Source organism: Phyllostomus hastatus, unplaced genomic scaffold (assembly GCF_019186645.2).
Source record: "Phyllostomus hastatus isolate PE091 unplaced genomic scaffold, TTU_PhHast_1.1 phas_scaffold_78, whole genome shotgun sequence".
In the NCBI taxonomy this organism is placed as follows: domain Eukaryota; kingdom Metazoa; phylum Chordata; class Mammalia; order Chiroptera; family Phyllostomidae; genus Phyllostomus; species Phyllostomus hastatus.
In genome coordinates this window covers 69,242,839-69,387,017 of record NW_025334041.1, presented here as the reverse complement: position 1 = coordinate 69,387,017, position 144,179 = coordinate 69,242,839, and the positions used below count along the sequence as shown (strand labels likewise).

General features: G+C 42.5%; 1 protein-coding gene across 4 annotated transcripts; it reads right to left on the bottom strand.

Moving 5' to 3' along the window:
* Positions 1-35,692: 35,692 nt before the first annotated feature.
* Positions 35,693-131,104, bottom strand: ANAPC1 (anaphase promoting complex subunit 1). Of its 4 annotated transcripts, none has more exons than XM_045827710.1 (48): positions 130,891-131,104; positions 128,524-128,789; positions 127,311-127,469; positions 122,735-122,786; positions 122,424-122,524; positions 121,896-121,978; positions 120,749-120,822; positions 118,699-118,844; positions 118,301-118,521; positions 117,161-117,370; positions 114,396-114,491; positions 111,996-112,086; positions 111,840-111,905; positions 105,717-105,851; positions 103,332-103,472; positions 102,712-102,772; positions 99,144-99,331; positions 94,754-94,828; positions 93,763-94,031; positions 92,389-92,480; positions 90,952-91,100; positions 88,971-89,049; positions 88,559-88,658; positions 88,393-88,463; positions 86,169-86,347; positions 83,730-83,944; positions 79,966-80,084; positions 76,490-76,761; positions 72,246-72,480; positions 69,789-69,880; positions 68,461-68,595; positions 68,236-68,318; positions 67,269-67,347; positions 66,479-66,553; positions 61,300-61,376; positions 60,671-60,761; positions 60,520-60,573; positions 59,205-59,398; positions 54,925-55,011; positions 50,599-50,716; positions 48,746-48,823; positions 47,554-47,621; positions 46,416-46,554; positions 44,482-44,568; positions 42,968-43,063; positions 41,394-41,592; positions 36,638-36,772; positions 35,693-36,053 (listed from the first exon to the last, which is right to left on the bottom strand). In XM_045827710.1, the coding sequence occupies exons 2-48, from the start codon at positions 128,734-128,736 to the stop codon at positions 35,938-35,940; spliced, it is 5,895 nt and encodes a 1,964-aa protein (XP_045683666.1). In that variant the 5' UTR covers positions 128,737-128,789; positions 130,891-131,104; the 3' UTR covers positions 35,693-35,937. The 4 variants fall into 4 exon arrangements, with proteins under 4 accessions (XP_045683666.1, XP_045683665.1, XP_045683669.1 ...); XM_045827709.1 differs by having other exon boundaries at positions 128,524-128,760; XM_045827713.1 differs by having other exon boundaries at positions 88,559-88,595; positions 128,524-128,760.
* Positions 131,105-144,179: the final 13,075 nt, after the last annotated feature.

Here is a 144,179-nt window from a genome sequence, read left to right as displayed (position 1 = left end):
AATGTTTCCCACCCAGCTGAGTCAATGGTGTGAAGCAAGCCCACTTTTCCATGAGGTAAAAATCACAGCAGGTGAGAGACACTGCACCCATGGATATTGCCTCTAGAACAGGAGCATTTTAAAGGAGACCCGGGAGGCACTGAGAAAGAGGCGGCGTGTGCACAAGGCGACGTTCTAATTTCAGGACAGACCTGCTCCTGGACCAGTGTATCTGTGAATCCACAGAGTAACCCAGCCCGCCAGCCGGGTCCAGCTCCGTCTGGCCCAGCTGCTGCCCCCACTCCAGGAACCTACCCACTCCTCCTCAGACAAACTCTTCTAGGGACCAGAGCTTCTGCCCTGGCATCACACAACCCTCGGGCCCAGCCGCACACATCAGAGCCGCAGAAGCTCCAGGCTTGCTGACCTAGAGGGGGCCCTAGTGACCTCAGTTTAATTTTTTTTACAGGTGATTTTTTCTTAATGTTTGGTTGAGTTTTAGAAAAACAAGACCCACTTCCAAAGTTTCTTAGTACAGAAAGCTGTTTGAATTTTGGATCCGAGGAAACGCAAACAAGGTGATTTCTGCAATGCTGTGGTCCTGATGCTCCTGCCGCACCCACCTCAGGGAGAAAAGGACAGTCTCAGTGACGGAGCCACAACTAGGGCACCATCCAGCATGATGGCCTTGCCCAAAGCAGTGTCTTCTTACATGACCCTGAGAGGACGTGCCATCATCCTTTATCCTTATTTCCAAATCTTGGATTTTTCTTAACCTCTCCCAGGCTCCCTACTGGCAGTTCCAGCAACTTCCAGTGAGTCAGTGGGTGATGCCTCAGTTACAGCTTCGTGACCAAATTGCAGGTTAGCAGCCAACACCACACCTGCACGGGCATTAACCACATAGTAAAAACTAAACCTAATATTTGAACACCAAATTTAGTGGCCATACACAACTGAAAGGAAATTTTAAAGAAATTTAAATGCTCAGGTACAACTTGGTACCTTTACACATCTTTACATTTTATCATATCCCAGGTCAAATTTAGTTGGTCTTTCCCATTTAGCTTTAAAGAGCCTCTCACTGTTCCTCTAAAGGTCAACCTGCGGCCTCGAACTTAGCCACTTGGGGTCAGGGCACAGAGAGCTGAGGAATCGGGTGGGGAGCATGGCACGGGGAACGGACCACACGTCATTTGACATCAAAAACCAAAGGTTAAATCATACTTTATACCTGAAATATGGGCTGTATACAGAGTCATCCACAACCTGGCCAGCAGGCCTCTCCTGAAATCTAACCACCTCCCCTCCTCCTTTCCTTCATATCCCCGAGTCCACGCCTCTGCCACGCCTGCCCGGACCACCACAGCAGTGCTTCGCGTCTGCCCACCCAGGCCCCCTGACAGATTGTCCAGTCCCTTCATTCAGCAAATGCTCACTGAACAGCTTCTAAATGCCAGCACTGTTCCAGGGAGATCCTGGTGGTAATCAGAACGTAAGACGAAGTTCATTGCTTGCACATACTTCCTTAAGAGCATAGAACCAGATAATTAACAACAGGAACTTCATACAACGGTGAGTAACAGCAGGGCCAGTTAAGGGACAACGGAACAGCAGTGCGCTACTTCAGTACAGAGCTTCACCGGGTGTCTGGGTGACATCTGGCCTCTCAGCGTCCCCAGTACATCTGCCATGGAATTCTTCCAGAAACTCAAGGGAAGGAGAAACTTTTTGAAATGTTTGGGCAAGTCCCTGAAACAGAAATGTTTTGTTAAAAGTTCTATGTTTTAGTACTTTAATATAGACCACATAACATGAGGTTTATTTCTTGGTTATTAAAAGAAAGAATGGAGAGGAAACTGCCATTTTACAGAGTTCCCAGCAAAGCCTATCTGGTAAGGGACCTAAAGGGAATGAAAGGGCTCCTTACGCAGCTGTCAGGAGGAAAGCGCTCCAGGTGGAGAAAGCAGCAGGTGCAAAGGCCCTGGGGCAGGTGCGTGCTTGCCTTCAGGGGATGTCAAGGAGTCAGCTAGAGGGGGAGAGTGTGGATGGAGTGGGCTGAGTCGGAGGTGAAGATCCAGAGGCATCACAGAGCAGATCGTGCAGAGCCTTGTGGGCCGAGGAAAGACTTGAAATGGTATTCTAAGGGGAAAGGGGAACTATTTGAGTGTTTTGAGCAGGGGAGGGAGTGAAACAAACCAACTTGTTTTTAGAGGATGCACACAGTGGCCTGTGGTGGGGCTCGGGGAGAAGTAGGGAGTGCAGTGGTCCAGGCAGAGTGGGTGTGATGGTGACTCTGAGTGCTGGAGGGGTTGGGGTAGGTCCTGGGTATGTCAAAGGGAGCCCCAATATGAGGGATCAAGTCGTCAGGTGTAAGCAAAAAGGAAACCAAAGATGGTGCCAAGGAGAGGGAGTGGCCTTTCCCTGAGATTGGAGAGTAGGGCCTGGAGGAGGAGAGGCTGGAAGGGAGTGTGAATAAAGGGTCCAGTGTGGGAAGCGTTGAGGTCGAGATACTTCCGAGAGGTCCAGGTGGAGATGAGGGGTGGGCAGCTGGCAATCCGCGCCTGGAGCTCGGGGCAGATTGCTGACTGGAGACTTCACTGAATGTGGAAGGCACAGAGCTGGTGTTTCCATGTATGCGTGTGAGCAACACACGCGTGCACACACACACTCCCACTAGCAGTGTACATGTTTGACATTCAGAAGGCTGACCGGACGCAGCTGTTTGCGGGCAGTTGGATGGACGCCGTCAGGCTCCAGGAGGCATCCACAGTCACACAACTCCTCGCTCACAAGCAGCAGAGCAGGAGGAGAACGGCCTCCAGTGAGCCCGGGCTCTCCTGTCCGTGGGTCTAGAACTGGGCTTCACACATCACGCCTCTGGAACCATTCAAGACGCTGTGTCCCACCACTAGGGCTGACCTCCACGAGGTGGAGTCAGGTCCCTTTCCTGCCTCCCTGCCCCCCACGCGTCAGTCCTCTTCTAGAGCCTTCAGCAGGGCCAGACCAGCCCAAGCGCCCGGTCACACCGCTCACCTCTACAGGGTTCTCTCAGCTCTCCGCTTTGCCTCACCTGTTCCTCAGTGCTGTCCGAGAGGGTCTGAGCCCCATCCTTCCCGGAGGTGCTGCTGTGACCCTGCCTCACGGAGCCCCATGACACCCCTCCCCCGGCCCAGCGTGGCTCCTGGCCTGTACCACAAATCAGGCACACCGCATGTTGCCCTGTAATGGGGGCCCTCTCCCCTGCATCTCTGCGTCCTGGCATCCCCAGTACTCAGCACCAAGCCGGCAGAGAGAGGGCATTTGGGAGACATCTGTCCCTAATGCTGATGGAAATGCCGGCAGAGCAAGGCCCCCAGCATGGTGCTGGAAGGGACCAGTGCCTTGGCAGCCCTGCGGGGCCCTCGGGCAGCCTTTCACCTGCAGTCAGCCGCCAGGGCATCCCAGGCAGAGGGAGCTTTCTCCATGATCTCTCTGGTAGCGGTGCTCAGCCCGGCTTCCTCCTGACTCTTGTGAAGGGAGCACACACCTGTTCCTCGCACACTGTGGCTTCCCGTCCTCTTTGTCTGCATGGATATTGGAAGAGGACAAGATAGGGCTCCCCGGGGCCGCCCCACAAGCCCGGCACCACCTTCCAACCAGGAGGGGTGCCCCCTAACCCCGATGAAAGAGCCTCCTTTAAGTTACTCTGTGTACCCTGTGTGATATGTTTCAAAATTGAAAGAAAATGCATCTCCCACAATTATAGCCATTTTGCAACTAAACCCCACAGTTTCCCAGCTCCTTCCAAACCTATTATTTTGAAACAGAAAAACCCTGCAGCTTCCCACGTGTGCTCAGTCGACTAGCCAGGAGTGGGCAGGAGGCCACCTTTGCCCCTGGAATCGCCCAGGATTCCTGGATCCAAGATCAGTTAGGTGACAGTGCACACTGCATCCCTTCAGGGAGATTTCAAAAGTGGGTTTGAGAGGACGTAGGGGCACACCAGAGCGACACCAAGGTGGGGGGGCCGCATTGCTGACCCCCAGGGAAGACGTGGGGCCCACAGATCAGAGGGCTGTGTGCGGGGGAAGCCTCTCACAGCCCGCCCACTGGCTGCTGGGTGGGCCACACAAGGCCTCCAGCACGGGGGTAGGACCCCACACCTTTGCGAGGATGGAGCTGTTGGCCAGATGTTCCTAGGGTGACATTTCTAGTGTCCAGCCACTGTTCTCAGTGAAAAGAGACACCCCCCACACAGGCTTCAGATGGGGTGACCTCACCTACCCGGGGCTACTTGATCTAGAGCCTTAACCTCCAGGTGTGTCCCCAGCTGAGGCCTGGATTCCTACTGCTGAGCTGTAAACAAGTGAGGGGTCCCACAGCCACCTCAGCCTCAGAAACTGGTGAAAACAAGTGAGGCAGCATCCAAGAACTCAGGACAACATGAGCGAGCCCACTCTTCAGAGGCCAGATTTTGCCTGGTGGTGAGTAAGCAACACGGTTTAAATGCCACAGATCATGACCTGGGGACACCGCGAGGCCCACAGAACAGGACATGCCCACCATGGCGTATCCATGTCCCCTGTGGAGGAGGGTGAAGGGCTCCGGGAGAAGCACCCAGGTCTCCCTTGGGAAGGTGCAGAGGCTCAGCCAGCAAGAGTCTTCCCAGGCAACACACCGTGGCTCGGGGCCGCAAACTCTGAAAGCTGTCGGTTCTGAAAACCTCGCAGGAAGCTCTAGCCCAAAGTCGGGGCTTCTGCCCGCGCAGCTCTTCTTATCATTGGGAGTCAGTGTCACCAGGTGTGAGACACACAGCCATCGGCCCTGAGCCAAGCATTCGGCAGCAACCCTCCTTGACCCAGACGTTCATCATCTCGGATTTAAACTTGACCTTGCCAGCCCCTGCCGCACGTGGTACAAAGGTCAGAACGCCATGAAGTCCCCATGAGTAATCACTGACCCTGATTCGATGGCCACGGATACTCTTTCCTCACTGTGAGCAGTGCCTCAGCCGAGGACGAGCCGGAAGCGCACCGAGGCTCACGCGAGGAGGGACGCTCGGGAGGCCTGCCGCGCATGCGCAGGGTAGGATGCGTTTGGTGTCCTCGGGAGGATAGCACAGACCTCGCCCAGCACCCAGAGCTCGCAGCTGGGGTCATCTCACTCACAGGCAGGCAATCACCTTTGTCCAAGAGCCACCTGCCTAAGTGCCATGGGGTCCGATAAGATCTTCCTGAGAGGCGCTGCACAGGGTGCCGGGGGTGTCAGGAAGCCGCTGCATGTCCTGGACTGAAAGCGCGCATTTTGGGAACAAACTGCTGCAGCCACCTCGGGAAACAGCTGGGCAGCATCTCACAAAGCGCACCTCTACCCTCCAACCCAGCCAGTCCGCGAGAGAAACGAAAACAAGTCCACACAGAGACCTGTCCGTGAATGCTCACAGCAGCTGCATTTGTCACCCCGGACACCAGGAACGGAGCGAGTGTCCATGAGCCGGGGAACCGGAGGACAGGCGGTGGTGCGTCCCTGCCCTGCAGACCACTCGGCAGTGGAAAGGACTGACCACTGGACAAGTCTACATACTGCTCAATTCCACTGATACGAAATTCTCCAAAGGCAAAGCTAGCGATAGAAAACGGGCCACTGGCTGCTGGGCCCAAGATGAGGGTTGACTCCAGAGAACTTACAGGGACCTTCTTGGTGGTGGTGAGTGTCTGCACCTGGATTGTGGTGATGGTTCCATGACCCCCTGTAAGTATCAAAATACGTTCAGGGTGTGCTTGACACAGGTTGGTTGTGTTTTATGTCAATCATATCTCAATATTTTTTAAGGGTCCCACCTTTGCTCTCCCCTCCAAAAAAGCCAGCCCACAAACTCTGTGCCTCTCCTCCTTCAATGTCTCGCTGCTTCAGGTCAGTCCCTGTGGAAAGCATGCTTCCGTGGAATGAGACTGGGAGGGAATCCTGGGCCCTGTCCCTTCTCGAACAGGGAGCCCTACCCCAGGACAGTGACACACCTTCAGAGAGCCAGGTCAGAATCCACAGCCTGGCCCCCGATGCTCCCCAGGGAAAGCAAACAGACAGGAAGCGTCTGCCCCCCACAGGGGAGGGCTCGCCAGGGCTGTCCCTCAGTCGGCACCGCCCCCAGCAGCACAGCAGGGATGGAGCAGGTGTCCCTGGTTCCCCGGGGGAGAACACGGGCCTCAAGGGTCAACCCCAGGAGCTCCTGGGCCCCAGAGAGAGTCCACTGCCATCTTTAGAAATCGGCCAGAACTAACACGAAGGGCACCGCAGAGCATGAGCTGTGAACATCTGTGATTCAGAGAACAGGGCCAGCCTGTGGAAGTCTGGAGGCGCAGGAATGCAGCAACCGTAAGGGCCGACCGCCTCCCTGGGAAGTTCCAGCCAGGTTCCAGGGGACCAGAATCCTCCTCTTCCTCACCAGAAAACAGACATGGAATTTCTTATCTAGGGAACACAGGATAAAGGCTGAATGTATTGTTTCTGCAAATTCACACAAGCACCCAACCTGGGAAAGCTCTTGAGCAAGAGCGTGAGTGCCCATGGCCAGTGTTTGCAGGTCAGCAAACTGACCACTTCCCACTGCCTTGCTCTCCTGGGAAGCTGTTGAGCAAACACAGCAACCCGTGCTACCACATTACATGCCAATCGCTGGCATCCATTTCTGTGAAATCACAAAGAAATCATCACAGATCTTTACTGACACCAAACCCCAATGACACCAACAATACCACAATAGTTCCCAAATTAAAGGTTGCAACTGCCAGGCGTGGAGGACTGTTCCCCCACCCCACCATGGCCCCTGGTCTCTGATGAACACCACCTACACTCCCAATTTCCAAAGCCACAGAAGGTTCTGGGACCACTGCAACCAAACTCCACTGAATCTGCAAAAATGACCGACTCAGCAAAGAACATCCAACCTTCCTGCTTCCCAGGGCTCCTTGTCAAGTGATCTGGCCCTGCTTTCTGCTCTTCTTCCTCCCCGGGGCCTCACATCCCTTGGCCCTCGGTTACCTAGCAGAAGAGAGCCGTGAGAGGGGAAAAGATCTGAACCACGGAGGAGAATGTAAGGATTTTGTAGCAGGACCTGCATTCATCTGGCCCTCTCCCTGGGTTCTACCCCATAGATACAAGGAGGTTGCACTTTAAATCTCCTGCCCTAAAGCTGAGATACAAACTCTACTTCTCCTGGAAAGAGAGCGTCTCACATTCCAGCAAGTGCATCTCAGAAACACAGCCAAAGACAGAGGCCAAGGGGCCGAGTTAGGGTTGGTGAGCTGTGGAGGCTGTGACCCAATGAGCAAGTCCTCGAGACCCAGGTCCGCCCGAGCTGCCCCTCAAGCCCTCATGCAACCTCAGTCTCAGCCTCAGTTTCCCCACCTGTAAAGCAGGGTGGTCTGCTGTCATATGGGCGTGTCATAGAGAATGAGATGAAATCAGGGAAAGGGAAACTATGAACTGTCAATCAAGACTATTACTGGAACAACCTTACTAACTTCTATTTAATAAAGCCATTAACACAAATAGCCCAATATTACCAGCCAACAAACATGTCAATGCCTGCAATGTTCAATAAATTATGTAATTATTTTAATAATAAAATTGGAATCCTCCTGCCCTTGAATGCTCTGTAACTGCTCTGGGCAGCTGACCCACGGGCCAACTGCAGGAATAAAGTAGAATCAGGGCGGAACTTCTGCTGGGAAAGCTGAACCCTTCCCCAGTCTGACCCTGGGTTCGCCAGGAAGCGGCAGCTCCTGTGCACGGCCTTCTGCCTGCCTCAGGGGGCAGGGTCTCCACCAGCGCTGGAGCCCAGGGTTCACCATCTCCCTCTCCCACTGCAGGGAGCAGATCCATCTCTCCACCTGCCAGTAGCGGTCCCTGTCGGCTCTCATCTGAATACAGATAGGTGAGCAAGACTAAACTCTCCCACCCCACCTCCCTCTCTCTCTGTCCAAACAGGCTCAACACCACCACCCCCATCTCATGCTGAGCGGATGACTGGGAGACGAAGAGGGGGTCACTGACAGCACCCACGCTGCTTCAGGCATGTCTGCATTGGCTTGCTGAAACCTCCTGACGACTCCAACAGTAGCCATGACCCTCACGCGTGTATCAGGGAGCTGAGACACAGACACAGGGAGGAACTTGCCAAGGACACAGAGCGGGGAGCCCCGCACCAGCTCCGCCCGAAAACCCACTGTTTGACCATTCCCTGAGAAACTTCATACCTAGCCTGGGTCCACTTCCTCCATGATCACACTCTGTGGGGCCCGGCTGCCTTGACCGCCTGGTACCTGCCAGAGTGTATCTTGGGGAGATGCACAAGGATGTTTTTAAATAAATGAATCTAGAGATAAGCAGCCAACCTGCAACAATAATGGCAGGTGACCCCAAGAGACTTTGGGGTCACCACACTCCAGGGAGGGGACTCCTGGAACCCACATCAGCCTGACTTCTGTCCTCAGAGGATCTGAAGCACATTCTCTCCAAAGCAGTGGCCTGGTGAACTCCCAGGAAACACCGGTGACCTAAGTTGTTCCAAACGAAGCCGCCCCAGAGTGTGTCTCTGGGTGGATGAGCCAGATGTGCCCCCGCTGAGGGCTCTGTGTGAGGATGCTCCGAGGAGAGGGCGGCAGGGGTGGGGGGACATCTTCTTCACCGTCACACCACTGTCATAAAAAGATGTCAGTGAGCCTAGCCCACTCAAGACAAAGTCCTAGAAAAAAACAAACTGAGCGTCCACACACCATCACACACCCATTAGGGTGACTACTTTCAAAACAGACAAACAGACAATAACCGTTGGCGAGAATGTGGAAGAATGAGAACCTCTGTGCACTGTGGGTGGGGATGAAAACAACATGGCGGTTCCTCAAAAAGTTAAAGTAGAGTCAGTGCATGACCCAGCAATCCCACTTCTAGACACACGTCCAGACGGAGGGCAAGATCTCGGATACTGTATACCTGTGTCCACAGCAGCATTCTTCACCAGAACTAAGACATGACACGACCCAAGTGTCCGTGTGCAGACGACGGATAAACAAAACCTGGCGTACACATGCGAGGGAATGTTATTTGCGTGTAAGGAGGAAGGAAACTCTGACATAGGCTACAACACAGGTGAACCTTGAGGACATCATGCTAAGTGAAATAAGCCAGTCACAAAGGGACATATTCTACATGCTTCTACTTACATGAAGTATTGAAAAGTTAAGTGAAAAACACAGAAAGTGGAGCCGGTGGTGCCAGGGGCTGAGGGGCATCGAACGGGAAGTCGGTGTTCAAGGGGCACAGAGTCTCAGCTTCACAAGAAGAAACGCTCTGGGCTTGGACGGTGCTGGTGGAGGCACAGCGTGAATGCACTTAACCCCCCAGACGGGGCACTTAAAGATGGGTGAGACGGTCAGCTTCATGGTGTGCACGTTCACTGCAGGCTTTAGTGCCCACACACACCAAACACACAGGCACCTGGCCCTCACTGCCCATCGTGGACCACGTTCCACTTTGTTTGCCCTGGTCCATCTCCCCTTCAGATTCACACCCATCTGGCAATAATTTGATTAATGGCAGAATGAGATTCAAGTAAACTTTTCTCCCAAGAAAGGCCAAATCCCAGAAGCAAGCAACTTGCCAAGCGCAAGGAAAATAAGTCAAGGCCAATTCAGAAGGTACAGCCAGGCTCAGGGCTGGGATGCGGGCACCCTGCCCTAAGGGAGGAAATCTCATCTCCCCTGAAACTTGCCATTTGGGGGAGGGAAGAGTAGGGTAGACTGAGGACCAGGTTACAACCCACAACATGCATTATCATTGTCCTTCCAGGTTCTGAATGTTTCTTTGGATGAATCACAAAGGTTAACTGCAGGCTCTTAAATTAAAAACCCGCAGGGTGTTCCTTTTATAGCCTGTCCTCAGGAGACCTCTCACTGAGTTCCCTCTGTCCTCATCCCCACTGGCAGCTGCTCTTAGCACGCGTGTTTACAGAAATACCAGTAGTTATTGCATGTTCCTTCCATGTGATTAAGCATTGCCAAAGTGTGGCTGGTTAGAATAAAGCTTTCCTCTGAAAAAACCTTAAGGTGTGCGGCTCATGCCACCTACTGGCCAGTGTCGGGATCACATACCCAGTGCCAAAAGGGTGAACTGGCTAGAATCAGTCATGGCCAGAACCACTGTCCCTTCTACTCTGCAGGGCAGGAGGTGACGTAGGAAATGACCCCAATCAACTGCCCCACACTAAATCCAGTCTCCAGACCCATGCTCCAGCCACCTGAACTATTATTATACAACTAAACAGCCCCTTGGGTCTCCTGTTCCCAGGAGAAGGGCACCTCAAGACAAGGGGACCTTGCATCGCAGCATAATCCTACATGTGTTCTGACTTGGTGATGAGGGGAATGTACCCCTCTATGGTCTATGACTGTGACATTGGCCATATAGTATCTGACAAATACTATCCAAACGTGGATGCAATAACATAAGGAACTGCACAAGCAGCCCCTGGGGGTCAGGGTTCTGAGGGGCCTTCAGCAAAGCTGGAAACACAGCACAGGGCCAGGCAGAAGCACTGGAAGTGCTGTCGAGCCCCAGATGACAGAGACCTGCAAAGTGTGTCCAGGAGATGACAGCCAGAGTAGCCTCTGAGCCGGGTCCAGTGCAAGGATGAGGAAGAGGGCTGGACTTCTTGTAGCCTAAGTAGGAGTACTGGCATGAGACAGAACAGGAGAAACCCCTCTGATTCTAATTCTCCTTCTGGCTGCTGACTGTGGCTGTGAAGTCTACTTCCAAGAACTGGCACCTGTGAATGGCCCTGTGTTTCCTGGCTGACACCAGAGCCATTCTCTTGGACCTGCTGGGCACCACAGGGAAAACATGAGATGTCAACAGACTGGGGAGGAGGAACTGGACTTCCAGGCTGCAAAAGGGAGGAAGGTGTAGAATAAGGAGTGGCAGAAGGACCCGGGTCCTTCAGGATGCTATTGAACGGTGGAGCACAGCCCGTCAGCTCCAGCCTGAGATGGAGATAGAGCTAAATCCCATGTACTGCTCATGTTTGCAGTTCTATACACCAGAGTCCCCTCTGCTGGCTTAAGGAGTGAACTGCTTATTACAGGATAAAGATAGCACAGCAACTCACTGAGTGCTGGACAAAGAGGCCAGCCAGGGCCATCCTGGGGGGCCAACTCAGCAGGGACAGACATCTGGTCCCATCTTGAATCATGAGACCACCACCAGAGGGGGCAGCCTGACCCTCACCCCTCTACCATGGGCCACATCAGCAATGTTATCTGCTCAGATTGAAAACCTTGAGTGGGCATACATGGCCACTGACCCCTAAATCACATTTGCACCTTAAAAGCAAGGAGAGCTGTGCATGTAATCTTTAGGAATTCGACACTGGAAGGCAGGATTCACACTGTGGGGAGCTGTCAGACTGCAAAGGCCGTGTTGAAAAGATTTGGGGAAGCTACCAACACCAGAGGTGCACGTCTGCATATGCACTAACTGGCCCAGCACATCATGGGAGCACAGAGGACAGACAGCTACACCGTCTGAGCATACTCCAGAGGAACGGGGCTCAGGACCCCTGCCTCGTTTTAGATGACGGAGGAAAACAATGCTTGACCTTGGAAATATCAGGAAGAACGTTGCTATTCACCAATAAAATCTTTTCTAGGAAGGGGCTCATCAGCAGCCACATCTCTGATTACTGTCCAGGCAGTATTCTGGCCGATGTTGGGGCTCACCTCATTTATCCCCCTTCTCCCAAGGGCCACTGTCCTACAGGGCCAATGAGCAATGCCTTAGAAGCTGGTTTTATTTCATTGTACTTTTTTCTCTGCTTAGTTATTTCAGGTAGGAGGGTAAATTTAATCCCTATCACTCTACCTTTTGTGGAAGCAGAGTGCAGAACAATGGTCCTTGGGTTTGAGTGTTGAATAAACATTGCAGACCCTGTCCGTCAGCCCTGGAGGCGGCGACTCCCAGGGAGAACTCTCAAGCCCTCCGACACATGGTTATTTTAATTTTTATTTACTGTTCGGGGGGAAGGGACAGAGAAAAGAGAGAAGCATCCATTTGTCATTCTACTTATTTATGCATTCACTGGTTGACCCTTATATGTCCTGACTGGGGATCAAACTCACAATCTTGGCATATTGGGATGACGCTCTAACCACCTGAGCTACCCGGCCAGGGCCCAATACATGGTCATTTTTAATCAGTGTGATAGATTGTATGATGGTCTATTTCTTCAGTTACATATCCACATCTTTATCATGGCCTCACAGTGGGCAAAGAATCCAGTTAACCCCTGAACAATGTAGGGGTTAGGGGTACTGACCTATGTACGCACAACTGAAAATCTGGGTGTAACTTTTGATTCCCCCAAAACTTCACTGCATTTGTGCCTTGGTGTCCACAGGGGATTGGTTCCGGGAACCCCAACGGATACCAGAATCTCAGGATATATGTCCATACATAAATCAGCATAGATCAATGAAGAGTGAACTGTCTGCATCCACCGATTCCCAACAACAGGTGAAAAATACTGTTTTCTACCTGCAGTGGACTGAATCTGTAAACATGGAACCCAGGGATATGGCAGGCTTATTGAAAAAAATCTGCATGTAAGTGGACCCATGCAGTTCAATCCCGTGTTGTTCAAGGGTCACCTGTAGTTCCCCAGTTCCTAATGGGGAGGTGGTCACTTATGCATCACTGTGTGGTTCACGAAGGTATCTCCAGGTTTATGACTTTACTGCACTGTCAGGATCCGAGGCATTACCTACTTCACCCGAAGTCACTCGGACTGGTCAGAATGACGGGAGCCAGGACCCCTGGCTGGGGGTCCAGCGCACATGGTCCTGCCATGCTGCCTCTCAACGCAGGACAGTGTGGACGGAGTTCACTCTGAGGAAACAGCCAGTCCTGCAGGCCTGCCCGCCGTTCACCCTCTGCCGTGCCTGTGCGAGACCTTTGTCCTTTTCGTGGTGTGGGTGGTGTCCCTGTGACAAGGCCCCTGCCGCCTCTAATTTCAGTAACCAAACACGACCTGGTCAGCAGAGAGCATAGAGGGAAGTCTTCATGACCCCCGATCAAAATTGTGTTCCAGGAACTTTGGTTGCCTTCTCTACGTGCAACCAGAGCAGCAGGGGCACCTGCCTAACACACATGCTGGCATGCATCTGTCCATTCTGTAACAGCTGTGCAGTCCCCGCTGTGGTCTTCAAAGGGTCATGCAACAGTCTTCCCCTTATGTCTCCTGGACTCACAGCAGCAACCTCCCAGCAGAAGTAATGGGGCGTGGGGCAGTCAACACCCTACCATCAGCACCCACACCAGCAGAGACAGTCAGTGGGGCAGCAGCAGACACCCAAGGCAGAGAGGGAGCTGGGTATGGGGGGACAGAGGGCACGCTCATCAGCTCCCACACGCCCTGTCAAGGAAGAGCAATCATCAGCCAAAGACAGAGCCCAGCTACACCCTGCTACCAGCCAACCCAAGAAGAAGAGCGATGCACAGCCCCACACCAGGGCCGGCACAACTGTTAGTGCAACCACCATTACAGAAAAAGAAACGAGTGGAAGTGGAGCTGAAAGCTGAAGCAACAGACCAAGACAGCCTCCTTCCCTTCCCGCATAGGCAGGGCCTGCTGAAGCAGGAAACAGCAGAGAGCGATTCCTGCAAGCTCCCTGCCACACCATCCTCCAGTCCCCTGCAGTGGTTCTCAGAGCCCCGGCTGGGCTCAGTGGCTGCTGTGTCCTATGCGTCCTCCACGGAGCACTCTTAATTTTTTCAAAATTTCTTGCTATTGCTTAAAGTTTGGAGATTTCACATAAAAGTTGGGATTTCTGGCTTCTTTTGAAATATCACAAGACCCTAACCCCTAGAGTATGGACTCTACACCTTATGCCAACATGCAGAACTGGGGAGAGGGTGGTGACAGCAATCCCACCTGACTAAGCTGTCCCTCCTCAAGCCCAGTCTCCAGCTCTGGAGGTGCTGTTGACTGGTGCCAGGAGGCATCTGTTGTGAAGTCTAAGGAGTAGCAATGCCAAACTGTCTCCACCCCCCCACACCCATTTATGCTAGAGATTTTAAGGAAATAAAAATTTCCAGAATATAGTCTCCATAAAAAAGCCCCTGCTCCCCTTCTATTCTCCCATCACAAAATAATTTTAAAAAAAACAAAAAACAGTAATTGCCATCCAAGAGTCATACCTCACTAGGAGAAACTGATCTGGTGTGAAATCCAAAGCATATAGGAGGCAGGGATCCAGCCACCGTGACGAAGGGCAGCCTGGCTTCAGCCATCCCTCCGTGGGCTGGAACTGGGGATGGAGACCATGGGCCCAGCCGGGCTCAGGGCCGGTGGCAGAGGAGGAAGAGAAGATGGCTGCCCCCACCTCCCACAGCCTTGGACCCCACAGGGAAGTCCTCATGGGGCACCAATTAGAGGGAACCATGGCAGAGCCTGCAGCTCCCTCCACACCAAACCAGGCTCTGCCTTGTCATGCTCATGTATGGTCTTGGGCTGGACCCTGGTGCTCTCAGGACCACTATTTTCTGATTCATCAATAATTAATAAGTTTCTAATGACTTTTACTAGTGAAATCTAGTTTTTCAAATTAATCTTTCAAACTGATTTCCCCACTGAATCCCAGTAAACAAAACAAACACAAATGAAGCTAGGCTGCTTGAAATGATGGAGGCAATTCAACCCATTATTCAGCTCGACTCTTCACACACACACACACTCCTGCCACCACCCCACCAAAACCACAGCCCCTTAGAGTTGGAAAGCCTTTGACTGAGAGAGAGACCTCTGCTCATTTCTCTCCCCATTACCACCCCCAGGTCCCCAAATGCTGCCATTTAACCTCACATGCCTCAGACAGGGCACCCACACCTCAGACAGGACACCCATGCCACCTACGACCAGTTCTGTTTGTTTAAAAACTTTCTACTGTTTTTGACAGGGATACTAAAACCATTCAATGGGGGAAAGAATAATCTCTTCGATAATAGTGCTGGGGAGAAACTAACATCTACACGGAGTTGGACCCCTACACCTCCTCCCATATACAAATACTGACTTGAAGAGTGTCAAAGACCTAGATGTGAGCATACCACACGCTTGAAAGAAAACATGGGCATAAATCTCCATGACTTGGATGAGGCAATCATTTCTTAAATGTGACACCAAAACCACAAAGAGGGGAAAGAAAGAAATCAGACATCATCAAAATTTAAACCTTCTGATGCTTCAAAAAGACACCATCAAGGAAGTGAAAAGACAACACATAAATAGGATAAAACATTTGCAAATCATATATCTGATAAAGAAATTACTGTATTTTGCTGTGTATAATGCACACCCACATTTTTGGCCCAAACTTTTGGGGGGAAATCTTTCATTTTAATTTTTTAATTCAATTATTTATTTATATTTAGATACTTTTTTGTATTAAGAAATTTTAGCATTTATTTTTTAACATATTATGGTATAAGAAATTTTATGTAACAAATAATTATAAAACACAAGAACAGATACAAGGTATTTGAGGAATTACCCCTGTATAATGTACATCCTTATTTTTCCCTCAAAAAATTTGGGCAAAAAGGTGTGCATTATACACAGCAAAATACAGTATATCTAGAACACATACAGCACAATTATGACTCAGTCATAAAAAGACAAATTACACAATTTTAGAATAGTCACAGGATATGAACAGACATTTCTCCAATGGAGGGGTGCAAATGGCCAATAAACACTATACCACCACCCACCAAGGAAACGCATATCAAAACTACAATGAGATGCCACTCCATACACACTAGGATGGCTGTAATCACAAGTACAGGTAATAAAAAGGTAATCGGAAACAGAATGTGGAGAAATTGGAACCTTCACACACTAATCGTGGAAACGTAAAAAGGGGCATTCACTTTGGGAGACAGTCTGGCAGCTTTTCAAAAGATCAAATACAGAGTTACCATATGACCCAGCAACTTCACTCTAAGAAAAACGAAAAAGGTCTGTCCACACAAATACTGTACACCAATGACAACAGCAGCATTGTTCATAGCAATCCAAAAGTAGAAACAACTCAAATGCTCATCAGTGTATGAGTGAACCAATAAAATGCGGTGCATCACACAATGGAGTCTTCTCTGTCAATAAAGAAGATGAAGTGCTGATGCAATACAAATAAACGGATTGCATGCCAAGTGCAAGAAGCCAGTCCACAAAAACCCACTGTCTATGATTACGCTCACATGGCGTGTTCAAAACAGGCACAGCTGTAGAGACAGCAAGTGCATTAGTGGCCACACAGGACTGGGCATGGGCATGAGAGAGCACTTGGAGACTGGGGTGGTGGAGAAGGGGTGCAGGGTTTAGAGGGGTGTTTTGGAAGAGTTCTCAAATTAGATTGTTGTGACGGCTGCACAACTCTGTGAGTGCACAAGAAGCTATCGAAATGTGCACTTTACGTGGCAGAATTACATGGTAAGAGAGTATCACAATAAAGTTGTTTAAAAAAAAACAATGCCCCATTTTCTCAAAAAGTAAGTATACTACTATGTGACCCAGAAATTCCATTTACTTACCTAAGGGAAATGAAAACATATCCATCCATGTACTAGAACATGAATGCACATAACAGCATTACCCATAGTAACCAAAAAGTCAAAAAGCCCAAATGTCTATCAACTGGTGAAGAGATAAACAAAATACAGTTAATTCATACAATTACCACTCGGCAATAACAAGCAACCACGTACCAAAGCATGCTACACCATGGATGAATGTCTCAAAAACATTATGCTGAGTTAAAGACACCAGGCCCAAGAGAACATATGTGGCATGATTACATCTATGTGAAATCTCCAAAGGCAAACCTGTAGAGAGGTGAAGCAGACTGGTGGTTGCCTGGGGCTGGAGGTGGGACTGGCGAGTGGCTGCAAGCAAGTGGGAGGGGTCTCTGGGGGTGATGGGAATGTTCTAAAATTAGATGGTGGTGATGACTACTCAAGTCTGTGTAAATACACTAAAATCTGTTGAACTGTACACTTAAAATATGTACATTTTATGATCTATGAGTTACATGTTAATAAAGCTGTTTAAAAATTGATGGGCTGGAGAATGGAAGGAGGGACAGATGGATGTGCACGATAAAGCTTCCACAGTGAAGTGTCCACTGTAGAGTCTAGGTCATATGTATGCAGGTGCTTACTGCACAAGGATTTCAACTTTGCTGGATATTTGAAAGTTCTTACAATATAATAACAGGAAAAGTTTTTAAAAATTTCTCTGCTGAGCAAGAGAATCAGAGCCTCACACCACCTCTCCACCAAGTTTGGTTTCTTCTCCACGTGATCTTCTGATCTTCAAATATTTTTAAAGTATTTCTTTAATCTCCCCAAAACTTTGTCTCTACCAGGCTAAATATATTTCATCAGCATAAATTACTACAGTCCCAAAATTAATCTGAAAACTTAAAGAAATTCCTTTAGAAATCCAAGAAAACATTCTTATATACAGAGATAAGATTATTGTTAAATTTATAAGGAAAGGCACGGGACCTACAATAGCTTAAGCAGTTTGGAAAAGAAGAACAAAGTGAGAGAAATGGCTCACCCAACACTGAGGCTTATTCTGCAGCTGCAGTCACAGGGCCCTGGCGGCCGTGGTGGAAGGATAAACATAGAAGTCAATGGAACAAAGTCGAGAACTTAGAAATAGAATCTGACTTCTGACCAAGGTGCAGAAACCATTCAATGGAGAAAAAACTGTCTTTTCAACAAACGGTGCTGAGGCAATAGAACATCCAGGTCAAAAATGTGAACCTTGAGCGAGACCTCATGTCCCACTTAAACATTTAGAAAATAGACACAGAACAAAACTTTGGAACCTAGGACTAGGTGAAGCGCTCTTAGACACCAGAAACACATTTGCAAAAAGAAAAGATGATAAAACTTTTGCTCTGTGAAAGACCCTGTTAAGAGGATAAAAGACAAACCACAGATGGTAGAAAGTATTTGCAAATCACATATCTTACAAAGGACTGCATGTAAAAAGCTCTCAAAACCAAAAAGTAGAAAAGGAAACAATTCAATTAGAAAAGACATGAACAGACACCAAAGAGGATATACAAAAAACAAACACACAAAAAAGTGTTAGCATCATTATCTACTAAGGAAATGCCAATTAAAACCACAGTAATGTATGGTTAGAGACTAGTGGTAACACCAAATGCTGGTAATGATGTGTAGAAACTGAACAAGGCATTATTGCTGGTAAAGATGTAAAAGGATAGTGTCACTGTAGAAGAGTATGGTGGATTCTTACAGTACTAAATATGCATTTCACCATAGGTCCTTGGAGTATTACAAAACAATAAGAATAAAATGTTAATTATTCAACAACTGATTCTCAAGAGAATTATGCTAAGTGTGAAAAGACAACTTCTGAAGACTATGCACCATCTACTTCTGTTTATACAATTTATTTTTTTAATCCTGACTAGAGGATATGATTATTGACTTAACAGAGAGAGACAGAAACAGGGAGACAGAGAGAGGAGCACCGATGTGAGACAGAAACATCGATCAGTTGCCTCCTGTACACACCATGATGAGAGACCAAACCCAACACCTAGGTACGTGCCCTAACCAGGGATCAAACTCACAACCTTTGGATGCATGTGATCACTCTCTAACCATATAAGGCACTAGGCCAGGGCTATACAGTGTTTTTAAAATTACAAAATGATAGAGACGGAAAAGATTAGTGGTTCTCAGGGGTTGAGGAGATACTATAAAAAGTAGCATGAGCGATGCCTGTTCTGTATCTTCAATGTTTTGCATCTTGGAAGTGATCACATGGGGCTACATGTCATACAGTCAAACAGAACAAACACACACATAAGCAAGTGCACACAAAACTGGTGATATCTGAATAAGCTAAGTGTATTGTACAGGATCAATTTCCTGTTGGGACACTGTGCTATGGATATGCAAATTTGTAGCATTGGGGGACACTGGGTGTAAGTCATATGGGATCTCTCCGTATTATTTCTTAAACTGCATATGAATCTCCAATTATCCAAAATGTAAAAGTTAAAAATTTTTTAATCTTAATGTTACAAAAAAACAAGGCGGGGCCTGAGATGATATACTATTACTGAAAGAGCACCCAGGTCCATTATGTCCGCCGCCAGAGGAAAGACGTCTCTCAATGCCAGAGATTTGTGAAAAGGAAAGGAAACGTTTATTTAATGCTATACAAACTTAAAGTAGGGACCTAATGTCTTCACCAAAAATCCTCAAGTCCCTTAAAGCACCCACAAACAGACACAGTCCTTCCTTCCTCCCCCCTTTGCCCAGTCCAGAGTACCCTATCTCCTAAAGCTGCGGGGTCCCTACTCTGGCAAACGCACGTGGTCCTCTCTCCCCGGACCATGGGAGTCCCCACTCTGCCAGAGCTGCCTGGGTCTCTCCCTCAGGGCCGCCAGAGTCTTCACTCTGCTAACGCTGTGTGGTTCTCTCTTGCAGGGCTGCGCATGGTTCTCCCCCTCAAATGGCTGCCGTGTCTCGGTTTAAATCCCAGCACCAATCTTCCTCTGAAGCCCCATTTCCGGCTCCTCTCACAATTGGCTACAGCTGCCAGATTCTGGGCAGCTGTGGCCCTGTGGTGTGGAGCCAATTATCTCCAGGCTCTTCTGGATCTTATTACACATCCCTATTTGAGGCTCCCCTCTTGGCTGCACCCTGTTACAATCCCTCCTTTCAGATTTACACCCACTTTATAATCTTATAAAGGACAACGGACGGAGGTCTCATCTTGTAACTGCTTCCGGCTGGAAATGGACGTTGTTCTACCCACCCATGGGTCAGGGGTGCCCTGAAAGGGGGGAGATGCAGCACGGAGGGAGCCCTTCCTGTAAGGGGAAGGACCTTACAGAATCCTGGTCAGTTGGCTGTCACCAGGAAGTCTCAGGCTCGGTGCCCAAAGGCTGGCATCACTGGACCATTGGCGTCCTGGTCATATTCTGGAGGTGACAGGTTTGCAAAAAGTTGGAAGTCACAATTAAATCATAACCACTAAATGACAAAGGCAGGGGCTTAAGTAAAGAATGACTTATCTGGAGGAAGGTGTACAAGGCATGCTACACCTATCCAAAACCCTTGTGGCCCACCATACTTCACTTAGGCTGAGGGGAATATATTATAAGTTCCCTTTTTTCAGATATCTGGGCCATTTCTGTCCAAGCCATCAAGACAGAAAACGGGAAATCTGTTCTAAAGTGAAGCCCACAGATCGCCCGAACCCTTCACCAGCCCAACCCCTTAGTTCCGCCCAACCATTGAATCTCAGGGGGCGATGATGAAAATGGGCTCCTTAAGTGAGGCCTGTGTTACCATCAATCACTCAGGTAATGAGGTTCTAGGAATATGCCCTACACACACAGAAGAACACACAGGCTAATTTACACAAAAATTCCCAAGCCAGTCTCTGTGCCTGTGAGACTGTCTTTTGGGAAGGCATCTTGTTACGAGGTCCTTGTTACAATGATATTTAACAGGGGCAATTTGACAGATCCTTTGTGCCTGTAAATTGAAAAGCAAATTTTCCAGACAGTTGCGCCATTTCTGATGTTCAATACTGAGCATTGTATTTTCCTCAAACCATAATTTTTCTCCTTAAGATCACCCTCACTGCTATTAAAGGGATTGCTTTGAGTCCCGCTTTTAATTTTGATTGTTCGTTTGCATAAACACACCAAGAGCAGCCTGGATCACTTATGATCCTTGAGTCTACTTTGCTGGAACTCACACAGGCAGCCTTTAGATTGACTTCTCAGTCCGCCGCCCCCCCTTTGGGGCACAGAAGCAGAGCCACACATCTGCCATCTGGCTTCGCCTGTACCAGTTGTTTCACTCAGATCCTTGAGGCTTCCGTTGTGCTTACAGGTTCCTTTTGGCCATTTTTCAGGAAAGCAACCTTCGTTCCTTCCCTGGAAAGACTGCCATGAACCACACAACCAACCAAAGTACCAGGCTTTTCTCGTGGCCATACGCTCGCTTCACAAGTCAATCCCAGTTCCTCAGGGCTTTCCGGGGACGACCAGAACCCATGCATGCCTCCTTCAGGCATGACATTCCAGTCAAAGTCTTGGTTAACAAAACCACTATTAACGACTGGTCTTACTGGTTTTATGCAAAGAAACCTTATATTATCGCTCACTCCTTCAGAATGCCAAATTCTGGAGGGATCAGGTAGGGAGAAAAATACAAAGTGTGAAGGAAAATCCTTTTCCTTCTGATATCCACCAGGCTTCTCAAAACTTTCCTACAGAGTGTGAAGTTTCAACCTTCCCTGGAATCCTCAATTTCCTTTTCAGAGCAGATACAGAGCAAAATCCAAAACACAGACTTCCAGAATAATACACAGGTAGAGCATTCTCTTGCACCGATGCGTCCATCGGTGCCTCGCAGAGACATGCTCCTTCAGGCCCAGTCTCTTGGCAGAGACATGCCCCCTTTGCCTCTGGCTGAAGCACTCGTCAGCCCCAAATGACCCTTCCTGGGTCCCGAGTGGCAAAGGCATGCTCCCCAACCGGTTACAGGCAACCTTTCCTAGGTCTTCAGGTATAGGTTTCTGATTTGAAACAAAACCAATGTGAGAAATTTGCTCTTTTTCTACAAAACAAGTAGTTCAGGTTTCCTCTATGCCAGGTTTACAACTTTCACAACCTTTACACATAATTTTCGCATCCAGATTTAACCATCATTCTCTTTTAACCCTGGTTCCTTTCCCCTCTTGCAATGGGGGCACTCATTCCTCCAGTGCCCCTCCTCCTTGCAATAGGCACATTGATTACGGCCTAGGGCGCCTGTCTTCTCCGTAGGGCCCCTTTTGCCTCTGGCCCTGTGGCAGGCACCCAATGAGTTTCCCTTTTCTGCCCTAGGGCCCCACTTCTTTTGGTTTCCCTGGGCTAACTCCAAAAACACTGTGGCCCGTTTTGCCTTCCCTGCTTCCCGGGCATTGTAGACTGTAAAGGCTATGTCCACTAGCTGGGAGGAGCTCATTCCCAGTACTCCGTCTGCACGCTGAAGTTTGTTCCTGATATCCGGAGCACTCTGTCCAATAAATGTCATGTTTACCATTCTCACATTCTCTGGTGCCTCTGGATCAACATCAGTGTACTTCCTATATGCCTGATAGATCCTTTCTAGAAATTCAGAAGGATCCTCATTGGGCCTCTGCTGGAGAGTCCGTATCAGGTTCAGACTCCTCTGCTTGGGCACTCCTTTCCTAAGTCCTTCCAATATGCACTTTCTATAGTGTCTTAAAGAGGTTAAGCCATCTCTGCTATTCGGGTCCCACTTAGGGTCTACCCGAGGAATTGCCTCCAAGGGTTAAGAATTCCCTCTGTGTCCTCATCACGGAGATGCTGGGCCTCCTGATCAGCCCTACTTACAACCAAACATCTTTCATCTGCTGTTAGCAAAATGTTCAGGAGGGCCTGTAGGTCTGCCCAGTTTGGGTGGTGAGTGGCAAAAATAGAAGCAATAAGATCTGCCATCTTCTGAGGATCACTCCTATATGAGGGATTGGCATTCCTCCAGTTCAGCAAGTCGGAAGTGTAGAACAGAGTATGAGCCCAATAGTAACCAGCGGGCTGGCCTTCTCCATTTATTCCGCCTATCGGGTATTGCCTCAAAGGGTACTGGCTGGCTACACCTTTGGAGGCTCCCCGGTTATAGGAGGTGGCCTGGCCAGTTCTGGAGGGTGAGACCCATTGCTCAGCAGGAAGAGGCGGAGAGAAACAGTTGGAGAAACCTCCACCAGCTGTGAAGGTGGTGCCCTCTCGGAGGCACCTCCTACCTGCGGAGGGTGGTACCCCAAGGCCTCACCCTGCAGAGGGGGCCAGGGCCCTCCCACCTGCAGAGGGTGGTGCCCCAAGGCCTCACCCTGCAGAGGGGGCCAGGGCCCTCCCTCCTGCAGAGGGTGGTGCCCCAAGGCCTCACCCTGCAGAGGGGGCCAGGGCAACTCCCACCTGCAGAGGGTGGTGCCCCAAGGCCTCACCCTGCAGAGGGGGCCAGGGCCCTCCCTCCTGCAGAGGGTGGTGTCCCAAGGCCTCGCCCTGCAGAGGGGGCCAGGGCCCACCCACCTGCAGAGGGTGGGGTCCTGCGGAGACGCCCCCCACCCACAGGGGGCTGGACCGAGGCAAAGCACAGGCACCTCCCACCTGCTGGGGCACCGGGACTCCAGAGCCGACCCCCACCCATTGGGGCTGGGGTGCCCCACAGGCAGGCAGTGCGCAGGCCCCTCCCACCTGTGAAGGTGGCGGCAGAACGCTGGATGCACCCACCTGTAAAACATGGCACCGGCCAGCCGGCTCTGGTTTCGAGAGCCAAGGGGTCCCCTCCCATATGCTGGTGGGGATAGCTAAAGGAGCCAACTCGCGAATCTGTGGTGGAGACTTCTCCCACCTGCAAGGGCTGGGGAGTCGTGGCAGCCCCCACCTCTTGGGGAGGTCGCAGCAGCACTGGAGTTCCCCCTGTCTGCAAGCTCCCATTCCCTGGGTTCAGAGCATTATGAGGTTTATCTCCTCATTCTCTCTCTCTTCCTGTGTTCGACTATCAGGGAGGGGTTCTGAGACCACTCTTCCCTTCTGGACCATCACACGCTTCTCTGTCTCTGGCACAAAGCTGTTGTGCAATATTATAAATGCATTAAGATAGTATAACTCGTCCAGTAGTTCATACCGCCTGCAATACTGTTTCAATCTAGCAATGATACAGTAACTCAAAGAGCCATTCACTGGCCATCTCAGCTCATCACCCAAAACATAAGTAGGCCACACCGTGTTACAAGAATAAACCATTAACTGCTTAGTCAAGGGAATCTTGTATGTCGACTTAGCACAGTAGTTCTCCCAATCCCTTAGGATTCTACCCAATGGGCTCCACTTAGGGACTGGCTCAGAACTACTCTTACAGTTCCGACAAAGCAAGCAAAAGTTCAAACAAAGCAAGCAAAGGTTACAGATGTCGTAAAGACTACGTATTTCCAGATCCATTATCCAAAATTCCTGCTCCATTATCCCCACCCCCCCCCCCAAAAAAGCACTCAGAAACCCAGTTTTGAACCAAAACACTTCCACGTCTCTGCTCTCTCTCTCCGTTTCATTTCCTTTTCACCTTTCCAGGCGTGATAGGCAGCCGATGCCCTCAGGAGGAGTGCGGAGCACTCTCTCGCACCTGAGGGGGTCGGTCTGCCATGGACAATTATCGTCCCTTCGTGGTCTACAAAAACTGTGACAGCACAAACAAGGGGGGGGGCCTGGGACGATATACTATTATTGAAAGAAGCCCCCAGGTCCGTTATGTCCGCCGCCAGAGGAAAGACGTCTCTCAATGCCAGAGATTTGTGAAAAGGAAACGTTTATTTGATGCTATACAAACTTAAAGTAGGGACCTAATGTCTTCACCAAAAATCCTCAAGTCCCTTAAAGCACCCACAAACAGACACAGTCCTTCCTTCCTCCCCCCTTTGCCCAGTCCAGAGTACCCTATCTCCTAAAGCTGCGGGGGTCCCCACTCTGGCAAAGGCATGTGGTCCTCTCTCCCCGGACCATGGGAGTCCCCACTCTGCCAGAGCTGCATGGTCCTCCCTCTCAGCACTGGGGGAGTCTCCACTCTGTCACGTCCGCCTGGTTCTCTCCCTCAGGGCCGCGAGAGTCTGCTAAAGCTGTGTGGTTGGTTCTCTCTTGCAGGGCTGCGCATGTTTCTCTCCCTCAAGTGGCTGCCGCGTCTCGGTTTAAATCCCAGCGCCAATCTTCTTCTGAAGCCCCATTTCCGGCTCCTCTCACAATTGGCTACAGCTACCAGATTCTGGGTAGGTGTGGCCCTGTGGTGTGGAGCCAATTATCTCCAGGCTCTTCTGGATCTTATTACAGATCCCTATTTGAGGCTTCCCTCTTGGCCTATCCCTTTTACATTAACATGCTCATAAGTAAACACAAATAAAACACTAAAACTACCTTAGGAAGTTACTATGAATGAGTAATCAACTTTTATTTTTGCATTTTCTCTATTTTTGATACACGGATTATCATTTCCATTTGGAGTCACTGATGGATTTAACACAAGGTGAGTTTCACAGTAGAGCTAACACAGGGATACTAGGAAGTGACCCAGGTTTTCAGGCTGGGACACCAACCTCCTCCGCCCATGGCCTTTTCCTGGGGTGACTTACACACCAGAGCACTTCCTGGTGGAATGGTCTGAGGTCATCGTGACTTCTGGCGAGGCCCCTGAATCCTGGGAGCCATTTAACCCTGAAGATTGACTATGGCCAGCACTCTTTTCTCCATGTTCTGAGGCTATGCTCTGGGTAAGTGTGAGGGCCGAGACCCTGAAGAGAGCCGCAGGACCCTCACGCAAGCTGGGCAGCACTCACTCCTGCACAAGATGGAGCGTGGGATACTGAACTACTCCACAGCGTCCCAGGAGAGGTGGGTGGGAATCATTTGGGAGTCTCCAGATGAGTGACGGGGAGTGCAGTAGGTATAACAAGTCTCAGATTTGCGGAGGCGGGGGGCGGGGAGGAGAGGTGAGGGAAAGGGAGAAGGCAGTGAAAATGGGAGGACAGCAAAAGTGAACACTCCCAGAGCACTCAGCAGTCAGGGTCTGCCTTGAGAGCCCCGGGAGCCAGGACAGTGGGAGTAGTGAGAAGAGGGAGCCCTGCACCTGTCAGGAGCAACAACGTCCTCGGGAGTGGTAAGTGGCACTGGCCTTCTTGAGGGAGGCAGGAGGCACTGCCTCAATCACCTCAAGGGTCTTTCAGACAGACACAGCCACTCTGGTCACATTTTAGCCAGGCTTTATTGCCCATGATTTTATAGTGGTTCACAGCAATGTTTAGGCAGAACTGATGAGAGAAATTTAAGTATGGAGGATCACCCAGCTCAACCCTAATAGAAGTGTGCCTGAGGCTCACATTTCCTGCCACTAGCCATTCTTCCCTTCAGCACTATCAGACACGAGTTCTAATCCCAAGTCCAAAGTGCTCTCGCCAGCCAAGGGGCAGATCCTAGCCAAGTCATGGCTTCCTCATCTGGGTAAGTCCTACACCTCACCTCACAGCTCATTACAGGGAACGAATGAGGTAATTCTTAGTACACTTACCAATATCTGACATTCGGTGAGCAATCGGTAACTGTTAGCTACTTGTATTGCCATTATAATGATTAGGTTTCACAAGGAGTAGGTTAAGAAGAAACAGCCTGAGAATCTTTTTTTTTTTTTTTGTAAGAGAAGACAGGAACCTCCTGAGCTCTGCGTTTGCTGCCATAGAGACTGTCGCAGCCAAGATGAGTCAGAAGAAAAGGGTATGCATGGAAGGGCGAGCAGGTTTGGTCATTCACCCTCACCCCTGGTCTCTGAATGAAGGTGCGGGAACATCATCCCTGGCTCTCACAAGGATGGGTCTGCCAGGTGAGACAGGGAGGCCATAATCTTGTTCACTCTGGTCACTATTAAGACATTTACGAGTACAGAATCTTACTTTCACCTCCACAGAGGTGTCCTCCGAACAGAAGGATCCATGGAAAGAGGCAGAGGACTGCAGCTTTTCCTTGGCAGAGAAAGGTAAATAACTCAATTCCCACACCCCTCTACAGACAAGTCCAAAGGGAAGGATGGTCATTCTTATCCTTTTAGACACCAAAGGCAGTCTTCAAGGTGAGTGGGAAGGAAGGAGCCCAGGATTTCCCAGGTGGGGCCCTCCTCTCTCCCTGCAGCTCTGGAGAATAGGATCCCTCTGGCCTCCAATTCTGCCTCTCGAGAGGCCACAGAATCAGGGGGACGAGGGGCCAGGTGAGAAGGAGCTTGCTGGAGGTAGAGGCAGGTATGGGTCCTCAGGCGTCCTTCCGCTTCTTCAGCCTTGCACAGAGCATAAGTTACTGTTGAGTAACTTCTTGTCACCCTGTCCTCGAGAGGTTGGGTCCAGTCTTCAGGGTTAACTGCAACAGGGGGGTACACAGAACCTTAGGTGGGTCAGGTCCATGTTCACAGGGAATCTTCTGTTCCTGCAGCTGCCCAGAAGAGCAGCTCCTCAGCCTCCGATTCAGCCTCCTCAGAAACCATCTGCAAGCTGATGTCCTGGAAGAGGGGGCATCAAAGGGCTATACGGACCATCAATCACATGAAGGGAACAAAACTCAGGATGAAGAGGAGGAGAAAACCCAGTTACTGTCCTGAGGACCTAGAAGCATTCTACCAACTTCTGGGTGTGCACTCGGAGCCGTCGAGTGCTCAGGGCACTAATTCTGGGGGACAGTGGCTCTGGGTCACTCGCAAACCTCCCCAACCCCTGGGCTCCCAGCTGAGTGTTCAGTCATCAAGACATTTCAGAACCACATTCACTGCCCACTGAGGCATTCATCTATCCCCCTAGTTAAGATTTGAGACTAGTGATGAAAGGACAAAGTAGAATTTGCTGGCTTTATGCTCAAAGAGGGCGCAGACAAAAGACAAACACAAGGGCAGAAATAAGATGCTCTAGCCAGTGATGCATGCAGAGCAGCACATTTTTGAAAAGCAATGATGCCTGAAGATGGGCCATGAACAAGGATGGGAGAGTTCTGTGAACAGGGTACTCACCTCAGGAGGCCCATCTGAAGGGTAACATCAAAACCACAGGCAGGACTTAGGGATACATGGAGCACACTGTCCAATACAACACCCATGAGCCAAAGGTAGCTATTGGAATGTAATTTTTTTTATGTGAATTAAGTAAACTTTTAAAGCTCAGCACCCCAGGCTCACTCGCCACACATGGCAAGTGGCTGCCATACCGGACAGCACACAGAGAGAGCACATTTCCACCTCCAGAGGAAACACTGTTGCGCAGTGCTCTTCTGGAGCCAGGATGACTGGAGAAGGGGCAAGGAGGGCAAATGACCCCCCCACCCTCCTGCTGTGCACATCAGTCCCCAGCAAAGAGTGAGGGACAGCTAGGACCCATCTTGCTCAGGTCTACACTGCAAAATAGCACCCCCGGGAAACAAGTCTAATCCCAGATGAGCCTGCTGGGCAAGGATAGGCCAGGTCGTGGAGGGTGAGGGAATCCAAGAAAGTGAGGGTGGGATGCCTTGAACTCTCCACCACCACATGGGTACTCAGGTGTCAGACGGGGCAGGGAAGCCTCACAGTCATAGCATGATGAAGTAAAAAGGGTGTGGTGTCACAGAGGCCCAAAGCCACAACCAAGCTTTTGACTTCAGGCAAATTTGTTAAACTTTGGGATCTGGGTCACATCTCTGTAGCAAACACCTCTTACATGCTGGAAGATTAAGTAACAATAGCAATATTCTTGCCCCAGTTAACCTCACTCTGCACATATCAGTGGAAGGAATAGCAGCTGTTTCCTCTGTTAAGGCTCATGACCCTCCACTGCCACAGAGAACCCAGAGAAGGTTCTGGCCCCCCCTTCCCTCTGAAATGTCCCACAGCCCCAGGCTCACCGCTCCCAGCAGGGTGCTCCAAGCCCTCATCCCTCTACGTTCCTTTGCAGAGGATCCCATCACTCAGAGTGTCCTGAAACTGACACTTTCCTCAAAGTGTCTGATAAAGTATCTGCAGCACAAAATGAGGAGACTGAGGGGTCTGCAGTCACCAGCCAAAGGGGAGCAGGTACAGAGTAAGATCTCTCCCTGGGAAGGAGTATCCCTGGAAATACGTGCTGTTGGTGCCATATCCCTCCCGCCCTACGCCATCCCTAGCTCATCCCCACCCACTCAAGGGCCCGAGACCCTCAGGCAGTCACACCCTGAGCTTCCCCCCAGACCATCCTTGTGCCTGTAGTACATGCTGTCCATGGTGGTGGAGTACTTCAGCCGCGTCCAGCTGCCAGGACATCTCTACAACAGGACCCATTTCTTCCTGGCCCTTTGAGAGCCTCCTTGGAACCTGCTCCCAGTTCTGCACAATACTCCCACTCCATACCCTCCCCCAATCTCACTGCCCATGTCCCAAGGATCTCAACTGGGGACTCCCCTTGGCCACAGAGAAGACACGGCTGTCAGCAGTAGCATGGTCACAGGGAAGGCAGACCACAAGTAAGATCCTGAGATAAGAGAAGTAGCCAAGAAGCCCCACTTGCTGCCCAGAGGTGAGTGGCTGAAGGCCACCAGGGAAATGGTGGGAGCCAGCAGCCTGGCCTGGGCTACACACAGCACGGCCCCAGCAGGCTCCCTGCAGACAGGACTCCCCCAGACGCTCTCTCCTGGACATGCTGCCCCCAGAGCTAAGTGTGCCCAAGGCTGGGAGTTGTCACTGGGCATGAACAGGCTCCCCTCTTTTCCTGTGGCAGCTACATCGCCTCTGACATGGAGGACAGCCCCACTTCCAAGTGCAGCATATTCCAGTTCCTGCTGGGCAAGCAGCACTGGCCAGAGCTCTGCAAGGAGTTCCTGAAGCTGAAGATGGAGTTTTTCCATGCAACGGAGTTCCAAGCCTTAGTCACTCAAGAGCTGTGTGAGGTGCGTCAAGATGAGGCCAGGGCCACCGGGCTGGACCCTTCCTCCAGTTGTTAACTCCCTTTGCTTGCCTTTCAGATCCAGGCCCAGAACCCATGTCACTGGGTGTGGAGTTGGAAGTGCCAGTGCACCCCGTAGGCTCCCAGGGAGAGAGTGGGGGCTGCAGGTGGTCCAGGTGAGTGCAGGTGTGCAGCCAGGGCTCTGCAGAGTCAGACAACTCCACATTTGTGCCCTGTAGTCACCCCTGCTGGGCTGGCAGCTTGAGGATGAAGCTACTGTAGCCCCTGGTGCAGATTAGCACTGCAAGGGCTTAGAGAACTCCTGTGACAGGTAAAGCATCTATGTTTACTTGAACTTGACTATGGAATCATGTACTATGCAACAAAAGTCCCAATTAGCCTGTCAATTTTCTTTTAGGAAAAGTCTTACAAATGCAGATCTAAGTAATGAAAACCTCTGCAGGGTTCTGATCTGTGTTGAAAACTTTAAACATAAATACATGAAAAACACTGAGGTCACCCTTTCTCGAAAAGGGACTGTGACCATGGAGGCTCTTGGGAGGAGATAGATTCCTACCTTTATCACATCTGTGTGTTCTTCCCACGTGAAGTGAACTACACTGAGGACATTTGAAGGGTGTGTCAAGGACAGAAGAGCTCCTGGGGCTCTCTGGTCTCTGAAAAAAATAAGATTGCTGGGAGAAAAGGGAGCGAGCACACAACACAGCTGTGAAGACATATACAAGGTGACAGATTTATAGAGAACATCCACCTCTCCAGAAACACACCCTTTAGAGAGTGTGCTGCCTTGGTTTAAATTTAGGTTTTACATTTGGATTTACTTGAAGTGGGGGAACAGTCAGTGAAATGCATAGAAACCCTTTCCCTGCACAGAGGTTGTGCTACAATAGCCCTGTGAGTAGAGCCGGCCTGCCACACTACGGGGTGCTAGACCCTCACTGGCCCTCAGAAAAGAAGACAGGCCAGGTGTGCTCCGACATAAACCATGAAGTTGAATTTACCCACAGTGTTTTTTCTGAGGACCAAGAACTACCGTATATGTCAGAAACCTCAAAATTCCAAGATAATGTTATTTTTAGCACAATATAAAAAATATTACAAATGGTCTGGTCACTTATAAGAACATGAAGGTGACAACTGATTTTCCCTGAGCTCCTTCCCAACGTGCACCATGTGGCAGGGTATGCCTTCCCCTCTGCTCTGACCTCACTTCCTCACTTTCTTATAGCTCCAGCCACCACCTCCCGCCCCCGCCGACCCCTCCCAGACACGGAAGCTGCTACCTCCTTCCCAGGCTCCAGGCAGCACCAGCACGGGGTCTCCAACTTTCTCAGACCTACACGATGGACAATGCAGGGACAGCCCATGGCACAGTGGCCCCCAACCTCCCGGTAGTCAGCCAGCAGAGGCTCCCAACCCCCGGATGTCCTGGAGGGTCTAGCAGTAATGTGGAAAGGCACCCAAGGGAACCAAGAGCCTGAAGCAGGAGCCTCTGTGAAGACTAAGGACTATCAGAGGAAGAACGGACCAAAAGTCTGGGAAAAGGCCTGGACTACCAAGGAGGAGGAACCTGAAGGGAAATGTCACAGGTGGGCACAGGTGGGCACAGGTAACCAGGTTCTTAGTAATCGGGACAGAGAACTGAACCGAACACCCAGAGTTCATAGAAGAGAACATGGGAGCAGGCCAACTCCAAGCAGAGATTAACCTCATGGGCTGGAGGGACTTTATTCTTTAGGGCGGATCCTTCCTGGCTAGTTTTAGTGGGCTTTTACTGAGTATATACAAGTAGTTGCATTACTTTAAAGCTACTGCGCTTGTGGTTTCCCATGATCCTCCCCGATTGGCCACCAGCGAAGAGGGTCCCACAATGCTACTGAATTGATCCCTGTTTCTCCTGGGGTCCCCCTGTACTAGGTTCACCTTTCCCTAAGCCAGAGAATTATAGCTCTCCATGCTAGAGATTGGTGAAAAAGGAAAGAGTTATCTATTCAAGTTATACAGACTAAAAGTAATGACTTAAAGTCTTTGTCAAAATCCCGAAATCCCTTGAAACACCCACAAACACACACAGTCCTTCCTTCCCCCCTTTGCCCAGTCTGGGGTACCGTATCTCAGGAAAAGAAAGAGAAGTCCGTGGCTTAGGCAGCTCTCAGTTTTTCCTAGTAATTTGTGCTCAGCTGGCAGGCCTTCCTTAGTTCCCAGCTCCATTGGTTGTGTTGCCAGGATCTCCAGCTAAAGCCTCCTGGTGATTCTTCTCATGGCTGTGGGGTAAGGGGGGGAATTCCCCTTTCTGGGAGAGCGATGGCAGCGGCAGCAGCAGTCCCCAGAGGGCTAGTGCGGAGCTTATCGTGTCCTGGCCCCAGGTCCACAGCAGGTGGCTGGGAGGTTGGCCTGAGGCTCAAGAGCCCCAGCGGTGAGAGCATGGGCGCAGCCCGCCAAGATCTGGCGGTGGCTGCGGCGGCAGGACGGTGACCCGGTGCTCCCGAGTCACTTACTGGTGGCCCCTTCTCACGGCCCTGGCTGCAGAGCTGGCTGGGGCTCGGAGCCAGGCGGTAGAGGAGCCACAGGCGGCTGCATCTCGGATGGTGTCTGCACAGCTGCGGGAGTCCCCACTCTGCTAAAGCCGCATGGTTCTCTCTTTAATAGCCGCCAAGTCTGGGTTTTAACCGCCACCCCCCGCCCCGCCCCACCAATCTTCCTCTGCAACCCCATTTCCGACTCCTCCCACACTCAGCTTCACATGCCAGAACTCTCAAAGCCTTCCAGCTTTAGTGGATTGCCATTGTGGGTCTGGGCAGGTGTGGCCCCATGTCATGGAACCAATCATCTCCAAGTTCTCATGCAGGTACAGGCACGGTAACCAGGAGGAGTTGCCTCCTAGGCGCCATAATTAGGGAAAGTTACTTCCATTTCCCTGGCTCAGAGCTTGGCTAGAGCTATTTAACTTATCTATGTAACCAGCCAAAGGCCATAGATATGTTAAAAGACCATGCCAGAGGGTAGCTGCAAGGCTGTTGCTATGGGAAACAGCTCTCAATGGCCCTGCTCCATTTGTCCCTTCCCCCAATCCACACCTGGGGAGTGTGGATTGGGGGAAAGTGTGGACATCCTATATATTTTTTTAATATTTCCTGGACACCTTGAGTTCTGAAGTTCACCACAAATCCCTCTTTTGGGGACCCTTTGGCTGCACCCTCCTACAGAAAGGCAAAAAAAAAAAAAATGACTGGCAGATGGCAAGAAAAAGAAAAAGAAGGGGAGAAACACATGAAAAAAGAGGATAAAACCCGCCTCTCCTAGACAATCAGCATCTGCAGACAGACATGCTTGGAGTCCCTCCCGCAACCTGAAGAGCAGTCTTGTCCGAAGGAGAGATGGTGGGGATTTCCGGCACAGGACTAACAGAGGCTGGAACCAACTGATGGGTCCACCCGAGGCTGATACAAGAGCAGGGATAAAAGTGAGAGGTCATGTGCCAGTGTATGCTGTGGCATTGTAGAAATAGCCCTATTTTCAAAATGAGACGGGAGAGAAGAAAAAGGAGGGATGTGAATGGATGCTGGGGGGAAGAGGGGTGGTCCCAGGGAGCCATCCAAGCTGGAAGCAAGACGGTGAAAGCTGAGGCAAAAAAAGAGAGTCTTGAGATGGGGGTCCTATGACAATATTAGTGTTAAATATATTTTAAAAACATGAGCCATCCTAACTGCATAGAGTAATGAATTCAACAAATGTTTAAAAAGCAAAGAAAACAGAATAAAAGACACAGTAAATATAAAAATAAAAATACACTAATAGCATATAAAAACTGAGATTTAGACTGACTCACAAAGCAAAACCCAGCTCTATGTGGTTTATAAGAGAGTATCCTTAAATCATTCAAAGGCACTAAAAAAGGGGGGCGGGGGAGGAACACAAAGACGCTTCAAATAGAAGGAGGGATTGTGATCTTGATACCGTTCAGGCTCAGAGTCCTTCGGAGAGACGGGAAAGGATGCTGGGGGAGGGCGGGGCGGGGGGGGGCGGGGGGGGAGCACCGCCCAGGCAGGTCCACTGCAGCTTGATTTGCTCACTTGTATATAAATTTGACAGATACAGGGGCTGGGACACGCCCATCACCATAAACTATCAAGTCAGGGGTTTCTACACAAAGGATAGAAAATGGCCTGAGATTAGACAGAACCAAGAGAAGTTCTGTGGGATGAACCCAATGGTTTCCTGCTAAGGCCTGGCCTCTATGTCTCAGAGTTGCCACAAGTTCATGTCTTCACACAGATGTCAGCATCCTCCAGAAAACAATGATCTCTCTGAGTGCATGAGTGTGTAACTGTACTACATCTTTAGTTATGTTCATCTACGGAGGCATTTATGAGCATTTCTATCTGTGCAAGTAGCAAAGATAGATGTGGGGAATTACTAAGTTAGGACCCATACTATGACAGACTAGCACCTGACTCTCCCCGCCTTCGAGGACAAGTAGAAGAGTGGCCACACAAGGTGGAGCAACGTGACTTCTTCTTGCCAACAGGCTGTGACTGGAAGTGACATGGCCACTTCTGTGCCAAAACACTTGAGAGTCGAGGTTGTTTCCCCAGCTCTTCCCTTGCCACAGTTCTGTGTAGGCTGGGATGGTGAGAGCTACACTCAAGAAGTTCTGAGAACACATAAGTAGCTGAAATTGATTCTGATGACTCCAGCATGCTTGCCCAAGAGCACACTGCCCAGAATATCCTCTTTGCTCCCTGCAGACTAATCACTTGGCCCAACAAAGACAATGCTGTCTCCAGAGTGTTTGCAATCTTTTACTGTGCTCCTTCTTATTAGCCTGATTTTTGCTTTTGTTGACAACATTCTAATGACCACTCTCCCTCATCTATGAAAGTTCCTGTGTGTGCAAGTTACTGGCTCTAAAGTCATTCTTCAGAGAAAGCACTCAAGTCATAAACAATTCAGAGTGAAAACACAGTAATAATTGTCAAGATTCTGAGTTCTTTAAATCTAGAGTGAAATGGAATAGCTATAATCTACCATTTTAACTTTTTCTATTGTTTGTTAGAGAAGGAAAACTACTTAGGTGTGAAGGGAAGCACATTTCACCCTCCTGGCCAGCTGCCTCTCAGCCATGCTTCCCGTGCAGGAGCAAGTCCTTTGGGCAGGTGAACCAATGGAACTACAGAAGCAGCCCTGGCTGGTATAGCTCAGAGGGCTGAGTGCCAGCCTTCGAATCAAAGGGTCGCCGGTTTGATTCCTAGTCAGGGAACTTGTGCTGGTTTCTGGCTTGGTCTCAGGTTGGGGAGCACATGAGAGGCAACCACACAATGATGTTTCTCTCCCTCTCTTTCTCCCTCCCTCTCTCTAAAAATAAATAAAATCTTTAAAAAAAAATCAGCAGAGAAGCAGAATGGCACTGCCTGCCTCTGGGTGCATGTCTGCGAAATCCACCCCTGCTACAAAAGCAAAGGCCACATGGATTTTTGCCAAAATCTCTATGGAAAGATTTATATTGGCTCTAATTTTTACTTTTAAATGTAAATACCACAATTCAGGATGTGAACAAGTGAAATGACTACAGCTTCTACCAGTTGACAGTGCAGGGGCCATTTGGAAAGCACAGTACGCATGTCACAGGCTGGCGGCAGGGAGCTTTCCTCCTGTACTGCACACCTGGAGCTGGAGGCGCCTTCATGAGCTCTGTTCTTCATCATCTAGTCCAGAGACCCTGACACAGGTGTACATTCTCTACATTTCAGGTGGAAACAGGTAATTTCTGAAGCCCTGTCTGCAGTGGAAATTTCCTATTTTCTCTAGAACAGGCTTCACGTCAGGTAATTCTTTCTTAGGATGCCAACCTCCCATTCGAGATGATCGGTCAGACTCTGAAGATACTTGGCACTGGCACTGCAAGTACAAACTACTTTCAAACAAGGCAACTGTGATATCTCAGAAAATGCTGAGGCTTTTTGTTGACGTAGAAAATTTTAAGAGCTTCTTTTAAAACTCTGCATTTTTTAGTATAAAGTCAGCTTCACTTAAACCACCACAGATGAAAGACTTTAAAAAATCCTTGTCCACCCCAGCCCCCACCGCCCTACTCTCTGGAATCCCAAACTAAATCATCAAGAGTTCTGAAAACAAACCAAAAAAACTTTATTTAGAAAAGTAAACTTTAACTCACTTTTATAGATCATGTGTTAACGCTGACAGCAACAGTCTGCAATATTTAAAACACTCAGGTTTTAAAATACATTGAAGTCTGCGCAGCTCACTTCCCCCTAAGTATATTATAAAACTTACAAATGTCTGTTTAGCTCTGTTGTTTGGTCACGTTTTTATGTGCTCACATTTCAGGGCAGGTTTTTCACCAGACATGATCACATAACCATTGGCTGTGGGTTTCCAAGAAGCAAAGGAGCTAATCTCAGCAAAGCTCGCACCGGCATTTTCAGCTGTTTAAATTTGAAGAGGAGTTCAGCAAAGCTTGTGCTCCCTAAAGAAATGCAAACAGTGGGAACAGTCATGACTACACAGATTCAGCCCCACACCCTCTTTAAAGGAAACTTCAGCCACAATCAGGTTAAAGATGGCATTCTTTCCCTTTAAAAACAATGACCCAAACAGAAAATTTAAATTATGAATTTCCCTAATGCACTGTAAAATATAATTTGATATAAAAATTTAAATTCACCCAATCTATATTTCAAAAGTGACCTATAACTATATGTGAAACTATTCTTAATTATATATATTTAAATACAATTAATAAAAAAATAAAAATAACTTTAATAAAAATCAATTAAGAGAATAGTATTATAAACATTTAGTTTATTAGTATATATAGGTGTTTGGGCTCTGTGAAGAATCTTCCATCCTTTTGTGAATGTAAATAAAAGTTTATATGTGTATAAAGTTTAGAGAGTTTTTTCCAGAAAAGATTCCAAAAAGTAACACCCACACGTGAAGACAAAAAAAAACCTAGAGAAAATAACTCATTAGAAATGTATCCTACTAAGGAACTAAAAAACAAGTGCTAACCCCATGCACTGAAAAGAAAACAGAGGTAGGTCTGCATACCTTCCAGTCCCACCGAGGGCAGGTGCTGCAGGGCCGGCACGGAGTGGTAGACGAGGAAGCAGGCCAGCATGCCCAGCTGAGCCTCGTCACAGGGCTGCCCGCTGAGATAGGCGTGCACGCACACATCGCCCCCAGCTGTAGGAGAAACCCAGGAATTACACACATACCATATACTGGGCAGGTACTATGCTGGGCATTAAGGCTATTTTGGTCAACTTGACAGAGTGCCTGTCACTGCAGAGTTTACAGTCATAGGGGGCAGAGAGAGATCACACAAGCAAATGAATAACAGCGCCCTGTGATGAGTGCTGTGAAGTACGCTGGCTCACTGTGGGGGTCTCCCCTAATACCCACTGTACCACCCTCCCCTCCTCTGTGTAACACTGGAAGGGACTGACTTCAGCCAGACAGGATTCTGGATAATCTTGGCCAGAGGTTCTCAAACTTGAACCTGATGAGCTGATTAAAACAATCCCATAATTTCTTAAATGGGGCCAGAAAACTTGCATTTCTAACAAGTTCCCAGGAGAGGCTGCTGCCACTGCTGCTCCAGGGACCACCCTTACAGAACCAGTGATCTGGGGCATCAGGCAATCCTATTCTGACAGTGATGGGCTCCGGGCTGGGCAAACCTGAGCCCCATCAGTGAAGGACATTCTCTGCCATGGGACTGACTGAGGAACGTGCAGGAGTTCCAGCTGAAGTCCAAGATGTGAGATTCTGGGCAACTCATTTGCTGGAAGCTCTGGCGGGGTGGCAGTGTCCTAATTCGCATGCCATAGCTCAAAAAAGCCATTCTGTTCTTCCTCTGGGCAAAATGCCAAGCTTGAGGTAGGAGACTGTTACAGTTACTAATCCAAGTTCTCGCTTCAAGAAATTGGAAAAAGGGAAGCTTGCTTTTGGTTTATTTTTCTAGATTCTTGAGGCAAGAACTTAGATTACTGATTTGAGACTGTTCCTCTTTCATATTGTAAGCATTTGGCACTATAAATTTTCCTCTCAACACAACTCCTACTACCAGATTTCAGAAGTTACTCTGAACCTAACAGGGGACTCAAGAGTTGGAAAATTTTAGTTTAAGGTAGATAGTTAATAAGCCTAATAGGTAATGCACATGTTAAAGCTATTGTTTCAGGAAATGCAGATGCGGCCCATCCTGGCCCCCAGAGAGACTGCCGATCTCCTGGGGCACTGCTAAAGATTACGCGCTAGGGAAAAGGTGGAGGCATCCGGGCCACTGTGTCCCAGGGAAGAGATAATGAGAGCCCGCCCACCCAGGGAACAGCTAACCACCAGGGCAAGAATGCTGCAGTTTGTTTGTTTTTTTAATCTAATTTTCCCTGAATTTCAAAACCCCTCACTGTACTTTGTCTTCTATTACAGAAAGGCTGGCTTGGAAGGAAATGTAAGATGGTCCTTAGGGGCCGAACCCGCCTTCTTCTCAGACCCCCAGCCATCTGAGTAAAGCTCCCATACAGGTTCAGTCCCTGTCTCTGTTTATTGGGTCCAGCATGTGACAGGCAGCACGAACACCAGCTTTTCTGGTTTCAAACCTGCAGTAATGAAGACAGTGTAGTCCTGGCATAAAGACAGATAGGCGGACTGACCAATGTTACAGAACTGAGTCCCGAAACAGATTCACACCTAAAAAGGCAAGTGATTTTCAACAAAGCCCCAGAGCAGCTCTATTACAAAGGAAAGTCTTTTCCACAAATGGTCTAGAACTGGACATCTGTATTAAAACAAAGAAACAACCTCAACCCCAACCTCATACTACTTAAAAAGTATCTTGAGATGAATCACAGACCTACATATAAAAGATAAAAACTGTAAAGCTTTTAATAGAAAACTTTGAAAAACTTTTATGACCTGCTATAGCAGGTCAGATTTCCAGGACCACACTCAAAAAGCAATAACCATAAAATAAATTGATAAATTAAACCTCATCAAAACTTAAAACTTCTGTTCATCAAAAATCACCCTAAAGAGCCCTGGCTGGCGTAGCTCAGTGGATTGAGTGCAGGCTGCGAACCAAAGTGTCGCAGGTTCGATTCCCAGTCAGGGCATATGCCTGGGTTGGAGGCCATGGCCTCCAGCAACCGCACATTGATGTTTCTCTCTCTCTCTCTCTTTCTCCCTCCCTTCCCTCTCTAAAAATAAATAAATAAAATCTAAAAAAATAAATAAAAATAAAAATAGCACAATATTTAAAAAATATATCTTTAAAAAAAAATCACCCTAAAGAAAACACACAGGCAACCCTGGCTAGTGTAACCTGGTTGGTTGGATGTTGTCCCGCAAACCTCAAGGTCTCCAGTTTGATTCCCAGGTCAGGGGACACATCCAGGATGCAGGTTTGGTCCCTGATCTGGGCATGTACTAGAAGCAACCATCTATGTTTCTCTCTCACATAAATGTTTCTCTCCTTAGCTTTCATCCTCCCCTCTAAAAACTAAATAAAATTATTTTAAAAATAATCAAAAAGTACACGAAAATACCTGCAAACCATCTCACAAAAAACTGGTACCCAGAATTTTTAGAAGCTCCTACAACGCAATAATCAAGACAGCCAATTTAAAATTGGTAAAGGTTAAACATTTCACAAAGAGCATATGAATAATAAAAAAAGAGGCACACTAACACCCTGAGTTGCCAAGGAAATGTAAATTAAAACTAAATGAAATACCACTACACACTCACCAGCCTGTCTACAATCAAACAAACTGACAATGCCAAAAACACTGCTGTAGGCCACTGTGGTGGGGACAGAAAGTAGCACAGTGTGAAAACAGCAGAATGTGGCCATGGGTGCAGGTATTGACGACAGAAGGGTGGCAGGGTGCTGGTGACAGCGGAGACTGGTGATGGGGCTTACTAAACTATTCTGCTTCCTTTGTGTTATGCTTTAAATTTTCTATAATATTTAAAAATTAAGAAAACTTCCTTAAGTTCTTAACTTAAAACCCATTTTCTCTGCTCAAGATTGAAGTCTAACTGAGGAGAAACACACCCAGAACATCTTGACAATATGATAAATCCAATGCATTTTGGGATGAAGAGTCATCCCAAATGGTCTGGATTATTACCGAGTGACCCTAATAGTCCACATACAAATTTGTGATTTGAAGGCACAAACATGAATGACATTTCCACACTGATACATACATAGGTTCTACATCTTACTGAACTGATTGTTCTCCATCCTGTGGAAGAACAGGGGCCACCTGAGAAATCTGGCGAGCTCAGGGGAGGCCTGTGTGGCAGCCTTACAGACTCAGACCTAAAGTAACCATGTGGGATGGTCTGAACTGAAAACTTTCTGAAAGGAGTTCGCGGTGGGCAGTCCTGTCCTAGGCGGGTGCTTTTCCCTATCAAAGGCCAGTCTTTAACTGAGCCCGTCTGGTGTCTTTTCAAATCCATAACAACACACCTTTGGAAGGTCAAATGTTTTTTTTTTCCAGACCCCTCAAAGCACGGGCGCCACACCAGGGAGAGACCACAGACCCCCTCGTTGTCGTCGTCGTGTGAATCATTGATAACTGTCCTGTACCCCCTGTGTAAAAGTGTCCATCATTTTACTTTCTATCTAATCCCAGAGGTTTCCCCACTTGGCTTTCTCCTGCCTCCCTAATCTATCACCAATGGATTTCTTTTAACCCTCTTAAACTTCCTCTTTTGACTGTGATGTATATAAAATAAAGCACTAAATTCCCATTCTCCAGATCATTTTCTCGATCTGTTGAAATTTTGCTTCCTGGCAACTGTCGTCAGTTTGGCTCAAACTCAATTCTCTACAGGTTTGAATGTTTCTTATGACGACAATCCCAAAGTTAACAGCTAGTTCTTCTGAGAGCGGAGACTACAGATTTAAGAGTTTTAAAAAGTGGTGGGTTCCTTGCTATAAAATGAACACCCATTTTTGGCAGTAAGGGTGTCAGTCAAATTTGGTGGGGGCTCAGAGCAATGCTGTAGCCATCGAGTGCCCCAAAGAGCAATAGGGAGAAAGCAGTTCAGTGCTGTTTTAGAGAATGCTCTAGTCACTGCCGAAGTTTCACTGCATTCTATGAATCTGCAAATCAGAGATTTAAGGGCTTATTTCTTAACAATAGCAAAGGTCTGCTGTAGGTGATCAAGTGCTAAATTGAACAGAAACAAAACAAGAAAATCTATTAAATATTTTCCCCAAAATGAGAACAAAAATAATTACACTGAAAACAATTTTTAAGCTGAATGAGCTTTTTGAATCCCAAGAGGAAATGACAGATGGGACCTAGGTGTCAGTACTCCCATGGATAGAAAGCCACTGTTACATGAGGCCCCAGGTCCCATAGACTCAGAGCTGGTAAAACAAGTATTTGCTCAATAAGCACAGGACAGGGGGTGGGGGGCACAGGAGATAGAGAAGAGGGAAGAAGACAGCTGCTGGCCTCAGAGAGGTGACACACCACTCAGAAACAGAAGACAGAGGCCAGTAAGGATACATGATCTGATCCCAGAAAAGGTCAAACAGGTTCTTAAGTGCCAAGTGGTATTTAAAATGCTATGTATATTCTCTCCATGGTTTACAAGGTAGAGTTACATTTGTAGAGAAGTTGACATAGATAACCAGTCTAATTCAACTAACTTGAAACATTAAATCCACAGGCATTGTGGTTTATGCCCAGATTTGTCTTGCTTTCTAACAAGAACATGTTGCAGTAGAAAAGCTGAGTCACAGCATTATCTTAAAAGCACAAGGGGCACAGGCTCTTGTTACCTTGTAGCCACTGATCCAGGGTGTTATCAATTGAGCATTTTACAACAGGGAGAAACTCAGAGTTCATAAAGAGTCCCCGCTTTGGGTAGTTCTGCATCCGCTCCTGATGGCTTCTGGAGCTGAAAAACTCTAACACCAACTTAATCTGCCAAAGTTCAGATGTCTCAGACATTTCTCTTCTTCCCAGTCTTCTCACAGCCTTGAGGAGAGAAAAGGAGAGCTCTTGGGTAAAAGCCACAAGGGCAAATGAGGTCACTCTTGGTTCAACGGCTCTGAAAAAAATGAAAACCCAACAGGTCTACAGCCAGTCACCTCTGGGAACTGCAGGGCAGGGATCATGAAATGGTGGGAGTGAGGCCAGGGATCAGAGCATCAGAAGACTAAGGCACTACTCCTGACAACACGGCTCCTGGGACCCAGATGTAAAGCCACCATAGTGGCAACCACACAGGGTATTCTTCCACAGACACCTGCTTGTGACAGCAGCAGGGTGAAGGTTCCAGTGTAGAAGGAAAAGACACTCCCAGCCTGCAGCAGGGTCGGCTGTTGCGAGGAGAGGCGCTGTGGAAAGCAGTGCCAGTGCGAACGTCACACACTGACACTTTCCAATCAATACTGTCGCACACTAGACAGCGCTGGCATTTTGGGCCGATGTGATTATACTGGACATTGCCTTTTAGTTAGAATGTTACCTAGCATGCTGCGATTTTCAGGTCTAGGGGATTGTCCCCTGACTAAATGTATTTCCCACTCAGCTTTTCAATAGGGATAACTCTGCCATTAGATAATTTTGTTTTAGCTACTGAGTCCCAAATGCTTATCTGGGAACTCTCTGTACCATATTCACCTGAAGAGCTGTTTAAACTATAGACCCTAGACCTCATCCCAGAAATTCTGATCCAGTAGCTACAGAATGAGCTTCAAGAATCTGTATTTTCAAGATTTCCCAGATAAATTTTAGTTGAGTTAGAAAACTAATGGCTTAGCTTAACTCAAATTTGAATCTGAAAGCTATACTATCAAAAAGCCTCACGTGTCACTAATAACCCAGAGTGAATAAAGTGACCTGATCCTTTAGGAAAGCTGTCAAGCACCATTTCCTGCATTGCTAGATTCTTTTAAAACAGCAACAACACACACATGAAAGTTAAAAGTTAATTCCAGCTCCCTAACCTACAGAATGATCCTGTAACCTCTTGCAAGCTTCACCACACAGGTGCGCACGTGACTGCCATCAGCAGGACGCAGTGTGTCTACCCTGCTCATCTGCAGTCTCCTCCACAGACAGGTTCTCAGGAGGGAGGCCAGAGGCCACACAAAGGAAGAAAGGGAAGGAATGTCCTCTCCCTGGTTAAGGAGAATGGGGACCCCAGAGTCAGGCAGCCCATGAAGGGCACTGCTGTCATCACCAATGCTTAGCTTTTTCGATATGCATAGCGCTTTCCACTTTGATGAAGCTTCCTTTTTAGAATGTCTAAATGCAGATGAGAAACCTAAAAGATGAACACTTGGGAACCTGACCTTACTGTTCAGGATAAGTCTCATCAGAACTGAAACAGGTTTCTGAACCACACCTGATCCATTGCTATGTACGCAGGCAACATCTCCGGGGTCTCCTGAGTAACGCACTCGTAGAGTACTGAAGAAAAGAGATCCAGAATTTCCTGTTTCTGTGAAAAACCAAAAGTTGTTTGTAGCACATCAATGTACATTCCAAAATCAATTCAAGAAACAATTGTATAACAACTATATGACCCATTCTTAAGCTCTGCCATGACTGACAGAAAAGGGTAAAACAAGTGGCTCTTTATAAAATCACAGCACATGCAAATGAAACATAAATAAAATGCAACCAAAATTAAGCCCCAAGGGACAGTTAAGGATGTAAGTGCCATGGAGGAGAAAACTGGATCAAGCGTTGGGTGGTGCTGGCAAGGGCAGGGTCCAGAAAGGGGACCCTGTACCCAAAGATGTAGCAGCCACACTGAGGAGAACAAGTTCGGGGAAGGCAGCAAAGCCACAACCAACTGGGGTCAATGGCAGGCACAAGCCTTCATCAGAGACCTGTGGCCTTGGGTGCAGTGTCCAGTCTTTACCAGCTGTGATCTTGGGCATGTGCCATCTCTGAGGGGTAGTTTCCTGAACTGTTAACCCTCAGCGATAAGGCACCTACCCTCAGAGTAAGAACTAAATGAGAATGTTAAAGTACTGAGCAGAGTGCCTAATTCAGGCATCCCTTGTTTTACTGCGTTTCGCCTTACTGCTCTTCACAGGTGTTGTGTTCTTATTAACTAAAGACAAGACCCTCCTCCAACAAAAACACTATGACCCACATCACTGCAAGACCTACGTCACCACAAGACCTGTGTCACCGGGTCTTGGGTCTGAAAGTTATACTATCAGCTCCCAGCCCAACCCACAAAATCTCTGAGGTATGCCTATACACAGTAAAGAGTCAATAAATTAGAAGAGACAAGTTACTCCTCTTTACCCTCTAACCAAGAATGTAAGGTAGTTTCCACTATAACCTTGCGTCTACAAATGAGGAAACTGCCTACTGGAGAGGTTAAAAACATTCGCCAGGCCATACACACTTGCGAGCAACAAGCCACCAATCCCAGATCATCTGACTCCTATATCCAGGCTTTGCCTTCTGCAATGATGGACTGAATCAGTGACCTGGGGAACCCTGAACCCTGAAGAAAGCAGTTTTAGAGCCACAATGTTAAGAAGGGCTATAAAATACAGAGGAAACAAAATTAATAAAATTACATAAAAACAAGAGAAGGGTGGTAAGTAAACATTGCAAACATAAATCAGTATAAGAATGGACATTAGAAAGTTAGTCACCTATTAAAATTACTGTCTTAGAAATTTTAAATTGCTTCTACTCAAGGTAGGAAGTTACTGAATTTAATAGTTTTAGAATATGGAAAAATCTGTATCTGCCATGCAAAAATCACCCAATGTACCTGAGGCATGCCATCAATGTCAACGATAGACAGGAGTACTGCAGATTTTGGGTGGTGCCCACAGGTAGACATATTAACAAATCCTACCCTTGGAGCTCAGCAAACCATACACATACCTGACCCATGTTCACAGTGGGCTTGCAGAAATACTCAGCAAATGACAGAAGTGCTGGATCAGAAGTGAATGCTGAAATTGTTTCAGGCTAAAAAAATAAACAAACAACAACAAATATAAGTACGGTATAAGGATTATTGTCTTTATGCTTCAAATGGTAATGTATGCAATTGTAAGAAATCTACCCCATTTTCTTCACACAACAATCCCACAAAACCCAAGGTGGAACAAACTTGCTAGAGCTTCATCAACCTGCTCTCAGAAGTTTTAGAAGCTTTTTGCACAAGCTAACATGAACTACTATCAAAAAGCCAATAATAGGTCTTTTTTTACATAACTCACCCCCCAAAAAAGCTTTCCTCCTCACTCACTGACTAACTGAAAAGCAAACTAGATTGTTACTGGAAAGGTATGGAAACAAGAATGCCAAATAAACCACTGGAAAAAAACTACAAATACTGGCTGACACCACTCACGTGAGACACCTGTCATCAAAACCACAGACAGAAAGTGGGACGGGGGTAGCCAAGGGGAAGGGATGGGTGGGGGGTGGGGAGTCACTACTTAATGGAGACAGAGTTTCTGTTTTGCAAGATGAAAGGGAAGTTTTGGAGATGATGGAGGTGACAGCTACAAAATATGAACATACTTATACAGTTACACTGACCTATACAGTTAAAAACAGTTAATGTAGTAAATTTTATGTGTATTTTACCACAATAAAAAAAATAGAAAGAAAAAGACTATCACCCAAGGTTCAATACTGAAAACAGAGTATGAATGTATACTACCATTTTCCACTGAGGTTTATATTTTACTTCTGAACTCCCAGCAGTCAGAAAACTGAGATGTCTTTCAATTTTTACACACTTTCCCCATTCAAACTCAAGTCTAAATTTACTTATTTTCTTTACAAACTGGAATATTTTACATGGGCCGTAATTTATATAAGAAGCAACAGTGCTAATATGTTAAACTCTGTCCAAAATTCCTGCAAAAGTATTTCTTAACCTATCAACTACTGCCAAACAACATTCACTGATGTTAAGTAACTACATCTCTTTAAACCCTGGGAACTACTGTAAAGATTCAGTCGTAAGTCACTGACCTATAATGAAATGTGAGTTGAATTAAAGTAAACTGCTGCCTCCTTACTGGGAAAAACAAAGACTGCCACTCAGTCTTCAGCTGCCTCTGAGCTAGTCTGCGGGCTGCGTTTCGCTCTGTGTAATTATCCTTAGGGGTCCTGACTACCTTATACCGCTTCTAATGTATCTCTAGTAGGAACACATTTGCTCATGAAATTAGTGAAAACTAGGGTTAAATTCTGAAATTCTGATGGTAGATCATGGAATACATTTCTAGTGTTGGATGCTTATTTGAGTTCTGGAATGTAAAGCAAAATATGTACTGAACCCTTGGGAATGAGATTGCTTTGTAAAATCTTTATTCATTCCAAATACTATACTGTATAGGCATTCAGATACTTGAAGGATAAAGCCAATAAAATAAAGCTAAATCTGTCATCATTTTTATCCTCATCAAGATGTAAGCAACAAATTCAAGGTTAAAAATGAAACGAAGTGCTACCTTGCAGAAAATGTTTTTCTATTTTACCATGAATTAAGTAAATCTTGACAGAGTTGAGGATTAATCATTGTTAAACTAAATATTTTCACAGTGTGAAGATACACTGCGACTGCCTCTGCCATTCCATCTGCCATCAGAGTCCTGGCAGGTGGCCCTTATTTTATTGTGACTGCCACTTAAAGTCACAAACATACCCAGGGTCATTCATTCCCTACAGTCTGCAGTGATGAGAGGGAGCAGATCCATCTCAACAGTACCATAAATGCTATCCCAGAAGCATGTCTTTAGGTGGGCGACTGGGATGTAAACCCTTCCCTGTTCCTCAGTTTTACCAACTCACACTACCTTGAAAGCCCGAGCTTCAGAGTTTCTGTTAGCAACAGTCTGAGCCAACAAGCTCTGCCATCCCATTGGATCTTCCTTGTAGGAGAGCTGGCCCGCTCTGAGCTTAACATACAACACCCCATCCTTGGAAAGGATTGACCTAAAAGAAAACAAGAATGAATTTAATATGAGGTATTATTGGTGGTTCTTGATCAAAAACGTTAGGTTTCCCAACACCATGTTCTTATGAGATGAAGTCTCCACTCTTTTCCACTGAAGTGTATGACTGTTTGCTCTGTCACTAAATCAGGCCCTACAAAAGAGCTAAAACAACTTCTGTTTTTCTTTGGCCTCTAGACTCAAGGAACTTGTTAAATAAGAAGGTCTTCTGACTGTCTACTCATGTGTGAGCTTCAAAGGCAGTATTTAGTCTGACACATCTTCATGTTCCACGTCCCGAATGCGTGCTACACATGGGTCGCAGAGGTAATGAAGGGCTGCTGATGGGTGTGCAGCAGAAAGAAAATGATGCTGCAAATCTACAGACAGAACAATACAGAATACAGCCATTACAGAGACAGTTTGGAGGAAATGGAAAGTTGGACTAAACTATAACAACTTTTGCAATCTTACTAAATTTTCTGGAAATTTAAAGACTTAATTTACATACCACTGCAGGTATAAAATTATTAACATTCTCTGTTCATTAAAAAAATTATTTACATATGACGATTTCTACCCAAAACCAATCCATCATAATCTTTTAATTTTATGACAACAATCTAACAAGAGAACAGTAAAGGGACTGAACAGAAAACGTCATCTGACAAATATCAACTCGGCTGCCGTAAGTTTCCTTTGTGAGGATACACATCAGTCTTGTTTTCTGAAACTAAATTGTTCATCGTTGCTCCAACATAGAATTCTACCACTGCCCCAACTTAAGTCACTTCAAGTTTCTCAAATGAATGAACATAAATATTTAGGGTTTTATTTCTACATTAAAATTTTCATTTTCTAACATAACTGTTTTAAAAATATCCTCCTGGATGAGATCTAAGCATGACAGCAACCATTCCAGGTAATAATCTGTAATTTACACCTTCCCATATACTTCTATTCACTTCACAGAGACAGCTGAGAAATTCAATATACTTACTTCAAGTGCTGCGTTCCCTTGCTTAAGTCTATGAGCAGTTCCCAGTATCGTGGGCCTTTAACTTTAATCTGCCAAGATAAATGTAAATGCAGTCAACCCAATGCTGAAAAAGTGCTCTTCTGACAAAATGAGACCCATGCTTCACAGAGGAAATAAGAAAAACTGGGCAGGGGAGAGATACTGAGCAGTTAACAAGTCCTATTTCCAGGCAAAAATGGATGTGAGTCATGTTCTGGGGCCATCTAACCTATCAGGAAAGACCTTCACTACTCTCCACAACAGCTCCTTCTGGGGCTGCTTTCCTATTTCCTGGGAAACACTAAGAAAGCCGGAAAAGGACAGTGGCCACCATGTCCAGCCTGAAGGTGGCAAGAATAATCCCCTGAAACAGCCCAAGAGGCAGGTCAAGAAGATAGATGAGAAAAATAAGGCATTCAAGTAGAAGTAAAAAGAGAAGAAATGGAGCTAAAAGCAAAGGCCATGCATGGGGCAGTGGTCCCCAACCTTTTTGGTGCCAGGGACCGGTTTTGTGGAAGACAATTTTTCCATGAGGACGGGGGATAGAGCTCAGCCGGTAATGCAGGGAGTGAGGGCGCAGGATGAAGCTTCGATTGCTCTCTGCTCACTTCCTGCTGTGCGGCCCAGCTACGGACTGGTACAGGTCTCTGGCCCAGGGGTTGGGGACACTGCTGTGGGGAAAGGCCCCTCAGCCACAGGTGGAATTAAGAAATCTGGCAAAAAAAAAGTGAGCTGTTTTTTGTGCCTGGGGCAACAGTGATCCCTAATTCCATTCCTGTTTTAACATCTGGATCCTGTTGTAACACCTGTTGCCACCTATAGCTAGAATGAAGTGTTATCCTGAAGCCTGCTATATATTTAAAAAATAAACTTTTATATAAAAAAAGTAATCATAATCATCTTGCAGTGGCTCATCTCTTTAGTTCTTCTCACTCTGTCATTTCAGCCTTAGCTGAGAGGACACGGTAAACCTCATTCAGAATCCTGCCAAAGCATGTTCTTCAGTTTTTGTTCCATCCCAAATTCTGTACCGCCTGGAATTAAACCAACTCATTTTGGAGGGAAAAAACAAAACACTGTGAAAGCATAGGCTTTTGTTCAGCCATCTTTTGTGCTAAGTTTCTCTGCTGAATTTACCCCTTGGGTGGGTCTCCCTAAATCATATTCAACTTACCTGCTTTAAAAGGTGGAGCTCTGGAAGAAGGGTGGGAGCCATCAGTTCTTCCTTGGTTTGCTCATACCACTGAGTGCCCTTCAGAAATATGACAGAACAGCCACATTCACTGTGGAGTCAGGGCAGGGATTTTCAATTTTTTTCATCTCATGGCACACATAAACTAATTACTAAAATTCTGCAGCACACCAAAAATAAAACAAAAAACTAAAAACGGAATTATCTTCTGAAGGGTGGGCCCCTTGTCATGCAGGCTTCCCCTGCTAGGTGAGTGTTCTAGGAGCCCATCTGTATCAGTGTACCAGCTGACATTGTTGTGAGGGGCTGCATTCAGTGAATTTTTTTTGAAGACTCAATGCATTTGCCCATTTCATGATGGGTGACTTAAGAATACACATGCCCACACCGTGCTGAGTGTTCATCAATTTCTGACCAAAAATGGCATGACCCCTGTGCCCTACCCTCTCTGTGCACCCATTCTCACCCCAAGTGACTTTTTGTTGTTGTTTACCAGATGACAAAAGTCCTCAAAGGGAAACATTTTGCCAATGTGGAAGAGGTGAAACAAAAAATGGCAGAAGCACTAAAAGGCATTAAAATCAATTGAGTTCAAAAACTGTTCTGAGCAGTAGGAAAATATCTCCATAGGTATACTGCATCAAATGGAGAGTACTTTGAAATTGACTGAAGTTTAAACATGTTAATAAATACACAATTTTTTATAAATAAATTCTGAGTTCTTTTGGGTCCTCCCTCATATTTCTTCCAATTGGACAAAAAAAAAAAAGGGTATAATTTTGATTCATTCACCCTGGACAGCTATTGTGTGTTGGCTGTTGTCACTTTTTTATTTCATAATCTAAGGGAAAAGAGGGCAGTGTCCATGACCAAATAGTCAGGTATTGCATATTTAAAAATTCTTGAGGCACAGTAGTTGAAAATCACTGAGTTAGAGGATGCTACAAAGAAGAAACATCTCCACTTTACACTTCTCCTTCCCCACAGTTTGTACAGAGTACCAAATAGCATAAAATCTTCTCTGATACTCAGGTCTCAAAGGGTTCAAGCCTACGACTCTTTGTGGGTCTGCATTACCTTCTGTCATTTCCAGACCTGCACTCTACTGACAGCAGTACTGCCTATATGCACTTGCCACGCCTCATGAAGCCTTCTCTGCTGGAACTGTGCCCCTGCAGTTGGCACATTCTCAGCCCAAACACAGTGGCTGCTCCTCCCCCCACTCCCCCCCACACACATGCACATAGCAGGATGGAGCACTTCTCTGCCTCACCTGCATTTCGCACATACCTCTGGTTACCACTCCATTCTTACGGCATCCCTGCCTAGCTCCCCAACAGACAAGGAATATGACAGTGTCATATTCTGCATCCCAGAGCCTAACACAATTTTGATACATAGAAGGTACTTAATCATTTTCTGAATAAAGGAAGGATACATTATGCATAATGAATCTCCTGCATCTAAATCAACCATCTCTCATCAAACACAGGACCACTGGCTTTAAAGTACTCTGCTAACAAATCTCAGAACAGCTGCAACTCAGTTCATTCTTTAGAGCACTACCATTAGCCACATAAAGTTAACAGGGACATTTTCAAACAAGCTCAAAGGAAGAAAGAACGGATGTTTGTCTCTAAGATCTTAGGCCCACAGACCATAAATGAGCCTGACTGTCCAGAAGGATGTGCGAGAACTTCACAGGCTTCAGTTTTTATGAGGGTTCAACTCACTACTGTCATCTTTTAAAGGACAATACTTTTGAAATACTTTGACCTGCAAAGATAGGTGAATGGTAATAAAATTACAAATCAATGACAGGGGGAAAGAGTTACCTTATATGTAACTTCTAAGAGTGCATAGCAGGGAGTATTTGTGTCCACATCCACAGGCACCAGCAGCCGTGGTTCCGCAGCCAGCACATACAGGTGCCGCAGAGCCTGGAGATGATACCTGTTCACCGAAAACAGACAGGAGGTAATCATCAGGTGACAACAGCTTGAGCTCTACACTCTGCCGTGGCTGACAAGCTATACCAGGCAGACACTAGCGTGCTATCTTGCAATGACAGCTATCCTGAAGGAAGATGAGGCAATCCAATTAAAAGGTCATGGAGCAATTCTCTTTTAAAAATTATAGACATTTGGCCCTGGCTGGTGTGGTTCAGTGGTTGAGTGCCAACCTGTGAATCAAAGGGTCGTCGGTTCAATTCCCAGTATAGGGCACATGCCTGGGTTGTGGGCCAGGTCCCCAGCAGGGGGCGCATGAGAGCCAACCAAACATTGATATTTCTCTCCCTCTCTTTCTCCCTGCATTCCTCTCTCTAAATAAATAAACAAATAAAATCTTCTAAAAAATAATTATAGACATTTGATCCTTTACCAAAGAATTCTTTAAAAAATATATTTTTGGACTTCCGGCCAAGATGGAGACATAGGTGGACACACCGTACCTCCATGCACAACCAAGATTGGAACAACAACAATTTAGAGGCAGAATAACACCCAGAACTGACAGAAAATTTATCTGAATGGAAGTTGGACAGCCAAGAAGTTGAAATAGACCCATTCATCCAGACCGGTAGGAGGGGCGGAGAGGAACAGCCAGGCGCAGGTTGTGGTGCGGAGAGTGGGGAGAGTTGAGCACATAAGGCAACCGGGGCGCACAAGATTGCAGTGGGTGGACCCTGAGTGCGCAAGTGGCAGCTGGCAGACCCAGTGAGGTGGCAATTGTGGAGCAGGGCAGAGCACGTAGCCCAGGATCCCAGGGAGGGGACTGAGGTCCCAAGGAGAAGTGAGCTACCACCATTGTTCCCTCTTGACCCCACCCTCACATTCAACGTCACAATCTAGCGACTGGGGTGTCCAGCCCTGGTGAACACCTAAGGCTCGCCCCTCACAGTAACAGGAATGACCAGACCAAAAAAAGAGAGAGAGAGAGAGATGGCTCAAATAGAAGCACAAATCAGTGCCCCAGAACTCATCCTTTTGAGCAACCAAGAAATAGCTAACCGCCCTGGCTGGCATAGCTCAGTGGATTGAGTGCGGGCTGGGAACCAAAGTGTTCCAGGTTCGATTCCCAGCCAGGGTACATTCCTGGGTTGCAGGCCAGAACCCCCAGCAACCGCACATTGATGTTTCTCTCTCTCTCTCTATCTCCTTCCCTTCCCTCTCTAAAAATAAATAAATAAAATCTTAAAAAAAAAAAAGAGAGAGTTAAAAAAAAGAAAAAAAAAGAAATAGCTAACCTATCAAATGCACAGTCCAAAACACTGGTGATCAGGAAGCTCACAGAATTGGTTGATTTTGGTTGCAAATTAGATGAACAAATGCAGGTTACCATAAAAGAAATGAAGGAAAATGCACAGGGAACCAGTAGTGATGGGAAGGAAACTGGGACTCAAAACAATAGAGTGGACCAGAAGGAAGAAAGAAAGAAACAATCAAACAGGAAAGAATGGAGAAGTTAAGAATTCAAAAAAAATGAGGAGAAGCTTAGGAACCTCCAGGACATCTTTAAACGTTCCAACATCCAAACTATAGGGGTACCAGAAGGGGAAGAGGAAAAGTAACAGATTGAAAACGTATTTGAACAAATAGTAAAGGAGAACTTCCCCAACCTGGCAAAGGAAATAGACTTCCAGGAAGTCCAGGAAGCTCAGAGAGTCCCAAAGAAGTTGGACCCAAGGAAGCATACACCAAGGCACATCATAATTACATTAGCCAGGGTAAAAATGAAGGAGAGAATCCTAGAAGCAGCAAGAGATAAGAGGACAGTAACCTACAAAGGAGTTCCCATCAGACTGTCAGCTGATTTCTCAAAAGAGACCTTACAGGCAAGAAGGGGCTGGAAGGAAGTATTCCAAGCCATGAAAGACAAGGACCTATATCCCAGATTACTCTATCCAGCAAGGCTTTCATTTAGAATGGAAGAGCAGATACAGTGCTTCTCAGATAAGGTCAAGTTAAAGGAGTTCATCACCACCAAGCCCTTATTTTATGAAATGTTAAAGAGACTTATCTAAGAAAAGATTAAAAAAACATGTATAGTAAAAGGACAGCAAACTCACGATTATTAACAACCACACCTAAAGCAAAACCAAAAGAACAACTAGAGCAGGAACAGAACCACAGAAATGGAGATCACATAGAGGGTTAGCAACAGGGGAGTGGGAGGAGAAGAGGTGGGGGAAAGGTACAGAGAATAAGTAGCATAGATTGTAGGTAGAAAATAGACAGGGGGAGGGCAAGAATAGTATGGGAAACATAGAAGCTAAAGAACTTATGACACAGGGATAAGAACTAAAGGGGGGGGAGTGGGTGGGAGAGGGTGTACAGGGTGGAGGAGAGTGAAGGGGGAAATGGGACAACTGTAATAGCATAATCAATAAAATATGTTAAAATATATATATATTTTAATTTATTTTTAGAGATGAGAAAGGGAGGGAGAAAGAGATGAAGAGAAGCATCAATAGGCTGCCTCTCATACAACCCCAACCAGGGACCTGGCCCGCAACCGAGGTATGTGCCCTGACTGGGAATAGAACTGGACACCTTTCAGTTTGCAGGATGACACCCAACCCCCTGAGCTATACCAATCAGGGCTGCACAAGAATTCTTAAATTTTCAGTTATAAGGTTTTACAGAGTGGCAAAAATCTAACATGAAAACACATAGTAATACATTGATCACTTATACAATCAGTTTCCAAATTTCCTTTTCTGCTTAACATGGGCACCTCTTTTTACCTCCTAAGGAATTTACTTCTAGGTTTTTTTTTTCCCTTAAGCATTGATAGGGAATAAAGGGGAGAACAGTGCCAGTTTTCCTCAAATAGGAAAGCTCTCCTACTAGGATGTACAAACACATACACGCACACAGAATACAGTGCATCCAAAAATAATGTGTGAGAAAATGACAATATTCTTCTTTTTGTGTATATGCTGAGTTTTCAAAACAAAACTTTTAACTTTAAAATGATTTAGAATTTAAACACAAAAAAGTTTTTACATTTTAAGATTTCAGAAGAATGAAATGAGACTTCACATTATTTTTTAAATTTAGTTATAGCAATACCCTCCCTATTCCCACCAAAATCTACCCACCCCTAACAAATCCATTAGAAATAAAATCAATCATGGCCAGGAAAAAAAAACTGGTATTTATCAGTCACATAAAGGTTCTCTGTGTTTAACATCAAACTGATTTGTTTAAAATAAGTTAAACCAGTGAACACAATGACCAGCAATATGTGAGTGTGGCTTTCCACTGTACCCTAACCAACAGCTAACCACAACAAGCCAAAAATGTTTCTAACAATAATGTTCTTATGCACCACCTATCACTAAAGCTTGGCTTTCAGGTCAGGCTACTTTTGTATAAAAAGTTTCTCTATGAGTTACAACAGTTTAAAGTGATGGCTTCGTTACCACAGTGAGCAGCTCATCCCTGGGCAGTTGTTAGGGTGCCTTCAGGTGAGAACAATGGTCATCTCAGATGTCACTGAGATATGAGCAGCTCTTTCCTTCCCTTACTCCACATGCAGAAGATCTGCTGTACCTGAAGGTCTAGGGAAACAGAAGTGTGGGTGGTTCTTTGCGCTCTGAAGGCACAGCTTTTGCATTGTCAGACTGCTCCTATGTGTTTGAGGTTCTACTGCTCACTGCCACTTCTAAATTGACTCTGACTTTTTTGCTGCACTTTGCTTTTGTTGTCCCTTCCATGTCATTTATATAAAACTTCATGGCATTCATGTAAAAGGGAAAAAAAGAATTCATATAGGCATTGCCACTAAATCAAACAAATTTCTCTCTTGGGATTAATTATAGCACAAAATGTACCATCTTCAGCTCCTCTTAGCTACTATCTCTTGCTTGATGAATTCTTCCCTAGAGATTACCCTGTTGATCTACTTCTGGGTTAGAGCAGTTCTAGTGGTTGGAGTACAGTGGAAGACCAACCAGCCATCAGATGTCTAAAGTCCTCTTCTGGTCTAAAACTTTGTGAAAGAAACTCCTTAAAATATTTAGCCAGAAAGATAACTAAGTTGAAGAACACAATAAAGCTAATTTGGAAATGAATCCATGAAAACAAAACACGATCAACTTATCCCCTTAGAGAGCTTAAAAAAGATCACGTTGAGAACAGAATCACTGGACTCACCGGTTGTCAGTGCTGTGAGCCGGGAAGTGCGGGTAAAGGGCACAGAGGAGAGCGGCGATGGAGGAGTTTGAGGTGCTCAGAGAGTACCTGCAAGGTAAATGCAGCAGGCGCAGACAGAATTAGTGATACTGCCAAACTCGCACAGCATTCTTGAAAACCAGGCAATCGGGGTCCTTACTGTGACAAGGCGTTGTCAAGATCTTGAAAATATGTGTCAGTGCTATGAACATTTCCTTCTTGGCCCACAAACCATTTCAAGATTATGTACTACTTAAAGCAGATGCATCATTCCACAAATGTTAAATTATAAAATTTGAACTAATAAGCAAAGTTTTAATCTAAAATAAGCACAGTACTGAGGACCATGAGTGTGATCCTAGAGATTATAGACATTTAAAAAGTCAGGTACAGAGTATACCTCCTTCTTCTCCAGTTTTATTTATACTTATTTATAAAATTATGAACATTACTTTTAAAAACACAAGGTTTTTTTCTTGGGCACCTCAAACTTTCTATTTCTGTAAAGCATGAATAATTCCTCAGACTGATAAACTAATAAAAAAGGCAAAGTTATCATTAAAAGTTACAGTGATTGCATAAATAACTATTTCTCAAAATATGAATAGCTTTTTTGTTATCAATGATAAACTTATTTTATAAAATCCACAAACTCTTAGTAAAGCAAATCTTAGTAAAGCAAAATCTTTTAAAATCTTCCTTAAATTATTTTAATGTTGCTCAAATTCAGCATGGCAAATGGGCAAATTAAAGTTCTAGTTTATCTTGCGAATATCTTGAAATAAAGATTGTACAGGACATTATATAAAACCACCATTGAAGAGATTCAGTATTTTATATATTTTATTATATGTACTCACACACATATCCCCCCAACCTCTGTCCCTGTGTCTATTTTCAAATAGGGTAAGAATTTAGCATTTATCACACACACATATTTAATTAATTTAGGAAGAAAAGATTTCAAAATTTAAGGAAATATTTTGACATGTGCATTTTTTCTTTACCATTTTGATGAAACCAAAATCCAAAGACAAGCATTAGTTATTAGTGTTGGGAATTCTGAGGTTAAACATAAGGGTGGAGCTGTGCTGTCAGAAACTTATACGCTGTCAGAGTACACATAACCATCAAACAACCAGGAATCACTAGAAAGGCAGATGCAGCATGGGAGAAAGCCTACTCAACATGTATGAGCAAGTAGGGTCATGTAGTATATAATGATGAGAGATGGGGTTGAATAAGAGAGTAAAATTAATGCAGGGGCTTACTATGAAAGGAAAACAGGATTTCAAAACTCGTAAAATAAGAAGAATTTTTATACTAACATTTCTTCAGCCATTCTTAATTCTCAGTGATTATAGAAAGAACAAGTGTAGAAAACCTGCTAAAAGGGCATGCAACCTTTCTGACAACCTCTACTTTCTATGCTCTGTAAAGGCAAGTTCCAATGTTTAGTTCAGTCTGAAAGAGGACGAATGAACCCACATGGCTTGCAGAACTTGTGTCTGTGCACCAGGGTCATACACATACACACTAGAGCGGAGTAAATGCAGGGGAACACCACACTGACTGCTTGGAAGACTCAACGCTGCGACTTCGGTATTGAGACTCCCATTCCTCCCAAACCTATGTACGGACTCAGTGCGATTCTGATCAACATTTCAGCAGGCTATGTACCATGGCAATCACAAAGGAATTCCAACACTAATACAGTATGGAACTACAAAGCGCCAAGAACAGAAAAACACACTACTGAGAAAAAATCCCCGTATGGAGGGTTTATTGTACTATATATCAAGGCTTACTATAAAGCTACAATAATTAAGAAAGTGTGGTATTAGTGCAAGTATGGCAACATAGACCAACTGAACATAAGAGCCCAGAAATAAACACATGTATAAGAACACTTAATTTATAACAAATGTGGTTCCGCAGAAAAGTGGAGAAAATTTAAACTTCTCAATAACAGTGCACCAGAAATATCAGTTCCAGGTAGGTTTTAAATCGTAATGAATGGAGAAGCTAAAAAACTGGAAGACAAATATCTTCATTGGGGGGAGGTGTAGAAAAATATTTCATCAGGACAAAAAAACACAAACCATGAAATAAAAATAACAATTCTCCTCACCAAAAGACATCATTAAGCGAGTTTAGAGACGAGCTGCAGAGCAGAAGATAACTGCAACACACAAACTGACCGAGGCCTCGGGGTAACAGTGATAAAGCAATAGGGAGTCGACAAATTAATAGAAACAGAAAGAACAGAGGTTGACAGGGGCTGGGGGAAAGCGAACTAGAGGAGTTGCTGATTAAAGTGTATTATGAGTTTCAGTTTTACAATAAAAACATGAATATACTTAACACTACTGAACTGTAATGTTGGGGTCCACTCTGGGTGGTTTTGGAGACCACAGCCCCACAAGAGCAGGCCTTGAAACAGGCTAGTGAGTCTCCCTGGAAAGCCAGGAAACACAGGTGGCAGACACCGCCCGACACTAACACTGGGGGTTTCCATGGAAATCAGGCCTGAAACATATATTGTATCCTTCCAAGCTTGCTCTGCCTTGCCAAAGCCCCCTTGATATAAACCAGAGCATAAGGAGTGAACTCCTTGTCCCCTGAAACACGCCTTTACAACCATCTGGTGTGAGCACGTCTCACTGGCCCTGAGCTGAGAGAGTCTCTGTGTTTCTTCAATTGTTATCTGTAGATAGTCAGTTTTTTATGACTATAGCCTTTTGGACATTGATCGATAAGCTACAAGCTATGCATGTATGCTGTAGTCCCCTACACATTCAGATCCTAATAAAAGCTGTTTTGGAGAAGGGCTCGGGGCATTCTCCACTAGAGGGAATCACCACTCCCTTTCCTGCCGGAATAAGAGATCATGTCTGGGACAACTTATTCTCATCCGCAGAGGCCAGGAGAGCTCTGTTGGTTGGGGTTCCCCACACTGTACATTTAAAAATATTTAAGGCAGTAAATTTTATGAAATTTTACCACAAATAAAATCCAAAAAAGTAAACTAATATGAAAATAGGTAACGAGAGATCTGGACATTATACAAGGTTTTCCAGTTGGTCATTATCATTATTTAGGGAAACGAAAATTAAAAACACAATGAGATAGTACTACCAGAAAGCTAAAATTAAGATGACTAATAGCAAGTGTTGACAGGGATGGGGAGCAACTAGAATGTCATGTGGTGCTGATGGACATGTAAAATGGTATGGCTACTTGGGAGCACTGATGGCACTGTCTACAGAAACTGAACATAAACATACACCCTATGACCGAATTCCACTGAGGGAACAGATCCACATACAATAAATCAAAGGCATAAGCAATAATATTCATAACAGCATCATTCATAATTGCCCCAAACTAGAAATAACATAACATATCCATCAACAGCAAAGTAAATCAATAACTGTGGCTATTGATTCCTATCACACCATGGAATTCAACAGCACTGTCACAAATACAATGCAGAGCAACAGAAGTTACAAAAGGATACATAGTGTATGATTCCATTTGAATTTCAAAAACAGGCAAAACCAATCTAAGGTGTTAGAAAACTAGCAATAAATAGTGGCTATCTTTGGGCAGAAGTAAAATACCAGTGACAGGGGAGGCGAGGCCAGAGCAGAGAGGCGTTCTCAGCTACGTCCTGATCTCCGCAGCACGACTGCAGGTTGTTCCCAAGCTGTGCTCCTCTGACTTGTAGTGTGTGTGTGTGTGTGTGTGTGTTCAGTACAGATTAGTGTGTGTGTGTGTGTGTGTGTGTGTGTGTGTGTGTGTGTATTCAGTACAGATTAATAAAAGCCAGGGAAGTCTTACAAAAAGATAAGGTGGTTAGGAATGACAGATAATGGAAAGAGAGTGTGAAATTGAACACTAAGGAAATCTCACAGGGTTTGCTGGCTGTAGTGTTTGTGACCTTCATGAGAAAACACTTTAGTAAAAGGGTAAAATCCTTCAATGGTGGGGAACAAGAGGCTTAGCAATGAAGTATTGAATTATATACTCTTCTGAGAAATGCAGTGATGTTAAGTATGTTAAGGAGAGGATGGTAACTCTACCAAGCAGGGCATAAATTGATGGTTAAACCATAAAAAGGCCCCTTTATAGTGTAATAATGCCTCCAGATAAGCTAACAGCTAGCCAGAATAAAAAATTTCTATGCATCTTCAAATTTAAAATAAGTCATTCTTATAGATCAATCTTGCTATGATCTCATCAAAGAAATATTCATTTACCTTCCTCCTCCCAAAAACAGAATCCCAAGTGCCATATGATGGGCTAAGTGGAAACCATAGTTCATTTCACCACCTGTTTTCATGTGCAAGAAACGACAAAGCTGCAAAACCTTTAGATTCCCTGAGCCAGCCATGACCATGGCCAGAGACAGCAGCACCACACTTAGGCACGTTTCCAGGTTGTAAGGACCTGTCTGGAAATACAAAAAGAAGGCTGCCATATTCCATTTCTTTATTATCAACTGTTATGTTACATTTCTTTTTTTATTAATTTTTACTTACTGATTTTTAGAGAGAAAGGAAAGGATCAAGATAAAATGAGAGAAACATCGATTTGTTGTTCCACTTCTTTATGCATTCACTGGTTGATTCGTGTATCAACCTGACTAGCCATCAACTTGCGACCTTGGTGCACCAGGCCGATGTTCTAATCAAGTGAACCACCTGGCCAGGGCCAACATTACTTTATTATCCACTGCTGTGTATTACACTTCTTCACTATCAAAACTAACATGCTCATCATTAGATTACAAATGTTTATAACTTTTAAAAAATCTATAAAAACAAATATTTTCTCTGATTATGAAATTTAAATTCAATGCAGAAAACTCAAAAAATAAAATATCAAAAAGATGTAACAATTACTTGGAAATAGAAACACCCAAAGAGAACTTCAGTAAACATTTTGCCTTTCTTGTTCTCCAAATCTTTTCCTGCACTTATATACATATTTTTCCAAAAGAAATTGAGATATTACTATACACAATATTTTTAACCTTTTAATCTATTATAAACAATCTGACAACAAACTCTTCTAGAATACAATTTGATAGCCCCCTTGTCTAACAAGGTACAGATATACTATAATCAAATTTATTTAACAACTTTTAGACTTTCTGATGTTTCTAATTTTCTCACATTATAAAAAATGTTGCATAAATCTGTGTGGATTTTACCAGGAAATAGAATCTTGCAGTTTTCCTAGCATCACAGCAGCAACTCCTTAAAAACAACTCCATGTTTACTAAATACTAATTTTGAGGCCATTACCAACATTCAGTACTGAGACAGAATGGCAGACAGTATGAGAATCCATGGAGGATATGGCTTTTCTTATTTATTCTCTTGTCACGAGATTTAGAGACCTGTGCACCCTTCAAGCGTAATCACATTCTCACCTAAATGATATCCCAGAATAAAAATAAAACTTCAAATTTCCCATTCTAAATTCAAACAAACTGCAGACTGACAATATACAAGTAACTGTATTATTTGTGAATTTTCTTCTAGCTTAAGACTCCAAAAAAAGACTTACCACAGAAGCATTAGGTGCAGACAAATAAGTCATAAAATCTTTTGCAAATTTATGCTGCAAAAACAAAAGAAAAAACTTAAAGTCAGGAGGAAGCATATTAAGACTTTGTGAAAAAAGAAAACAAAATAGAGTAAACTAAGATACTTCTTACCAAGCAGTTAAACGCTGATAAATTTTCTGAGCCAGCAAATCGAAAACCCAGAGACAAACAGGCTCCCGCAATTATGTAGACATGTGCTTGCCTAGAGACAGATTATAAGAAATTTCACTGTTGTCGTCATCATTCTGCCTTCAAACTCACTGTAAGTATTATCTCTAGGTAAATAATAACTCTCCCTGTCTCTAAGTGAGTTTCTATTCTGGAAATGCGCCACTGTGCCTCTACTCAATCAGCAGGTACCTGTGCCGTTTTCTTTGGCAGAAACACCATGTGGCCATCACTGATAAAGTGCATCTCTTGCCTGCATGTTTCGTGCAGCAAAAAAAAGAAAAATATATCACTGCCATTTTTTTAACGGAAAGAATAAAAGGAGAATATGTACAAATTAAATCTCCAATGTTAGTTTTTAAGAGCAAGAGCGCTATACTTCAGAGACCTAAACAAAAGCAAACAAACAAAAGAAATCATCTTTCTGAACATCTGATCAGCAATGGTTAGAAACACAGGGATTCAGAATCACTCAAAGGTCAAGAGCAGCACAGCTCTTACAGAGCACATTCCTATTGTTCATCTGACAGATGCTAGGACAGCTCATTTGTATTTCACATTTCATAACTTACGACAAGGTTTCCAGATTCAAATCCTCTGAGCAAGGCAATTCAATTTCACTGAGAGAGATACTATTTTCTCTTATAATCTGTTAAGATACAAACCAAGAATACCTGAACATTAATATTCAAGTTACAAATATTTAATGATCTGAAAAATAACACGTTGCTTATCTTGGCCATGTTTACATAAAAGAAGCTTTGCCAAACCATTTCATTCAAAGGCCCAATTGTAATAATGTCCATGCAACCTAATTTCAAGTCTAAGATGGCCCAAATGAGAAAAAAAACTGAAAAGGACTAAATGAACATAAACTACAGGACTTAAGTATATTCTGAAACAACAGCAGAGTAATACTATTTCACACCAGTGAGCTGAAATGGAAGATGATGGCTACAGAGGAAAGTTGGGGCAGGGGTGCAGGGAAGCAGTATGAAAGGAAAATGCACTTGGAGAGAACTCTACAAAGAGACATACACTTGGCCGTGGGACATTTCTAGCATTAAGCTCACCACAGGTGAGGCTGGCCATTAGATTAATTACTCAAGTTAAGCTGAAATGTCAATGTGTTCATCTGTGACTACTATATAGAAACCCACCCCTTTCCTACAGGTAGTGAACAAGAATTTTTTTTAACCCAGAATATCTAACTTTAATAACTAAGAAGGGATTTGGTCTGCTTCACTTAAAAATTACAAATAAAAGAGAAAAAGCTATATATTTTCTAAACATATGAAAGCAAGTACATAGAATGGAGAAACTCTGATGATTTATTCCTATTCTTTTTAGAAGACTGCTCAGGAAAATAACGTTTCAGGATGTTTTCTATGATAAAACAATATATATTCAGAAATTACTTGCAATATAATCTTCTTATGACTAAACATCACCAAATCAAAAAACTTGGACTTTTTGGTCAACTCAATGTGTGTGTGTGTGTGTGTGTGTGTGTGTAACCTGATGACAGCATTTGTAAGCTCCTTTTTGATCTTTGAAAGGAGCTTGAAGGCCTACGTTTGAACCCTACAGGGCCACACACTAGCCCTGTGACCACAGGCAAGTTTCCTGACTGCTCTATGCCTCCCCTGTAAAATCAGCAGAACAGGGTTTCCTACCTTCTAGGTTTCTGTGAGAATTAGAAGACTTAATCTACTCAAAGCTCTTAGAAGTAATGCCTAGCACTCAGTAAGTCCTTTATATAAAGTGTTAGCTTCTATTATTATTGTTGATCTGCAACACCCCTATCATAATAGCACGTCAATCATAAACCATTTAAAAGTACCACTAAGAGCCTGGGTTATAAACAACTGTATGGAGGGAGAGGGGGAACCCTCTTCAATCTGGTCCTTTTCACCTTTCTATGGTCTCCTAATATTTAAAAATAATCAACAATATAAAGAGTAATCAAAGGGAGAGATGTAATCCCTCAAGGGCAAGTTGAGGCACACAGGACATGAGTAGGAAAAGCCCACTGGGACTGGTTATGAAAGTAGGGGGTGGGCTGGGTGAAAGGGGGGAGAAGGGAGAAAAATTGGGACAACTGTACCAGCCTAAATAATAAAATATTATTTAAAAAATAAACAAAAGAAAGAAATAAAAGTATGTTGAGATGTATCATAAAGTTAACTAATAAATGCAGTTATTTTTTTAGAATAAAAAAAGACCACCAAACTCCTCTGTCCAAAGCAAAAATCTCAAAATCTAAAATCCTACAGCTAGTTTTATTTTGACCCCACCCCTTACTAGCTGGATGATTTTGATCCAATCTGTCCTCTTTCAATGTAATAGTAATGTATTGAGCTCTAGCCACTAGAGCTAGGAAAAAAAAGATACTAGTTGCTAGAAAAAAAAAGATGGAAGGGAAACAGTAGCTGACTGTGAGGAGTTTATAGTATAAGGACGCACAAACATTTGGAAGAGTTCATCGCTCCCACCCACATACAGGGGGCAATACACCTGAGCAACTTACAGCACAGTGCCACATCAGACAATCAGAAGGGAGTCTTTTTGGAAAAAATGACAATAAGGTACCTAACATAATATTTATCTTTATAATGATTTATGTAACTAATATATGCATTTAAATACCACAGGTTAAAAGGCCGATACACAAATAATCAATTTCATATTTTATATCAATTGTATAGCAGAAAGCAATTAGAAAATGAAATTCTACAGAAAGATTCCACTTGCTATATAATAAAAGGATGTAAAATACTTAGGAAAAAAACATTAAAAACTGTTCAAGAGCCTTAACATTCTGAGAGAAATTTTGAAATGGAGAGATTCTATATTCTTGGACTAGAAGACTCAATATTTAATTATCTATTCTCCATACACTTACCTATATAAATTTAATACAATTTCAGTTATAATCCACCAGACTTTTATATTGATACTAATAAGCTGATTCTAAATTTTACATGGAAAAGCAAATGACCTACAGAATTCAAAGAAATCACGAAAAACAAAAATGACAGACATGCACTACTTCAGGGGTCCCCAACCAGTCCTCAAGTGCCTCCTGTTGCACCCCCTCCCTGCCCTGTCTTCCAAGAAACTGGTCCCTGAGGCCAAAAAGGCTGGGGACCACTGCACTACTTGACCTCAGAACTCACTACAGTAATCAAGAGTATGATCCTGGCATAAGGACAAATAGATTAAAGAAACAGAATAGGGCACAGAAATAAGCCCACATGCTCATTTGACTTGGACAAAGGAGCCATAGAAATTCAATAGGGAAAAGCAGGTGTTTTCAACAAACAGTGTTAGTATAACTCAACATCCATGCTTTTAAAAAAATGAAAACCTCAATGCCTACCTGATGCCAAAAACAAAATTACTTTGAGATGAATGACATAACTATACACAAAAGCTAAAATATTGGAGGTTTTAGAGAAAAAAAACAAGTGAATATCTCCAAGACTTAGAGCTAGGCAAATGTTTTTTTCATAGGACACAAAACACAATACCCATAAAATAAAAATCTGATAACCTAGTCATTATCAAACTTTGAAAGTCTTCTGCTCAGCAAAAATATTAGTAAAAAAATGAACAGGCAAACGAGACTGGGAGGATGTTTCCAAAACATGTATCAGAAAGAATAGGCTTCTCATATGTATTAAAAATTCTAGCAACTCAATAATAAAAAGGTAAAATACATTTTAAAAAAAACCTCACCTGAGGATATGTTTATTGATTTGGGGGCAGCAGGGAGAGGAAAAAAAACACCGATGGGTTGCCTCCCATATGTGCCCCAATTGGAGATTGAACCTACAACCTAGGTATGTGCCCTGATCAGGAATCACACCTGCAACCTTTAGATGTATGGGACAACACTAATCAACTGAGCCACCCAGCCAGGGCAAAAATGCATTTAAAAAAAAAACAGGCAAGATAGGAACAGAGGCTTCACACAAAAGAATATATAAAGGAACTATTAGCAAATGAAAATGTTCTCTCATTAGTCAGCAGGGAAATAGAAATGGAAACTACATGCTAAATATCATTACAAATTTACCAGCAGAACTAAAATTAAAAAGACTACCATACCAAATATGGACAAGATGTACAGCACCAGCATTTTCATACACTCTTGGCCCAAGTGTAAAATGGTACAAACTCCAGGAAAAGATTAACCAGTTCTTATAAAACCAAATACATCATCTACTCCACACCTCAGTAACTCCAATCTTAAATATTTACTCAAAAAAAATTAAAATGTAAGTGCACAACAATATTTGTATAAGAGTATCTATGGCCTTAATTTATAATGGCTAAAACCTGGAATAGGGTGTCTAACAAAGGGGAATGGAAAAAGAAACTGTGGTATGTTTAGACAGTGGCACAGTACTTAACAATAAATAGGATGAACCATTAATACCTCACAATCATGAAAAAACTCATACGAAGGGTGTATGCTTTATGTGATTCCACTACCATAAAGTTCTACATCAGGCAAACTAATTTATTTTGGAAAAGCATCAGAAAACTGGTTGCCTTGGAAGAGAGGGTAAGTGAACAGGCTGGATAGGGGAAGGAGGGAACTGCTAGCCATTTTGATGAATGTTTGTTTCCATAAGCATATATTTTAGTCAATCTTACCAAATAATATACCGTATTTTTCAGACTGTAAGATGCACCCTCCCCACCCTCATTTGGGAGGAAAATGCAGCAGCAACCCTGCTCCTGTGACCCTGCTCCACTGCTGCTGCCTCCCGCCACTGACCCCTGCCCCAGTGAGCCAAGTTAGCTACATTCAGACTATAAGATGCACCTGCCTTTTCCTCCCAAATTTGGGGGGAGTGCGTCTTATAGTCTGAAAAATACAGTACTTAAGATCCACACTTTTCATTGTATATAAACTTCATCCTAAAAGGAAAGAATGTAGATAAATACTAGTCATTGATACATATGCTGAATTCTAGTTATTGATACATATGCTGAAATATTTAGGGAGAAGTACAGTACTGGCTGCAACTAACTGAAATATGACCTCATTTATCAAAAACAATGAACTGGATAAAGAATAAATGGACAGACATGTGATTAAACAAGTTTATATAGTAAACTACTAACTGTAGAATCTAATTGGTAATATGGGTGTGTCCATAAAGTTCTTTCAACCTTTCTTTATTTTGAACTTTTCCTTATGTAGATATTGGGGGAAATACTCTCAAACATTCTCAAGGACAGATAGATTTATTTTATAAATAAAATGGAACTGACACCACCAGAAATGGACTGTTGATTAACGGGCAATATTTATCATAATGTTTGATTTGGAGTTTTTATGGAGTCTGCTTATTTGTAACTATTTGGCTTATTGGGTAAATATGCCACTAAGTAATTAAAATAAGTTACTCTATAAGAGATTTAAATTGTCACAAAGTAAAATAGTATCTTAGATAAATATGTACCTAATTAGGATAAAAATGGCAAAAATGCTTTTTTAGGGTACTTTGGTAAAGATAATTTTTAAAAAGTACAATTTCTTAGAATCTGGGACCAGAAAGAAAAGTTGATCTATGATCAGCACACAAACTTAAAATGAAAGTTCCTATGTTTTCAAGAGGTACCATAATCATCAATATTGCCTTCTTAAGTATTTTATAGGGTTTTGAAATAGCTCAGAAGAAATCATAATTTTATGCCATTGAAGATATAACAAAATTTATTATATGTACTTACTTGAGGAACATTGCTATCAACCCACTTGGAATTTGGTAAAATATCATCCCACAAAATCAGGCATCGAGCAAGTGTCTTTAAAATATAATACAGAAAAAATTAATTAGAGCAGGCAGAACTATTATAAAAGTTCACAGATTTTATAATAATAATGTTAAACAGAGTAATTTAAAAATCGGTTCCCAAAGGATGGTCCTTTGAAAAATAAAGTAAGTATACAGAATCAACCTAAACCAATCATTAAAATAAAGATTTATATTTTAATACAAAAAAAGACCTAAAATTGAGTTGACTGTCATTACAATTTGGAGAAGCCAACGAGGATGTTTTATAACTTGTTCCATAAAAGAAAAAAATCATAGCCTTGTCTACATAATTTCAAGGCTTTCACAGGCTAAAAACATACAAATTTTAACATTATACAGGGAATAAATTTAGGCAATTATGTTGAACAGTTATTGTCATTAATTATACCATTAATAGTAATATTGCACCCTTACTAATAATGAAAGCAGTAGTGAAACCCCAGTCACTTGCTGCTTGTTACGAAGTTCTGAGTAATGTGAAAATCTGAAATGTCAACTCCAGATACAATATGTCAATGTAGCTGCCTTTCCAGCCTTCCTACAGCTAAACGTGGAAAACTTTAAAAGAATGCTACCAATTTCATGTACATAATGAATTAACAGTAAAAGGTTCCCTTGTAGAAACATGTATTTGCAAGCTGAAGCTGAGAACCACATACAGACTCCTCATGTTAAAAGAAATGAAAAAATGCAAAGCACTGTACCCTAAGCAAGAGAAACTCCGGTTTTACAAAGTCCAGCAAATACATTGTGTCAGGAGCTCGGAGCCAATCAGCAATGGACCTGGTTAGTTGAAGATATCAATAAGCACACTGTTCAGGAAGAGGCAAAATAATCGAGAAGCCCAAGATGGATTTCACAACATTTTCCCCAACTCCATCCACCGTCCTGTTTTCTTTGCATACATAGTACTTTACATCCTCTAACATAACAATTATTATGTATCTGTATGTTTCACAATAACAAGCTCCACAAGAGCAGATATGTTTAGTTTTGTCTTACTCCGGTGCCAAGAAAGGATTAACATACACATTCACCCAAACAGTAAATGAACAAATGCCCGTTCTTAGCCACTTGGTTAATTTTGCATACATTCACTTTTTCTAAGAGGAGGAATATACAACATTGAAAAATTCCTTGAATCTTAGGATATTTTTTAAATTAAAAGACTTAAGCAGAGTTTACTGTTTCCTACCCAACTTACATTCCTATGCACAATGTAAAAGAATAAATGCCGAAGATCTACTCTCAAGTGTCAGCAGTAATAATGGGAGTTGGAAAAGTAGATGGTGTGGTTCACTAGGAAAACCTGAACTAAGCAGAAACCATTTTTATAAACAGTAACACAGAACAGAAAAATGTTAAGTGTTTCTGGTTTTACCAGTCCTCACAATGACATGCAAAATTAATGAAAAGCAGTTGGGGCATTTCTGTGACAAGTATGATACAGAAATGAATAAAAATTGGCAATTATATTGTCAAATATCATTAAAATAGGAAAATAAATTATTTCTAGATAAAAAATCTATATAATCTGCAGCATCTGAGAGAATTAAAATCAGGTTGATCTAGCAGAAGGGAAATAAATCCACCAGGATCCTTTGGTTTTACTATTGAGGTGAGAAAGGAAGCCCCACTGTCTGGCCAGGGGCGGGGTCAGAGATGCAGTACCTGTTATTGGTTTTTAAGTAGATCATAGCCAAAGCAAGAGTGGCACCTGGACAAGTTACATCCACGTTTATGGTATCTCCTTCCTATTAAAAGGAAAGTTTATTTGTGTAAGAGAGTTGTGAATTATTATAAAATTCTTCTGAATACTAGCTTGTGCTTAAAATTAACATTTATAAAGATTGATATAAGAACTATTTTCAAATTATTGCTCTGGTCCAGACTTACTTTGATTTGATAACTTGGAGATTTGTGTTTTTCCCTGTGCATTCCTGCTTGAAAACGCCTATGACCGCCAACCATGTACTGATAAAGCTGCTCAGGCACATTGAGATCAGACATACCTATCAAATTACTGCCATGCTGGAAAATTAAGTAATAGAGACGTGAAAGGAAATCTTAAAAAATAAGGTCCATAACACATACCCATGAAAAGGAAGAGAATGAACTAACTTCAAAGCAGGGTATTATGAGGTTTTTTCCAATTAAAATAACTATTACTATGAGTTAATACTCAAGCTACTAATACTTCACATTAAAATTACAATGTTTCTATGTTCAAGTTAACACTTTCATGTCACAGAACACATAAAGGCCTCAAAATACAGTTACCTGCACTAAAAGTCAAAGAAAATATTAAGTATGTAAATGAAAACTAAACTATGAACATCTGAATTGCTTCATTATTGTGGCTATGAACCATTTGAGCAACAATAACTATAATAATAAAAATAACTTATTGAGCAGTTACTCCATTCCAGGTACTATTCTGTGTGTTTAACATAGATTAGCTTATTTAATATGACAGTTCTATCAAATAGCTACTATTTTATCGGTGAGGAAATTAAAGCCCAAAGTGACACAGCTAGCAAGTGGCAGGGCCAGACATGACACAGGCAGTTTGGCCCCACAGTCTATGGAGCTACTCAACCACCACTAGACAATATTGTAGTTAAATGACAAGACTCACTAGTCAGGACCAGACTCAGGTCCCAATTCCCACTTTGAAGCTTTTTCATTGAATCATTTGCCCCTGTAGTTAAAGTAAAAATGTGAAGACTCAAACACCTGTCATCCTGTTTTGTATAATATAATTTCAATTTAACAATGTATTTGTGGTTCTTCAAGGAACCCACCTTCCAGCTGACAGTCACTGAATGAAATGTTTTTGATAATTTTCTATTATGTCTCATTGATGGGGTTAAAAATGGGTCATCACGGTACTGTCACAAAGCAAATGCTTCTGTGGTGACATTCTGCCGGGCCTAGTGAACACCTGGGGGCCAAGAAAAGGCTGTGACTTCACTCTACCAACTACTACAGACCCGTCAAGTTCCCCATCATAGATACATTTTTGACTATTTGCTGTTTTCTGTCTGATTAGGCTGTCACTTCATCTTATGTCTTAAAAGTATCCAGAAAGAAGAAACAACTAAGAATCAGTTTAAATCAAATCACAGTATGGCAGAGCAATACTCAGAGTAAAGTATCAAGTTTCTTCGTCTCCACAAGCAGATGTCATCACTGAAGCCTCAGAAGGCACAGACTGTGCTTACCCCCAAGCAGACCATGCCCAGGGCCAAGCCAGCAGCTAAAGAGTAGGACTCTCTGTCAGTGCAGTATTCCATCTCGGGGCCAGGGGGCCGTCCTGTGAAAGAGGAAATAACATGATTCAAGCTCGCCTCAAAATCTTCAGAAGAATTTCAGAGTCAACTTTCTAGTAAACTGCATAAGAACTACGGTTTCAGTATAACCTCACTCAAAAAACAGGACATTATCACAAATGTTATCCACAACTCTCAGTTTACTACAAAATAAATCCCAAAATGACTCTTTTAATTTTCTAATTTAAAAGCAGTAACTTTAAAATACTGTGAAACTTTAGTTTTGATTTTTTTTTAATTACTAAGAAGTTGAGAAAATTTTTTAAAGGGAGGAGTGCTCAAAGAGTTTTAATTTTTAATCTTTTGCATTTGTATTTGCTTTTTATTTTCAAATCTATTCATTAGATGTTGTGAGACCATATTCAAATACTGATAATGGATAGAATGGATACTTCCTACAAGTTTTGAAGCACATTAAATATTCTGTTTCGAGACACTTCCTTTGAATATATAAATTCTGAGCTACCCTACTATGGCAGAATTTCTGTGTATTCATCCTAAAAGTTTGGCTAGATGCAAAATTTATAAAGCACCACATAACACTAACTCTACCTGTTAAGGCAGCAAAATGTATTACATATAAAGGCCCCCCCACCAAAAGTTCACATTCCTGGGATTTTATCTTCAGGAAAAAAATGCAATCAAAAAAGTATTATACAGAAGTAATCAGATAATGTTTATGCATAATAGTAAAGAATTAGAAACAACCTGAAAGACCTGAAAATAAGAAAATAATTAGGCAAGTTATAGAATACCAACTCAATGATATTAAACAATACAAAATTAATTGTTAAAAACATTTATGACAATGATATATGAAAAGGGCAGTATTAAAACAGTATGTACATTCTGACAGTATGTAACTACATAAAAGAGCTACAAGAATCCAATCTTCTATTTACATTATGAAAGTGTGTGCTATGGCTGTGAGATATATGAGGTCTGTCCAGAAGATGTCCAGCCATGTAATACGAAAATAGAGACATTTATTAAAGCAGATACAAGATACACGAAACATTGTACAGAGGACAATGACGCCTCAGTCCCCTTCAAAGTAGACACCTTGGGACCTCACACAGTTCTCACAGTGGCCATCAGCTGCCCTGTTATATTTTCCTGAATCTCATGGATGGTCTGAAATCTCTTCCCTTTCAAAGGTGACCTTAGTTTTGGGAAAAGCCGAAAGTTACAAAGTGCCAAATATAGGCTTGCAGCAAGGCTGAGTCACCTGTGTGATTTGATGTTTCCCCAAAAAACTCTGCATGAGAGGGTATGTCATCATGATGAAGCTGCCAATCAGATATCTCGTATGGAAGATATCATCAGATACCATTATAAAATAGACAAAGAATGTTAAATTATCTTGTAGGAAAATTTCAGTTTTGAGAACGATTTATTTCATCACTGTAGCAGACTAAACTGTTTGTTCTAATACTTCATGGCCCTACAGTGACAGTACATACATACCCACACTCTCGACTGTCTTACAGTGGATGTGTGACTGGCTTTGGCCTAGGATCTCAGCTGACACAATGTTAAGCCAAGGCCTGAACTGTGCTTCCAACATTGGTTTCTCTCTCTGCCTTCTGTCGTCACTGTTAAAGCAGCACATCCTCCCACCTGGGCCCCAGAATAAGGCACCTGGAGCAGAGCCAGAACTGTAGAGATGCTCAGGCTAACCGTGCAGCTATTTGTTATGTAGCGGCACTGTGGCAACAGCTGACTGCTGCAATCAACCTAGAGAATAAAGTACCTTCAACAGTCTATCCTCAAATATCTGTAGAAAAGATCCTGAATAGGATAGAACAGGACATTTAAGTATATATCTAAACTACTACCAATACTAATAATGCCAATGGCATCTCCGTAGGCCAGAAAAAGATGACAACACAGAAAATGCATTTCATTACCAACATACCCACTAGCATGTAAAGGAGGAAAGCAGGAATCTATCACTTCTATTCTCTTGGAAGTGCTTTTGTCCAACAGAAAAGACACTGTGTGTTTTGAGGACCAAAATAATCACCTTTGAGTTTAGGTGCAGACCACTGCTAGACACTGCCTGGCAGAACCCAGCAGGATAAAAGCAGGCTCACACTGAGACCACTTCATTAGTGGCATCACTGACATTACTCAGCTTGCCAAATAAAAAATGCAGACTGATTACCTGCACAGTAATACCAGCCTTGGAAAACATTATTTGTCATTTTTTATTAGTATCAGATCATCTCCATCCTCACATCAGCTACTATTTTTTCCTTAATTTTTATAATTTTACTATCATTCTTACTTTGGTTCCTATGGAGCGGGAAATGTATACTAATGAAGACACAGCACTATTAATCATACCTATTTCAGCCAACAGGACTTCCGCAGTATGCCTGTGAGCTGTTCCTTGATATACAAGGCCAATGCCAACTACTGCCGCCACCTGGACATTGTGAGGAACATCAAGCTCCGTGGATGTTGGGGGTAAGAGAGCAGGAATGTGGATGCTGAGCAGTCGAGTAATGGACATATCCATGGTGCCCAGCTTAGCAGCAGAAACACCAAGGAGTAGTCCAATGCTTGTCATTTCATGACCCTACAACAGAGAAGATACAGAAAATAAGCCACTACCAAAAGAGACAGAAGTTTTAAATAAAACATTGCCTGCCAGTACTTTTAATAAGTACTTTTATGTGACAAGCACAGTGAGAGGCACCAAGAATACAACAGCAAACTATACAGACATGGTCCTTGTCCTCATGAAGCTACTGCCCAAATAGGGAAAAATGTCAAACTAAAAACATACAAATACAGTATTAAAAAGTAATGCACTGAAAAAGTGCAAAGTAATACAAAAGAGTATTTTAAAGCTGCCTAATTTAGATTAGGAGAGGCTGAGGAATTATTAGAAATCTCTAAAAAGAGTAAAATTCACAATAGGACCTGAAGGATAAGCACAAATTAGCCAGAAAAGTGGCAGAAAGGGGAACACTCAACTTTAAAAGGAGAGATTGATGTCGAGTGAGAGAACATGTAAATGTCTCTGAGGTGATACAGAAATAAGCCCTCACTCACACTGATGGTCCAATGACAACGGTGCCAAGACAATCCAATCTGAAAAGAACAGTCTTATCAAAACACAGAACTGAGATAACTGCAGAGCCAGATGCCAAAGAATGAAGTGGGGCCCTTCCTTATATTATATACAAAAATTACCATAAATAGATCAAAGAACTCAATGTAAGAACTAAAACTATAAAGCTCTTAGAAGACATAGGTGTGAATCTTCGTGACCTCAGACCAGGCAATAACTTGGATACAACACCAAAAGCACAAGCACCAAAGAAAAAATAGATTAACTGTCCAACCAAGAGGAGGTGTGGGTAGATACACTTTGCCTCCTTGCACAACCAAAAGAAGGACAAATTTAAAAACAAAATACAACCCAACCAGAACTGCCAGAATATCAAACTGTATGGAAGTCTGACAACCAAGGAGTTAAAGAAGAACATTCACTCAGACTGGTAGGAGGGGCGGAGATGGGAAGCCTGGGTGGAGAAGACACACAGCAAGGTGGCGGCTGGCAGAACGGGCAGTCACACATTTGCACGCGGATAAACCTGGGAGAACAACTGGGGAGCAAGACAGACCATGCAAGCCATGGTTCCAGCATAGGGAAAAGAAAGTCTCAAAACCTCTGGCTATAAAAACCTGTGGGCGTTGCGGAGGCAGGAGAAACTCCCAGCCTCAGAGGACTGTTTGTTGGAGAGACCCACAGGGTCCTAGGATGTATATAAGCCCACCCACCTGGGAATCAGCACCAGAAGGGCCCAATCTGATTGTGGGTAGGGGAGGAAATGACTGAAAGCCAGCCAAGAGCCAAGCAAGCAGCACTGTTTCCTCTCGGACCTCTCCTCCACATACAGCACCACAACACAAGGCCGTAGGTTGCCTCGCCCTGGTGAATACCTAAGGCTCCACCCCTTACAATTTAACAGGTCCACTGAGACAAAGAAATATGGCCCAAATGAAAGAACAGATCAAAACTTCAGAAAAAGAGCTAAGCAATGGGGAGATAGCCAACCTATCAGATGCAAAGTTCAAAACACTGGTGTTCGGGATGCTCACAGAAATGGTTGAGTATGGTCACAAAATAGAGGAAGAAGTGTAGGCTATGAAAAGTGAAATAAAGGGAAATATACAGGGAACCAACAGTGAAAGGAAGGAAACCAGGACTCAAATCAACAATTTGGAACAGAAGGAAGAAACACTCAATCAAAACAGAATGAAGAAACAAGAATTCAAAAAACTGAGGAGAGGCTTATGAACCTCTGGGACAACTTTAAATGTTCCAACATCTGAATCATAGGGGTGCCAGAAAGAGAAGAAGAGGAGCAAGATAAAGAAAACTTATTTGAAAACATAATGAAGGAGAACTTTCCCAATCTGTTAAAGGAAAGAGACTTCCAGGAAGTCCAGGAAGCAGAGAGAGTCCCAAAGAAGATGGACCCAAGCAAGCACATACCAAAGTACATCATAGATTTAAGTTACCCAAGATTCTTACCTAAAGAAAGAATCTGAAAAGCAACAAAAAGAAAGGAGAGAGTTACGTACAAAGGAGTTTTCATAAGACTATCAGCTGATTTCTCAAAAGAAACCTTATAGCCAAGAAGGGGCTGGAAAGGAGTATTCAGAGTCATGAAAGGCAAGGACCTATATCCAAGATTACTCTACCCAGCAAAGCTGTCATTTAGAATGGAAGGGCAGATAAAGTGCTTCCCAGATAAGGTCAAGTTAAAGGAGTTCATCATCACCAAGCCCTTACTATATGAAATGTTAAAGGGACTTATCTAAGAAATAGAAGATCAAAAACTATAACAGTAAAATGACAACAAACTCATAACTATCAACAACTGAATCTGGAAAAAAAAAAAAGACCAAGCAAACAATTAGAACAGGAACAGAACCAGAGAAATGGAGATCACATGGAAGGTTATCAGCAGGGATGGGGAGTATGGGGGAAAAGGTACAGGGAATAAGAAGCATAAATGGTAGGTACAAAATAGACCAAGGGGAGTTAAAAATGGTATAGGAAATGGAGTAGCCAAAGAACTTATATATATGATCCATGGACATGAATTAAGGGGGTGGGGAATGCTGTGGAAAGGGGGGTGCAGAGCAGAGGAGAATAAAGGGAAGGAAAAAATGGGATGACTGTAATAGCATAATCGATAAAATGTACTTTAAAAATACAAAAAAAAGAAAACAAATCTATGAACTGGCTTTCATCAAAATTAAGAACTTATGTCTTTCAAAGATGGCATCCGAAAGTGAAAAAAAAACTGGAAGAATGAGAGAAAAATTTGCAAATCTTTTACCTGTTAATGGACTACTATCCAGAATATATACAGAATATAACTCAGTAAGATAACCCAGTTAAAAATTAAGCAAAGAATATGAATAGACATTTCTCCAAAGAAAACTTACGGCCTATGAGCACATGAAATGATCTTCAACATCATTAACCATCAGGGAAATGCAAACCAAAACCACAATGAGATATTATTTCATACCTACTAGAATGACTATAATTTAAAAACAGATATTGGCAAAAATGTGGAGAAACTAGAACTCCTAGGTACTACTGATGCAATTGTAAAATGGTGCAGCCACTCTGAAAAACAGTTCAGTGCTTCCACAAAAATTTCAATGAAGAGTTATTATATGATGGAACAATTCCACTTCTAGCAATATACCCAAGAAAAATGAAAATATAAGCCCACTCAAAAACATGTGCCATGTTTATAGCAGCATTATTCCTAATAGCCAAAAAGTAGAAAGAACCTAAATACCCATCAACTAATGCATTCATAAATAAAATACAGTATATCCACACAATAGTTTTTATTCAGCTATAAAAAGAAATGAAATGCTTGGTACAAAAAATAACATTGTTGAACATTGAAAACATTCTGCTAACAGAAAGAGGCCAGCCATTAAAGGCCACACATCTTATGATTCCATTCACATGAAAGGTCGAGAATCCGCAGATCCACAGAGACAGAAAGCAGATCAGTGGCTGCCAGGGACTGGTGGGAGAGAGGAATAGAGAGCGACTGCTACTGGGTATGAGGTTCATTTACAAGGTGGTGAAATGTTCTAAAGTTATCAGTGATAACAATGCACAAATCTGTGGACATACTACAAACCACTAAATTCCATACTTTAATAGGTGAATTTTTATGGCATAAAAATGGACGAGTTTAGGATAAGAGGAACAGTTTATGCCAAGGGGCTAAAATGGCCAGTCCCATTTGGGGTGTGGGGAGAAAGTGGAAAATTGGTACAAAGTAAGGCTGGAGAAGTGTGTAGGATCACTTAGGCTCCTAAATGAACATGTAGAGCAATGGAAGACCATTCATTACACAGTTCTGACCAGGGAAGCGATACATTCCAACTTATACTTTACAAAGACTACTATGCCTGCTATAAGAATGGATTTAGAGGTATAAGAATAAAGAAAGAAGAGCAAATAGAACAATTAGGAGCTATTGCAACAGCCCAGGTGAGGCACAATCTCAGGAGCTGGGAGCACAAGTCCTCACCTTAGTCAAGTAGTCATGGATGTTGAGAGTGGCCAGCTTGGTGAGGTGCCCATTCAGGCCAAGGGCCATGAGGAAGCCAGCATACTCATTGGCTAACTCAGCATGCTTGGGCTTATTGTAAACAATCCAGGCCGAGTCGATCTGAGAAGCCGGGGCTATCTTCAGGCCAGCAGCCACACCATTATGAAAACTGGCCCAGCTTGTCATGTTGGGAGGCACATCAATATTTCCACTGTTAAGGTCTACTGTTGTGTTCCGAGGAGGAGCACGCCCTATTCATGCAAACAAATGTAAAACTGAGAGAACAGAAGTTTACAAAATCGCCATTACACCCTTTCCCCCTCCCCTCTGGTTACTGTCAGTTTGTTGAGACAACTGGACTTGAACAACAATTTAAAAAAATTTTAAATAAAGACTTGCAAAAAAATAAATTTACAAAATCAAAGTTGTTAAATTTAGATTTTTGAGAACAGAGATTGCTTTCTCTACATTCGAAACTCTTAATAATATTAAGTTACTATGAGTCCTGAAACTGTCATGCATGTGAGTCAAACCTGATGCAAGTAGAAAACCTTAATTGCTTAAAATAATTCATCTTCTTTTTTGCTAAAATACATGGGCTCTAGAGATCTGATAAGGATGTCCATGGCTTTAAAATCTTTCTTTCAAACAACAGGAAGCTTATTAAAAAATAAAATTAAGACTACTGTCACAGCTAAACAATGTTAACAATAAATTCCAACATGAGGTTTAGTGACACTAATGTTCATTTTAAATATGCCACACCATATTTTTCTTAGGACATTAAGGGAAAAGAGCCAAGATTTGGAAGCAGCCTAAGTGCCAATCAGTAGGTGAGTGGATAAAACAGCTACAGTACATTTACACAATGGAATACTACTAGGCTGTAAAAAGGAATAAAATTTTACCCTTTGCAACAGTATGGATGGACCTGGAGAACATTATGCTAAGTGAAATAAGCCAGTCAGAGAAAAACAAATACTATATGATCTCACTCACATGTGGCATCTAATGAACAAACTGAACTAACAAAAAAAAGTATGGTGATTGCAAGGGGAAAGCGGATGTGTGGAGGTAGAAGAAGGTATAAAAGGGATAAATGCTAATGGAAAAATACAATAAAAAATAAACTATTAAAAAATAAATAAAAAATAAGAGACAAGTAACTTAAAATCTGCTCTATCTTTTACTTATATATGTCTCTGTGTGTGTATATATATACACATATATATAATGATAATTATATACTATTGTTAACAACACCAAATTCATTCATAGGTAGTGCTATAAAAAGCATCATTTTATAGACTTGAGTTACCCAGTGAACCATAAGAGTACTAATTAAATTTAATAATTCTGTGGTCAATTTATTTAAGAGCAATGTTAACCAAATGGTATGTTCTCTTCGAATTCCCTGAGTCTGGTTTTGATCTACCTGTGTAAGCATGTACTGAATTTTTTTTGTATTTTTAATATTCTACACTGGCTCAAGTCATGAATATATAAAATAAATATGCTAAAAACTGCATAAAGTTACACAATTCACTAGAAGTTTGAAAATACAGTTTTAAAGCAGTTCTGAAAGTTATGTAAGATAAATTTTACACAGGTGCACAATGTCTTACTTGGAGTACATAAACACACACACAAACACAAGCACAAAGAAAAATGCAACACTTTACCATTTGCTTTTTCTACCTAAGATTTGGTTCAAACGTTGCTGTGTGGCAGCACTACACTGGTTAACAAGTTCATCAGTTATACTCTGACTTTTTCAAAAAGGCACAGAGATAAACAATGAAAAAACTAGTAAATCTTGCAAAGCAGCAACTCATCATATACATAACACGTAATATCTGTACACAAAATCAATGAAAAGCAAAGGGTAACATAATAAGAACTGAATATATTCTTCAATAAGAACAACAACATACAAAATGTACAACAGGCCTAGCAGTGGGAGAGTTAAGAAACTAAGAAAATATGTTTTCCTAAATTAATATTATTAAATCAAGATAGTTTTTTCTTAGGTGGTGCCTACCAGAATGGCTAACAAAATTTTGGACTACAGTCATAAACACATTTTAAATCATGCAAATTTAACTAAATATATTTTTTAAAAGACAATAATTCATGCAGATAACATTCACCCAAGCATAGCATGGCCAACAAGATTTAATACATTTTAACATTTGCCAATTTCTCATGAGATTCTCTTCTAATCCAAGCCTTTTCTATGCAAACCTTCAAACAGTTCAAAGACTAATAAACACCTATTTCCCATGCCCTACATCAAGATTCAATGGCTGTTCATGTTTTGCCATAGATGATTTATCTCTAAGAGACAGAACATTAAAATAGTGATCGTCACTCTGCTTGCTGTGTCTATTACTGAGATGAAGACTCCAGACTAGGTGTGATACTGTAGAAAGCACTGCTCCTTATAAATCTGAGACAGACCCTGAATTTTTAAAATTATGCAACTTGAAATATAAACTACATTTTGTACAGGTCTCATGAAACCACATGCACTACACTTTAAGGAATTTCCATAATTTTGACTGTACATGATGTCAACCGTAGAACACATTCAAACTAGTCTCAGGTGAACAGGCACTATAAAACCCATAATCAGTAATATTGGAAACGAAGCACTCTCTATCTGGTAGAAGTAAAAGTTCATGCATCCAATCAGAAAGGCAATTTGATAATCTGCTGCATCAGAGCCTTAAGATCTTGCTGTCCTAAGAGTTCTACTTCTAAGCAATTATCCTAAAAAAGACTACACTCCCCAAATATATTTATAATAGCAAGAAACAATAATTCCCAATAATACCAAGCTATTTATATGAATTATATTCCATTAAGTAAAATACACTAGAACAAATATAGTTGTTGATTAAAAACACATATACACAATACCTACGTACATACATATACATAACTGTATACATAGATATGCAAGATATGGACAGATGCTCACTATACAGTAAATTTTTCAATAGTTTCTAAATCGGATTTAAATTTTCTGATAATTAAACAAATATAAAAGTATAAAGTGGAGAAATAAAATTCGGGAACTTATACACCAAAGTGTCAACACTAGTGGGACTACTATAAGTTAAGTATATTTTCTTGTTTTTATATAAGGATCATACATTCATAGTGAGACAAAAGACATTTTAAGACAAAATATTTTTACATACTGTATTTTAAGATCTTACCACTATCAATAATATCTTTCTAAACTTTCTCAAGTGCTTTTCTACATCTGGAAATAGTCTCATTAAAAGCAAAAATTAGTACCGGACTACATTCTACTTCCCTCAACGTTTAGCCTGATCTGCTACCTGCGCAGCAAATAAGCACTACAGCAGCTATTAACAATACGCAAAACCAGTGGGGACAAAGAGAGCATTCATTTCCTTGATCCCTGAACCCAGACTTGAACGTACCTGTCAAATTCAACTTAGGAATAGGCAATGGTTCCGTTGGAACAGGATGGTATGAAAACAAGGTAAACATCCCTCGTCCTACTGGAAGGGCCATAGTTCGTTGGCACAACTGGAGCAATCTATAATTAAAATTAAAACCAAGATATGAAAATCTTTTAAGCAAAAAAATTGAAATGCAATCTGTAGGCAAGTATTTCAAAAGAGGGTGTGCTGTGTAAGATGAAATCCCATCCAGGAAATCCATACCAAGATGTGACTGAATCATTCACACACAGTCATTCTCTCTTTAATACTCTTGCCCCACTTAGAAACTCTAAGAGGAGACCCATTTCCTTTCTTTTGTTTTATATTTGCTTTAAATGAAAATCAGCTGGTCCATAAACCAAGCCAACCCTCCCCAGGTATCCAAAAAGAGAAACCTGAAATTCTACTCTAACTGTTGCTAACCCTCTCATAGGAAAATATTATACTCTGGGTTTCCTCATAGTGTTACTTTCAGTCTAGCCGCCCGCCATGCATCTGGGGTCCTCCTCCCACCCTTTCTGCCAAAAGAGACTCAGAAGTGCCACCTTCATGGCCTCTACACAAGCAAGGAAAGGAAGTTCCTACACTGAAGGTCAGCGAACTTCACAGCGTTCCCAGGGAAAACACAGAATGATTTTCCTTTACGTGACAGCTAAGATTTACAGGACAGATATCACTATGTATCAGTGATGTTCAAGGTTAAAATGGCTCCTATGGGCTACTTGTTTCTATGTTAAATCACATTCTGTAAAGCCCCTTAAAAAAAAACAAAATCAAACTGTGAAAGTAGGGGCATTATAACCAAGAAACACTTAACACAAGTTACATCTGAAGACACAGAAATATCCCTTCAGAGGCTAACACTGCCTCTGCAGACAAAGCTATTCACACACACGCTTTCTCCCTAACTGCACACTCAGAGCTGCTTTTCTGGTGGGGAAAATTTTGCTGTTGTAAGATTCTTTGGAAACACTGCCTCACAGTAATTTACAATATGGAAAGTCAAGGCAAGGAGGCAATATCCTATAACAGTTTTTGGCAGAAATCTTATACATAACCCACAACATTACCATAATGAAAACAATCATACTGTATCCCTTCCACTTACAATGCCTTTGATTTTAATATGCATCACTATTTCATGAGGTACTAGGAAAGAAAAAATACTGCCAATTAAATTATAACACCTGCTGACTGAAAGACCTATTCTGATTTTAGAGAGTAAAAGGTAAAAATAAAACCAGCACCACAGAATTAACTCTGTTCAAAAGACTGACTGCACTGAGTTCTGCCATGTACTGGGCAGTATGCCCAGCATTATATAGAAATAACTCACTTGATACAGAACCACCTTGTGAAGTACGAATGCTACAATCATGCCTATTCTTATAGAGGCAGAAACTGAGCTTAAGTAATTTATCCAGTCACCCCACAGACATTGGCCAGGCTCTCACACAATTTCTCTGTCACTCCATCTCACTTACAGTGACTAATACTTGGAACCACATGGGAAGGAAACAGGGATAGGAGGATTATGACTGACTTAGACCTTCGATAGCCAGAGGCTAAATGTGGATGGCCCTTCCCTAGAAGTAGTAAATACCACAGGAAGTAAAGAAAGGAGCAGAAAAGACTGGCAGAGATGACAGGTAATAGAGAGCAGGGAGATAAAAAAGACCAGAGAATTTTTAAATCTAAATTAAACCACCAAAAAAAGAAAAAGATAACCTACTAAATGGAAGAAGAAATTCACCAATGATACATCTGATGAGGGGTTAATATCAAAATTTATGAAGAACTCATACAACACCAGAAAACAATAATCCAATTAAAAAATGGGCAGAGGACCTGATTAGACAGTTCTTGAAAGAGGACATACAGATGGCCAAAAGAAATATGAAAAGATGCTCAATGTCACTAATCATCAGAGAAATGCAAATTAAAACCACAATGAAGTATCACTTCACACCTGTCAGAATGGCTATCAACAATAAATCAACAAACAAGTATTGGCAAGGATGTGGAGAAAAGAGAACCCTCATGCACTGTTGGTAGGAATGCAGGCTGGTACAGCCACTATGTGAAACAGTATGAAGGTTCCTCAAAAAATTAAAAATAGAACTAACTCATGACCTAGCAATTCCACATCTGGGCTTATATCCAAAGAAATTCAAAACACTAATTTGGAAATATATTTGTGTCCCTATGTTCACTGCAGCATTATTTATAATAGCTGAGATGTGGAAGCAACTCAAGTGTATATCAATAGATGACTGGATAAAGAGGATGTAGTACTTATACACAATGGAATGTTACTTAGCCATAAAAAAGAATAAGATCACCCTGGCTGGTGTGGCTCAGTGCATTGAGTGCTGGCCTGCAAACCAAGTCGCCAGTTTGATTCCCAGTCAAGGTACATGCCTGGGCTGCAGTAGGGGGCACACAAGAGGCAACCACACATTGATGTTTCTCTCCTTTTCTTTTTCCTTCCCTCCCCCCACTCTAAAAATAAATAAATAAAATCTTAAAAAAAAAAAAGAATAACATCTTGCCATTTGCAACAACATGGATGGACCTAAAGGGTATGATGCTAAGTGAAACGAGCCAGATAGAGAAAGACAAATACTATATAATTTCATTTACATGCGGAATCTAAAGAACAAAGTTAACAAACTGACTCATAGATGCAGAAAACAAACTGATGGTGTTGCCAAATGGACAGGGAGCTGGGGATTGGGTGAAAAGGGTGAAAGGATTAAGAAGTGCAAACTGGTAGTGACAAAATGGTCAGAGGGATATAAAGTACAGCACAGAGAATAGGGAATATAGTCAATAATATTGTAAAAACTATGTATGGTGCCAGGTGGGTGCTGGAATTATTGGGGGGGAATTACTTCATAAATTAGGTAGATGTACAACCACTATGCTATGCATCTGAAACTAATATAATACTGAATGCCAACTGTAATTGAAAAAAACTTACATTGAATTGTCCCAAGGCAACAAATCTGGAATGTCAGCCATGTGATACTGATTATTACTGAATCATACAATTTATCAAGGTACGAATTAGTATTAGTGACATAGTAAGGGACATAAGTGTTTGAGAGTGGCAAAAGAGAAGGCTTATACAGTTATTACCTATCATTATTAGAGTTTCTAATGGGAGCAGGAAAAAAATACTGGTGTAAGTTTAAACTACACTGAATCAATACTAAAAGCATTCAAAATATTTTCCTGATCAAGAAACACAAGAATGAGTTCATTGTTTTCCTTTATAAATTCTTTTTTAAAGATTTTATGTATTTATTTTTACAGAGAAGGAAGGGAGAGAGAGAGAGAAACATCAATGTGTTAGAGATACATTGATACATACATCTCACATGCACCCACCTGGGGACCTGGCCCACAACCCAGGTATGTGCCCTGACTGGGAATTGAACCAGCAACCTTTGGGTTTGCAGGCTAGCACTCAACCCACTGAGCCACACCAGCCAGGGCTCCTTTGAAAATTCTTAAAGCAAGTAAGAGCAAAATGGCTTTGGATCCACCTTTTTAAAATATCAGACAGTTGTATTTCAGGAGGAGGGTCTACACATATTTTGAAAATGTATAGATTAGGTTGGATAAAAATTTAAAATACATAGCACTTTTAACTTTAAAGTATCTTTTTCGGGTTTTAGCATTCAAAAAAAAAAAAAAACCAACTCTGAAGAGAGGTAAGTCACGCTTTCCATTACCTGTTTTCCTTTTCCTCAATGAACTCGTGGTCGCTGAGCTCTGGGTACTGCACTACGTTGACACGGACGGGATGCGCGCTTTGAAGAAGCCTCCGCACATCCTGCACCCTTAAATCCTCACTCCATATGAGTGACATAACCTCCTGATTCATGTCGTTCATGCCGTCATCTTCCTCCTCAGTCTCTGTTCCTGAAGGAACATCTGATGAGAGCACCTGAGTAACAGACTTGATTGTAATGACAATTTACAAACCAGTCAACACGCACGGACGGAACGTGAGGATGTCCAGGATGAGGAGCGTGACTATCGACACAGAGAAACTATGCATTCAAAGACAGGCTGGACTGGATTCCCAACGTGTACCAAGACTCTAACCTAGACCTCTCTTTTACAGTACAATTAGATTTTCCACTTGGAAAATTTGTATTGAGCTAAGAGAAGAAGTTTAAATTTAAGACAAGAGTCAGGAGGATGGTTCCTTTGAAAGAAAAGGATCTGAATAAATTGTAAAAATCTAACTACATCCTAAATATCTTGAAAAGGAAACAAATTACTGTAAGAGGAATATAAGCCCTCTATTATTACTTAAAACCCACACTGATTTAAATATTATCTTTGATTAATATAAGCAGAAAATAAAAGTATGAGACATATACAGCAAGGATTGGAAAAAGCTGAGCAATACTTTCTTCCTTTAGTACTTTACTAAATACAATGGATCATGGCCAGTTCTCACTTTTGTTTATAAATATGTTCCAAATAAAAATTTCTTAAAAGGGAAGGGATTAAATGTAGCAAAACAAATGAATAAGGTTCATCCCTTGATTATCATTCCTTCCTCACAAGCTGAGCATGTTCTTCACCATGAGCCCTCCCAGCCTGTGTTCTGACTTCAGCAAGGGTGTCAAAAGTCTCCTCTCAGTAACATTTTACACTCTTTTAAACAAAGGATTAAGATAAACTCCTTAGTTGAAATGCTAGAGTTTTGCAACATTTAACATAAAAACAACATTAACATGAAAAAATAATGGCAGCTATGGCTAAATAATCATTTTTATTTCATTCATAAAAATTCATTACAATTCCTATAAAATGCCCAATTTTAAAAAGAAACTATATTCTAATGGATGAGTTAGTTATAAAATACAGACCCAAAGAGCTGATGAACTGAATTTAGAAAACTTATAAAATGCAGCCTCAAGTAACTGAGCAAACTGGATTCAGACAGACTTAAAGTGACAGTTAAACACAGGAGACAGTCACCAATGGCATTCAGTGCTGATGATAATGTTTGCTAGCAATGTGCCACTGCTCTCACGCTAGTGAGTGAAAGGGGGCTAAAGGCTAAAACTTACATGGTCAAGGAAAGGACAGCCATATTATTAACCAGAAAAAATTGGTTTTCTATTAAAATAAAAATTTCAACTAGGAGTTGTTTTGTGAAGCGCAGACTGAAAAGCACTATCTGGTGGGACCCTGCTGGAGGCTGGACCCCCATGGAAACTGCTTCTGTCACAGATCCCAGAGGCAACACTAATCAGGAGTAAATTCTGACACAGGTTCTGAAGCATCAGTGGCCTAAGCCCTGATGTGGACTATAAATAGTTACAGTGTGTTGATTATTATCTGTTGGATCAAAGGCGAGTGAGAGATACGCCAAATTTGCACAGTCACCAGGAGTGGAATTATTGTCCCTGAAATGTCCTTGATGCTCACGGCAATGCAGCACAACCATTTGTGCTTTCAAAGTTAACTCAAGTTCTAGAAGAAATTTTTCAAGTTCTGTTTTTAAGTTTTAAAAGAGGCTAAGTTTAAAAGAAATAAATGGAGGATAATAATGCAGTTCACTTTCTACTTGCAGGTTCTTAGAACCCATTCTTTAAAAAACAGACTTGAAGACTGATGGAGGGCAGTATTCAGAAGGGGTAACATTAAGACATCTTTTCAGTGACCTTAGTGCCCCTTCCCCTCCACAAAAGTCCTTTTCCTGGGTCTTCAGTTTTATATAATCAAACAGATATAGTTACACCTATTTAAAAGGTTAAATTCAAGAAATGCATGAAAAAGAAAATAGTTATATATTACATATTCAAATTCAGGATCTATGTGCTCTGCATTTTCCCACATATTACAAAGTAAATTACCAATATGGCACAAACAGGGAATCAGCCACGGTAGTTGCCCTACTGATCAGCACTTGTCCTGACTCCAGATGAAAACAGGTGCAGACCAGATGAAGCATTCAAAAATCTCCTGTTCCCAGATTTAATTTACAACTAATAACATTTGTCTAATTATAAATGCCATCTGGCACATAATGTAAAAAAAGACAAATGTGATATATACACTTGCAGAAAGACTTAAGAGAACTGTAGAACATTTCTACTTTGATGTTACTAACGCTAAAACTGAACCTTGAACTTTCTGTCAACACTCACGGATTTCCCTTTGGGTAAGTTTCCTTCACAGGCCTGCTTGGACAGGTCCTGACGTCCAATCAAGAGACACACAGCCTCTGGCCAGTCTGCAGCAGGCTGCTCACGACAGTGGTAGATTGCATCTCTGATGGGAAGAGCAATTCCAAAGGGAAGAGTTTCCAAGTCTCTTAAAGTGAAACCTGATGGTGAAAGGAAGGGAGAGCATTTTTCATTTAGACTTACCACTCTCCCAGTTACTACCTAACTAGTTAGCAAACATCTACCCTGACAAATAAGAAAAAAATTAATTTTATTCATCTTACTACCAGGCTAGTGTCTTTGATATTCAGGGATTAGAAGAAGAGGTCGCTTTACAAAATTTTTAAAAACCTTAAGAAAAAGAAAAGCAATACAATAGGAAAACCACAAATAAATTAACCGTTCCATCAGATAAAACAGTCAATAAACACATGAAAAGATGGTCTACCCAATGAGTGATCAGGAAAATGCAAACTAAAACCATTAGAAAATAGCAGCCCACACTTGCTTGACAGAAAAATATTAAAGCCAATCAATACCAAGTGTTGGCAACTATGCAGAGCTACAGTGATTCTTGACCACAGCTGACAGTGGTATGTACCAGACAACCACATGGGAAAACACTCAGCATGTGTAGACAGGCCCACCCCTAGCATACAACAATAGCCACACGGAAACTTGTGCACATCAGCACAAGGACATGGGCATTAAAATACTCATTAGGAATATTGTTTCACTATGACAAAAAAAGGAAGGGAGGAAACAGCACCAATGCTATCATTCTGTGGATAAGTTTTGATATATTCAAATAATGAAGTATTTAGCAATGAAAACAAATGACCTACTGCTACATGAGTCAACATGGATGAATCTTTAAACAGTAACATTGAGTGAAGAAAATAAGTAGCACAAACATATTTATGTCCATTCACATAAAGTTTAAAAACATAAAACACTGGCACTGGCCAAGTAGCTCAGCTGGTTAGAGCACTGTCCTGACAAACCAAGGTTGCGGGTTTAATCTTGGGTCAGGGTACATATAAGAATCAACCTATGAATGCATAAATAAGTGGAACAACAAATCAACATTTGTCTGTGTCTCTTTCTCTCTCAAAAAACTCAATAAAAAATTTTTAGAAAATATAAAATACTAAGCAATATATAAAGATGATAAAGCTACAAAAAAAACAGGAAAAAGAATAAAAAATTGAGGTAGGGTGGTGAGGGAGGACACCACCAGGAGTAATTGCACATGGACCTTGGCCACACTGGTGATGTTCTATTTCTGATGAAGAGACCAGTACATCCATGTTCACTTTATTGTTATTCTCTAAACATTTTGTACATTCTTTCATATGTATGTAAAATTTTTCAAATCTGAATGTTAATTAAAATTTTATTTTCCCTGAAATAATTTCTCAATTTTACAAATTGTACATTATTAATATAGAAAGTTAATTATCAAAGGCAAAAATGTTTCCTTATATGAGAATAATACTTTTATTAAATATATAAATAGAACTCATCCAATATTTTTTCAGCATAGGTACCCTATGTGTGATACTAATGACAACTATCGTAATTTTCAAGGGGGCATATAAAAAAGAACAATGAAAAACTAAGTCATTTAGAACAGTCTTTAAGAATTCAGAAATATCCTATAATATTCATTACAGCATTACTTTCTAACATAGAAACATCCTTTGTTTATATGTTCATATCAGTAATTTGATTTTTTTATATATTTTTTTGTGAAAAATTTCTTTAGTACTTGACTTAGTTTAAAACCTAGGAGCACAAGGTTAGGATTAAAGAATAGAAAACTCTTTTCCTGCTCTACCCATGAATCTTCATTTCAGTGCCTAAAATCCCTGGCCTTGTCCCTTCCAAAGCACACCTGCAATGTTTATGCAATTACTTTTAGGTTTTGCCAGAAATAGTCCTTTCTGATATCTGAGTATGGCAACGGCTTCAGGTCTGGTATGCAGTGACTGGTGCTCTCCATTCCAAGGCTGAGAGATAAAAAGCAGGTATTGCTGATGTCATATGAAAGTTGTGAGACTGTCAAGGAAACTGGGACCTTCTTATAGAATGGGACCTCTCTCCCCATGCCCCCCAGGTCTAGCTAGCTCTGCGGACGCTGGCTTGGTGAGGAGGGTCCAGGGAAAGCATTTCAGTGACACACAGAAAGTAAAGATGACCTTACCTACATTGGCCATCCAGACTACTAATCTTTCAGCTAGACTAGAGACTGATGTAGAATGACTAAAACTAAACCTGTAAAAAAACAAAACTCAGTTATTAAACAGAAGAGTGACACATAACAGTGTTTTGTATTTTTAATATAAAAGCACAATCTGAATAAAAGTCACCTGTTTTCCTCTTGTTCTGCTTGTGACTTCTGGGGGGCTACAAAGTAACAAAATGAAACTTTATTTTGATAGTCTTCCTGGTAAAAAAACAATACATAACCTGCAAAAGAAATCTGGAAATCACATTTTGTAAACAACTCCTAGAAAATAGTAAAATAAGCAGGCTGGAAAGTATTTCACTGGAGCTAAAGTAGTCCTTCTTAGGCACAATGAAAATACAATTTTAAATGATCCTGGTCTTTGACAATCAGTTGCAGACTTAGACCAGAATAGCGTAAGATATAATCTCTAAAATGAGGCAAGATGTGGTCTCCAAAGCAAACACTTAGGAAATTTTTAATTTTTAAATTTCAACTTTAATATCAGCATTCATTAAATTTTGTTTGGGAAGTCTAGCATTACACTGACTTACCTGGAGTTATTCTTGATAAGTAGTGTGAGGATTCATCAGAAACAGAGCTTTCATCACCAAGAATATAGAGCGCGATACTCTGTACAAAGAGAAAATTAACATTTTTTTAATGACTGAGGTATCATTACATAGGAAAGTTCATCCATCTAGGTGCACAACTCTGCATTTTGACAAATGTTACGCAACTGTATAACCACTATTGCAATCATGATACAGAATACCTTCCTTGCCCCAAAGAGGTCCCCCAAGCCCTTTGTGGTCCAGCGGCTCCTCCTACACAAGCACCCAAGACAACTCATCTGCATCCTCTCCCTGCAGTTGGCCTCTTCTACAGTGCCATGAAAATGGAACCACAAATGTGTGGTCTTCTGTGTCCTACTTCATGGGTGTGCCTTTGAGAACCATCACGTTGACCACATCTATCAGGAGGTTGTTTCTACTGCTGAGCAGTATTCCATTATATAGGTGTACCAAATTTGTCCACGCACTCATGAACTAATGGACATTTCTGGGTTGTTTCTGGTTAGGTAAACCCTGACCCTTTGACCCTCCAACCCTAAGCTTCTCCCATTTCAGCCATTAAGTTTCTCATTTGAATACCTGCTTCCATCTCCAAGATCTGTACCTGCAGCCACATTTTTTTTGAAAGAAAGAAGTAACATGATTTTACTGAAATTTTAGTACAAAGCTGGGGAATCTTAAAATTCTGCATTCCAAACCAATACATGTATATCATATGATATATTCCTGAATCTAGGTGACATCATATTTAACAATGGAAAGTTATAACATGAGCATCTGTAAGCTGACTAATACAATTTAGGTTGGAGGCTGAAGAACTATGGTATATCCATATTCCTCTGGCTCCACCTTTGGCTAGATATACACTGGGTCCACACCACAGGGCAAGACCAGTGTATTTGGTGGGTTCACTTAAATACTTCCATCCAAGCTGCAAGGAATGAAAAACTTCTGGGATTAAGCTGCTCTGAATACAATGAATGTATTTAATGCTACTGAATTGCATACTAAAAAAACAGTGAAAATAACCTATTTTTGAAAAAAAACTGTGAAAGAAACAATTATCTTTTCTTCAAATGGTGCTAAAAGATTTGGACATCCAAACTAAATAAGAACCTCAATCTAAACCTCACATCTTATCAACAATTAACAAAATGGATCATAGACTGTAAAGCTTGTACCAGGAAACAGGGAGAAAAACCTTTGTATTCTAAAGTTAAATAATGAATTCTTAGACATGGCACCAAAAACACTACCCATGAAAGAAAAAATTGAATAAATTAGCTTCCTTAAAATTAACCATTTTTGCTCTGCAAAATAAACATTAAGTGAATGATGAGACATGACAAGCTACAAACCAGAAGAAAATATTTGCAACCCACAAGCTGACAAATCTAGAAGACTCAAAATAGCACCAGCTATTAAGGAAATGCAAATTAAAACCAAACAAGATATCATTACACATTTTATCAGAATGGCAAAAATTAAAAATCATGAGAATATCAAACACTGAAAAAATGCAGGGGAAATGAAATGATCGCACATGGATGGGGGAATGTAAAATGGTACAGTCACTCTTAAAAACAGTTTAGTTTCTTAAAAAACTAAGTATGTACTTACTATATGACCATCAATCCCACCTCTGGGTATCTACCCTAGAGAAATGAAAACTTATGTTCACACAAAAAGCTGGGCTTGAATGTTCATAGCAGCTGTATTCACAACTGCTGATACAAGGAACACGTGCAAGAATCTCAAAAGCACAGGGGGAATGGCAGCTGGGAAGGAGGGAGGTCTGTTCTGTATCCTAGTTATGGTGGTAATTACATATCTATGTTGGGATTCATAGAACTGCACACAAAATTTTTTAAAAGTTCATTTTACTGTATGATCATTTTTAATCATATTTTAAAAGAAAAAGAGAAAAATAAACAAGTTAGGCAATACTATGAGTACCTACCAAAACTACAAGTCGGCTTCTTTCACAGATGCCAGGGAGGTAAGGGTAGGGTGGCGTTCCTTCACCCTTCAGACAAGAACTCACCCACTGGTAAATACTTGGTGGCTCAGAAGTAAAAAATGATGGATGATGCATAAACCCTGTTTGACCTTTAAAATTAGATGTTTATAAACATACAAGAATACATTAAAACAATGTTATTTTATTCTAAAGGAAAAATGTGTTGACAGATATGAGGGGAACCCTAAAAAAAAAACAGAATTATCTCCTGGAGGGCAGGCCCCTTGTAGAACAAGTTTCCTGCAAAAGTTAGTGTTCTAGGAACCCATCTGTATCAGTGTACCAGTTGGTACTGTAGTGAGAGGCTGCATTCAGCTAAAGAGAATTTTTTTTGAAAACTTTTTCAATACATTTGCCCATTTTATGATGGGTGATTTACAAGTGTACCTGCCCACACCACACTGAGTATTCAGCAGTTTTTAACCCCCATACCCCACCCTCCCTATTCACCCAAGATAGACTTTCTTTTGTTTCCCTTAGTGAAAAGTCCTCAAAGGGAAACAGTTTTCTGATGTGGAAGAGGTGAAACAAAAACCCAAAAACAGCAGAAGCACTAAAAGACATCAAAATCAGTAACTTCAAATACTGTTTTGAGCAATGAAAAAAACATCTCGAGAGGTGTTGCATCAAATGAAGAGTACTTTGAAGGTAACTAAAGTTTAAACATGTAAGAATAAACACACAATTTTTATAAATAATTTCTGGGGTTTTCAGGGTCCCCCTTTCATACTACTGAGCAGAATAACATTTTCTGTATTTCCCAAAATGTTCCATGTTCTCTGCCACAGTAAACAAGCTGACTATATTATACTATGTAGAATTTAAATAGTTACTATTTTATCCCATATTGGATGGAAAAAGAGCAAATTTTTGTGCTCAAGGCATATAAAGAATCTAACCAAAATTTTCTACTCGAACCTGAAAGGTGAGAAAACAGCAGAGACAGCCAGGATTCCTCTGTGTTCTAACAACTGAGCCCCAATCCTGAGTCTCTTTAGCTCAGGCAGTGGTAATGAACATGTTCCAGTATGGCAACCACTAGCCCCACACAGCTACTGAGCTCTTGAAATGTGGCCAGTGAAACTAAGGAACTACATTTTGAATATCATTCACTTGGATGACAAGCACAGGTAATGGGCACAGCATCCTTAGCACTGGAAGCTCTTTAAGCTTTCGCGACTCAAAACCTTAGGGGTGGGTGTAATTTTCCCCACACACTACAAAAGCTATGGCATACTGCAAATCAGAGATCAAGCACAAACTAAAATCTAAATGGTGGAAAGGCCCTGCCCCCTGACTTACAGACTAATGGTAAGAAAAAAAAAAGGCAAATGTCACTACACTGTTCACAAACTCTTTAATGACACAAATGCTTACCTTGATCAATTGTGCACACCTGTCCAGTAGTTCTCACAAGCGCTGGGTAATCTCTGTAGTAATGATCTAAGTAAGGCTCCAATTTTAAGTCCCTAAAACAATAAGAACATATAAAATAGAAAAAATGAGGAAGGAATTACAGCATCTGCCCCACCCCAGAGTTAGAATTCATCAGTGGAACTTTTCAATTTGGAAACTTACTTAGAAAAACGATAATCAAGTCGAGAGTCTCTTTATTCTATTTCTAGATTTTCCAGTGCCCAATAGGATAAATGCAACCCAAGCTCCTTTTGCTAGGCACATTTTGTGGAGGCAAAACTACTGTAAAAATACCGGGGCCTAGTTTATCCTCTGTTACTTATTTGCTGTGCGATCTTCAGTAAACCACCTCCAGAACCTCAATATTTTCTTGAAGAAAATGGGAAAACACTGGCTTACCCACTGTGAAGTTTTAAGATTAAACATGTGAAAAATACCTTATAAAAATGTAAAACATTATACAAATGTTGTTTATTTCAGAAAGCCCGTGATTAGTTTGGAAATCATTTCATGACAAAAGAATCTTCACGACAGTAAGATTTTTCCTGAGAGAAACTGACCATCAATTAAAATTGTTATGTCTCAGAAAACAATTTCAGTATCTCAAGGAAGATCAAGGAAATTAGAAAATACGCTATAATAACTCAGACTTGACATTTTGATTCAATTCAACTCTTTATCATCAAGGATCACAAAGGCATAAATGATGCCTACACATGTTTAGAATCCAGTGCCAAACACAGATTCCTTGCATGGCTGTTAAAGTGTATTATTAGAACAATCTGAGTGTAGATCCACTAGGAACCCCAAGGACAGAGATGACCAAAGACAGTGACAACAGAGCAGAGCCGAGAGCCAGCAGCTAGCCAAGGGTCATGTTCCTGGAAACACACTTGACCAAGTATTCTCATCACTAAATGGGGATCGAGATGCTGACATTTTCTGACAATTTATGCAGCTACACTACAATGCTGTGAAGTGTAGCGCTACTTGAACGTAGGTAGTATCACAGAATAGCAGGTGTTGTTACAGAACTTCCACCACATGTAGCCAGTCATCTTGTCAACATGAAATGCTCAGCAAGTCATCCCCACTGTTTAACACACTTTTGTCACTTCCCACTGATCTTAGCACAAAACTAGCAACCCTAGCATGACCCACAGGCCCTTATACAGCCAGTATATTCAAACAGTTCTGTGGTTTATAAAAAATGCTCTGGGATTTTAAGAAGGCCAATTTCAGAAATCTATTTACAAGTTTCTTCTATAACATTCACAGCTAAGATTGAGTCACCTAAGTACTACTGGAAGTTTCCACTCTACAGATAGTATTTACCTTGCCAACTGAACGAGAAGGTCAACAAGAGAACAAATTCCTTCCCCCATCAGAGTATTCAACTTAAGCTCCTCATAGACAAGGTGAAGAACAAAAAAAATTGCAGGTATGTGAGGGAAGAGGAGTGTAGAAGAATCCAGGCTGAGATTCTGTGACAAGTCTTCATCCTTCATCTGAGAAGCTTCCAAAGGACTCAGACATAAAGATCTACTTAAAAGGTGAGACTCAACCTTCTGATGGTAGTCTGAATTCAGTAAATATTCCCAATCCTGCGAAGAAAAGGATATTAATTTTAAAATCATGCCTCCCTGTAATTTCATCATTAAAAAGAAAGCAATTCAACTTCCATTTTCACATTAAATTGATCTAAGAATATGAGAAAGAAATCACAATGCAGGAAAAGAAGAAGAGATAAGTGATTTCCACAATATTTTAAATCATGTGTTGCCATTTCAACAATCTTCACAGCATCTTCACCAGGAGCAGATGTGTACCTCCACCTTTCACACGGAGGCCACTGTAGGGTTATTAGCTGTGTCTCAGAGAAAAGGGGGTCCCAAGGGGAGGAAGACACAAGGAATGGGGAATAGCCAGTCAGCAGCGGAGTCAGGACCAAACACAACATTTATCAACTGAGTTCCCCATCTTACATGGGTGCAGTCTGTGGTGCCCCAAAATAACTACAACAGTAACATCAAACATCACTGATCACAGATGACCATAACAAATGGGATAATAATGAAAACATTTGAAATACCGCAAGATTTATCAAAATGTGACACAAAGACACACTGTTGGAAGAATCGTGCCATGCCAACAGACTCACTTGATGAAGGGTTGCCACAAAACTTAAATTCTGAAAAAACAGTGTCAGTGAATTGCAATAATACAAGGTATGCTTGTATACACAAATCAGCATACACACCACAGAAACGGGAGTCCCATAAAAGCACCTACAAGTCAATTAATACCAGCAAGAAATAATACTTACGTCATCAGATCCCGTCTCAGAAGGCCTTGCTTTTTTGGGTGCAATTACTGGGGAAAGTGACCCTTCAAAGTCAAACTGGAAAATAACCCCAAAAGAGAAGACAAAATCATATAAAGTTGTCACCATCGACTGATTAACTGAAAAGATTCAGAAATTAGTTCCACCAACCATGGAAACTGAGTGATCAAAACTCATTCTTTTGCCTGGCAAAACATAGTACAAATAAATACCTTTCTTCTAGGATCATTGTGAAGATTAAGTGAAACCATGTATGTGAAGCACAGTGCCTGGGCTCATGGGCACTTCAATGGGAGTTCCCTTTCCTCCTCTACTTCTGTGATGATGCATATCTTCACTCCTTCAGAAGAACAAGGACCACGAGCCATAACCAAATATGCCATGTCTCAAAGAATCAACTCAATATCAGCCACATGCCAGAATGAAGAAGATATTTTATTTAGAGTCTGTCCACATTGGACAGTCTAACAATTCTATGGCAGAGACAGGGAGTTCCTTTCCAAAATCTGTGCTCTCCTCTTTCTCTTGGCCCTACAGCCAGGCTACATATTCCTGCCACCCTCAGAGTTAGGTGTGGCCCTGAGATAGTGAGACTCGGATGAAAGTGGATGCTGCCATGTCCAGGCCCAGTTCCTGGACACACCCAACCAATGAACTTGCACCTTGAACCTCACTAGATGGATTCAACCCTCAAGTTGAAGATGGCTCATGCTCCATCAGCCTGGGTCCCTAATAACCGTGTGGCCTGTTTACCTGCTAAGTACTGTCGTATGAGCAAGACACACAGTTTTACTGTGTGTGAGCCATTATGTCTCTTGAGAACTTCCTGGTATGGTAGTTAGCCTAACCTAACTAATACAGTTACATAAAAGCCATCTTCTGAGCGTTCACTCCTATTCAATTCCCTCTGGCATAACTTTTGTCGACTCTGCTACTTCTCACTGCCACCTCATCAATCATAACTCTAAAGACAGCAATGGCTACTTCTTATGCTCCATAGAACTTACACATATTTATATTTCAATTAATCTCATTCTGCTAAAAGTTGATGTCTCTATAAAAACTAAATGTAGGTAGAAGTAATTTTAAAAACTGAACATTTAAATATAAATCTGAATAAAATAATTTTTAAAGCCGATCAAGAGAAAAAGTTTTCTTTCTTGCAAAGCATTCAAATAAAACACAGCCCAACTCACACACAGTATTATCAAAAAACAAAACAAAACAAAAAAAGACTAAAATCAAAGCAACAGATGACATGATAATTATCTCACCTAGAAATTCAGCCAAAATACAGGATGGGGCAAAAAAAGGCTTACAGTTGTTCATAATTCATTAAATAATAATATAAGAATAAATGTTCCCCACCCTGTACATTAGTGCACAAACACACATATGGTATCTAAGTCCCACAGAGAGAAATGTCCCTGCTATTGCTCCCAGAGTCATAAGACCTGAAATTATGGGAACGATCAGCAGGAACTGTCTGATATATACACCTCTTTGTGGCATATATAGATCTGCTTTACCTTCATTATTTTAGTAATTCGAAGGTCAGCCAGCCCTGTTCTATGCTCCTGTGCATCCTCAACTTCAATCTGTCATAACTTGTATGTAAAATATTTATCTACCTGCCTTCCCCCGACACAATCATGAGAGGAACCATTTGTCTTGCCCAATGTGTATCTGAAAGCCTGGCATCTGGCCTGGCCGACAGCAGGGGCTCTGTATCTAACAAAAACATGAGCATCCCAAAGGACGCCAGAGGGAAACATCGCCTGGTCCAGTGCTCTCGTTTACTATATCGGTACATTAAGGAAAGTACAAAGAATTGCCAAAAATCACATAACTAGTCATTGGCAGAAAGTCTGCACTCCCTATTCTCCACCCCATACCTTAAGTGGAAAATAAAAAGGCTAAAGCTGGACAAAGCACATGAAAACATGATCTGACAATAAAGACTGTTCCATCCTGAGCTCTGACTATAAGGATGAAACACAGCAAGAGCTGGACTATGGCCTCTTACAAAATGAATAACCTGGGCTCAAAACCAACCCCTTTGTTCTCTCCTTTAGGACTCTCACTCAATAAACAAGTCAGAGAGCCATGTCCTCCTTTACTAAAGAAATCACAGTGGGTGCTCAGTCCTCCCACAACACAGAAACATGAGGGCCCACGGGTTCTCTGCTGGAGAACAGAGCACAACGACCTGTACTCGTCAACGAGTTCTAAAGGACAGTGACACACAAAAGCTACAAAAAGCCAAAGTGCACCTGATTTTACCCAAGAAAATCACAGAGGGCAAGTCTCTCATATGCTACAACTCACACAAACTCTTAAAGCTACCTCATCCACATGGAAAGGGCATTTATTCAACAAATGTTCACCGAGCGTCTGTGCCAGCCAGGCCCTACGGGAGGTCCCAGAGATAGTGAAGAAAACTAAAAAACCTGCCTAAATAGAACTGACATGCCAATAGGAGACAGAGACACAGAAACAGAATAAGTAAAGTATGTAGCATATTACATTTAATTAGTGCTAAGAGAAAAAACAGGTAAAGGGGATAGAGTGTGGGGAGCTAAAAATTCTACACAGAATGGACGGGGCAGTCTGCACTAAGGTGACGTGTGAAAAAGACCTAAGCTTTTCTTATCTGGGGGAAGGCCTCTGGCCTCTACTCAGAGCAGGATGGGAGGCACAGAGGGGTCCAAGCAGGAGTGACCTAACCAGACTTGATCTGACAGGATTACTTTGGCTGCTGGGCTAAGAAGAGAGTGAAACACAGGCAAGGACGTGTTATACAAGTCAAAAAATAAAAACTATGAATGACTAACGAGAATTGGGAAAAACCGTTCTCATTTATTTACACAGAAATAAGATAAAATTTCTCACTAAGCTGACAAAGGTTCAACCATAGCACCAATCATCAATGTGGTAAAAGGGGCACTTTTAAATGATGCTAGTGAGAATGTCAATTGGAAAATCCTTTCTGAATGTTATTTGACCTAGTAATCCCTCTTTTAAGGTTCAAGTCTTGGGAAAGGACTATATATACATGTATATGTATATGTGTGTGTACATATATATAAATCTGTGTATAAAAGAATGTTTGCAAATTACCCATAAGAAAAAAAGCTGGATTCAACAATGTTCAAGGACTAGTTGTTGGTTACATATGGTAACACCATATGGTAACCTTTTATAAGGATAATAAAACTAGAGGTTTTATCTGAAGAATTTTTTAAACTATGGGAAGTTTTCATTGATATTGTCTTCTAAAATGAAATACCAAAAAAGTTTAGGCTGGTCATCTTTGTATAGTATTATTTTCTTCTGAATTCTTCCATTTTGAAAATTTTCCTCAGTAAGCACATACCCTTCATAATGAAGAAAAATAAATGATATTTAAAATGGATTTGCCAGGCCCTGGCCAGAGGCAGAGTGGGTTGAAGCATCATCCTATGCACCAAAAGGTTTCAGGTTTGATTCCCAGTCAAGGCACATACCTAGGTTGCAGTACAGGAGGCAATTGATCAATGACTCTCTCCCACATTGATGTTTCTTTCTGTTTCTCTCTCTCCAAAATCACCAAAAATATATCCTCAACTGAGGATTAAAAAAAAAGAGGGGGGTATTTGCCAGTACAGATCTAAAATGATCTAAAATGTACAGACAGAAACAGCTGAGTTACCTGAACAAAAGAGTGATTTCTAGAGTAACCCAGGCAAGGCTGTGCTGAGAGTGACCACTGGAGCCAAGAGAAAATCAAAATGAAGGCTCTCCCTTCCTGATTTTGTAAATAGCTGTGAAGGGCCTTCTAAGGACATTTCTGGGGCAGGAGATGAGGGACACAGCTTTCTACAGATACTCAGGCTTAAAAAGTTTCAATCCACCTCAAATCAAACATTCCTTCCCACAGACCAAGCAATCTGTGTGTGACGCGTCTGGGCTTCAGAAGGAAATACTGAGCCATGAGTCAGCAGACACACTCTAGGCTGAGAGTTTTGAGCAAATCTCCATTCTGTGAGCTCTTTATAACTCAGTTTCTTCATCATTAAAACCAACACTATTACTATTAATCCTAGCATAAATTGCAGTCATTTTACAAAGATGAAATGATAATAGCAAAACATGCTTTGTCACGTTATAAAAGTGCAGTAATTATAATTACTAGTAAAATAGTATTAAATATGAAACAATATTCAATTTATAATATAGATATTATACACTTTAGTATTACTCCATTTTGTTGAATAAAGTATGCTTATTAGAAAATTGATCTGCTATATACTCTGAAAGCTGTATTACTATTTATGCAAACATTACGCTGATACCAAAATAACTCAGGAAAAAACCAACCAGATGTACTTACATTTCTTGTCCATGCTAAGCGGTCTGTGTTATAACCCATCAAGTTCATGAGACAAGTCACAAATAAATTCCACTCTGAATGATAGCTCGGTCCACCTGGAGCACTGTGGACACTGTACCACTTGACAAGCACCTGAACAGCTATTTCTTTTGGCAGGATAAACTTAATTGCTTGCAAACATGTTTGTACTGTTAAAGGCAAAGATTAATTTTAGTATGCTTCCTATGCATGCATTTCTCTTCCCCTTTTATTATGAAAGTTTTTAAACTACTACTACTATATAAAGGCCAACTACTATAAAGACAGAATCGTCATAAAAGAGCCAATAAGATGCCACATTACCTGGGCCATCACTGAAAACCTAGATCAACTACAGAAGTCCATAGGACTTGCAAGAGGTCCCAGGGCAGCTTTTCAGTCATTAATTTCAGGTCAGAAATAAGGTGACCAAACAGCCCATTTAACCTGAGACAGAAGTGATTGACATCCACTGCCCAGCAATTATTAACAGCTACCCATTTCAGTCTCACGCATTCCTAGTTTGGACAATAAATTAAAGGTCATTCTGCCAACAGTTTCCACACAGATAAATTCACATGAAATATTGCCTTAACACTTCAGTACAAGAGATATTTTCCACAAGTGAACATTCTTGTTACTGAAGCTTTAAAACACTGAATGAATTCAAACATCTATGACAGCATTCAGTGTCTAAAATGTTTTCCATACTGTCTTAAACAGACCCTTCAATCCCATGCTTCTCTTAGTGACTCAGTGTCATTAGCATGTCAGTTACAGGGTTACACCATCACTCAGTGACACCTCCAGGTGGTGAGCGCTGCTGCTGTGAAGAGCCTGGGTTTGCTCTCGTAGTGACTGGCCCCAAACACCAAAGTGTTTGTGTTCTCCTACATTCTCTTTCAGGATTCTTCTTCCCTTCACCCTGTCACCATCACCATCACCTGGCCCATCCTCAGCTATATTTCCTTTTCTCATCAGTTTGCTATGTGTGTATATACATTGAAATCAAATGGAATAAATATTAAAAAACCAAATAACCAAACCTGTCATAGCTGAATCCACAATAAGTGTAAACCAGATACTGCCTTAGGGGCTGAGGAGCACTTTATAAAAAAGGTACAAAAACTTATGTGCATGAACTATGTGACTTCTATTTGGCTGTCAGGAAATAGGATTTCATTTTGGTTTTAATTATTTTATTTAATCTGCTATGAGTTTCTATATATTTTAAGTATTTCTTATTGATGATACTATTACAGTTTTCCCAATACTTTTCTCCTTTATCCCCACTCTGCACTGCACCCCCCAACCCTCCAGCATCCCCTCCCTTAGCTAATGTCCATGGGTTGTACATATAAGTTATCTGTTTTTCATATCATTCTTAACCTTTCCCTACTTTATGCCTACCAATTATGCTTCTTATTCCCTGTATCTTTCTCCCCCATTCTCTACCCTCCACCCCGCCACTAAAAACCCTCCATGTGATGTCCATTTCTCTGGTTCTGTTCCTGTTCTAGTTGTTTGCTTAGTTTTTGTTTTCATTTTTTTTAGGTTGAGTTGTCAATAGTTGTAAGTTTGTTGTCATTTTACTGTTCATAGTTTTTGATCTTCTATTTCTTAGATAAGTCCCTTTGACTTTTCTTATAATAATGGTTTGGTGATGATGAACTCCTTTAACTTGACCTTATCTGGGAAGCACTTTATCTGACCTTCCAGTCTAAATGATAGCTTTGCGGGATAATCTTGGATGGAGGTCCTTGCCATTCATGACTTCAAATACTTTGTTCCAGCCCCTTTTTGCCTGAAGGTTTCTTTTGAGAAATCAGCTGATAGTCTTAGGGAATTCCTTTATAGGTAATTCTCCTTTTCTCTTGCTGCTTTTAAGATTCTCTCTTTATCTTTAATCTTGGGTAACTTAATTACAATGTGCCTTGGTGTGTTCCTCTTGGGGTCCAATTTCTTTGGGACTCTCTGGGCTTCCTGGAAGTCTACTTCCTTTGCCAGATTAGGGAAGTTTTCCTTCATTACTTGTTCAAATAAGCTCTCAACTTCTTGCTCTTGTTTTTCTCCTTTTGGTAGCCCTATGATTCAGATGTTGGAGCATTTGAAGTCCCAGAGTTTCCTAAGCCTCTCATTTTTTTGATTTCTTGTTTCTTCATTCTGTTCTCACTGGATGTTTATTTCTTCCTTTTGTTCCAAATCATTGATTTGAGTCCCAATTTCCTTCCCATCACTGTTGGTTCCCTGTATATTTTGCTTTATTTCACATCAGGTAACCTTTATTTGTTCGTTCCTTTTGTGACCAAGCTCAATCAGTTCTGTGAGCATCCTGATTACCAGTGTTTTGAACTCTCCATCAGATAGGCTGGCTATCTTCTCATCACTTAGCTCTTTTTCTGGAGTTCTGATCTGTTCTTTCATTTAGACCATATTTCTTTGTCTAGGTGCACCTGTTATATTGTAAGGGGGCGGGGCCTCAGGTGTTCACCCAGGTGAGGAAACCCTCTTTGCTATATTGTGGCACTGTTGGTCTGGGTGAATGTTTCTTTAACTCCTTGGTTATTGGAGTTCCATGCAGTTTGATTTTCCAGCAATTCTGGTTGTTTATTGTTTTTAGATTTGTTGGTATCCTTTTGGTGTGTGAGGAAGCAAAGAGTTTCTACCTATACCTCCATCTTGCCCGGAACTGCAAGTTTCTACATATTTTGCTTAGGCTTATACTTCTAGGTATGTGGCCTTGTAATTATTGGCTAAATACCTTTGGGAAAAAAAAGGTTATATCTACACCAACTCAGAATATCATTTATCATACCAATTTCCTACAATGAAAAAATCATTCTGGCCTACTTACCAAATTCCAGAAATCACACTATCTTGCTAGTGTTTTGCTTTGGCAGTTAGATTTTAAAACTAATAGATATCATGCATTTTCTTATGTCATATAGACATTCTTTTTTTAACTTATGTTTGTTGGTACATCCTTTCAATTCTATTTTTCTTTACTATTCTATGATCAGAAATAATCTCCACCTAGCATTTTCTAAACTGCATTACAATAATAATTCAAGGAGACTCCAGTTATATTAAAAATACTTCTGATTGTCTTTTTACTATAATATTTTTATACAATTAATGCAAATATATTCATGTCTCTATTGCTCTAACAGTTGAGAGATTTAGGATTAAAGCCATCAAGTATGCCAACAACTACTTTAATTGCTTGGGCTTCCCTGTTTCCCAGAGTTTCTTGCAGGAGGCATGTACTTAGGCTGTCACATCCCTGCATGGCACCTTCCACATAAGGAAAGCCAGAGAAACAAAGCCAGCACAACCTGCAAGCCACACCTAGCCTCACAGTGCCCAGGGAAAGGGCAGCACATGTTCCTGGCTCTTTACAGCTTTTCTATAAAGGAAAAAATGCCATCTCCTGGCTTCAAAAACAGCAAAAATTTTAAAACCCCAACTACCTACACAAGTCTGCAATGACTCCAAATCTTACAAATCAAACTAAGAATACATGGAATTCAGCTTTGCTCCTCCAACGTACCTAATTCAGAGGTGGCAATTTCAGGAAGAGTGATCCTAACCATGGAGCCATTACTCAGTTCCTGGGAAAAGAATGGAAACAAATAAGAGCAAATCAACAGAATCTATGCTGCTAAGTTTCTGAATGTCTCAAAAATAGCTGATGTTTTGTAAGATTTTTTTTGCCTGTCAAAGCAAAATTCAATAAAATAAATGAAAAAAAAACCAGTATTTTTCAAACAGGAGTAAATACTTCCTAGTTTCAGAAACTGTAAATGTGCATATTTATAAAACATTTACAAAAATTCTTGTTCCTAACAAAGTATGTAATTTTCACATACACACTAAAGTCATCATCACCAAAAAAAGGGAAACTAACTTTTGAAGAAAAGACAAAAATCAACACAAAATTCAATTTACTGAACAGGCTATTTTCAATAAATTTGTAATAATATAAAAACTTTTTAAAAGTTATGCAGTTTTACTCTAAAGTAAAATAGTGAGAAGAAATAACACATTACAAAAAATCTTAAATGTCATGAGAAATGTTTTGTTTTCATTTTTCAGACAAAATGCTGCCTTCTGACAAATTTGAAATGACACCCATCTCTCTTAGATAGCCACCTATGCAAATGTACTTACTAGAGTCACTCTGTTACGGACAGGGTCTCTTATAGAATGAATGTAAGTTCCAAGCTGTTGGAAAGTACAATCTTCATTATAGAGAGAATCATGAAGTTTTGAAGAATCCCTTAGTTCTGGAACTGGAGACAACAGAACCACCTATCAAAAGTAAACAATACAACACATATGAAGTATTTTTTGAGAAGTGAAGGAGAGAGAAACTTTATTCCTTTTGTATATAGTCTAACAACTGTACATAATGATTTACAATCATTCTACTGAAGGTGCAATGATAAAGGTTATGGCCAGACTGAGTATGAAAGTTAGGGAGGGCTACAGGAAGAGAAGGCAGCAACACTCCTGGCAATCTCACAGGGCTGTAGACGAAATGTGAGAAAGGCAAGGCAGATATGACTAGAGGGTCCAAGACGCCAGAGAGAAGAAAGAGTAAAGAGAAAGCAAAGAACTAAGACAGCTACTTAGTGATGCTTCCCCTACAGGCAAATGTCTATTCTAAAAATTGAGGACATGTTTTTTTCCTCAACTATATATGCGCAAACAAAAATTTTAAATGATCTTAATTACTAATTACATGCAGATAATGTATGTAATACATTATCTTCCTATTTTAAATCTAGTCCTGACCACCAACCCTTCTGGATTCCTATAATTCAATTTACAGGAAATTTCTAAGTGACTATCTTGTCAACAATAACAGCCAAACCAACATAAGATGTATTTGTTATATTCCAGTTTCTACCCCAACAGCTACCCCAAATGAAGCTCCACTCATCTTAGATCCAAGTCTAGCGCATAATCCCCCAGAGCAGTGGGGAAGCCATCAGCCAACAAGTTAGGCTAGGCTATGATCTGACAGCTACCATAAAGACACTAACCATTCCTAGGTTCATTGAATGCCAAGAAAGCTGGGAACCATGTTATGTTAAAAAAGAAATTCTTTCAAATCACACACAGAAAAGGTATTTCTACAGCTCCCTTTCCAAGAGTTTTGCAAGCATCTAGCTTAAAAGGAAAGAGCTCAATACTGTGTATGTTTAAAAAATAACACTTAGGGCCCAACATTACCCAGCACAAGTGCCACCACCAACCTTCACTTTGAACTGCCCCTAGACATCTGCACTCAGATGTCTCTCAAATACAAACCGCTTTCCCCAGAGTTCTTAACTTGATACACATGGGGATTGACCCAGGTTGCTCAGAAAACTGAGCCTCACTCCCCAGCACCTCACCCCAGCACAGCACAAACCCCACCAGCTAATGAACACTGTCATTTCCACCTCTTCAGGCTTCTCATGTCACTCCCCTCCTTTTGAAAGTGCTGCCTTAACTCAGGCTCTCTCTTTGCATCTCTTCAATTAACACAGACACCGTCTCTTGGAATCTAACTGGTCTTTTATCAATCCCAAGATAAACTTATCTAAAACACACAACCTAACAGAACTCCACACTCAGACACCAGCAATGCTCTGTTGATTACAGTCAGAATAAAAACCACCTTTGCATCCCTCTTCTAAGAGCATATTAGTAAGAGTGAAAAAAAAATTCCAGCTCAACCATTGATTAGCTATAGGGCTCCAGACAAGGAAGCTTTGTACATCTATGTACCCATTTGTAAAACAGGGATCGGTATCTTCCCAATAAAGCTGTTCTAAGAAATTAAATACATTAATATATACAAAACACTCAAAACAGTGCTTAACACACAGGAAACACTCAAAAACACATTATCATGATGATTCCACCCCTGCCTGCCTCATCCAACAGACTTCTTGTACTTTCATAAGCATTCATTCATTCTGCCCCCCAGACATGTTGTCTTAACTTACGTACTAGGAGATGAAGATGTGAACATGCGCACAAGGGTTCTGCACTCTCCTGCCCCCACGCCCATGCTCCTGTGAATCCTCTTTGCCCCAAATGCCCCTTCCCACCCACATATCACAGTCCAACCCCAGTCAGACAGGCTTCTCCAAGATGTGGTTCTCCCACTTCAACCTATCAGAATGTATCTTCCTATCGGTGAATTTCCCCTGGGACAATTTATGCATCACTCGTATGTCTTAATAATCTATCTTATACATAATTTCTTCTGCAGACACTACATCTGTTCCACTCAAGTAAATGCTGAGATTCCTATATGGAAAAGAACACCTCATTCTCATCTCTGTAGCACCTTCCACAGTACTTTACACATCACACCAGAGGTCAGTGCATGTTTACTAAATCATTTGTGCTTCAAGACATTTATATTCTACAAGTATTAGCTCAATTTCCAATTATGTCATTATTAAAACAGAAAAAAAAGATCATCATGGAATGAACATTTGACCAAACTTCTTTAAAACACTAATAATTTTTGACACCACCTAATTCCTTTCTCACCTCATCCAAGGATCCGAGTAGTTTACTCAGAGGCATAGGAGTGCTAACACTGTCGAGGGGAGTGCTGGGCCGAGGCATCGGGTTGGACATTGTCAGGGAAGGAGCTGGCAGTCCAGGAATGAACACCTTTCCCACCTTTAAGCAATAAAAAGATATAAAAAAAATAGGCTTTAAAGTATCATTCTTAAATAAAATGTTATGGCATGTAAGCATATGTTTCTTTTGATATTTCAAATGTTATACTCACCAAACACACTTAAAAAAAAGAATTAAAATTTCAGTAATGTACCAAATTCCTCCATCTGACTTCTGGTCAAGATGGTGGCACTAGGTAAACATGGCTCACCTACTTGCACATCAAAATTACAACTAAACTACCAAACAACCATTATTTAGAACCACAAAACATCAAGCTGAATGGAAGTCTGACAACTATGGAATTAAAGAAGAAGCCACATTGAGACTGGTAGGAGGGATGAATTCACAGAATAGGCTGGTCCCACCACCACGTGTGGGGGGTCAAAATCAGGAGGTATATCTCAGGATCCAGTGGTCCCATCTCTACAACAGACCCCCAAGCCCAAAGTTCCAGTGCCACGAAGGTGAGTCCCCATAACTTCTGGCTATAAAAACCAGTGAGGATTTGAGGCTGTGGAGCACAGAAACTGCTTGAGTCCCAGGCAGCTCCTCTTAAAGGTCCTGCACACAGACTTATTCCAACTCACTCCCCCTGAGCTACAGCACAGGGCAGCAGCTTGAAAAGTACCACAGGCATACAGGGAGGAACTGAAGTATCTGGCATCAGAGCAAGAGCTGGCAGGGGGAAGCTTTCTCACAGACAGAAGTGCTGGCAGAGGCCATTGTTCCTTTTCTGGGCCATCCCTCACAGTGCAAGCAGGCACCATATCTGAGATTCTATCAACCTGGCTTGCACTGTTTGCCCCACCCTGGTGATTCCTTGAGGCTTCACCCCACTCAATTTCAGGACCACCCAAGCTGTTTCCAGTGGCTTTGCATACGAATGGCTTGTCTTGGCTCATGCTTGAGATTTTCCTAAATTCTCTCAAACAAGCAGCATCTGGCCTTAGCAAGCCCTGTACCTCTTTCTAAGTGGCCACAGGCCTGACACTAGCAGCAACTGGTCTAGGTTCACAGCTTAGCTTCTATTGGGCACCTCCAAGCCCAACACAAATAGGAGCCTTATCACTCTGTAGCCCATGCTAAGTGGCCAGAAACAGAACAAATGCAGTGGCTGACCTTGGCCTGCACCTCCTAGGAAGCCCTAGAACCTGGGCACCCAGTAGACAACTACAGACCATGTCAGAGCACCACTACCCATCACCTCCACAAGTGACACACTCAAGGAGTACACTCGATGGGCACCAGAGCCCTGCTGAAGTCAGTCCTGCTCTGTGGAATGGGCCTCTGTACATCTGATCCTCCACAGTGGTCATGGTCACAGCCAGTCCCTGCAGCTGACTGGCCTGAGTAAATCCCTCCCATTGACCTGCCAACAGCAATCAAGGCTCAACTACAAGAGGAGGCTGTACACATCCCACATGGTAGGCACACCTGAAGTACCCAGCTTAGGTGATAAGGGAGGCTGCCACAATGAGGGCACAAAGAAACAGGCCCCAAATTAAAGAGCAGAACAAAACTCCAGAAAAGAACTAAGCAAAATGGAAACAATAATCTACTAAATGCAAAGTTCAAAATACTGATTATAAACATATTCAATGAACTTAGGGGAAGAGAAGATGAACTCAGAGAGAACTTCGACAGCATAAAAAAGGACAAAGAAACCATAAAAAAGCAGCAGTCAGAAATGAAGGATACTCTAACTGAAGTGAAGAACAATTTACAAGAAATCAATAGTAGACTGGATAAAGCTGAGAAGCAAATCAGCAATTTGGAATATAAGAAAGCAAAAAAACACCCAATCAGAACAGCAAAAAGAAAAAGGAATCCAGAAAAATGGATAGTGTGAGGAGCCTCTGGGGCAACTTTAAGTGTATGAATAATCAGAACATAGAAGTGCCAGAAGGAGAAAAGAGCAAGTGAGAAATTGAAAACCTATTTGAAAAAATAATAACAGAAAACTTTCCTAACTTAGTGAAGGAAATAAGATATGCACATCTGGGAAGCACAGAGTCTCAAACAAGATGAACCCAAAGAGACCCCCACCAAGACACATCATAATTAAAATGCAAATGGTTAAAAGGCAAATAGAGAAACTTAAAAGCAGCAAGAAAAAAAGCAGTTAGTTACCTACAAGGGAGCTCCCATAAGACTGTCAGCTGATTTCTCAAAAGAAACTTTGCACACTAGAAGCAAATAGCTATAAATATTCAAAATCATGAAAAGCAAGGACCTACAACCAGTATTACTCTACCCAGCAAAGCTATCATTCAGAATCAAAGAACAGATAAAGAACTTCCCAGAAGAGAGAAAACTAAAGGAGTTCATCACCACCAAACCAGTATTACATGAAATGTTAAAGGGTCTTCTTTAAGAAGATCAAAAATATGAATGATGAAATAGCAATAAATATCAATTATTGATAATCAATGTATCAATAATTGAATCTAAAAACAAAAAAACAAAATAAACAAACAAACAGAACAGAAACAGAATCATAGATACAGTGAACGTTTTGATGGTTGCCAGATGGGAGGGGAATCTGAGGCATGGGTAAAAAAGGTGAAGGGATTAAGAAATACAAATTAGTAGTTGCAGAATAGTTACAGGGATGTAAAGTACAGTATACAAAATACAGTAGCCAAAAAATATACATGCATGACCCAGGGACATGGACAATGGTGTGGGGATTACCTAAGGGAGTAGAGGGATCCAGGTGGAGGAGGGCAAAAGGGGAAAAACTGGGACAACTGTAATAGCATAAAGAATATAATATAATTTAAATTAAATAAAAAAACAAATTCCTCCACTTAACTACAAGTATCTTGGTATACTTTCTCTTGGGCTGACCCCTCTTCATTACTGAGATTTTGTTGATTTTTTTTTTTGGCAGGAAAGGGGAAAATGTTAATATAGTCAAGATGTTATACAAAATTCCATATACAATGTATTTTTTATTACCTCACTGGTGATAAAGACAGCAGGGGTACTAAGCTATCAGAGACTCTAAGCAGCAAATCTGTTAACTAAATCTCCAGGAAGAGAGTCAGAACACCAGAGCACCAATTATTTGTCTAGGGCTGAAAAACATTAGGTTAAATGATGCTTAAGAAACTGAATCCAACCTAATTCAAGCTTTGCTCTCTAGCTCACTCTCTGTCTTCCATCATAAACTCTCAAATACTTCTTCCTCAAAAAAAATTTCCATCAAGTAAATTCCTCATTGACCTTAAAAGGATGAGTTGACAATCCATGCTAACCACCCCTTATTTTAGCTATCAATAAGGTTCTCAGAAAACACAACAAAAATTCACTTGCATACAAGCTGAAAACTCTTGACAAAACTAAAAGGAAATGATAAAGGAAATGATCAAAACTAAAAAGAAATTGTAACAATATACATATTTATGTCAATATTTCCCAAAAACTTAATAAAATTACACCAGTTGCCCAATTAAAACCCATAGGATTAAAAAACAAAATGAGAATGAAAACTAATGCATACAGGGTAGGGCAAAAATAGTTTTGAGTATACAAAACACAGTTTATTCTTGTATTATTGTTTATTAATTCTTGTACTATCTTCCATACAAACAACTGTAAACCTACTTTTGCCCTACCCTGTACACATACAATGCTTTCAAAAAGCTATGAGACCTCCATCTAATGAAAATATGGAGTAAATACATTTCATACTATTCCTCCCACTAATTACTAAACTCTGCATGAAATTTAGAATGCAACAGAAGTCTCTGAAATGTGAGGAGAGAAAACTGACTGGCTTAGGGACCTGCATAGCAGGAATAACCTATGATGAAATCCCTAGGTTTCCACTTTTCTTAAACTCCGCACATAATCAGTCCTTGGGCTCTTAAGGAGCCTTCAGTCCAGAAATGCTACAGGCGCAGACCAAAAGGGACCCCACGAAAACCTTACTCCTTCTAGCCAAGATGTTGGGAAAACAGTGAGCAAGCAGGATAGAAACATTTTCACCATACCTGCCCCATTCCAGGCAAGCATTATGAAAAAGCCATGGCACTCACTGGCCTCCTTCCTATTCAAGAGCTGTGGTCTGGAGACTACATTTCACCTGTGAGGATTAAGTTTCATCCTCCCTCAGCACAGAAACTGTGGGCCAGGCCTACCTTACTGGCCTGCTCTGTAGTAACTTGGATTGCATCTCCTCTCCTCATTAGGCACTGCAGTTGCAGGCTGAGGAGAGAGCCCTGCTTGCTGGCCTCCCGGCAGCCCCTTCACCACCCCACACTGTGCAGACCCTGTGCGGTGGGCAAGAGCACTGGCTTTCATCCCTGTTCTGCAATAAGGCAATATACCTCTCCCCTTCCCTCCTGCACTGTACTCTACCCCCACCCTGCAACAATCAGGCAGTAACTCCTCTCTGTCCCTATTAGGGAGTGAGAGAAGAAATGGGGGTGCAGAAGAATAGAGAAAAGGATTTTCTAAGTATGTGTATGAAATCCTGAGCAGGCCTGAGTGACGCATGTGTGAAACTGACCAACAAGGACACAGTAAAATCTCTGAGAACTGAACGCTGCTCTGCAACACCATTCATGTCTCAGATTGGCCTCTGGGTAGCACAAAAGTTGAGGCACAATCTCATTATGGGAGCAAACAAAAAAAAAATAGGCCCAAGAAGTCTTTCTCTCCCTGAGCAAAGAATCAGGAAACAGACAGCCTAACAAAAAAGAAAGGTTTTGGACAATAACCCACCTACTCCAAACACCATGGAGAAGCCTGGATCCCACCTCTCAGCAGTGTCGGCAAAGCCAAGTGGGGTGTGTAGACTTCTGTTCTCCCCAGGCTGTTAAATGAGGCACCAATCTGGGAGTGGGTGAAGGTGGGGGCTTGCAGGGGAGCAAGAACGAACAGTGCCGTGGATTAGCAGGAATGTAAAAAGTATTCAGAACTCTCATACACTGGTGGAGGCCAGGAGTGGCAAGAGATGTAAACCGGTACAACCTACACTATGGAAAACAATTTGGCACCACCTGGCTAAGGTGAATATGCATATGCTATAAAGAGTAGGGGACATATGTAAGGATGTTTTTTAAAGTGTAGTTTACTAGAACAGCAGAAACAATGCAAACAATCTTAATGACTGGTGAAACAGTATAGGTTTTGGCATCACATTATATAATAGGATACTGTGTAACAGTAAATGAGGAAAAAATAGCTACACATCAACACAGATAAATCTAAACATGGCACAATGTTGAACAACATAACTCAGAGTATATGGTATAGTTTCCTTTATATAAAAATTCAAAATAATGAAAATTAATTCACTCTTTACTGATACATACATAATTGTAAGACCAGAAGTCATAAAAAACAGGACTGATTTATTGCAAAACTCAGAACAGTGTCCATCTGGGGGCGGGGGGGGAGGAGGCGGGGGCGGGGAATGACAAAACAATCAGGAGAGAATCCCTAGGGGACTATAACCATACAGGCAGCAGCCTACTTCTTAACCTGGGTCAAGCCTATACGAATGTTCACGCCATTATTCTTCAAACTGTGTATATGTATTTAAATTTGTAAAATTTATATCATTCATCTGTACATTTCATAACTGATAAAAGATCCAGTGTACATTATTACATATCTAATATAATGAAACTTTACAAAAACTTTTAGACTTAACAAAGCTACCCATATATCAATTTCAAAACTACATTCTTTATGAAACTTCACCTTAACTTTTTTCTAATAACAACCTGCCTATAAGCATTAAGGTTCCCCATCTGTGCCAGACTCCCAGTGCCAATCCATCTAAGGGCAACAAGTCATAAACTTCCAATTTAGGACCAACCTAAATCAGAGGTTCATTGTCAGCTCTTAGAAAAATCTGCTACCAAATCCTACAGACAGGAGGTAACAAATATTAAATATCAAACTAAAGTAACATTACTAAATCATACTCAGGCAATCCTACAAAAAAACAAAAGGCTACTTATTGCTTACCCGAACCACTCCTGTGTAAAGCACCAGGTTTCCACTGCTTTCCAGGACCAGCATAGTGTCTATCTTCTAAAAAGAGACGCACACTTTATTTTCCAATCTATGCAAATTACAAAGCATAATGACTTTCAATTTCTTAAGCAAAGTGCCTGAGTTTACCTCCACTGGTGCTGCATCCTTTGCTTGTATGTTGGTGATGGCACCAAAGATGAGCTGGGTCTTATCATTACTCTCTTGAAATTTTACACAGCTAAATATTAAATTTAAAAAAAAAACACAAAGTAGTGACACATGTGACAACCTGTACTGATCTCAAGGGGAAACACTGAATGGAAAAAGCCCATCCCCAAAGGTTGTATATTGTATGAATCCATTTATGTAACAACTTTAAATGACAAAATTGTAAAGATGGAGAATAGATTAGTGGTTGTCATGGATTAGGGACAGGGGTGGGTAGGTGTGGTGTATGTCACTTTAAAGAAGCACGAGGGAGATCTTTGAGATAATAAAGTTCTGTACCCTGATTATGGTGCCTGAACAAATCTCTCCCTCTCCCTCTCTCTCTCTCTCTCTCTCTCTCTCTCTCTCTCACACACACACACACACACACACACATGTCCATGCAAAACTGATGAAAACTGAGTAAGGTCTGTGATTTATACTGATGTCAACTCCCTAGCTTTGCTCATCTCTGGGACAAAAAGAGTGCAGAGTACCAGGACTACTCTATTATTTTGCAATTCCCTGTGATTTATAATTAGTTCAAAGTAAAATGATAAGTAAATGGTCAAAAACATGAATACACATTTCATCTAAAAAGATAAATAAATGATTAATAAACACATAAGATGCTCAACACCATAAATCATTAGGGAAATGCAAATTAAAAACACTTCTTGCCCTGGCCAGGTGGCTCAGTCGTTTGGAGCATCATTCAGTACATAAAAAGGTTGCAGGTTTAAGCACATTCCCAAGCAGGGCACATACCTAGCCTGTGGGTTCAAACCCCATTAAGGGCACAACTTATTGATGTTCCTCTCTCAGGTCGATGTCTGTCATATCTCTCCCTCCTTCCTCTCTCTCAAAATCAATAAACATATCCTCAAGAATAAAATACTGGGTTGGCCAAAAAGTTCGTTTAGTTTTTGCCGTATGATGGCTCCAGTAGTGTTTAGTTGTGTTTGACTTCATTAGAAACAATTTGGTTATATTATAGTTGACAGAAGTCATACCAGTGTGCATTAAAAAATGTACCAAAATTGGTGAGTTTTTGTATAGCCATTTTAATATTAAAGATGGAAGAAAATATGCAGTATTTTCAGTGTATTATGCTTTATTACTTCAAAAAAGGTAAAAACAGAACTGAAATGCAAAAGAAGATGTGTGCAGTGTATGGAGAAGGTGCTGTGACGGATTGAATGTATAAAAAGTGGTTTGTGAAGTTTTTTGGTACTACTGACATTTTGGCCAAATAATTCTTTGCTGTGGGGCTGTCTTATGCATTAGCAGATGTTTAGCAGCACTCCGGCCTCTACCCACTAGAAGCCAATATTGGGAGATAGTCAACATCCTCAAAATATCCAAACAATAAAGTTATTGGTGAAAATGAAAAATTTTCTGTAACATTTTATGGAAAAAACTAAATGAACTTTTTGGCCAACCCAACAAAACAAAACAAACAAAACAAAACAAAATAAAATAAATAAAATAAAATAAAAAATTAAAAAATAAATAAAATAAAATAAAATAAAATAAAATAAAATCACTCTCACCCACTAGAATGGGTATAATCACAGAGACTGACAGCACCCAACCTTGTCAAGGAGAAAGAACTAAAACCCTCAAATGTGGCTGGTGGCAATGTACAATGAATGGTGCAGCCTATTTAGAAACAGTCTGGCAATTCCTCAAAAAGTTAAAAATGAATTTACCATTGACACAATAATCCCACTGCTAGGAATCTACCCATGGAAAAATAAATCATGTATGTCTACACAAAGACTTTAACTCTAATGTTTATAGCACCATGACTAACAAAGGCCAAAAATGAAAACAGGCCCAATGTCCACCAACTCATGAGAGAGAAACCATGCGTGGTGCACCTACACAACGGATGCTGCACAGAAGAGAAATGAAACACTCAACACGTGTTATGACACAGTCGGTTCTCATAGACATTATGTAATCTAAGTGAGAGAAGCTAGCCACAAAAAACTGCATTTTGTATGATTCTATAAAATGTCCAGGAAAGGTGAATCCACGAAGACCAAAGGCCTACAGAGCAGTTGCCGAGGTTAGGAGTGTGACGGAGACTGACCTGCAAATCAAGCACAAGGGGGCTTTTCAAGATGAGAGAAGCTTTTAAAACTGGATTGTGGTAATGGCTGCAAAACTCTGTAAATTTACTAAAAGTCATTTAATTGTACACTTAAACATGTTAACTTTATGGTATGTAAATTACTTCAATAATGCTACTAAGTAAGGGAGGAAGGAGGGAAGACAGAGAGACAAAGAGGCCCTACAGTCACTCACACAGAATTGACAGGAATATGCACGCACCGTAACTGGAGCTGGGACTCCACCAAAAAGCACAAGAACTTCTGCCCACACAAGTCAGATGTAATGAACACTTTTGAGGCCTGTGAATTTTTCTCTCTGCAATAGATACATTAATGAAGTAACTGTCAGCACTGGTTCAAAAACATACCATGGTAACTATTAAAAATCTTTGAAAATATTCTGCAAGAAACCTAACAACTACATGGGACAACCAATAACCTTGAAGACCCAAAAACACTTCTAGGCTTTGAATTTCATGAGCAGAGATTTCTTTCAGCTCTTTGATTCTGAATTCACTCCACGGCTTTTTGGGGAAATATCACAGTAAGTTTAATCAACATCAATGAAGTTTTTACTTCCATATCACGCAAGTCACCTACTACTAAAGTAAATGCAGATCTGAATCCCTACCCCTTCCATGGCTGAAGGGGTCAGACGTTTTACAACATGCCCCCTCCTATCTCTTTTCTCCCTCTCTCTCTCATCAGGTTCCATTTCCTCACTGTTTTTCAATCCATATATCTTATTCCCAAAGATTTCTTTATAGAGTGGTGAAGACCAAAACGATGTAAAACCAGATCTGCAATACAGTCAACTTACCAGTAAGGCCCTTAAAGGTAGGAATTTTTTTATTGGATATGAGGAACAAAAACAGAAAAGCCACTTCAACACTGTATTCCCATCTCAACTTTCCTTCAACGACCTATCCTCTACCCCAGCCTCTGCATCCTAACTCCTTAAGACAGACTCACAGGCATCTGCCTTCTAGCTCAACACCCTGTGTTGATAAACATGACCTTCTTTCTCCCCAGGCTAATCTCTCCACTTCGATCCTTGCCGGTTCCTTGTCCATAGTCATTTCCTCTTCCCCGTACTTTGGACACTTTCCATACTTTGGGTATGCTCCTTAAAACCTAAACTCTCTGACCCTGCCGGGTGTGGCTCAGTTGGTCAGTGTCATACCACAAGTGAAAAGTCATCATTTGATTCCTGGTCAGGGCATGTGCCTGGGTTGTGGGTTTGGTAGCTGGCTGGCACACATATGATAGGCAACAGATGGATGTCTCCATCTCTCTCTTCTTCCCTCCCTCCCTTCCTTTCTCTCTAAAAATAAATACAATTTTTTAAAAAAAACCCTACTCTCTCATGTTAAGATAAAAGTCTTAAAACATAAAGATGGACTGAATATTAATCAGCTGGGTGTAACAATGGTTTTGTGGTTGGTTAAGGAACTACCCTTACTTTTTGGAGACACACAGTGAGGTATTTAGTCATGAATGCGAATTTTCTTTAAATAGGTCAGCATAAACAAAACTCTTCCCCGATCCACAGCCTCCATCTGGCAAGCTGTGTATCCTCACCCCCTTTCAAAAGCAAACTCCATAAGACAGACTCAAGGTCTACATTCACTTCCTCACCCCATTTACTTCCTGTACCCCACTCCATTCCACCACTCTGCTCACCAAGAGTTCTGGCCAAGGTCACCGGTGAACTCAATGCCCTCCATGCATCTCTTCTCTGAGCTCACCTCTGATGCCACACCTGGCAATACTGGCACTTTCTTTGTGAAAGGCTCTTTTCTTGAGTTCCATGACATTTCTCTCCTGCTGCTTCTCCTATCTGACCTCTCTTGCTTTGTTCCTTTGTCTCTTCTCTCTTTTCACCCCCAGAATTTTAAGTTTCCAAGACTTCACCTAGCCCTCTTCTGATTCTATAATACCAGGTTTTAACTGTATGGAGGTCACAGACACACTTTGAGACTCTAAGGAGTATGAAAACTCTCTCTTTAGGAAAAAGTCTACACACTACACATATACACAATTACAACACACAGTTCCAGAGGGTTATCAGGCCCCCTGTAACCGCAAGCTCATCCACAGGCCATCCAGGAACCTAACCCCTACATGCTCCTTAAATTCCGACCACCTCTCTTTGCCTTGATCACCATTTAAGCCCATAACTCCCATGTTTTTTGCTCTGCTCTTTTTTCCCTGAGTTTAGACCCACATACAAAGCACCTTCTTACAGCTCTCATCAAAGGGAACAGCCCTAAAGACAATCTCTCTCTCTACCCTGGTGAGCACATCTGCAGCTGAGCACACCACAGACCCATCCTTCTTAACTTAGGTTCTGATGCCCTCTCCCCACTGTGCATTCTCCACCCTCCCAAAGCCCTATCAGCAGAACAGGCCATGTCTCCTGTGTCACCATCCTCCCGTCTTTCTTTGAGGACAGGGAAGTGACCAATTTGCCTGCTAACCCAAAGCCACTAGCCCCCACAACCAACACTGGCATTGGCTGAATTCATGAACAGATAATTAAAGAGGACATAAAAAAAAAAAAAAAAGAAAAAGATCACACAGAACAGAGATCTGAACTGTGTTTCCAAAAAAAACCAAAAGAAAACAAAAAAAAAAAACAGCCAATAGTCAAAAACTTTAAAACACTTTTTAAAATGATACAAAATCCCAAGTTTCCTAATCTACATAAATAAGTTATTTCTCCCTTTACCATCAAACACCTCAAATCTGAGTGGTTATTTTACTACTAAGTTTAAAAAATAAATAACAAATGACAAAAAATATGTTTATGATCACTTTAATACATTAATGTCCTATATTGAAACAGAGCTGGCCTTAACACATTGTCTATGTTATAAGCATTAATAACTGAATATACTAAAAGGAAGTTTAAATAAAATACCAAATATCTCCTAAGACTTTTAGCAACATTTTTCTTTGAATATAGAAATATATATTCCAAACCTTATATTAGTAATCGCTTCTGTCCATAAATGGTCAATACAAAGTTCTGGAACAATGGGCTCTGTTTCTGGTGCAAGTAAAGAGCTATTCGAATTACTTTCTGGAGAATGAGAAATACTGTGTCTCCTTGGAGACTGATTGTGGCCCGACAGGCTGAACCTCTGCACCCCCGTAAAAGAGTGCACTCCTAAGGCAGGAGAATGAGCACGACTGCAAAATAAACAGAGAGAGGGCATCACAACAATGATGCAGGATGATACCCCGCACTTTCCAGTACCACCTTCCAGACTTCTGGGTACAGAGAGCACCCATGACACAATCCCAGTCAGAAAAACAATTTCTTAAAAGAGGATAACTACTTCATGTTCATGTGTCTTACTATATTCTAAAGATTTCCAATTCTTCTTAGAATACCTCTTTTTAAAAGTGAAAATTAGTTCTTTTGCTGCTTCAAAAAATGAACTGCTTATATCATTCAAAAGGTCTAAACTAGCCCTGGCCAGGTGGCTCTGTTAGTTGGAGCATCGGCCTGTACACCAAAAGGCTGCAGGTTTGACCCCCAGTGGGGGAGCACACAGCAGGCAATGGATCGATGTTTCTCTCTCATGGTGATGTTTCTTTCTCTGTTTCTCTTTCTCTCGCTCTCTCTCTCCACGTCCCCCTTCCTTTCTCTCTAGAATCAGTGAACATGTCCTCAGATGATTTTTTAAAACGCCTAAACTATGTTCCTGTATACTCACATATGCACACCAACAAAACTGTAAATACAATTTCTTATATCAATATATAAGATGATAGCTAGAAAGACAGCCAAGAAGAAAAAATTAATGCAAATTAAAGTATTGAAGTATTTTTACAACCAACATTCATCAAACTACAGCCACTTAGCAGTTCAAATGAGATAACCAATTTTATGACAACCACAGGCAGCCTCCAAATGTGACTTGCTGAAAAAGGGTAACACAGTAGACCTGTGAGTCTTACTAAGACAACTAGAATAATGGCTGTCTTCCCTCAAAAATAGCCAAGAGCTGGCAAAAGAAATTTTAAATCCCCCAAAACTAGAGAAAATTTTGAAAAGGGCATCTTTTTCTCAGGCTATCTTGGTAAAAGAGGAAACACTCCACACAAGAGTCCCACCTTAAAGCTGCCATGTTGGAGATAGAAGGAGAACGAGAGTGCAGACTGGGTGAGGAGGTGGAACGACTCTGACTGTGGATGGAGGAGTAATTCTGGAAAGGCGAGGCCATGGGGGAGTCTCCTTTAGAGAGGCTTCTCAGGTGTGCTGTGAGGGAGCTACTAGGGGCCACATTCTGTGGGGTTCCCCCTTGTTCAGAGAATTTTAAAACGGCGTTTTCTTCCTTAAATCAAAATAAGAAGGGGGAAAAAGACAACTATTAGATGAAAAGGGTAATTTCTTGTGAGAATTCAGTGTAGATTTGAGTTATTAAAGACAAATCTTTCTTTATTTTTCCTAAGCTCAATCTAGTTCACAAAACATGTCAAGGTTTTCAGTATTAAAGACACTTTATCCTTACCTCTGCTTTGACTCTCCGAAGAACCCACACAGAATGCAGATTCTGAACAGTGTCATAGGTCATTACAATGGAGGGATCAGTGTTGAGAAAAACTATCTTTATCGCATGATCTACAACATATTGCACCCGTGATGAACCAAAAAGACCTTAATGATAAAATAGAAATGATCAGATTATGAACAATGAACTTCACAAAACTGTTCTTTATAAAAAGACTTCTTAAAATTCCTAGAGATCAAGAGAAACCAAACCAATTAAGACATAAAAATCCATTAATATATTAATTAATTAACCCAGTATTGTTAATACATTTACTTTGGACATCAAATTCCTCAAAATACATTAAAAATAAGAGTGTTATCAGTTTCAATTTCACAAATTCACAACTAAAAGGTAAAGATTTGTGCTGATCCACCATTAATCAGCCACAGATAAAAGGTCCTTGAATCCTTCAATAATCAGGTTATTTATCAATTTCAATCAACTCTTCTGCCAAGTTTGACTTCCTTACTGGTTCTCTTCTTCTGTATGACATCTGTCCTCTACAACAACCATTCAAACAGTACTGAACAGTACACCTATTTCTACTTTACTGATTACACATACAAAATAAGGCTTTCCTAGTGAGTTTTGTGAGTTTCTATCTCTATAGTACCATGAATTGGCTTCTCTGTCTCTATTTGACAACATCCTAAATGCTCTCCTCTCAGCTGAATTAGCAAATAAAAATATATAATTATTTTATTTAAGTATTTTATAAAAAATAAAATTAGGCCCTGGCTGGTGTAGCTCAGTGGATTGAGCATGGGCTGTGAACCGAAGTGTCGCAGGTTCGATTCCCAGCCAGGGTACATGCCTGGGTTGCAGGCCATAACCCCCAGCAACCACACATTGATGTTTCTCTCTCTCTCTCTCTATCTCCCTCCCTTCTCTCTCTAAAAATAAATAAATAAAAACTTTTAAAAAATAGTTTAAAAAATAAATAAATTAAATTAAATTAAATTAAAATTGCTCATAATACCATCATCTCAAAATAGCCACTACTAATACATCAGGCAGTATTCCTTTTAGTTTTTTCTCCTATACATATATATACTTATGCTTTTACAAACTCAAATTCACTCTGTATTATTCTATATCTTACTTAGCATTATGAATAATCAATTCCCAAGGTCACTAAATATTATACAAAAACATGATCAATAATGGCCACATGCAATTCAATGACAGGTGCTAACATATTTATTTGGGTTGTCTATAACTGCCACCAATATAATATAGACTCATCAACAAATTTTTTCTGTAAAAGACCAAAGAGTAACTAACTAATTTAGACTCTATGGACTACATACTGACTCTGTTGCATAATCATTTTTGTTTTTTCTACTTCCTTTAAACAGGTAAAAACTATTCTTAGCTCTTAAGCCTTATAGGCTATTGTCTGCCAAGCCCTGATACAGAAGATAAGTATCTCAGTGATATCTCAAAATATGCTTGGGATAAAGTCCTAAAGTAAAACATATAAATTTTTTTAACTTTCTATTCTTGTTAGTCACAATTACTTATCATGTTTGGATACACTGAAAATTTTTAAATATACATCCAGAAATATTTATAGCAAATATTAAAAGTTCTGAGCCCCAGTAAATCAGCTTATTATGAGCAGGGAAAATGAAATATTAAAATTTACACAGTACAGGTCTAATAACCTATTTTTCTCAAAAAAATAAAATAAACAATTTTAGTTCATCTATCACTCATTTACTTATTAATCATTCTACAGGTAGGCTAGCAAACATCAGTAATCCTGATCCACTTATAGGCCTTATTTTTAGGAAAGAATAACTATTAAAACAGTTAATACCATGGTATTCAAGAAGTTCTTGCCTTAACACGAACTATTTTCATAACATAAAAGTTATTTTTGTAAAATGCTTAAATTATTATTTTTATAAGCAAGTCAAATTTTTATAAGCGCCTTAATTTTCCCCCCTCCCCCAAATGCAAAAAAAATGAGCTATGAAAAAGAATGTATTAAAAATACACTTACTTCCAGATTTACAAACTAGTGGGGTTATTTCATCTAGTGGATGCAGCATGCTGAACATAGTGGGTAAAGGTTCTCTAGTAATAAACAAACAATCAATCAACACAAGATAAATCCATTTATGCACAAATTCTGCACCTTCCTTGCAAAAAAGTATCTTCTCCAAATTACACAAGCAACTAGAAAACATCCCAAAAAGAAACCCTCTAAACTTTTTACTTAGTGTCTTTCATAGCATCTTCTATTTCATTCCTAGAAATCTCCTCTTATGCAGGAAACGCACACACCCAGTGGAAAATCCATACAGCCCAGGCACCATCTGTAAACAGCAGTCATCACATTACAGAACCAATGGGGTAAAGGGCAATAAGGTAGTCTTTTTTTGTAACCTCCCTTAGCAACAATGTGTCTTTGGAAGCTAAGAAAAAAATGTTGTCTCCTACACCTATTTACACAGGAATGCACTTTTAAAAAAGTAAAAGAAAAACTTTAAGAAAATAAAGAGGCTGCATGTTTTTAAGGACTGGTTGAAAAAAAGGGGGTGGTGGGGATAGGCCTTCTATCTAAACACAAGAAGAAATTAAAATCTGTAAGCAATTTTCTAAAAACATATTATCTACTACTTGCACCACACTGTGACAGGCACTGCCTTCAGGGAGCTCATAACTGATTCCAGAGACAAGCAGACACACCAGCAATAGGCACCTACCATTTCTTGTGCTTCTAATGCACACTAAGCCCTGTGACAGAGGTTATATAGCTTAGTTCATTTAATCCTGCATAAATTCTAAGAGGTAAATGATAGTATTTCTGTAACAAATAATGAAACTAAAGCCAAGAAAGCTCTAATGATTTGCCCAAAGTAGCACAATGAAAAGATGGTAGAGCTAAGAATCGAGTATTATTATCTTTAAGAAGGCCATATATTTGTTCGATTTTACAATTGGGAGGTAAAGGCTGTATGTGATTCCATATTAAGTGAGGAGAAGAACTCAGGAATGCACAACACTGACATGAGACAAAATGGCACAGATCTATGCTGTTACCATGGAAATTATCATCATCCCAAACTCTCAGGGAAACAATTTCACCTCAGAACCAACACAAAAAAGCCCAAGTAATGATATTCTGAACTGAGTAAACTGGATACCTGGGTGGACCTGGAGGTAGCTCATGTGAAGAACTGCTTCGTTCGAATAGTAATCCATATTTGGTGGGCCAAACATTTGCAACCTACCCCATAAAAGGGTGGGAAAAACAAAAATAAAAGAAGCTACTCTTTATAACATGTTTTCAGGAAACAATATAAAACACTAGATGTTCTTCCAGTTTAATAAGAGCTTTACAAAATAATATGATCATTAACTATAATATTTTTTAAAATAGTTTTAATAAGGAAGTATAAGACAAAATTGAGTCTAAGAAAGAATTAAATCTCAATTTCCTGCCAGGGGCAGCAAATATCAGCACCAAAGTGACAATGTGACAAAACTTTAACATTAGCATTAGGCATGAGAAAGCTGAGAAGCAGGATAAAGACCAATACTATGATGTGCTTAGTATAACTGAAATGCACCCCTGATTAACTATAAGACAGAAAAGTAGCAATATTTCTGAAACCAATTAATTTAAGAACAGTCTCCAACCAAACACAAAAGCAAGAAATACTCAAGTTTACCTGAAAAGGTAAAGAAGCAATGTAATCCTTTCCCTCTATGCTGTGCACGTTGACACATGAGCTTTGCAGTATACACATACACTTTTCTACTTCAGCAGTACCTACAAGAAAATAAGATGTTATGGAGGTCTTTTTTCAGAAATATCCCAACAATCACAAATGACAATTCCCAACAACACAAATTCTTTAATGAACAATATAAAAATGCTTAGGCAAAACCACTATTAGTAGCTACTTATTTGGAACAATAAAATAAGTGAGATACACATTTGGAAGCAAAAAGTGCAATAAAATTTCAAAAAGAAACTTACTATAGGCTTTTTCAGACTTATCCTGTGATATAACGAAGTCACACCACAATGCCTAAAAATAAAACAAAATGTTTACCAAAGAAAATTATACCTAAATAACAACCTATTAACTAAGGGTATCTAAATAATAACTATGACATCTATATAACAACTGTCTCCTCACATTCACTATGGAAATAAAAAATAGAAAATAAAATTAAAATAACTAATGACTAAGTATATGATAAATTATACTAATTAATATAAGATACATTATGTGTGCAAATAAATTTTATGAAAAGACAAAAATTTTTTAAATCTACATGATAGAAAGAAGTCTTGAAGTACAAGTGACTTCAAACAGTGGCTCAACCTGTATTTCACCCTATATCCTCAATAAACTAAAAATTATCAGAAGAGCCATTTTATAATCTCTAGACTTACTTAATGATCTTATTCTTAGACATTCCTAGACTCACTTTAGAAAAATCTTTAAAAAAACTAACTTTTCCAAACTAACATTCACCTTACAAAACACAGCCTAGGAAAAGCCATTCAGCTTTCATTGACATGTTTAACAATCACTTACTGAAGTTATGTAATGGTATTTTATGGGTCTTTTTCAATTGTGGCAAATATACGTAACATAAAATTTATCACATTAACCATCTGGAGCTGTACAAAATCAGTGCCTTTAAGAACATTCACAAGCCCTGGCTGATGGAGCTCAGTGGATTGAGCGCGGGATGCAAACCAAAGTGTCACAAGTTCGATTCCCAGCTAGGGTACATGCCTGGGTTGTAGGCCATAACCCCCAGCAACCGCACATTGATGTTTCTCTCTCTCTCTCCCTCCCTTCCCTCTCTACAAATAAATAAGAACATTCACAAAGTTGTGCAATCTCGTTGCTATCCATTTCCAGAACTTTCCCATCATCCCAAACAGAAACTGCCAATTCAACCATAACTCCCCAGTTCTCACCCCCCATCCACTTCCATTCTGATTGCTGTGTTTATGACTTTCCCTACTCAAAGCACCTCATGAAGGTGTAATCACAGTATGTGTTACGCTGCGTCTGGCGTTAATGTCCTCAAGGTTCAGCCATGTTGTAGCACATGTCAGAATTTCCTTCCTTTTAAAGGCTGAACAGTATTCCATTATAGGCATATACCATACATTATTCATCCAGTCAACTGTCCATACACACCTGGGATGTTTCTAATTTTGACTACTGTGAATAATGCTGCTATGAACACTGGCGTTCAACTATCTGTCTGAGTCCCTGCTTTCAGTTTTTGTGTGTGTATACCCACAGGGGCACTGCCAGATCACATGGCAATCCTCGTTTAACTTTGTGAGGAACCACCAAACTGTTTCCCACAGCGGCGTTTTTCACTTTGCTGCCAGCAATGCACAGCATTCCAAAGTTTTAACATCCTCACCAACATTTTTCTGTTTTTTATATAACAGTGGTATAAAGTAGTATCTCATTGTGGTTTTCACTTTCATTTGCCTAATGGTTAACAATGCTGAGCACTGTTTCATGTGCTCATTGGCCACGTGCATATCTTCAGAGAAATGTCCATTCAAGTCCTCTACCTGGTTTTAAACCCAACTGCTTTGTTGTTCACTTTAGGAAAAACCAGCATCAGAGCTGTACTGCCACTGAAACATTCAAAATCTAAGCAGTGTTTCTAACTCGTCTCAGCTTCTTTTATGGAATCCCATCCTCCCAATCTCTGAAAGCAGACAGTAGTTTCAGTCTCCTTCATCCCTCACGTCTAAGAGATGGCTAGCCCTCTGCACGTTCCACTCAGTTCTGTCTCTCACCTCTGTCTTCTCTCCTCATGGTGCCAATCCTCTGACAAGTCTCTCTACTCTCCAGCCAATCACACATACTGCCACCAAAGTAATATCCTCTGGACATACAGAACTGAAAATGTACTTCCCATTTTAAGGTCCTTGGCAGGCTCCTCTTGCATACAGTTTAAAATCCAGGTTCCCAGGTATATACAAGGCCCTTTATTTTGGATCCACTCTGCACCTGGGAGCATCTCTCCACACCCACACTGTGTACCTCCATTCCGAATTTAGAAAACATCATGTTTTTCCATAACTCTTTTGGCTGTGACTCCCTCTACCTAGAATACCTTTCTTTCCCCAACTTCCAACTGAAACAGCAACGTCTTTGAGAGTTCCTCCCTTCAGGGGACACGCTCTAACCACTGGGTCCCTCATGCTCTAACCACTGGGGACACACAGCTATTATACAATACTTTATCTGAACATAGAATTTTAGTTATCTGTTTATTTGTTCATCTTTCAACAGTATGAGTTCCTTGATGGCAGACACTGAATATACATCTCTGTCACCCCAGCACCCAGCACACTGTCTGAAAAGTGACACTGAACACTTGCAGAATAAAGGAAGGAATAAACTAAATCTAAGTCACATACTTCCGGTACTATTTCTTAACCAAAATATTAAAATATCTTTCTCTATATTACTGAGAAGACTAAACAGTATGTTTTCTAGACCAAAAGGGGTGAAATTACAAAACTTATGATTCAACTTGCAAGTGATCTTCAGGTAAAAGAAACACATCTAACTGCACATCCATGGAATCTAGTAAACAGGCAGTTATTCCTTGGATAATTTAATATGGAAACATAGAAGCAAAAAACTACTTGGATATCACCATGCCACGTTTCACACCTATACCAACTATATGATTATGCTGGGAAAATTATCATCAAAACAATCACTGGCTTTGACACTCCTGGACAGAAATGCTTTTACACATGTCCTCAAATTTAGGAATAATTCAGTTTATCTTTCCAAGTATATTGTTAGAAGAGCACAATGTTCATTAGGAAATAGGTAACAGGGAAAAAACAAACAAAAAGCAGTGTCTAGGTACCAAGATTTTATTGTTTGCCAATAAGGGACTTAAATTAGTCAAAAAGCCTTAAAATACCTTGTCAAAAGCCCAATGATTAATTCAACTATTATAAATGTATTCATTTCCCCCCTTCCAGTTTTTATTCTAAAAATTCCCAGTAACAAAAGTTGAAAGAGTACAGAGAACACCTGTTTCACCTAGCTCTACCACTGGGTAACTTTCTGCCGTATCTGCCTGTGTGTGTGTGCATGTGGGGAGTGCAGTGGGGGAGGTGCCTGAAAACCACCTACACCGTGACACACCACACCCCTACACACTTCATTGTGCATTCCCAAACAATAAATATTTCCTCCTATGTAACCAACCACAAAACCATCACCCTGCCTGAAGGGCAAAAAATTTTAACATCACCTAATATTCAATCCATTTGCAACTTTTTCAAATTTCCCCTAACAATGTCTTTTTTAGTCGATTTTCAAGAACCAGGATTCAAAGTTCATTCAACAAGGTGCAAAAAATATTGCATTTGGTGATGTCCCTTTAGTCTCTTTTAACCTAGTTTTTTTTTTTCTTCATGACTGACTCTTTATTTTAAAGAGACAGAATGTAGACTGTCGCCTGTTCTTCTGAATTCGTCTCATTGTTCCTCATGGTGTTTTTTTCCTTTTTTTTTATTACAGAAAATTTCAAATATATACAAGTCAAACAGAGTAACACAATGAATCCCTATCAGCCAGCTCCAGTAATTACCAACTCCTGGCTATTCTTGTTTCACCTATATCTCCCCGCACTCATGACATTTTACAAATTGATTCTCTAGTTCCCCATATTTCCTAAAACTAGAAGTTAGGTTTACATACTCATGTCAAATATTTTTGGGAAGAAAACTGAGTAGATGACATCATGTCTTCATGCTGCATTACAGCTGTAGGTACGTAAGAACATTCCTTTTCTCCCTACTAGTGGTGGCAAACCCACCATGTTTTTGAGCTGGAGAACACATAGCTTCAAAGCAGATACATTTGTTCCTTCACCTTGGGTGACACCTTCACACCACACTAATACCCAGTTACCCAATAGCATTACTACCCATTTACAATCCTTGACTGAACCAGTGATCACACTGAAGAGTACAAAATGGTCATTTTCTAATTCTTCCACTCCTTCTATATTTATTAACTGACAATGTCTTTTAAATAAGGAAATAAACCTGCATGTCTTCCTAAAAAAGCTGGACAAGTAATACTTAATTCTGTCCCTTTAATCACTAATTTTTAGAATAGAGTTAAGTTAAATAGCCAAGTGCAATGACAGCAAATTAGATTTTTTTCCTTTCCCTTACTCTCTTTTATAATGACCTGCTTTTTATTTATTCAACAATTTGAAATGAAATATAATCTCGTGTTAATTTAGTTTTGTACCCTTAATGTCTTATAAATTTTTATTGACAATAAACCAAATTACTCAAATGTTCAAACATTTCCTTTAAATTGACAAACAATAGTGTAAAAAAGTGATGATACAGAAAATAAATGAAATTTTTATTTCCCTACCATTATCTTCACCACATGTTAAAATGTACACCCAGTTACTAGGATCATTATGTTGTTTTTATCACTTCTGTTAAATTTCAAGTACAAGCTTTGTTAAAAAAAAAAAAGGTCAATCAAACACTAAAATTCAAATCAACTCACCTGTTGAACAGGACTATCAACTGTAAAGGCTTTATAAACAGCCAGTGCCTGGCTTTTACTTCCTTTGCTCCAGATCACCATATTTCCAGCCACATAGAGTTCCTCATCATAATCCACTTCTCCAATTTCGCTTCCACCTTTTCTTAACTGCCAGCTTTCCTTCAAAATTTAGATATGTAAGACATGTTCAAGCACTGTTTTTATTTCTTTTTCAACAGTATGGAACAAGATTTATTCATTAAAATCAAACAGCCATCCAGATACAAGCCTCCTACTCTCTCTTTTTTCCTGTGGAGTAAGACTCAGTAGAGTCCAACTCTTAAAAGGTTTGATGCCACTGACTGTTAACAGAGTGGGGGGTGTGGGTGTATGAATTAGGTATCTTACAGGATTTCATGAATTTGCTCAAGAATTCTCTGTATTAAATGCTTTATATTATACTACCATATTATGCTGCCAAAACTATAAACAAACAAAAATTATACCGAACCTATACATACAAAAATTAAACCAGCATGTTTAGGAGACAAAAAAGAAATAAGCATATTGGGAGAGAGGTGAAGAGGGAGCAGGGAGGTGCATATGGGACAATGGGGAGCTTATACACCATGCAGATTTCCCTGCCTCACAAATGCACATCCATTCACCTTCCTTCCCTTGTCCCAACTGTCAAATTGAGCAAGGCAGAGAAAGGTTTAGATTTGTGACTACACAGACTTCCCCTCCCTGAGATTTTGGTATCCCAAAAAGTATGAAAATGGAATACGATGAGAATAACTGACTTTCTGACACACACTTATATCTCATTCCCCTATTTAAAAACTAGTACTATATCTACTCATGTGGCAGTTCTTTTCTCCTCTAGGAACATGGAAGTTTTTAGCAGTAGGGACCATTTATAACTCTACTACCTAACCATCAAATAACATGAAATCTGATCCCCACATACTAAGTGGAACAACAGGTCTAAAATGGACCAGAATGATAGTAACTCTCATTATAAGTCCGTGAGTTACATGTCTAACAGCTATGATGCTGTAATACAATAAATTCATTATTTTTAGCCTTGATTAAAATTACCAAATCTTAACCTCTACCCTAGAAATACCATCATCAAACTCATTTCTCAGCTGCATCTAGTAGCCTTACATTACAAGTAGATCACATCTCTCTACATTTCAAAAACAAAACTGAGAATCAATCTTAAGGGAACCTTCTGTTTCTCGTGGATTGTAACCTCCTGAAGAGATCCCACCAAGCCAGCAGCACCATCAGAAGACCATAACTCAGACGCTGGCTGAAGCTGACGAAGCTGAAGATTCAAAGCATTAGGGTGATGCTTGCAGTGGTCTCGACCAAAAGGAACAAATTCCTGCAAATCCCCAGCTGCAATCATTGTTGCCCTTTCTTCATAGAAGTTCGACATGGGTTCCAGATATCAACATTATTTCTGTATGAATTCAAACACACTCTGGTCAGCTGTTGGAGTCAAAGCCAAAAGAAAAACATCATAAAATGTTACAGAAGAACCATTAATCCTTGGATGAGTGTCACACAATCCTATGCATAACATTATATGTATACAAGTAATCATAACATCAAAGGGCGCTCCAGCTCTGACTGTTTCAGGTAATTACACTTATCATTTTACAGTTACATTACATTATCATCACATAATTAACATTACAGCTACACTTTAGTTGCAGACGAATCAACAGTTAACAATATAGGAAACTATTGGGTTCAGACAAGCACTTATGTTCCACAACACCTATACCACACACTAATTTCTCCACACTTTACACTGAAGTATTTGGACAAGTTTTATACTAAAGGGCTCAACATTAAAGGCATTTCTGTTCAGATGCTGGAACCTCATTTGAAAAGCACACCTAAAGGATCACTGGCATACTGAAATGAAACAAACAAAAACCATCTATTACTTCTAATTCATCAAAAGTTGAACTACTTACAGCTTTAAGAAACTATCAAATGTCATCAGTAATTTTGAGCTCCAATCCACCCAAACATATAACTGCAATCAATTCCAAGTTTTGGTCCTAACCCAAAAAATCAAGGCACAAATAATTCTGGCAATGGGACAAGACCTGCTTGTTTGAAAATTTATGAGTCCCAGCCTTGAATTATCATAATCTATTAGAGTTAAGTTTATTACTACAAAGAACTGGATGAGCTGTGGGTGGAAATACGGCGCTCTGCTTCCAAAACATTTCTATATGCAATACCCAGCAGACAGTCAAATTCCAACCCTATATAATGTAGCATATAAGGTAGGTGCCAGTTTTGTCTCCAAGACAACACTTATATAAGAAAAGGGTTTTGTGCCCTGGCCAGTGTGGCTCAATTGATTGGAGCATCATCCCATACACCAAAAGGTTGGGGGTTTGATTCCCGGTCAGGGAACATACCTAGAGGTTGTGTGATCAATCCCTAGTCTGGCATTATGGGAGGAAACCAATCATGTTTCTCACATCCATGTATGTCTCTGTCTCTCTCTTCCCCTCTATCTTACTCTCCCCACCCCCTCAAATCAACAAACATATTTTTTAAAGGGGTGGGGGGTTGTGGCATTACAGTTAAGCTGCAATCCTCAAATACAGAAACCAAAACAAACATTCATGTCAGCACTATAGACAACCATTAAAAACAGTGTTTGAAACACATTTACAATGAAAAGTGTAATGTGACTTAGTTTCTCCTCTGAAGTCTTTGTGGCACCAGCGGCTTTCTTGGCTGCAATATCTCAAAGCCTCTGTGGTTCCTATGCAGCTCCTCTAGAGTTGCAGTTATGTTTGCTGTGAATCAAATGTTATTTCTGAGATAACTGTTATGTTACAATCATGACATTTTTTCCTCCTTTCGAGAAGTCAGTATTGAGACCACTTAAACTTGGGACATGACTGCAAGAGTGCCTAATAAAACTTACAAAAAAATCATCTGGTCTTCCTAAATTTTAGTCAACAAGATAACCAACATTTAAAACTTTGAGAGAAAATTACAAAATTACTATAGAATTCTCTTCACAGTACATCACTTTGTGCTGATTAAGGCAATATACTGAATACTTGTACAGTACCACAAACTGATACGTGTACCAGTAGCAATATAAGGGGTACCTATAAAAGCACCGTATTAAATTGATGTGCTAAAAACAGGACATCTGCATTGCTCACTAGGAACAAAAACTACTCTGCCAAAGGTAACCACAAAGCTCGTTCAAGAAGAAACCCAAAGGCACACGGAAGGTACCAGAGTACGTCTCGGCAAAAGGGCAGAGCTTCCTTGGCCTATCTAGGGGAAGGTGAAAACAACAGACTAAGAGCCTGGGCCTCAGAAAACCCTGTCCGAAGGGAAGGGGCCGATCGGGGAGCTGAGGCCGCACCTGAATACCGCGTTTTACTAAAGGAGGCACGCGGAAAGGTGCATTGCAGAGCCCAGCCCACAGAACACGCAACCCCTGAGCTCCAGGTCTTCTCTCCGGTTCCGAGCCATCAGGCTAAGTAGTGTGCGAGAGTTGGGGACAAGCGGCAACCACCAGCGCCGCCGACCGGGCCCTAACCTGAGTAACTCAGGACGCGTCAGGCGCAGCGAGCCCTGGCTGCGCCCCCAGGGCAACAGCAGAGTCGTTCACCGGGACTCCTCCGCCGCTGCAACTTTTCATTCCCTCTCCTTTCCCCACTGCTGAAGAAGAACGAACAGCAGCTGAGGACGGCGGGCGTAGGGTTCCCCCGCTCAGGAAAGGAGCTCAACTGGAAGCGTCCATCTTGGCTTCCCGTCCTGCACCGCGCAGGGCAAGGGGGCGGAGCCCTGAGAAGAGGGTCTCCTGGAAGGCACGGTCTCCTGGAAGGCACGGCATCCTGCGATCCTGGCATCAGCAGTAAGTCCCCATAAGGAAAGATACTGGAGCCAAGCTGGCTGGGTACCACCTTCTGGCTAGGTACCAGTTCCTTCCCCAGCAGAGCATCCAGCTAGAAAGCAGGACCAAGTCAACTAGAATCTGTATAGTGACAGGACCATCCTGGCGTCCACATCTTCTCCAGGTCATGCCACTCGGAACCTGAACTGCCTCTTGAGTCTGAACTAGCAGACTTTCAAGTTAGTTTTGCTGACCCTCAGATGGGATGTACCTGCCCATCTTTGGGGGAAGAGAAGGAGCATGCTGATTTTCTCTTTGCTAGTGCACTTTAAACCTGTAGGACCCGACCCTTTGACAAGTTGAGAGAAAGTATGAAGGTCCTCACAAAAACATGGTGTGCAGTTTCTGAGCTTCACATACACACCCCCAGGTGATTCCTAGACATGGGTTAGGAACCTCAGCTTTATCCTGCCCTCCCTCTCTGTGGACTTAACTGTACAATATCACACTTATGGGAACTAGAAAACTTTCTTGAGCTCTCATCTCCCATTGTGTAGTATCTCTAGGTTAAAACTATCGATGGATATCCTATTACTTAAGAAATAAAGTTCAAATTCTTTATCCAGAAATGTAAAATTGGCTGAAACTCTGTGCCTGAACTAAAATGGTCTCCTGAGAGTCCCCAAACACTTCTTGCACTTTGTGGCCTTGGTATCTGGGCACATCCTCATCGCTTTATTTGGAATGTCAGCCTTCAGGGTTTACCTCAAATGCCTCTTCTCAGAAGACTTCACTCCAAGAAGGAGCCTACTGAGGACTGAAAACCTGTAACTCCCCCAAATTCCTATGTGGAAACCATACACTGTATGTGGCTATGTTTGGAGGTGGTACCTTCAGGAAGTGCTTAGGGCATGAGGGTGTAGCATTCATGAGTGGCATTAGTGCCCTTCCACCAAGTGAGGACACAGCAAAAGTACTGCTATCGGTGGTGGGCCAGAAGGCAGGCACTCAGAAGATACTGAATCTTCCAGCACCATCATCTTGGTCTTGCTAGCCTTCAGAACTGTGAAAAATAAAGTGTTATTTATAAGCCACAGGATTTAAGCTATTTTTGTCCTAGCAGCCAAAATAGACTAAGACTAGGCCTCTCTTTAAAATGTAAAGTAATATTCCTTGCACTCTGGTCATTTCCCTAAAACCAAAATATTCCAAACTGCCCTGGCCTGAGGATACAGGGGGAAATTTTTGATCCATGGGAATATCACTGTAGAAAGCAGCTAGAAATGAACGCCCAGAGGGAAAATATAGCAGGGCCCTTGCCATTACAATCTAACAAAGAACTTAAAACAGGAGGCGGGAAACAAAAGGAAGTCATATCTCACCAGTTACCTGAGCAGTCCTGAGCCTGGTCCGATAAGATTGCCAAGGTCTTCCAAACATCAGAAGCAAAAATAGTGCAGCAGAAGGGGAGTCCTTGAAACTCTGTGCTGGGGAGGAAGCCTTTGTAACAACTTCTCTAACTAACACAAAGAGCCTCTACTAACTGAGAAAGAAAGCCTTTCTAGTTGTGCATTATTTCCAAAACGTATAAGAGGGAGGAGGGGGAACCTAAAAGCTGACTAAGGTATATAACCTGTGAACCCCAGTAGTCGATGCATTCAGATTAGCTGAGTGCCCACTTGTAGCCTTGGCTCAAGTGTACAGAACAAACTTACTAACTTAGTAACAAGCTTACTAACAACTGTATTTCCTCTATACGTGGGGCATTCAGACTAGCCAGGTGCCTGCTTGCAGTTTTGTGCTGTCTGTTTCATAAATAAACTTGCTATCTCATTTCCGTGGTATGTGTTTGTCTCTCACTGGAATTGATGTCTTGAGAGACAAGAACTGAGAAACAATTTGCAGAGGGTCCCCAACTACAGTCTCTCCCAGTAATAGTAACAAGGCAAAAAAGAGCCATTTCTTAAGTCTCCTTTCTTCTCCCTCTGGTGCACTGTCCTGAAGCATGGTTTCCCCACACAGCCAGTCAGATGCCCTGTGTGACTGAGTGGGCACACCTGACCAGCAGTCAGCTGAGGTTCTGGCAGCCCAGTGAAGCAGTGCCAGTGCAGGACTTCACTCTCTCTATGTGGGGCTAAAGCATCAGTAAGCATCAAACATGACCCCATCAGCTCCATTTTCTAGGGAACCCGAGCAGCACAATCCACAAAGAGTGTCTTATGCTGCTCATTGGTCCATCTGTGAGGTAGTGTCACTGACAGGGTTCACCAGCTCTCCCTCCTGGGTGTTTTTTTGCCCATAAACCCTCTCCAGATGCCTCTCTGTGGCCTCAGCTAATGATGTGCTCTGCGAGGATACCAGGCCTATGCTGACAATTCCCCACCCCCCGCCACTGACCCCGCCTCCAGGTCTTCTAAAGACCCCTGGTCCTCAGGTGCCAGAGCAGTGGCTTCTTTCCTGGCAGAATGTGTCACTCGGCCCCTGCAGCACTCCAGTGGCACTGAGAACACTGTTTGGACTCATGGTTGACAAAGTCTCTTAAAAAAACAAATCCTCTGCTTCTGCCTCGAACTGCTCTGCTCATGGGGGTCCAAACCACACGTCTGGTGGTTTCAGAGAACAACCATCTCCCATTTTCTCCATCCTCCTCCCATTCTGCCCTGCTACCATTGGGCATCTGCTTCTACAGAACACAGGCACACTGGTGTAGACTCCTGCAGACCACCAACTTGCTGCTCTTCCACTGTGTCCTCCAAACAAGGAACAATTCCCTTCAGGACCCCTGAGGTTGTACTTTAGATACAGATACAGATATGTCTGATTTAATATAGACCTCTACTTTTGGTGTAGTCATTTCCACTTGTTAGCAAAACTCTCCAGATATAATTGGTATACAAAGAAAATTTTGAATAGATGAAATCCTTATCTCTCACTTTTAATCTGATTATGACAAAATACACAGACAGGTCTCTGCATTAGTAGTTATTGCTGCATAACAATATTACTATAAACTTCATGGTTTAAAATAACTTTTATTATGTCACGGTTTCGATGGTTCAGTAGTCCAAGCCCAGAAGGGTCTTCTGCTTAGGGTCTCACAAGGCTACTACACTCAGGGCCTGGTTTGGGGCAGTGGTCTCATCCCAAGCTGTGCTGGGTACAGTTCTGCTTCTGGGCTCACACAGAATTTGGGTGACACAATTCAGACCACACTATATATAACATATCCAGCTGGAGATAGATGCCAATTGCTGGTGGAAGGTCATGCACAGGTAAAATTTTAACAGGTGCAGACAGATTTCCAATTGAAAAGGCTGCAGCAGTGACATTGCCAACAGCAGTTTCTCATGATAGCTGCTGCCTTGCTCCCACTCTGGCCTGGGGATTTCTCATTCTTTAAAGTTTTGACCAATCAAATATCAAGTAGCCCAAGGCAATTCCTAGATGCCTACCGGGCCTTGAAACGTTTTTTTAAAGATGCAAAGCTGGCCACCCCACTGCTGTGTCAGGCTCCCCAGGGGATCTCTGCTGTCCTCAAGGCCAAGGTCTAGCCCTGCCCCCCAGCTCCTGGGTCCACCAGGACCACCTCCAGTCTGGTCTCCAACCTCATGCCTCACCACTCTGCTCGCATACTCTTGAACCTTCTGTACCTAGCCCCACTCATTCCCTTCTTGTCTCTCTGCCCTTTTCATTTACATTCCTCCCTGGAGGGCTCTGCCACCACATGTTTGTTTGCCCAACTGGAACTCAAACTTCACTACTGCTGTTACCTCCTCCAGGAAGCCTTCCCTGACCATTCTCTATGCCCAAGTCTGCACTGTTATCTTTTTTTCTCTGGGCTGTGATGAGGTTCAGGGCTGGTCTTGATCTTGGGTCAGCCTCTTCCTTTAGCCTGTGAGTTTCTCAAAGGCCTGGACAGGAACATTGTTGGCATAACATGTCTTTTGTGAATTAATGAACAAATAAATGAATGAAATGGTCACTTCACATGGCTTGTCTTGGGGTTTTCTCAGTTGAAATAGCCCAGTGAGTCCCGCAGACTCATTTTGACACCGCTTGCATGCAGAGAATGCTGGTCTGTGCTAAGACCCGAAGGTTATGTGTCATCTTGTGGGTACTGATGCATCTGCAAAAAAAGTGCTGACAGTTTAAATAGAAAACAATCACAAAATTTCATGGAGCACAGACACTATTTGGAGTGTAGGGCTAAAACTCTTTACAATATCACTGAATCTTGTCCTCCTAACGAGGTTCAGAGGTGAGCGTCAGAGAAGTTGTTTCCCTTGCTCGGAGTTACAGAGCTGACCGTTGGGTGCACAGCGTGCCAAGGGCCACGGTCTCTCAGGCAGGAATGTCAGCTCCTCTCAGTCCCGTCTAGGGTCTGCACCTGCAGCCCCTCCACGGTGCTCCCACGCACCCCAGGGCCCCATCGCCAGGCAGAAACACAGGCTGTGCTGGTAAGAAGGAGTCAGGACCTGTCTGGGGCTGAGGGACCGCCAGCAGAGAGGCAGGGAAGGAGAGGATGGCTGCCACAGACTGCTGGAGGGACCTCTGTTTTTCCTTTTAGCAGACAAGGTCTGAAGGGGGTGGGAGGGACTCCTTCAGGGACCTGGGTCCCAGTCACAGTGAGAGGGATCCTGATGCTCTCAGATAATGTTAGGTGGCTCCCAGCAGCTCAGCAGGAACATGGGACTGGCCGAACTACCAAGCTGCCAGGGTCAGGCTGGGAGTCGGGTGTGTGGTGCTGGGCCTGGGTATCAGGCCAGCTCTGCCTGGGTCCTGTGCTCTTCTGGGAGCATTCTGAGTGGGAGGAGTCAGGAGATTCCAGGTGGGAGAAGCAGGTGAGAGGGTCCAGGGCTCTGAACATTTCCCGGTTCCTCATGGCCCTTTGTGTTGTTTCCATTCACACAGTTCACAGCTCTGGTTTCCCAGGCAGAGAGGTGGGGCCAGAGAGCATTCTGGGCGCTGGCCTCATTGTGAACACTTTGGAGATTCGGGGCCAATTTTTTCTCATTGAGGACTCAGCTGATCTGGTCAGGTTATGGATTCAGGAAAGATTTTAATGTTTCAGTTCCTGCCTTCTCAATGCCATCTGTGTTACTGAGGAATCTCCAGGGGAACAAAAAGACACAGATTGAGAACGAGACTGAGAGGAAGAGAGAGAGACAGAGAGGGAGATAGAGAGAGAAACTTCTTGTAAAGAATTAGCCCACATGGTTATGTATGGGAGGCTCACAGAGACAGGAGCCCGCAAGGCACTCTGTCCCCCATGAGGACAGGACAGGTGTGGGGTGGTCGTGAGGCCCACCCAGGCCTCCCCTCCAGCTCTCTCTCTCTCTCTCTCTCTCTCCCCGGCTGGTGCAGCCGGGAACCACACGCTTCAACTTGCCAGGTTGTTTACCTTCATTTCTTTCTTAAGGTCAATGTCATGGGCCATCAAAACAAGCTGAGAAAAGGCGATAAAAGGCAGGAAAATGGAAATCTCTCAGACCAGTGAAAGGCTTAGCTTCCCTTTGGTGAAGAAGAAGAAGAGTGTGTTTATGTTTTCACAAGAACGTGTCCATTTCAGCAGGTTCTGATTCAGACTGTGCTGGGCAAACTGCTGTGATGTGGTCACAGCCCTCATCCAGAGGAAAGCTCAGAAATGGGTAACAGAAGCCAAACGTGGGGATCCCCCGGTGTCCTCCCTGAGCTCTGGGAGTCAGAGCTGCTCAGGGCTGTAGCTGGTGCCCTAGGCAGCTCCATGTGGCTTTCTGGCTGTCTGCCTTGGTCTGAGTGGGGCTCCACCCTCAGAGACCAGGGGAACAGGGCCAGGCCCCCGAGACCTGGTGCGAAGCAGGGAACCTCCGCTCACCCACGCTGTGTCCTTGGAGAGATCACAGACATCTGCAAACCTGTCCCCTGATGCATACAAAGCTCATGGGGTGGGCAGGAACGATGGAGGGCAGAGCCAAGCCCAGGGCTGGCACTGACGTCACCCCTCCACAGAGACAGCTTGTATTATTGTTGTCAGGATGGGCAGGGTAGGACGAGCGGGAATCTAGTTACAATTAGCATTTTGGACTACAAATATGGCCACCGTTCGGACTACAAGTAATATGGCAACTGAACTCTGACCCAGAAGAGGTGACTGACATCAGACCAGGAGCCACCAATGCGAAGTTGCTTCTTTGTTCACCAAGAACCAATCCTTGGCTCCCGCGCGAAGTCCAGCCATATAAAACTCCCAGCTTTTCCCTTCTCACGCGCCACTGTCTTTTCTTAGCCCCTTCTCCGGGCGGGTAAAACCTCGCCCGGGAGCACAAACTTCCAAAATAAAGCTCATCTGCCTGTTTCCATGACTAATTGGCTGTTTATTTCCTTGGTGGGGTCTAAGAAAACCTTACAATTATCACTTTCCAGAAAGTGTCTGTGTGAACTGTTTATGTGATGACTGAAACTCTGCTCCTCTGTAATAAAATCCTGACTTTAAAAATGCCTCAAGGTGCCTCCTTTGTCTTCATTCAGAGGAACGGGGGTGTGGGAAAGACAACATTTAGATAATCAGCTGATCTCTCACACTAACGTTTATTGCCACACTTTGCTCTCCTTCCTTTCAACTTGTCCTCCTTCTCCCAACTTAAGAAAGGTCAGGTTAGGTAAAATGAGAATTAGGAGCTTCAACAAAGTCCGTAGCCTTCCTGCCACAGAACTGAAGGGTGAGATGGCCCCAGGCTGGAAGTGAACTGGGCGTGGGGCCCGTAGAACAGATGCCGGGTCAGAGAGAATGGGAGACTGCCCCCTGGGGCTGCCTGGGCACCGGGTCAGTGGAATCAGTGGAAGAGACCAGGGATGGCAGGGAGGGAGGTAATGGGTGAACCTGCTGCCACGGGCGTGGGGCACTGGGTGCCTGGCAAGAGCAGCCCTGGCTCTGGGAGGAGCAGAGAAGTCCATGACCCTGGAGGGACACTCAGGTTCAGGTTCAGGCTCATTCTCATGAGCCCAGAGGGACTGACCTTGGCATTCCTCCTGAAGAGAAATTGAGGCCACTGGGCCTGGTAGATCAGAAACCACAGAGAGAGACCCTGGCTCCTCGAAGAACTGCACAGGGGTCCAGTGGGTCCTGACTGGGGGTGCAGTGTTGGCTGAATGGGGATAGAAAGGGACAATGGCAGGTGCTGAGTGAGGGGACAGTATAGCCCCTGTGCTAAAGCCACAGGCAGCCAAACCAAACTGATGTGGCCACTTTATTTTTATCCAATCCCCCAAGAGGCATGTAATCGTCCACTGCCAAAGTAGACGGGGTGTGCAGGTGCCACTGGGAAGCCACCTCCATGGGGACCTTAATGGGTTTTCTCTGAGAAGCCAGGGGAGCCGGGGTGGGAGTCCCATGCAAGGGACAGGCTGAGCAACGTCCCACCCCCTCCTCAGTGCTGCCTAGTATTGCTCCTCCAGGTCCTCCTCCAGGTCCTCCCCTCGGCACTCCTCTGGGCACTCCTCTGGGCACTCTCCTGGGCACTCCCCTGGGCACTCCTCTAGGAACCCCTGCTGGTTCTCCTCCAGGTACTCCTCTCTACTACCATGCCCTTTCCACAAGGTGATTCTCAAGGAGGGCCCTGGGCATGTGGACTCCCAGGCGTGAGCCAGGAGCGTGGCTTCTCTGAGGCGGTGCCCACCTCAGTGAGCTCTGCCAGCTCCACTGGCTCAGAAGTCGAAGGCAGGTTTGAAAGGGGAGGAGTCTCATTGAAAGGAGAAGCGTGCTGGAAACACTGGCTGTGAACCCGAGGGATGGAGACAGGTAGTTGACTTTTGCTGGTTTTATTCGGGCAGGAGGGGCTTTCCATCCACATTCAACCTCCAATAAACCCTCCCAGACTCAGAGACGTTGTGTCGAGTCCTCAGATTTGGAAGAGCCAGGACTGATGCTCAGGGGCCACGTGCACCCAGACTGATGTGCGTTCCGCCAGACAGCCCTCTCTGGGGTTGTAGTCAGTCAGTGACCTGGGGGAGGTGAGCGTAGTGTACCTCGGGGTCAGAGGGAGCACCTGTGTGTGGTTCCTGCAGCTTGTGCGAGGGGCCCCAACTCACTATGTTTCTCAGTCTTCATCTTCCCGACTCAAAAATGGGTTGACAACACCAGTCTCATTCAAGCATTCATTCACCACGTATTTGTTAAGGCCCTGCCAAAGTACAATGTGTTCCAGGTCCTTGGGCAATGGAAGTGAAAACACACAAAACCTGACCAGGACCCATCCCGACCCTCAAGGGTGCAGTGGACTTGAGGGACAAAAGTAAAACATGAAGATTTAATGTGTGCTACGTTGTCAGGGAGTGATGAATGCCAAAGGTTTTGTCCAGGGGTCACAGCACCTGCCCGTGGGAAACGTGGCTTCTGCACCCAGACATCTCCTCAGGGCGGGAAGGAGACTGGTGACCCCTGCAGGTGGCTGCTCTGCACTCAGGGCCACCAGCAGAACCCGGTTTCAGTTCACAGGGAAGGCATCATGAGCCTCGGTAAGGAGGCTGAGTTTTCAAAGGAGCCCAAGTGCAGAAGGTCCGCACTCAGCTCTCTGCCCAGGGCTGGGACCCTGGCCAGTTCCCAGGGGGCTGTGGGGAGGGCTGTGTGGGACATCATCACACAGGTATGCAGATGCCGTGGGCAAGGTCGGGTAGCGGTCAATGGCCCCCAGGGGGCTGTGGGTGGCTCTCCTGGTAGGAAGGGCCCCAGGTAATGGAACCTCGAGGGGGCACCTCACCATTTGATTGGTGACAGGTCACAAGGGAATTTAGAACTCTGGTAACCAAGCACCCCTAACGGCTCACTTGACTGCAACCAGTTAAGAGAGAAGGATGATTCCTTGGTGTTTCCCGACTTCCCGAGGCCCTGGGCAGAAGAAAGCCCAGAGTCTCACTTGTTTTAGGCGTTGGCACAGACCTCGCCTCAGACATTTCTCAGCCTCTGGCCCGAGGCACCCTCAGGTAACAGAGGGCAGCCCAGGGCAGGCCATTCCAGACCAGGCCCCAACTGGGACCCACTGGGGCAGCCACACGCCCCTCCCTCCCATCCTGCCTGTGTGAGTGTGTCTGGTGTGCTGAAGGAAAGTGTGGGAGGCAGGGCACTCACCCTGGGCCAGAACAGAGTATTAAGGGTTGAAAGCCTGGTGGGTCGGTCATGCTCATTGCCCAGCTGATGCCTGGCAGGATGGGAAGCTGAGTGCTGGGGCCCAGGCTGCCCTGCCCCCTAGGTCATCAGGAGTCCACAAGCTGTCATCGTGTCCCCTCACTGGCTGGAGGTCTTTCCCTCTGTGTCTGCTGTTGGGAGCAGAACTCGGGGTGGGCGTCTGCCCCAGGGGCCGTGGCCAGGGAGGCCTCGATGCCTCCTGGTCTGGGACCCAGCTCTGTCTTCCTAGCGCTCCACCCCGGACATCGTGGAGGAGCTGGCTGAGGGGTTGCCCGACACCATCGACCAGTACGTTGGACAAGAGGGCCTGGCCAGGAACCGCATCCAGTGCCGGTCTGAGGTGAGAGTGGGCCCACCCCTAGGACCCCAGGCTGACTGGGGTGGGACTAGGAGCCAGACTCAAATCTGGGGCTTCAAACCTTTCAAAGGACCACTCCCCTCATAACATCTTTGCCTCCAATCCTCCTCACCCGATTCCTGGCAAAGAAGGAATATGAATAGAGTTTTAACATTTGCGTTGGAACCACAGAGCAAACAAAATCCTTGCTGTCTCTGCATTTCACTCCGTTGTATTGTTTCACTGCCTGCCCAGGCACCCTGGGGACCAGCCAGCCCCACGGTCCTTGCAGACCTTCCCAGAGCCTTACGTACCATCACTCTTTTTTTTTTTTTTTAAATATTTTATAAATTTTTTTAGAGAGGGAAGGGGGGAGAGAGAGAGAGAGAGAGAGAGAGAGAGAGAGAGAAACATCAATGTACGGTTGCTGGGGGTTATGGCCTGCAACCCAGGAATGTACCCTGGCTGGGAATCGAACCTGGGACACTTTGGTTCCCAGCCCGCACTCAATGCACTGAGCTACGCCAGCCAGGGCACCATCACTCTTGATATGGTGGTTTGCACAAAAACACAGGAGGCAGGACTATGGTATGGGGTACATTTCCTGCAATCTGTATCCTCACGAAGCACAGGGAACCGCTGTAGGCCAGCCAGGTGAGGAGCGGTGGCCGTATTCACCTCCATAATATTTCATGAAGGAGGTGATTGTCCGCAGTGATTCAGCCTTTCCCTGCTGACAGGATTCAGTTGTGCTGTCTCTTTGGCAGGGCTGAGGGGACATCCTCACTGTGCCTTGGGGGACTGGGTACCACTTTGCTAGGCACAGAGGCACAGATTCGGGGAGAGTTTCCTGAGCCTACAGGGATAGCTCAGTGCCCAGCTCTATCTCTGCAGAGCTCCACCCAGGACATTGTGGAGGTGCCAGGCCATGGGTCCAACTATACCACCTACTGGGCCAAGGGCCAGGTGCAGGAGGCCAAGAACACCGTCCAGCGTGGGTCTGAGGTGAGAGCTGGTCCAGAGGGGTCTCTGCATCCAGGACCCCAGGATGAGCCAGGAGGGACAAGAATACTGACTCAAACCTGGGAGCCCCCTGAGACCCTGCAGAGTGTCCCCACTGGAGACTCCCACGGTCCCATGCACACCCCACCTGGACCTCCCCTCCTCCCACCAGCTCCACAGGATGGTAGAGACACTCCTCGCATATTTGAAGGAATATTAGAGAGAACAGTGCATTGTTTCCCTCACAGCAGAGCACGAGCACATCTGCATTTTGCTGTTTCTTGTCTTAACTACCCGGCCCAGGGATGCTGTGGGAGCAGTCAGCTCCACTGTCCTTGCAGACCGTCTCCAAGTCTGCACATCCTCACACGTGTCATCATGGCTTACACATGCACGAGGGGAGGGTGGGAGGAAGCTCTTCTACATGGTTCTCTGCTGCTCGTCATCCACACAACATATGACAAGGCCTAGCCAGGCCTGGAGCTGTGGCTTCACGAATGTTCTTACTGTTTTGTAAGGGAGGACCTCGGCCTCAGCGATGCAGCTTCTCAGTGCCGTTGGGCCTCGACAGACTCAATTCAGTGCCATTTCAGCAGTGCCGCGGGAAACACTGAAGTGTGTACAGGGGGACTGTGTCAGTTTGCTCCAGCTGCTGTGACCCGGGACCACGACAGGAGGCGTAAACCGCACACATTCCTTTCCTCACAGTTCAGGAGCCTAGACGGTAGAGTGGAGCGTGTCGGCTGGGCTGCCTTCTCCAGAGGGGCCTCTGCTTGGCTGGCAGATGGCTGTCGGCCATCTCTGAGTCACATGGACTCCCCTCTGGGCTCCACGTGTCCCCGTGTCCTCCTCACCTCTTCAAAGGACACCAGTCACACTGCATCAGGTCCCATGATGCAGTGAACTCAAACTTCACTCCTTCCTGAAAGACCCTAAGTCCTAACACAGGCATGTAGTGAAGTTCCACGGGTTACAAAGTCATGGAATTTGGGGGACACAATTCACCCCGATATATACTGTCCCCAGGTGGAGATAAGTGGCCAGGGATGGGGCTGCTGGAGCAAGGATGTGCACATGTATAATTTAACAGGTGCAGACAGATTCCAAATGAAGAGGCTGGAGCAGCGACAGTGCCAACAGCCATTTCTCAGGATAGCTGCTGCCTTGCGCCCAGCCTGGCCTGGGGATTTCTCACTCTTGTGGGTTCTGACCCACCTGATGCCAAGCTGTCCAAGGCAATCCCAGTGTTCCTTGACTTGTAATCTCCTCCCTGGTACTTTGAGTCACCTTTCAGGTTTTCACCTGCCACATGGATTGCTCCTTCCTGAGGCTGCCGCCCAGATGCCTGCCTGTGATTGGCTCTGTCCAGTTTGGAGTCTCCAGGCATTTCCCCCTTTGTGGAATCTGGGATCTTTACAGTGTGGGTCTCAAATACCCTTTCAAGTCAATGGAGGAGAAATTAAGTATCTGTTTTGAAGTCCCTGCCTTTCATGTGCCGTGTCTACCCTGTGCACTATGTCTAAACTGGGGAGGGGCAAGCTTCCCCAGACACTCTCCATCCACGCCAGACGTCTGAGGGAGCTGGAGGGAACATCACGCAGGACCGTTCCCAGTTCTGACCTGCAGGACCCTGAGAAGCCACATGACATCCCGAAGCCTCTGTGTTCTCATCTCTATGCCAGAGATGTCTGTTGAGGACTCGTGGGGATGACACTCTTAATACAGACTCAATGCAAGGAGGGTTGACATTCTTCTGCTTAAAAAAATGCCTAGAAAGTACAACTAAACAGCCACACCCTTCACCCACCCACCAAAGTTAAATGGTCGTTTTACAACCTACAAGTGTTTGGGGAGGGCACACCTGTGTCTCTCCTTTCCATGTCTCTGAGAGCCCGGGAGTTCCTGGGTGAGCTTGAGACAGAACTCAGTCCTCCTGGGGAGTCATGGTGATGCCGCTGACTGTGTGTCCCTCCTTTGTCCCACTCAGGGTGCACCCGAGTTAACACCTGACCTGTGGGAGGCCTGCAGGATGCGGGCCCTCCAGGGAGGCACCCTGGAGAAGGTGATGGAGCTCATGGTACCGGCTTTCCTGGGTGGATACACCCACCACATCTCCACCTTGATGTCCACCCACCCAGCCTTCTCCACAGCCCAGTGCTTCCTGGACCTGCTGCTTACTGGGTGAACTCATGCCCCCTCTTTGGCACAGTGCTGACTCTGCCCACCACTAGCTTTGTGTCTTGAAAAGGTCCCCAAGTCTGTCTGAGCCTCAGTGTGCTCCTCTGAAAGCTGGGGTGGTAAAGGATAAACCTCATAGGTGTTTGAACTGCCTACTTTGGAGACCAGCCTTGGCAGGTCCTAGCAGCTGCCCAGCTCTGCACAAAGGGTTGGTCACCCTGTGGTTGTTCATGGCACTTACTTCTCTCCCCTGCATGAAATGTCACCAGCCTCGCCCATCAGTGGCCTGTGGCATTTCTGAGTTTGGAAAGGCAC

Coding starts and splice junctions, on each gene's coding strand:
- ANAPC1 (XM_045827710.1), bottom strand. CDS start 128,736: ATGTCGAACTTCTATGAAGAAAGGGCAACAATGATTGCAGCTGGGGAT. Junction 103,473..105,716: donor TACTCGGATCCTTGGATGAG/GTGAGAAAGGAA, acceptor TACTTTTGATAG/GTGGTTCTGTTGTCTCCAGT. Junction 102,773..103,331: donor TCCGTAACAGAGTGACTCTA/GTAAGTACATTT, acceptor TTCTTTTCCCAG/GAACTGAGTAATGGCTCCAT.